Source organism: Eutrigla gurnardus (genome assembly GCF_963514095.1).
Source record: "Eutrigla gurnardus genome assembly, chromosome: 19".
Taxonomy (NCBI): domain Eukaryota; kingdom Metazoa; phylum Chordata; class Actinopteri; order Perciformes; family Triglidae; genus Eutrigla; species Eutrigla gurnardus.
The window spans coordinates 12,075,554-12,218,778 of NC_139930.1; the positions used below are offsets into that span (position 1 = coordinate 12,075,554).

At 42.2% G+C, this 143,225-nt stretch overlaps 8 protein-coding genes across 14 annotated transcripts; 4 read left to right on the plus strand and 4 right to left on the minus strand.

Annotated features, from left to right (window-relative positions):
* Positions 1-24,287: 24,287 nt before the first annotated feature.
* ddx54 (DEAD (Asp-Glu-Ala-Asp) box polypeptide 54) lies at positions 24,288-31,007 on the minus strand. 2 transcript variants are annotated; one of them, XM_084034829.1, is made up of 20 exons: positions 30,774-31,007; positions 29,947-30,073; positions 29,740-29,810; positions 29,456-29,644; positions 29,284-29,333; positions 29,132-29,173; positions 28,940-29,035; positions 28,711-28,832; positions 28,514-28,575; positions 28,021-28,152; positions 27,710-27,920; positions 27,475-27,606; positions 27,171-27,392; positions 27,005-27,078; positions 26,695-26,904; positions 26,292-26,434; positions 26,073-26,186; positions 25,865-25,975; positions 25,671-25,765; positions 24,288-25,304 (listed from the first exon to the last, which is right to left on the minus strand). In XM_084034829.1, exons 1-20 carry the CDS (start codon positions 30,870-30,872, stop codon positions 24,895-24,897), a joined length of 2,712 nt encoding a protein of 903 aa, XP_083890955.1. In that variant the 5' UTR covers positions 30,873-31,007; the 3' UTR covers positions 24,288-24,894. The 2 variants fall into 2 exon arrangements, with proteins under 2 accessions (XP_083890955.1, XP_083890956.1); XM_084034830.1 differs by having other exon boundaries at positions 24,288-25,290; positions 25,669-25,765.
* Positions 31,008-37,883: 6,876 nt separating this feature from the next.
* LOC311029951 (uncharacterized protein) lies at positions 37,884-43,172 on the plus strand. The gene is made up of 3 exons (XM_084035376.1): positions 37,884-38,276; positions 40,831-40,971; positions 42,347-43,172. The coding sequence occupies exons 1-3, from the start codon at positions 38,132-38,134 to the stop codon at positions 42,532-42,534; spliced, it is 474 nt and encodes a 157-aa protein (XP_083891502.1). The 5' UTR covers positions 37,884-38,131; the 3' UTR covers positions 42,535-43,172.
* A 1,056-nt stretch (positions 43,173-44,228) lies between these two features.
* Positions 44,229-56,369, plus strand: rab14l (RAB14, member RAS oncogene family, like). The gene is made up of 8 exons (XM_084035461.1): positions 44,229-44,325; positions 49,147-49,205; positions 50,196-50,249; positions 50,993-51,170; positions 51,878-51,944; positions 53,251-53,338; positions 53,730-53,760; positions 53,889-56,369. The coding sequence occupies exons 2-8, from the start codon at positions 49,154-49,156 to the stop codon at positions 54,064-54,066; spliced, it is 648 nt and encodes a 215-aa protein (XP_083891587.1). The 5' UTR covers positions 44,229-44,325; positions 49,147-49,153; the 3' UTR covers positions 54,067-56,369.
* Positions 56,370-56,504: 135 nt separating this feature from the next.
* On the minus strand, positions 56,505-82,647 carry abl1 (c-abl oncogene 1, non-receptor tyrosine kinase). Of its 4 annotated transcripts, none has more exons than XM_084035595.1 (11): positions 82,266-82,647; positions 65,106-65,270; positions 64,203-64,498; positions 62,220-62,492; positions 61,883-61,967; positions 61,596-61,773; positions 60,835-61,019; positions 60,488-60,640; positions 60,320-60,409; positions 60,092-60,220; positions 56,505-59,942 (listed from the first exon to the last, which is right to left on the minus strand). In XM_084035595.1, the coding sequence occupies exons 1-11, from the start codon at positions 82,390-82,392 to the stop codon at positions 58,261-58,263; spliced, it is 3,363 nt and encodes a 1,120-aa protein (XP_083891721.1). In that variant the 5' UTR covers positions 82,393-82,647; the 3' UTR covers positions 56,505-58,260. The 4 variants fall into 4 exon arrangements, with proteins under 4 accessions (XP_083891721.1, XP_083891720.1, XP_083891722.1 ...); XM_084035594.1 differs by having other exon boundaries at positions 62,220-62,510; XM_084035596.1 differs by lacking the exon at positions 82,266-82,647 and adding an exon at positions 70,110-70,721 and having other exon boundaries at positions 62,220-62,510.
* A 1,411-nt stretch (positions 82,648-84,058) lies between these two features.
* Positions 84,059-87,862, minus strand: exosc2 (exosome component 2). Its single transcript, XM_084034821.1, has 9 exons — positions 87,625-87,862; positions 87,122-87,223; positions 86,949-86,994; positions 86,735-86,824; positions 86,559-86,624; positions 86,402-86,470; positions 85,596-85,772; positions 85,234-85,362; positions 84,059-84,781 (listed from the first exon to the last, which is right to left on the minus strand). The coding sequence occupies exons 1-9, from the start codon at positions 87,744-87,746 to the stop codon at positions 84,701-84,703; spliced, it is 882 nt and encodes a 293-aa protein (XP_083890947.1). The 5' UTR covers positions 87,747-87,862; the 3' UTR covers positions 84,059-84,700.
* A 741-nt stretch (positions 87,863-88,603) lies between these two features.
* On the plus strand, positions 88,604-115,362 carry ric1 (RIC1 homolog, RAB6A GEF complex partner 1). Of its 2 annotated transcripts, none has more exons than XM_084035325.1 (27): positions 88,604-89,243; positions 92,466-92,573; positions 102,032-102,111; positions 102,928-103,035; positions 104,791-104,936; positions 105,197-105,333; positions 105,913-106,001; positions 106,582-106,670; positions 107,544-107,688; positions 107,808-107,856; positions 108,190-108,384; positions 108,478-108,690; positions 108,947-108,985; positions 109,406-109,516; positions 109,638-109,727; positions 109,834-109,994; positions 110,655-110,793; positions 110,881-110,997; positions 111,351-111,758; positions 111,928-112,239; positions 112,401-112,559; positions 112,921-113,057; positions 113,173-113,453; positions 113,548-113,760; positions 113,861-114,038; positions 114,125-114,313; positions 114,532-115,362. In XM_084035325.1, the coding sequence occupies exons 1-27, from the start codon at positions 89,103-89,105 to the stop codon at positions 114,845-114,847; spliced, it is 4,350 nt and encodes a 1,449-aa protein (XP_083891451.1). In that variant the 5' UTR covers positions 88,604-89,102; the 3' UTR covers positions 114,848-115,362. The 2 variants fall into 2 exon arrangements, with proteins under 2 accessions (XP_083891451.1, XP_083891450.1); XM_084035324.1 differs by having other exon boundaries at positions 88,605-89,243; positions 105,910-106,001.
* Positions 115,363-117,363: 2,001 nt separating this feature from the next.
* Positions 117,364-134,551, minus strand: ermp1 (endoplasmic reticulum metallopeptidase 1). 2 transcript variants are annotated; one of them, XR_014598888.1, is made up of 16 exons: positions 134,202-134,551; positions 131,674-131,978; positions 129,627-129,754; positions 129,371-129,476; positions 128,671-128,817; positions 128,422-128,514; positions 126,166-126,378; positions 125,764-125,984; positions 125,282-125,456; positions 124,863-125,053; positions 124,293-124,445; positions 123,715-123,917; positions 123,474-123,589; positions 122,698-122,861; positions 119,910-121,855; positions 117,364-119,855 (listed from the first exon to the last, which is right to left on the minus strand). XR_014598888.1 is itself a non-coding variant. In XM_084034660.1 (15 exons), exons 1-15 carry the CDS (start codon positions 134,474-134,476, stop codon positions 121,679-121,681), a joined length of 2,667 nt encoding a protein of 888 aa, XP_083890786.1. In that variant the 5' UTR covers positions 134,477-134,551; the 3' UTR covers positions 117,364-121,678. The 2 variants fall into 2 exon arrangements, 1 of the variants encoding a protein (XP_083890786.1); XM_084034660.1 differs by having other exon boundaries at positions 117,364-121,855.
* A 2,242-nt stretch (positions 134,552-136,793) lies between these two features.
* Positions 136,794-141,781, plus strand: oaz1b (ornithine decarboxylase antizyme 1b). The gene is given in 6 exon segments (XM_084034776.1): positions 136,794-136,996; positions 139,171-139,222; positions 139,224-139,310; positions 139,977-140,149; positions 140,509-140,594; positions 140,726-141,781. Coding segments are annotated over 6 exon segments (654 nt in total). The 5' UTR covers positions 136,794-136,871; the 3' UTR covers positions 140,857-141,781.
* Positions 141,782-143,225: the final 1,444 nt, after the last annotated feature.

A 143,225-nucleotide genomic window follows, 5' to 3' on the forward strand; every position in this document is an offset into this window, starting at 1 on the left:
ACTTGGTGGAGGCTCTTTTTAATCACAGCCTGCATTAATCAGGATTTAACATTATGTTTTCATCAAACAAACAGGGTTCACTGTCCTGCCATGACAGACCATTTTTCACCAAAAGGCGGCTCTCAACTCCAGCTCTCCATGGAAGATAACCAAGAGCGAGTGAAATTATAGCATTTTGCTCAGTAAAGTCATCATATCAGATTTGAATGATTGGCTAACATTGCAGAAGTCTCATCCATCCTTGTCACGGGGAGACCAAGCAGGGTAGACCATACGTGTTTCAATGTCAAAGCTGGGCCCAGCTGGAAAATGGCCTCCAGCTGTCTCATCATTAGAGCTGATAAGGCACTGGGGCCAGCCTCCCTCCATTCTTCACTCAGTCTGTGGGAATTACAGGTACTGTAGGTAGTAGAAAACAACCCTTTCTCTCATCCACCTGGGTAGTAGTTTCCCCATATGGAAGATATTTAGACTTGCTTCAGTCCTTTGGGATTTTTGAACACGCTGGTTTGTCTCACTCTAAACATCTCTATCTGCTTTGTCCCGTAGACATCTTAATGTGCTCTATATATTTAGTTTCTCATGAAAAAGATCAAATACACACACTATACATACAAAAGAGTAATAGCAAGTACCATTAAATGATGGAGCAGTCTTCTGAGAGCTATTATTTAGAAACTAGAAATACCATATATACCAATAACATATTTATTCAGGATCATTCTAGTTTCTTTTGTAGTTTTGGCCATTTCTATTGGTGACAAGGACATTGTAGTGAAGTCAGACAATTATACAGGCTTTAAAGAAAGATATCCAAACTGTCAAAACTAAGGCGAGCAATACAGTAAGTCCACAGTAGCAGCTGCCATAGAGGCAATTAAAAAAAGAAGAAATTAAGCTAAACAAGTGAACAAAGGTTAGCTAAAACAGTGTAATGTGATTCTGATTTATTTTTAAAAAATGGGAAATTACTTTACTTTAATTTAGACAAGAAGGAAGGAAATGGTCACATTGTAAATGTACAAATTGATCGTAAATCTTGGTTAAACAAGGGCGTGTGAACAATGATCACGCCTAATCCAATACCAGCATGACACAGAGGGCGTAAATAATCTGCTCATGCAAAGCTGCTGATTGAGCAGCATGGCGACAAGAGTGTACCAGCCCTCGTGCAAAAACCCTGCTGCATGTTACGAACCAGCTATGGGATACCTCAGCTGTGGCTCTGTAGGAAGACTCAACAGGGAGCTCTGTAACTGCTGGGGGATCAATACTATACCTACAGAGTAACTGAACCCAAGGGCAGCGAGGCAACAACCGTGCCTGACCCCTCTGTGCCTTCAGAGACCGTGTGCCAGCACAGCAGGTCAATACGTCTAGAAGCAACAGTATGGGGCCATCACATTTTGGGACAGTGAGTTGACCTATCATGCGTGCGTTCTTGTGAAAATGGTTCATTCAAATAATGTTAAATTGGTTCAAGAATAAATGTTTTATCAACAGTTTTAAATTGCTGTATATGTATATGCTTTAGTTACAGTAGTTGTCAAGACATTTAATCTAACTGTATTATGTTTTCTACAGTTTAAGTAAAAAAAAAAAAGCATTGATCTGAATGCATGAAGTTAATTATAATGTCTGTCATACCATTAACAGTATTACATTACAAGGTGACAGGAATTTGTGAGCCTTTTAAGGGATAAACTACAATTTGGCTTTGAACACATAAAAAGAGCAGACTTGAGTGGAGCATATCAGAGATATCGGCTCTTTCTATTAACACCACCTCCAAATCAATAAATGCTATTCTACAGAGGCACTCTGAGTTGTTTGTGGCAAGGTATTGATCTTCCTAAATGCAGGTGTCTGCATGTTGTTTTGGAGAGACTCTGTGGCCTCGCTATGTTCCAGTTTTCCCCCAAAGCCCCCCCCCCCGTCTCTCTCTTCCGCCACCCCGGGCTAAGCAGCCAGCGTAGCACCTCCGCAGAGGCCAATGTGTGACTTGATGCCATCAATAAAACCATCATCTGAGATGGACTTCCATCGCGCCCCGCACAGTTAGTCGAGCCCTCTGTGGTGAATCACCTTGATAGAGCCAGGCTCTCGAGGAGACAAACACTCAATATCTCACCAGTAGGTTTTTCTCAAATCTATAACAGTTCATGTTTCTGCTTCTTTTTTTTTTTCTTCTCTTTCTTTTCTGATCTGTGCTCTAGGTCTTTAGGGTTCTGGGTTAGTGAGCAACAGCACGCTGTTGTGACTAACTTGTGCAGTGCGTGCAGCAGATGAATGAGAATGAGTCAAGCAAGAGAGGACGGCAGATCGGAGCCGTCAAATAAATATTTAGAAACTGAAACAGCCTATGGAGACTGTTCATTTGCGTGTTGTGGAGTTTAAAAGTGAGTTGTTGTAAAGCAAGATGGTAAATACGCTTTGCGGGAAAAACCCAGGACCGAGGATTGCCAGGCTTTCTGCGTCTGTGAATCAGCTGTTCTGATTTTATCTTATCCGTGACAGGTTGTTTGGTTTTTGTAACAGCTTATTATCTACGCACGTGAAAAAGGTCACACTTTTGTAAATGTGTGTGTGTGTGAGAGAGAGAGAGAGAGCGAGAGAGAGAGAGATGTGGTATGTATCACCATGCTGGTGGTCTTTCTTTCTCACACTTGAAGAGCACACTGGCTCTCTGGAAAGATAATTCCTTGATCTGTGGAAGACTGATTTCCACTTTTTACAGGATCAAGATGTCTCTATAAACAGATTTTGTCATCTAGCGTCTTCTGTGAGAGGAGGTCGAATTTTGTTGCACAAGCATGAAAAAGATTTATGCGATGCTGTAGCATATTTCAATGTGAAGCTAAGGCTTGACAGCTGGCAGTAACGGTGTGGAAGACACCCCGTGGTCCTATATCTTAACAGAGCGTCCTATCAAGATGGATGAGTCTGCGTGGCCACTAAATGGCTAAACGGACTGATAGGACAACAGACAGACACCAGTCATGATAGCCAAGTCTTTAAATGCTGCACACAAACATAACTGTAATCTCTAAGTGTCATTTAGATTATACTAGGCTGGTCTCGGTGATACACGAGCCACTGTAGTTGTTGCACCGCAAGTGGCCAAAGAAGTCTTTTTGGAGGATATTTGAAAAACTAGGTGCTTCATATATATAATCTGGTGATTTATGAAGTCAGTTATTGCCATTAAAGTCTGTGAAAAGGTATGATGTTACAGAAATTCCCATCGTAGTCACTGCTCTGTCTATGTATATCCTTACTGGTGTAGTTTATACAATCTTTTTTTTCTCTCCTTCAAAGATCCAGACTGTAGGTAACCTACTTCTGCAGTGTTTGGGCTCTCAGGGAGAGAGCCGCTACGCCCGGCCGTGGTCCAAAATGTAGCTGAGATGGATGAGTGTATGACAGCACTCTCCCTTTGCTCTTTCTATGGGAGGCTCACACTGAGCCATGGAAGAGTGTGTGTGTGTGTGTGTGTGTGTGTGTGTGTGTGTGTGTGTGTGTGTGTGTGTGTGTGTGTGTACTGGCTGTATAAACTCACCCAGAGGGACCCCAGGCCTGTGGGAGATAAAGACCTCTCCTAAAATGTAAACACTCTCTGAAGTGGCGAACGGGGCAGCTGTAGTTGGACACACACACATTTAGAGAAATGCAAACCCAAGGTCAAGGTTAAGCGGTGCACTCTTTCAAGGCTCACTTTCCCTCTTGACCCTCCGTCTTCGCTGTTGGCTCTGCTCTGGAGTTTGGCTGCTGAAACGTTTTGACAAAAGAAAAACAGTGAGAGCGTGGAGAGGGCTGCTGCTGCAGAACAGTGGTTCTGTTGGAAAGGAGTTCTTATTTAAGCCCTCCAGCACTTTTAGTCTTATACAGGGCCTGACATTAACACTTGCACAGGGTAAGTAAACTCTGTTAACACTGTAAATGTGATCTTTATTACATTTATGTGACCTGTAGATCGGCATTAATGATTTCAAGTCAGTTACCCCTGGTAATGCAACATTGTGAAAAACAAATCTGTTGAAATCAGAGGAGAGCTACTTAACATTAGCTGTTAGCTGGGCTAAATAACAGAGCTAACAGCATAGCAACATTTGGAATAACTAACTTAATCCGACACGGAATATTGTATTGTAAATCATTCCCATTCACACGGCTCTTCTTCCAACAGTCTCCCCGTAGCACAGTCCTGCCCTCAAAAATGTTAAATCAAAGCAAATATTTGAATAAAAATACACAACTCTTTATTTTCTAATCATTTGAATTGTGTGTTGTTAAGCAAATAACCACTATATATGACAATAACAGAGTAAAAGGATAACATTTTGCTGCTGCGGTTTAAAATTGTCAAGTTTCATCTTAAAAAAAAAATGTTTTGAGGACTATTAAGATACATTGATATTCATCCAATGGAAATCTTCCACGGTTGGTTATTCCAATGCAAAAAGAGATCAGTGTCCACAGGGGCTTTAAGTACGAATGGACAACTGAGGAGTTACAGATTCTTCCAAGCTTGGCTTTAACACTGCTAACCAAACATTTGTCTGCGGCTTTGCACTCAAAGATTGAGAGGAGTAGATTGAAACAACATAAGAAAATAAACAGATTAGGATTTGAATAAATGACCACAGAATCAAGCCAAAAATCTTCAAAAGCATCAGGAAGGAAAAAATAACACTGTGGTATCACTAATTACCATCACCTCCTTTCCCAAAGACCATCTGTGATTAAATGACATTCAAGTGCATTTGGAAAAGTAGTTTAAACCCATGCTAGAAAGGAATGAAATGTTTTGAAATCATTATGTTGCATAAAAACCAGAATGCATTTAGTAAAATGTATTAAAGTAAGCCCCCATGTGTCCTCAGGAATAACGCAGCATGGTAACATTTAGTACAACGTCTGAATACAGTCTCCAAAAAGCCACAGACAAATACACGCCATAACTCAAGTCAAGTGCTGTGTAGGTGTGTTATTACCGCGGTGATGTTTGTGTACAAAGAATAACACACTTAACAAGTACTTAACAAAGTACCTCCTGCTCGGGGAGAGTGCTGTGAAAATGAGAGGGGCTGGCAGGAATTGCTGGTAATCTGCGCTTGAGTCCATCTTTATTATCTTGGTCAATGGACAGAAGTGGATCCTGAGGTAAAAATACCCAAGCCTGCTTCTCATCAATGTGATGCTCTTATCTGACATTTGAAATACATTCAGCAGGACGAGCGAGCGCATGATGTATGGAGCCATGGCGCGGATTTGTCTACTTCATTTCTACATGGTGTATATAAAACCGTTTGTAGTTTAACTTTCCTGAAAATGTCATTAATATCTCATGAAAGGCACGTTATAATCACTCAAACTGCCTGTACATTATAGATAGGCCAACCATTTGTCTAATCTTTATGGGTACAAATTAGAAGAGAGAAAACGCTGTGCTTTAATTTGACTAATCGTCTAATGGCAAGGCCAAAAAGTTTAAAAACATGTTTAATTTTTTACATTCACTTTTATAATTCATTTAATATGACATCCTGTTTGACTCAAGATCAAGAATATTAAATGAAAAGTGAAGACAGAAGGGAAATTTTAAAAAAAACAGACGATGAAATGTCTCCAGTTCCAGTAAATTTCCAGCTATAAACAATTTCATTAATTTTACATTTCCTCAAATAGCTAAGGCTTTTGAAGACAGTAAAGCAAATGTGATGAAGATGCTTTCAAGTATATAATATAATAATGTTATTTTTGTGCCTTAAGGAAATCCAATCGTAAAAAAATTGTTGTTTTTGAGTTCCATGTGCAACTTTGGCAGCAACAAATGTACTGTAAGGCAACCGTGGGTGTCAAATGTATTATTATTATTATTATTATTAAATATGGCCCGTAAACTTAAAATGAATTTTCTGATGGACAGACAAAGGGTTTTTAAGAACAACCATCTCCAACTTTGAAGCAACAGATATCAATCCAGTAGCGGGAGGAGGCAAGGGGAAACATTAGCTGTGTTTCAGAACAACAAGGTGAGAAATTGCAGCTCACGGTCGACAACAGTTCCACTCTACTGAGCTATTGATTTTGTCCCTCGTTTCTCTCCGCTCTGGACACTCAGAAGCCTTCGGTGGCACTCTTTCGATCTCCTTGGGGACGCGTGATGAAGGGACGCCACCACTGAACACGTAACTCAAATGTGTTTGCGAATCATTCGGGGAAACACGTCCAGAGATGGCTGACCTTTTTTTAAACTGAGACAATAGTCCCCTTTGTTCGCTGCCGCATCCCCAAGCTGCCCTGGGATGCCAACACTACTCGGTCAAGTGCAAAGAGGAAGAGACAAGGACCAGAAAACAAATGGGACTGGGATGCGGAAAAAGGAAAATGCAATAAGTGCACCTTTTATACATCAGAAAGCAAAGAGGATGGAGGACAAAGATCAGCCACCTCATACAGAGAAGCACAGAAACAACCAACATGTCACACAACACTTCAGCTGCCTGAAAGTACCACAACATTTTAGAAATGTATATAAGTTAGCAGCTTATACAAATGGGTATATATACACATGCGTTTCCTCATTAACAGGCAAGAGTGAGCAGCAAGGCATATGACCCAGGGTTTCGATCACAGCACATTGTTCTTGAGTCACTGTGTTGACGTATGCAGACGTCAACCTAAGACTTTAGGTTTATCACGATGAGTCGTCCTCTAAAGTGGATGATGATATTTTTTTTTACTTTTAACGGTACGACCAACAGTGTTTGTCCTCATATCTGGTCACGTTCCAGAGGCTTCTTGTTGCTTTGTTTTCTTGTTAAAGTCATTGGAGGAGGTGCGGCAACCTCATGGGAAATAAACTGGGAACAGATCCTGAAGTTGCAGATGAGAGTGTCGAAACTGACCTTGTGTTAGAAATACTGGGACCTTGGCTACTGCTAAACCTGTTTTATAGCAAACACATTGACATTCTACCATTCCCATTGTTGCAATTCTTGTATTTTACTTCCTTCAGAGGTTAATATATTGTCTCGTGAAGTGTTGATTTTATTGAGTCTCTGTAACTTCTCAAGAATAGCTCAAATGCAAAGAGGACGTAATAAATCAGAAGTAACCGATCTGATCATCACGTTTCCCAGTGCTGCACAGATACAAGCAGCAGATACAAGAGGGCATTAAGGCAGCACGCAGGCAGACGGGCGGGCGGCAGATAAAGAGGACTCTAATAGTCTTGGCTCATTGTGCCACTCTGATTTCTTTCTACTTCCTAATTGGCTGGCTTCTGTAGGCTTGGCGGCCATATTTCAGTTTAAAGGAGAAGGCTCCATGGGTCACGGGAATAAAGGGGCCCATTTGACAGGTCAGCAGGCTGATGTCTACAGCATAGTCTTGGGTCAAAGGTCAAACTAACATCAAGATAGGCTGTGGCAGTGTGGGTCAGCTCCTACACCGGAGAGCCCAAAAAGTAAATCGGCAGACGGACTGGAATGTTGCATCTTAGCAAGAATATTCTTGCAAAGACAATGAGAAGATTTAGTCAATCTAATAAATCATTCCTTCAAAACGGTTTTGACTCATCATATTTGATTTCTGAAGGAAAATGTAGGCCATATGCAGCTTTAGGGGTTGTTCAACTACCAAATTCAAACAGATTTTAATATTTTTGAAAAGCCAAGCACATAACCAATAGCGTTATATATTCAATTGCTGAATCAATGGACTTGAAAACATTACATTTAGATTACTTTCTAACATATTTCAAAAATGGTTTGCCTCCTGTTCAACCAATTAGCGGGCAGTCCTTCTGAAATCTATGTGCAATGGTCTTATCAGCAAAAACACACACACATGTCCAAGGGTTTTTACTTCAACGAAGGATGTGGGGAGATGATAGATCTTTCATCGTTCCATCCAATTAATTTAATTACAAGGACTCTCATTTGTAGCTGCATTTCAGGTAATAAAAAGCAGGAGTGAGACTTCAGGGCTAAGTTGGGGATGAAATTGATGGTTGATTTATTCATTATTTTATAAATTACATGAGCAAAGTAAGACAAAAATAACTAAGGTAATCCAATTATGAGTAATCCATGAATTGCAGTAGTCAGAGGGCTTAAGTAACTGACAATAGTCTTTAGGAGGGATTTGGTATGTACAACAGATCACATTGGAATCAGCACCCTCCTAACTCGATTAGTATTAACGTTCACCTCTAGGAAATGAGTAGCTCGAAAACATGAAATTCACCATGCACATTTGCACACACACACATACACACGTATACGTGTGCACACACACACAAACGCAGGACAGTCTGCCTGGCACCAGACAGCGGTGCACGGCCAAATGAGATGTGTGAGAGCCCCCTGCTGCCAAGAGGCGGACAGGAAGAAGAAACAAACCCTCTCTAATGGAGACATGACATGCTCGCTGGGGCGGAAACTCAAACAAACGATTAATGGGCCATGGAGCCTTCAGTACAGCAGCAAAATACCCACCGCTGCTCCCCCTCTATGTACTCCCTCACTCCCGTTCTGTCCCATGTTGGCCGAAGGGGTTCGACATTTCAAGACCCAGGACTCTGCCCCGAGGCGACTCATTTTTTTCTGCCATCCCCTTATCCCAATTCTACTGAAATCCCTGCACTGACACAGTAACACAACATCAATATCGAGAAGATCTCAGAAGAAGCTCTCATGCACCAAAGGAAGCGATTCAACGATAGCACCAAAGAACCAAGGACTATTTTTTTTTAACAGCGGTTATAGGCAAACATCCAACTTATCAGAGCTGTTTCGCTTGGCTGTTTTAAGGAGGGAGAAGTTCTGTCACTATCTGCCGAGACAAGAGTCCTGTGATCATGTCTTGTGGTAAAGAGCAGCTCAGAATGTAGGGGTGGTGACCTAATAATGGTGACACATCACCAAATGAGACAACAGGGCCTGGGAAAACATCCACACAGAAGTATCCTCCGACCACAAGCATGACGGTATGGGTAATGTTTTTGTGAAGACTGTCAAGTGACATTTTAGACCAAAATTTGAGTTAGTTTGTGGCTGGTAAAGACTGCAGGAAGAGCAAAGGCGCCTGAATGAGTCCAGGACGGGGCAGGGTGGGGGATCTCCATTCTCACGGGGGACGATGGAGGTCCATCCAGCCCGGTAGATGGCACAGTCTCCGCCTTTGTCTTCCCTTCTATCTCCGCAAAGAGTAGCCAAAGAGAGAGTGGAAGAAGGGAAGCCCCTTACGCTCATGTGTTTTGATTAGCAGGTAATGATCTTTGATCTAATGCGCTGACTGGGAAAGTGCGGCTCCCATTGAAATCCGGTGGATGCTTGGCCGACCTGGAGCCAGTGTCACTTCTCGTTAGGGCCTGCAGCTCCATGACCTCCCCGTTGCCAGTCCCAGCCCCCTCCTCGCAGCATGTGCACCCCGCGTAATGATATCAATAGCAGCAGGGGTGCAATGAATACAAATCCGCGTGCAGAATGTTTGGACAAGAATCCGCTCCCAGCCCTCCCTCCTCCTGCCGCCCCACTCACCACCGCTCAACCTCTATCCCCCACACAAAGGGCTAGGTTAGGCTGTAATCTGGATGGTTGATTTCACACAAAATAGTTGGCTACTGCAAAGAACAAATGCCCCCTGCTGGTCTGCTATAACTGTATATGTGTTCTAAGGTACTAGGCGATCCGTTTGTAAACAATCCCCATGACGGTGAGTCATACTGCCCTTAAAAATCAGCATGTGAAAATGTGTGTGATTGCCCGAATTGTTTAAATGTATTCATGCATGCAACAAAAACCAGTCAAGCTGCAAAGTATACGATAATGCCTGTTACATGCTTAATTGAAAGAATACAAAACTCAGTTGTCCATTTGTATTAAATAGGGCAGCTCACAAAAGTCTTCAATTAGAAATATTGTTTCACATTGTCTCAAAAAAAGGCACATTTCCCTCTATGACGCCGTACGAAAATATTTATTATGTATTTGCCAGAGGATGTTGTTGTTATGGCCTCACTGCAGCAAAACTGACTGCAAAACTTCTACGCAGGTCTGTGACCTGGCACACAACCGTCCCCTATCCAACACACTGTCCAGTGTTGGACCCGACATGGCCGCCACCTGATTTCCGTCTCTGGTATTGACACAGTCATTTAAAGTAGCCAGGCCACCAGTGCCCATAACAAAGGTATGTTCATGGAACCAGCCAACGAAATCAGGAAGGAAAGAACCAATGCATTTCTTTTCTGAATTAACAAGACTGGAAAAGCTATAAAATCCCAGCTATGAGACCTGTTTATCATCAATTACTGCGGCTAAATGCAGCCACACTGTGAACATACATACATATGCTGCAGCCATGTGCCTCTCTGCAAGGTTTGCATGCCATGAGCACATGCCCGGTGCACACAGAGTCCTCTCTTCTTCACTGGCCTGCGCTCGTTACAGCCCTCTGAACACACCTCTGTTGCTTACTACAAAGCTCTCGGTTACATGGTTCCCCCGTTTAATGTGCTGTGAAATGCAGCAGTGTCAAGAAACAATGTCTGCGATTCCTTTGTTTTAATTATCAGCTTGGAAGGGAGCCCAAAAAAGAAGCACAGAATTATTAAAAGAGCTCAAATTATTCAGTCAAATTATGGCGGTTTTAAATTTGGTGTAAATCTTGAGTGAATTTAACTTCCTTGGATTTGCAAAACGTGTTTTAATCTTTTTTGGCGTTTGAATAACTGCACATGGATGCAAATTTCCTGAAGCAAAATAAATACCGCAGCAACAGCAGTGAGTGTCGTTAGACGTAGGCGTTTGTTACGAGACGGTTTTATTTCTGAGGTGGGTCACGTCTCTTCCCTTCAGACCAGCCACGAGGAATGGAGAAAAAAAAAAACACGTGGTAAGAGATGGCACTGCTCACGCTGGGCGCTCCTTCACCACTCTTGAATCAAAGCACAGTTTATATCGTCTTGTAACACGGAAACTACAGACACGAGCGGCGTGAGTCTCGACATCCAAGGCGAGATCCTTCCCACAGACAGAAGTTTCTCAGCATGTGGTCTGTCATCACTGAGGATGACATCGTTTAAAATCTGTTAATTGTAAACACACAAGTGTGCACGCTGTCAATCTGTGGCACAGGAGGCAAATTTATGACTTCTTCCAGGAAGTGCCTTCCTTCTGCTTCTTTTCTAAAATGCCCTGCGTTAAAAAAAATACTGTACGTTTCTCATCTTTATTTTGTGAGATTTCATTCGGCATTAATACGTTTTTTATTAATAGAAATAATGCATTTTTTATGAGGTTCTTTAGACGTATCAAAAGGTTCAGATTTATAAATCTATAATTAAGGAGGAGAGGAGCACAGATCAGTCAAATGGGGACTGTGTTGAATATTTTATTGTGTAATGTATAGTCACTTAAAAAAAAAAAAAGCAGCATGACATTTAAAGCGGTGTGAAAAGTCCCATTTCCTCTGACCCGACACTCAGCGAGTCTTTGTCTTAAAAGCTTTTCAGTATATCTCGAATGCATTAGCATTAATACGACTACAGGAAATTAAATCTTTATGCGTACACGATGAAGCTTCCTTGGCTCTTCTTCATGTCATGCTGATTTTGTCATACAGCGATTACCGCCCAGATTTTTCAATTATTTCTGTTATTTCATATGCGGCAGTGACAATATAGTCAACACATCCAGATTATTTTCCCATAACAAGACGTCCTTCTAAAGTTCAATAGCTTAATGAAAAGTGAAACGGCCTCCAAATCCATCCAGGCTAAATGAGAGGAAAGATTAAGATAAATAGCTACATCTGGCTCTCGCTTGAAACTCTAAAGGAAGTCGAGATAACCAAGGAGGGTCTGGTTATTCATCACCATCCAGACATGTGCCCGTACACAACTGTAAGAGCTTAGAAAACAGACATGGACGGGGGGAAACTTGCCAGCCATGCATACTCCAAAGCAGCACCTGACTTTGGGCCTTGTTTTTCTTTTTTTAAATAACCATTCACAGAGTTGTACTGTAGAGGAGCAGAAAAGTAAAAGCGATGGATTGACAGCTGGGCCAAGGAGGGAACCTGGTTAATTTCACCTCTCGTCCAAACCCTTAGTGCCCCACACATCCCCTTGCATCTCTCCGTTTCTCCCCACTCTTTTTCTCAAGGGAGCAACTTTTCCTCCAGATCCTGACTGACATAAACCCTCGAGCCTCAGACCCCAAAACAGAATTCGCTGCAGACCCCGGGCTGCTTGTCTTCTGTCTGCTTCATCTATCTCTTTCGTCCACGATTTCCATCCCCTTAACCATCGCTCCCTTTGTTCTCGCAGTCGATCGATGCACCATAACTCAACTGGCCTCTGGTGTTTGATGTCTGTGCTCTGGATATCATTTCAACCCTTTTTTTCCAGTGAACCAAGCTGATAATACCATGTCTCACGGACACAGGCGTGCAAATCATGTGTGTACACGCTGACACACACATACAGGCACAATATAATATATACACTTAGTAATAAAAAAAAAAAAGTATTGAGACAGAGGGATAACGTGAGGGAAAAGGAGACCGCGGTAAGTCTTCATACACAGTAAGCCTGAAGACAGTGGATATGTCATAAGACTTGATGGTAATAAAAGCAGAGCATTCCATCAACAACAAACAAAGAAAATAAATTGCTTCCCGTTCAACTAAGTTAATCGCATATGAAGGTCATAGTAAATTGCCAGTAAGCCACGCCCACTTTGAATCATCCATCAGACATGGATTAAGCCAAGTCTTTATTCTGACTGAATGATTCGAGCAGGATCACAGAAAAACAGAGAGAGCTCAGCAAGCTGTGTGAAAATGCATGTACTGGTATATTAACTACATGTGTAAAAAAAGAAGGGGGGCGTAGACCTGCACTTCTTAAAACGTTATAAAATATTAGGTTTGATGCGCGATGATACACTTCTGCAGCATCATCTCGCTCACCCGCAATTGTATCTGTTGGTCAGTTGTGTGTTTATGTGCCTTGAAAAACGCCAACAAATTTGGTCCCGTATACATGAGATAAAGAGGAAGAAATCTTAGTATTATATCATAAAAAAGTATTAAATCAAGAAGTATAACAAAGTAACTTTGTCATTTGCTGTTGTATAGAGCATAAAGTGTACCCACCATTTTGTGGAATGTAATTATTTATAACACATTTGTACATCTAAAACATTTTAAAAACAATTATTATTTATAATTATTCAATTCAATTCTTAATCATTAATTCATTAGTGTTGTTATCCTGCTGTGGTTTGATAAATTGTGGCTTCTTTAGCGCTTAATTCACAAATAATAATGAATGTCAAACTCTGGATGCTGTGAGGAGTTACAGATGTTGCAAACGAACTTTGGAAAAATACTGACATTCTTTTCCTTTAATGAGGAAGGGATGTTATCAAATTGCCCTCTGGTGGTTCACTTTTTTCTTAATTCCGGGGTGTCAAACAAACATTTAAGTGTTAAAGCTTTTTAAAAATGTACAACCTTGTGCTATGACTGTGCTACTTGCATTAAAATACAAAACCACTCTGAGATTCTTTTATTCTATTTCAACAACTATTTACAACGCAGAGCGCAACCAGTGGGTGTTAGTCTGTAGAACAATTCAATAGGCTTAAATTAACAGTTAAAATCACATTTGTTCTCTGTGGAAAACTACAAAACCCAAACACAGCAAAGGAAGAGGTCTGAGCGAGACAATTATTTTATTTCTCAATCTGATTATGGTGTAATTTGATATAATAATGTACTTCCAATTCCCTCGAAGCAGGCTGACTTACCAAACCGTATAGCCGTGAGGGATCTGATTTGACCTATCATGTCATGAGATAGAGGAGTGTGTTCAGGTGCAATGAGCTGGGAGGGAGTGCAGTTGTCATGTTCCCTAACGTGTAGCAGGATGTATTGCTGGCAGAAGCAGCAGGGGAGATCCAGAGTCTCTCCTGAACACTCACAGCCTCATGAAAGAATGATGGTTGATTACCTGCAGGAGATGAGCTACGCGGGCCCTCCGGAGTCACAGGATAGCACTTTAGCGCTGTGGAGCTGCACTGCTGAAGACAACTGAAAGGAGAAAGGAAAATCCATCTTTGTCCCGTTTGTGAAGCAAGGGCTTTTTTTTTTTTTTTTAGAATTGTTTAGAAAATCCGACCCCACACATTTAACGATTCAAAGCTTTTGTTATCTTTGCACTTTTGAGTCCACATTTAGTTGCTTTTGAAAGAAATTCCTCCAACAAATGTGCGACAAGAAACAGAGTTGATACAAAAATGACAGACGGCAAATAAAATGAACAAAACCTTTCACTTAAAATTTTTGTTGATTATTCAAGTAATGCATGAAAGCGTTAATACCAAAATCTTTACCAAACTTTATAACGCGTTTACCTCCAAGACCTGTCAACACTGTTGCCACACACCGGTTTTTGTTGGTTTAAAATCTAAATAAAGTCATATTTTTGGTGCATATTCTGCAGACCTTACTGTGGATACCCGTTTGGTGCCACGGCCCCGCTCTCTGGGAGAACAAGGTCCAGATGGCTTGGGGGCCCCGTCAGTTTCCCTCCACCAGCCACTCTGCTTATCGGCAAGTTCACTTCACTTCAAGGAACCACTGACAGCTCTGTTAATTAGCACCTTTAGCCCTATTTTCCTAGACACGTTTAACACCCAGACATTCATATGTCTATTAACTCCTGTACTCTTTCCGCATATTTAGCCTGTTGAGACGGTTAGCTTTTCATTGATATCCTGTTATGCAAAAATACCAAATTAGCGGAGATGACGACCACTTTTCCTCAACGGCCCGTTTCAAGACGGAATAAAATGGGCGGGTAGATGAAAGAAGTCAAGAAATAAATAAAATCATATGTGCTCCAAAAGTGTAATTAAGAAATAGCAAGTCAGAGTTACAAGTAAACTGGTGAATTTGCTCAACTTTAGAATATGATTTCTTTTTTTCCACAGCAACACGTGCAAATTAGTGTTAGCAAACTTGAAGTGAACTTTCCATTACCTCCAGATGTTTGTTGTTATCGCCACAATAGAGGAAAAACTGACCCACCCATGGCAACACTTGCAGCAGTTTTGATTTCGACCCATTTTATTGTCAACATTAACAAAGATATGATTATCACAGCATTGGATACTAACAATGACGGCAATAAAAACGTCCCGTCATTATAAATCCATTGTCTCATCATTATCATCACCAAAGCTACAATCTCTGCGCCACCGCTTTGACACAAGATCTGCTTTGTCTGAAACTGAAGGCCATAAGAAACGGTTCACAGTGGCATCGGTGTAGGGTCAGTCCCGGGCCCTTGGCCTCTACCCTCAGCGGAACTGAGTTCCTGACCTGCCGGTCATTTGTCCGAAGTGCAGGTTAGACCCAGACAGCATGCAGAGGAGGAGAACCAACCTAGAGCTTTGATCTGCTGTTACCATGGATTGGGAGTAATGAAAGTTCCCCTGCTAAATTACAATGGGGTTCAAAAGACTAATAAATAATCATGTCTAGCAGCTACAGGTGACTGGTGCAGATCTAGGTCACGTTCTGTAATTAAATAGTGTTTGCTGCCGGATCGATACTAGATTCATCACAGCAACCCAGCAAAAAACAAACGCTATGGATCAGACATATTTCATCCAACCAGAAAAAACAAACTTTTAACTTTTACGGTTTTCTATCAATGAAAGAATAAAAAGCTAGTTGTTTTCAGTAAAATGTTATTTTCTTATTGAGGAATGGTTTTGTTCATTCAAACTCAATCTGGTCTTCCTGATCATGAGGGAGGTGAGTATAATTTGGTAATTTATATTAAAAAAAAGATCACTAAAAAGAGCTGGCCGTGGATCTAATCCTCCTGTGTGTTTGAAGTGGCTGGTTGGGGCGGGACAAAGGGTGTTGATTGATAGCCATTTGGCCTATAGGGCCCGCTGAGCTTCCTCCAGAAGGTCACGTCCTGTCTGGCCCCTGTCCACTACACACTTCCACAACATATCCGGGGTCTCGGCCCTCTAAACTAGCTGACGCACACAACGTACACACACACAGACACACAAACTCTGTACCCCCTCGGCGCCACGCTGCGGCCGTGGTCAGGGCCTTGCGTGCCATCCAGGGTCTGGTGGGAGGGGGAGGGCAAGGGGGAGGGCGAGGGGGAGGGAGAGGGGGAGGAAGCATGACGGAGAGAGAGAGAGATGAGAAAATAGTCTTCAACCAATCACAGCCTTCAAGTCTCCTTATGGAAAAGGTTACAGCACTCCTCCTCCCCTTCCCAAGTCACCGTAACTGTAATTTCAGGTCATTCTGTCTTTCACATCTTTATTACTCAACACACCAGATGTAAAGAATATAACCTGTTAGCTCTGCACCTGGCTGATATATATATACATACACACACATACATACACACACTCCTATAGCCATTCAACCCTATAGTATAACTGAAGAGTAGTTGCCACTTTTCAAAGATCGTGTTAACTTTGTGTGATCTCCGATGAATGGCTCCTTACAAAAACTTTTCCACACCGTCCGGTTTGTCAAACCTGACACTGCGATCACATCAAGCCCACTCACAAACATCCAGCACTCAAACCAGACAGGAGGCCCTCTCTGGCCGACCGTGGACAATGACTCTAGCTCCATCTTCTGGTAGTTAAGTTAAGTGCAGCGGTAAATAGGATGTGTGAAAAGGCTTTTCTTTGGGCTGGCACTAAAAAAAGATTTAGGGAAAGAAAAGATGTTTAAGAAAAGTCATTTAAAAGAGAAATTGCTTTATATAAAGTAAAGCAATGTAAAGCGATACTTTTCTTTAATATTAACAAGATAATATTGGGTTATGTGGCCACAGTTATGCATGAAAAGCTTTTATCAGCTGGAGAAAATAGGACAAATTAAACATTTTTTTATACATGGGATTATATAATGGAAAGCATTAGCACTTGTGCATTACCCTTTCAGGGTGAAATTGACAAGGTGATTATAATAGTGATGGATATGCTTGTAATTAATGTGTTTTGATTATTTTATTAAATTTTGTTCATCGTTGTGGGAGAACTAAAAATGCTGCACATACATTTTCAGCCAATTAGAGAATAATTCAATATGTCCAAAGCATTGCAATGTCAAACAAAAATATTAATAATGTAAAATATAATAAAAAATGTTTAAGTTTTTAAGGCATCCTCAAATACTGGTTAAATATGACTAATGATGAATAAAATAATTATTTGGCGTGGCCAGCATCTCAAGAGCTCTGTCTTAACAAGTTGTGTCATCTTGTTATCCGGGGTTTGTCTTAAGCTTTCTCCTACTTCAATGTCCAGTGATTATTTAGATTTTTGGTGTTTCTCTGATCCTGGGGAAGACAGATGAAGTGCGTAACCACAGAGAGACAGAGTGCTCACAGAGGGTGAAAAGAGCGTCTGGGAAAACATTCCTTAGACAAGGAAAGGAGAGACGGGATAAAAAAAAAAAGGAAGAACGGAAAGATGTGGTAATAACATTTTTCAATATGCTCAGTATTTAACGATATCAATCGAAACCCAGATTACGCTGCACTGACATTGCTCGAGTTAAACTGACTAAACGGATAAATAAATAGTTGTTTTTGTAGGTGAGACACTTTCACTGCCGTATAGGGCGAACGCATGAACGAACACGACTGCCGTTGTATTATCAGCAGTTTGACATTCGACATAATCACACTCACCCTGAATGTGCATATCTTTACGAGTACATTGATTTTTGTTCACCTTTACATTGAAATCCCATTAACCCAAAGGTATCGTCATGATACGGTCAAAGCAAAACACGCCTCTGCTCTTCCAATTCATCAATAATGTAAAACAGATGACTGGGGCGATGGGGTGGCGTTGGAAAGGGTTGAGAGTATTGTGGATGATAAAAATGTTTTAAAGAATAATTGTATTTAGTGTGTAATAGAAAGAGACTGATATAAGAGGTGGTAGAGTTTAAGAGGAAATGTGGTGGAGGGAAATGTATTCAAAGTGCTCGGTAAAGCCAAGGGTCGCTTTAGGATCTGAGCCAGAGAGGAGCGGAAGGTGTTGACTAGATGCAAACGAGTTGGCCCCATCGAGGAGCGACAGTGGAGCTGATAACCCACTTTCCACCCACCCAGAGAGGATGTCTTTATAAGGGCTTTCTGACGGGGCCCCAGGCACCTGAGAATCCCCAAAAATAACCCTCTCTGAGTCCTGATCCAATGTGGCTCCATGCCAACATGTTTCCCCCCTTAACGGCACAACACACAGTGGTGTCTCTTGTACTCTCAGTCAGTCATTCATACAAACAAATCCTCTCATTTAACGTTAGCTTTCTTAATTGTGGATTAATTGCATTGATTGATGAAAGGACGTAAATATTTTTGGGCAGACCTGCAGGATCAAACCGTCAGCTCTCAAGAGACTTTGTTGAACTCTGACCAATGGTTGTATATTTAACCGACTTCACCACATATAGATTCATGTGCCATTTTTCTACTTTAGAACACACACACAACAATCCCAAGAACCTCTATTTTCAGGGTTTGCGGTCACAATGACACAAAATATGGAAAGTGTGGGAAGATGGTGAGGGTAATAAAAAAGAAAAAGAGGTGCAAAACAGAAAAAAAAGAGGCCCTTGCGTGCTGGCTGTATTTCATTTTCATGGCACAAAGGCAAGCAGCGGAAACACTGTCTTGCAGCTTGCTTTAGACGTAATAGTCCCTGCTGAAAAGCCTCTTTCCTTTCTCAGAGGGTGCATCCAGATTTACAGCTTGACAGCAGTAACAGATCATGGCGGAGACGCAGCTCTCTGGCAATGAAAGACGCTCTTTACGTTTGCTATTGGCAGGTGGTGGTTTTCAGGCGGCATGGTTTTTATTTTTTTTAATCAGAATGCACAGGATTGGACGCTCGAACAGAGAGTTATAATGAGACGGCGGAATATTTATGTCGAACATCTGCAAATCCGAAATAATCGTAAATTGTCCCGACACTTTCAAACCCACAGCAAGTCACGGACATATTTAAATAATTTTGACTAAACATCCCAAAAATAATTATTACAAATGAGACTGTTGCTACAAGTGAAGCCGTGCAGATGTGGCTTGTTTAGCCAAGTTAGGAGATTGCTGCAGGTCAGGAGGTTCCCAGTTATCTGGATTAATAGGAACATACCTGGAAAGAGTTTAAAAGAGAGGTTTGGTTTGTGCACACCGTATGGTATATAGTTTATACAACTTTGTATAGGTTTGGTATAACATATAGGCTATGCATAGTTTGGTACTTGAGTAACCAATTATTAGAAGACGTTAACTAGGACATCATGTCTCAAAAAAGTGTACTTTTCATTCACAGTGGTAACTGCTAGTTCCATTTCTGAATTTCAGCTTGTCACACTTCATCATCGAAAATGTTTAGGGTTTTCAAAGGGATTCAGATCTGTGTGATCATTTTTCCAATCTGGTTCTTATTCAACTCACTGTATATGGCCTAGAGCCAACACAACCCGAACAGACGTCTCTATCTCTAATTAGGACGTTTCTGGCCCCGAGAAAGTCTCCGTGACTACAGTTCTCCCCTTGCGATCAAACTAATTTAAGGTTCCCTTTAAGCATCTGCATGTTAAGTTGTTCCAAACATCTTCATGAGCTGCCTGTTGTCCAAAACAAAGCCACAGCACTGTAATTATAATATGACAATAAACCGAGCTAACCAGCAGTTGAACCTAACAACGTCTATAGCTCCACCCAGTCTGAGCGGGGCAGCAATGTTTGCCCTTCATAAAAAATAACAACAACAACAACAATAACAAAAAAAAGTGCCGTTGAAGACATTCGTTAATGAGTTGTCAGCAGTTTTCTACATGGGGAGAATGAAATTGCTGAGGCGAGAGCAGCTAATGTCAGTCATGTTGGCCCTGTCATTCCTCAAGTGGCCTTTTGCCTCGTAAGCGATAGCCTGAGAAAGGGCAACAATCTTATCATAGCAGGGAGCACACAGAGGAGAGCCAGACTGCAGGGACAGAATACAACAGACTCAATACAAGCACACATCTACAAACAGATCACTGCTTTAATAATGGATTAAAATGAATGAGATCAAATCTCAACATGTTGCTGGTTCAGTTATGAGGATGTTTTTTACCGGATTACAAAGCGTTTACGAATTTAAAGGAACATTTCACTTCAGTACAGTGTGCAGATCTTTTGTCTGACCTGTAGTTCATTTTTTTCAGCACCAGTAAAACGTTTTGGATGTCTGCACTCATGACTTTTTACCTTAAATTTCTATCTTTGAGGCAGCTACTAGTTATAATTCATATAGCAATGTTATGAAAATCAACTTGCAGAGATGTTACTGATGTGGTAACTCAGCTGCAAGCAGAGACAGTTTCAAAAACCGTCCTCGTTAGTGCACTTGAGGACAGGCGGCCGAGTTTTATGAGTTTGCTCATGAGCCATGTTGTCAGAAAATCAAACACGGACAATTAAGAAGCATAAAAATACAGATTTTTTTTTTTCTGGGATGAAAAGTGCAGCTGGTCCATGTGTGGATACTTTGGACCAACAAGTAGGGAAGTGCTTTTCTATAAGACACTGGGATAAACTGAAACAAATAGGTCCATTAATGGGAAATGAGTCGGTTGGCAAAACCAAGACCAGCAGTAATTACAAATATACACATGTCATGAATTAACTACAAAATGTGGTTACTTTCACTTAATATATATATATATATATATATATATATATATATATATATATATATATTAGAAGCATGGTCAATTATTTCAATTTCAGGCCTGTCAAATTGCAGACAATGAAAAGACAATGTCATCTGCAGCTACACACAGCTGCGACTACTGCCGAGCATTTATATCCCACTGTTCTGAGAGCAGCGGTGCTCTAAAGCGCAGGCTCTTTGGCATATCTCAAGTGGATGCTGTGTCAGTCCTGGGAACTCTAAACAAAGATAAAGCTGCTGTTCCTGATGACTGGAGAGCTGCTGAAGCACCAGAGAGCGCTGGGACGGGGAGAGGGGGCCATCAGATAGACAAGGAGGGGTGAGGGATGGTTTCACGGAGGATGGGATATGAGGTAAAGGCAGGCTGCAGCGCAGTATCTCTGCATGAGGATTAACTGATATCGTCGGCAACATGACCTCCTTCACTCCAGTTTGTTCTGGTCCCAGATAGGTGGGGGACAGACAGTACAAATGCCCTATCTGGATGTTGCTCTCCACAAATAACGTTTTATAGCCAGCCCATGGTCAGCTCAGGTGTGTGTTTCACCAGTGGGTTGAAACTCTTACAGTGGCAATTCAAAACACGCCCTAAGCAACTTCAAAATCAACAACCGCACTTCCTCGGGTCCTCAGCAATACACTTGCCATGACGTGTTTTCATCACACGCCCAGTCTCAATACTCAGAAACACCAGTGAAATACACTCTGATTCCCGGACAAAATACACCAGAGTTAGACAAGGCAGGCAACTGCATCAGACCCCCATCTAAAAGGGCCCTGAATAGCTATAGATTTATATTGTTGAATTATGATACTATTCTAAGTCATTATATCCCCCAAATAACTTACAAAAGTCCTCCAAAGCACTTAAAAATATGCAACTCAACTGTTTCAACATTCTGCTAATGCATTTACCTTGCAGATTCAGATTTTACTAGAAAATATAACAATATGTTATTATGATTATTCATTAAACTGTCCAGCATATTAGAAATAAAAGCTCCATCTTGAACAGACATTAAGTAGTCTACGTGGTGCTAATAATTTAATGCCTCTTTTACTCATCACTTGACATAAACATTTAGTTCAGGACTTTTACTGTGTGGTATAAATTGTTTTACAGTAGTTTTACTATTAAATAAGCTGCATTCACAACATCTATGAGTCAGTCTCGGCCCATGGCTGTCAACCGGCTAGCAGCTAAGGCTAATCTAAGGCTAGCGGCTAAGGCTGGAAGCTAAGGCTAAGCTAAGGCTAGCAGCGAATTGTTTACAAACAGTGCAAACAATGGCAACCGTGTTATGGCAATTAGTGTTGCGTTAAGTAAATACAGTAAAAACTTACACGATTTGAGTTGCAATGACAGAATAGCACTGTTCCCGAGGGCTTCCTGCAAGCTACCTGCTCGTTGACTTTGGGGAAGTGAGAAAAAGGTCGGTCCTAACTTTAGCTAGCATCCATGTAGCATTAGCAGGCTACGTTCAACGTACAGCAGCGAAAGTGAACTTCAATGAATGAGCCGTTAGCTTGACCCTTGACCCTGCTGCATATAGATTATTAAAAATAAGTGCGTGTGTGTATATGTGTATTTATATATACACACACTTATTTTTTAAAGTGTCAATCTAACCCATTTGAGTATATGCTAATTAAAGGAAATAAATGTTAGCTAATTCCACGAATAATAAATACTGTGAAGCTATTTCAAAAGAAAAAATAGATTTAGATGAGTATTACAATTTAGATGAGTATTACAATTTTTTTTTTTTTACAGTTTATCTGTGTTAACACTATATTAACAATATGAAATTGTATGAATTTAAAAATATTTTCTCTATACTTATGAGTAACATAACTATTACCATCTCAAAAAGTTATTAGAAATATATTAATAATACCTGGTTGTCATTTATGCAATATTGATGCAGTTGTGGCTCTTCATAAACTGCAGAGCAACCCTAAACTTTGTTTGCTTTATCCCCTAGACAGACTAACTGGTGTGTTTTATGAACGTGTTATTTGGAAGATCCCCCCTGCTATGAAATATGACGGTGTTCTGGTCTGTGTCCCGTTGACAATCTCCATGGTGACTGCCGTGTTTGGACCAAATACATCACCCACCTACCACCCATTTTCTTACATCTTTAGCAGCATTCACTCAGCGGGTGGAAGGCACAAATCTCAGCCCTTGATTCAGTGCAGCCATGAATAACCTACGATGGCACGTACGCATATCATCCAAAAGGCAGCGAGCACCTTAACCACATCCAGATGGACGGAGCTACTCGTCTCCCTCACGTCCATCGGTGTAGTGCTGCTCTCTCCTCTGAGGTTGCTGTGCATGTGGTCATGTTTTGCACCTTCCCGCTCAAGACATGAGAGAATGGCCCTTTGGCGGGATGATCCACTGTTGAATCTTCTGCAGGAAATGAATTACACGATCATTTGACGTGCGGCCATAAAAAAAAAGTTGGACATGATGCTTCTCAGATGTGAGTCAACCAGCACAACACTGACAACAAAACCTCAAGTTTATTGTGATACCGTTGAGCATAATCAATTATTTTAAATAAAGTTAAACTATGACTATCTACCTTATGTCTTAATATGAATTAATAGCACGTTTAATTGAATTTAGTGAAAATCTAAACAAAAACAAATATATTTAAATAAAGTTTTAAAGCAAAGGAATGGCAGATGCCAAAAGCAAGATGTTTAACAATTCTAATATGACAAAGGGGGCATATTTCTAATTGTAAGATACAATGAACACATGAAAAAATATTAAGACCTTTTATAATCCCCAAATTAAATAAAATGTATTGTTTAGGCATCTAAATTATATCTGAATACAAATATTGAAGGCAGTTCTTGCATCTCATAACATATTTATCACAAGGTTCTCACTTTTTTCATCCCTTTGCTGCATTTCTTCTGGAACAAGTCATGAACATTTTTGACATTCTCATACACTTGCAGTGCCAGTTTTCCACCAAAAGAGTGCAGCAGCATACCTTATGACGATGCTGTACTATTTTTAACTACTTATTTATTAGCAGAAAATGAATAATAGAAAATCCTCGGCCTACATATGACAAAACGGGCAGCTTCAACTCTTTCACTGCACACATAATTTGGTGGGAAAACAACATTACAAAAGAGATGAATAATGCAAAGCTGAATGTTTGGGACCGTGCAGTCACCCTAAAGAAGCAAGAGTCAGTTCTGAGGTTCACAGAAAAAAACCCACTCACACAAACCAGTCCCTCATTTGTCATTCACATCATCCACTGGAGCAGAAACTGGGAGCAATCCAGACTTTACACCAGTGGGAAGAAACGACATACGGACAAATATGAAGGCTGAAGACAGGGAACAAAGTCACATCAAACATCCCTTTCAAAGTCTGTGGTTACGCAGACTGGGCTTTCATTTAAAACGGCAACTAAATGTAGAAAAAGACACCAGATAGAGAATGTCAGACCACAGCTCCCCTGATACTATAACCCGGTTTAATGGACCTATATTGTCATACCATATGTAGCAAGACGTTCTCACATCTTAAAGATTTTCTTCCAGACCCACATAAACCTGCTTTTTAACAGTTATGGACCAGAACCAGTATTGTCAAGGGCAGATCATACACTTAACAGTCCCTCCTCATAGATCACCTTCAAGAAGGAAAATGTTTATATATTAAGTCACATCATAAACACACTTTTGTTTGTTGTATTAACGTGCAACCGACTGCAATTGAAGAAGACTCAAACTCCATACTGTCTTAGTCACATCTATATTTTGACATCAGTTAATTGTGTGTATAGAAATATCGCAGCACTGAAAAACATGAATCTGCCAACACGCATTAAAGAGGAAACTCCAGTTCATTGGATTCTCATACGTACTCAAATTTAGAGTTCAGGAGTTCATCTCTACAGTGTAGAAATGCTTTCCTCAACCCATCTTCTCCTTTACACAATAATCATGAAGATGATCAGGGAAGATGATGGTGTTCATCATCCAGTCATCGTCATGGTGTCTCGACCGTCTCACGCCATCGTCCCTCTGCGACAATCCTCCCTCCCTGTCCTCCTCAGAGTTTCTTCCTCATCTTCCCCTTCTTTTGACCACCGCGTCCAAAACCAGACTTCTTCACTTCTCCGAGCCACTGTTTGTTCTTGCCACGGGCATTCTTCAGGCCTCCGCCTTGCAGGAACTGGTGCTTCTGGTCTTTCTTGCGCTGCTTCAGGATCTGCTGGTTCGTCTTCAGCTCTGAGCGCACTCTGCTGCCATCCGGCGTCCTCTGCGATCCTGCAGGGCTCTGGTAGTTGGGATTACGACCACGACCCCGACCACCGCCGCGGCCACCGCCCCGAGCACCGCCACCGCCGCGGCCACCGCCCCAAGCACCACCACCATCGCGACCACCGCCCCAAGCACCACCACCATCGCGACCACCGCCCCGAGCACCACCACCGCCGCGACCACGACCACGACCACGACCTGGGAGACGGATGATACAGAAACAAGGATTTAAAAAAGTTTTTGACCCCCAAAAAAGAACATACTACATACATACTAATGACTTGCATTGTAGAAAGTAACTTATCTTGCAGGTGGGAAATCTAGATGAGATATCCATCCATTCAATATATGGCTGGTTAGCTTAGCACAAAAGACAGGAAGGGCTAACCTGGCAAAATCCTCCTCAAGCTCACTAATTATCACTATTTAACATGAGATTTTATGGGTGTATCAGATCATTTAATATATGAGAGACATTTGAATCAATGATTACTGTTTTGGTCCATTAGATCTAAACGGTTTAATTCTAAAGTGTAAAAGTTAAGACAACAGTTGTTCTCCTACCTCCTCCTGGCCTCCTCCCTCCTCGTGCTCCTCCTTCTCCATCGGAGCCAGATCCTCCATCCTCCACCTTGTATCTTTTCTTCCAGTCCTCATAACTGACGTGTAGTTAAGTTATGCAACGTCTCAACAACGCATCTTAATATCATCATAGTGGGAGAGAACAGTAATAGTAAACATGTACACAAAGAGGATACAAGTTCTTCTTGTTCTTCTTGTTCTCAATAACCTGTCCCCCATCCAGCCTGAGCTTCTTCTTCTGGTCCTCCTTCCCTGCTTCTCTCACAAAGCGCTTCCTCTTACGGTCCCTGCAAATGATAGAGAGACACTTAATTATAGTAAGAAAAGAAACGTCAGGTGTCAGAAAGAGGAGGAGAGATTTAGAGTCAAATTTCATGGTTTCACCATTTCATGATGTTCTTGTGCTGGTTTAATTTGTTTCCATCATCTCCCATGAGGTCCAGGACAGCTGAGGAGGCCTGCTGCTCGAAGGCAGTGCCCTCTCCACCGAGACTTAACCTAACGCCACACGGAACACGAGTCACAGGTTATCACACACAGACAATACCTTTAAAATCATCATTTTTTTCACCTCTAAATAAATGTTTATGGTTCAGGCCTCACCCTCTCTCAGAGTTGAAGTCTTTGGGCCTGTAGGGGATGTAATACTCCTCGTCTTTGCCGGACTGCCTGCTCCTCTTCTTTTCTCCTTCTCCATCTTCCTGCATGCTTCTCTTCTTCCCGCCTACTACCACAGAGAACACCTCCTGGTGGACACATGAAGAATTACATGTTAAGCAAAGTGTGTACAAAATGAGGATTTGCAACAATAATTTAACACATAGTAGAGATGCTGCTCTGGATAATTAAAACTGTTTAAGTAGTATCAAATATATTTTTAAAGCTGCATTGATTAATTGATTCAAAGATTAGTCGATCAGGAAGTGTTTTTCTAAATGAATAATCCATTTGCTTGTTTGGATCCTTGGTTTCAAATCATATTACTGCAGAGGTATGAGTTTCTTGCCTGTATATCGCCCTCGTTTTCGTCCATGGTGTATGTGACATCATCGTCACCGGCGGTGGTGGCCTTGACGGGCTCGTGCAGCTTGCTTTCTGCAGCCAGGCAGACTCTCTGCTTGCTGAATTTGTCCACCAGCCGCGTGTCCTTGGAGCGTTTGGCCCGCATCACCACACCAGCCTGTGTCTTACTGTTAGCGTTGATTTCAAAGATGGTCTGCAAGACGACAAAAGGAGGAGGTTTTTATAGGTAATAACAGCTTAGTGCGAAATCACAGCACAATGAGATATCTTCACTTTTAGTAACTGTGACTCACTGATTTGGATTTGTAGACTTTGATTGCATCGACTATTTGAAGGCGCTCCAGTTCCATTTCCTCCAAACCTGCCCCTGAAACAAGATCAATCAAAAGGCCATTACAAACTACTGCCTGAGTGCCATCGTCACTACTCTCTTCATAGTCGATCCCCCTCCAAACTGACCTAGTATTGGATGGACCGCCATGCTGGACAGATCTGTGTTTTTGACCCGCCTGATGGACTCAGGAGACGGGTTTGGTCGAGACTTGAGATACTGCTTGTAGGCGTTCTCTGAGACATGGTGCACATTTTGAAGATCCAGAGAGTTTTCGTGGGCTGTAAACAGATGTGAACTTTCGTCGTCCAGGATGCTCTGAGGGACCCGACCCCACACACCCTCCATATCTGGAGATGGGAAGAAGAAAGCTTCAGATCGAAGTCACGGCAGAGTCAAAGATCGTGCCAGCAGGCATTCTACGAAGACTACCTTGTGTGTGTTCAGGTGTCGCGAACTGAACAGGCCTTCCAAGGAAGAGGTGAAGGTCATAGACAAAAGGCATCTCATCTGGACAAACCATACTGTAGGCTACGCCACTGCGTCCAGCACGTCCCACACGGCCTGATGGGAAAAGACAGGTGATGACCGACGGCCAAGTAATCCTCATTCATCTTATAATCCTTAAATTTGGGACAAATCAAGATTCACTGTATAAGTCGCTCACCAACTCTATGCAAGAAGAGCTTGGGCTTGGAGGGGAAGTTGTAGTTGATGACGTTGTCCAGCATGGGGATGTCGATACCACGAGCGGCAACATCCGTCACAATTAGCACCATGGCTTTCCGGTGCACAAATTTCCCAATATTGATCTTTCTGGCGGTCTGATCGAGAGCGCTGTAGATGTAGGCACACTCCACACCTTCTGCAGTCAGCAGCTGGAGATCAAAACAAAAGAAAACACCAGAAATCAAAGCTGGTGTGAGAGAAAAACACACAAAAGGGACACAACTGGGTTATTGGGCTGTGGTATCGTACCTCCTTGACGTACTCTACGTGGTGTTTAGTGGCTACAAACACCACTGTCTGCTCCTGAGGCTTCATTATGTTCCTCAGCATATGAAGCAGCAGAGCCGGCTTGTCATCCATACGCAGATGGAAAAATGACAGCTGAGGGAAAACAGGAGAAGTTAAGATTTTGTACAGGTGATGAAGGCCAGATGAAGGATTGAGCTCCAAGCATTAGATGTAACTTTATTACATAATACGTTACATATTATTAGGAAGTATTATGGAGGACATCCTTAACCTTTCTGCCTTTTTATTTTTATCATTTTGGCTTAATGCAAATGAAAACAATATATAATTTCATGGCAGTTTTTGACAGACATCAATGTGAAGCACAAAGGTTAATTTGTTTATCACGATAAAAGTATGAATTCATAAAAAAAAAGTGTGTTCTCTTTAAAATTTTATTTTTATGGGCGGAACAATACTTTCACATTTAATACACCATTACTTTTCATTTTACCTTAATCTGGTCACTGAGTTTAGAATCCACATTTAAACGAATCAAAACTGGTTCATTCAGCCCTGGAAAAAAAAAAAAAAACACTGAATAAGTTAGCTTATAAAACGCTAAAATATGTTATTATACATATTATGATGATGGTTAAGGTGATGATCTTCAATAATGACGGACGCATGTGAAACAGAACCAAATCTCACCCGCTCTGGCAAACTCCACCAGCAGTTTGGGCAGCGTGGCAGAGAACAGCAGAGTCTGTCTGTTGTCCGGGAGCCTCCGGATGATCTCCTGAAGCTGCTCAGCGAAACCCATTTCAAACAACCTGAGCGGCGGAAAAGAACAGCGAGGCGTTCACAGATGCATGCACGAGAGTGTGAATCCAAGCTGCGAAATGAAAATATGACACCTTTAAACAATTCCACTTCTCACCTGTCAGCCTCGTCAAACACCACGTACTCCACACCGTGCAGCTTCAGGTTCATCTCCTTGACAACGTGCATGAGACGACCAGGAGTACCGATGATTCTGGATTGGAGGGGGGGCAGAGATCAGGATCACATTATACATTACACAGATGGGGATGATTGACATTATGAGTTAGCGCTACGACAAAACACTCACATGTCGGGGTTTTCATGAAGGGCAGCAAACTGATCATCCATTCTGGAAAAGAGCAGAGGCATTTACATTTATTGCAGAGTTACAGGGCAACTTTGTGGATCACAGAGTAAAACAGAAAGCTAACAGCACACATATAGGCAAAGGTCACACACCTGTCTCCACCAAGGATCAAGGCAGTCTTGAGGCCAGTGAATTTCCCCAACTATAGCACCACAACACAGTGAAAGAAAATCAGAGACACCGCTAAATAATAAGCACGGAGGTTTTGCATATGTACTAAACCCAGAAAATATAACTACATGTATGAATGTAGGTTTGTCTGACCTCTTTTGTGAACTTCATGGTCTGCAGGGCCAACTCTCTGGTGGGGGTCAGGATCAGGGCTCTGGCTCCCGTTTGGGCTTGAGGGGCTTTTAGCTTCTCAAACATGGGAATCAGGAAGGCGGCCGTCTTCCCGCTGCCAGTCCTAGCCATGGCCACTATGTCCTTGCCGTCCAAAATCACTGGGACAGTCTGAAGCGGCGAGGAGAAGAATTGTACATTAATACACTGAGCTGCTGGACGTCACAAATGTTTGATTATAGGATCCCAAAGTGGCCGTGACTCACCTTTCTTTGGATCGGAGTAGGGACTTTGTAACCCTTCTTCATGACACCTTTGTATACGGGGTAACTGAGACCTGAAATCATGAATACATGTACAGTGGATCAGACTTTTCTTATTATACATTCAACACAAATCAGTACACACAGGTAGATTTCCAATACTGCAAGTAACCAGTGGACACACAGCCTTATCTGCACACTGGGTCTTACCCATGGACTGAAAGCCTCCAGACTTCTTTTTCTTTTTGTTCTGGACTCGGACCAGCTGCCTGGTGTCAGGCTCCACATCGGACAGGCAGTCTGATGTTGGCGGGAACCGCGGGAGTTTCTTCCCTGGCTGTGAAACCAATAACAAAACACAACAGCTTGTTTGACATCATGAAAAGAAAATACATCTATTTAATCAATGCATTTTGTTGAATTCATCCATTCATCCATCCAAACAACAAAAATCTTAAAATTTAAAGGAGGGGTGATCATTCGGATAAGATAAGATACCAGTTCTAACCTGCTTGAACTGTTGAAGCAGTCACTGGATATTATATACAAGTGCTGGATGTCTCCTACGTCAACAAACTGCTTTAGCACAGTCATATCATGAGGTAGGTAAGAAATTTGTATATAAAAAACGGTATGTGTATATAAAACGTGCATAATATATGATGGATTATATGCAAAAGTCTTAGAATGAATGTCATTATAAATTAAGCGATGCGGTGACAAAATAACACATAGAGCCTATGATAGATTTACACATATTTTTACATTATTTTACACCGATAATTCACTTGTGTATATAATCTGATTATTTATTTGCCATGTTGGTCAAAACAGGGGGCATCCGGATTTGAACCGGGGACCTCTTGATCTGCAGTCAAATGCTCTACCACTGAGCTATACCCCCGGATGTAAATACCAGGATCACGAAACGATCTAGAGCTGCAAACTAGTACCAACATGTCAACACATCGCACAATATCACGTAAACATCAGCTGTCAAGTGTTTAGCGAGTTTTTCCTGGTAATTTGCTGCTTACAGAATCATCGTCTTTAACTTCTGCGGCCAGCTCGAAGTCTCCAGAGTCGGCCCCGCCGTGTCGCTTCTTCCTCATCGGCTTCTTCTTCCACTGCGCCATCCTGAAGCTTCAACGCTCTCTCACGCTGCCGTCGGTAACTTCACTGTCCACAATATGAAATAAAACGGCGTCAAACACAGCTCATTACATCTCAGCACACAACAACACGGAGGGCAGACATGTTTGTACACACGTGTGAGCTTCTTCTTCTGCTACTGCTGCTTCTTCTTCCGTTCTGTGTGACCACCGGTACGTCGCTTAGAGCTCAGCATCGCCGCCTACTGGTACGGAGTGCGCCTCGATACTACATGCGATAATTATGCATGTTTTGTACTCGATCTCCTCTTCTTCTTAGACCTTTATATTGTAGGCTGTGTAATTTATATTATCTATAATTATTCACAACAAAGCGTCTGATGTAACAATATCTCATTCACTTACAGAGGATGCAGCTTTGATGAACCGTACATCAAAGCCTGCAATCCAGCAGCTAAATCTGACCATATAACAGCAATTTTCCGGTCTTATTTATTTTATTAATTCAAAAAGAAGATACTTTGTTTGGAATCTATAAGCCCCAGTGAAGAAAGGAAGCAGAGGAGCACAATCCAGAATCCTGATTGGTTCATCTTTAAAACTCTGTACATAACAATATTTCATGTGGGGTTATTTTTCATACATTGTTAATTTACTTAATTTTTGTTTATAGTCTTAAATCACTTTTTGCAAGAATATAATGACATCCATCATCCATATAAATGTCTTAATCCATTGTGTATCCATGTATTGCACAAATGCCAGAGAAGCATGTGTTTTTTTCCCTTGACAATTGTAAAGACATTTTTCAGTTTACAGCTATGTCTTTTCTCCTGATTCATGAGAGAGAGAGAGAGAGAGAGAGAGAGAGAGAGAGAGAGAGAGAGAGAGAGAGAGAGAGAGAGAGAGAGAGAGCATAGCCTACATACAGCACCCTTGCTCTTTTTGCCTCCTATATTTGTCAGCTTTTCTGTGTGTGCACTTGAAAGGCTTGCACAGATGTCTCAGAGCCGACCCGAGTCTTCCTCTGAATCCTGATTACTCCCTCACTTCACAGCAACGTTCCTGATGCTGGGATGTATTATACACAGTCCAATGCTGAGTTAATCACAGGAGGTGTTTTTTTTATCACTCTTCCTCAGTCAGTATGTATAAATTCAAAATCTCCCGCTGTGATAATTTTCTCTTTGTTTCCTGAATCAAGTGAAACAACAGAAACAATTTATTTTCAAGAAAATGACACCATGAGCTTTAAATGAACTTCTCCATATTTATTCATTCACAATATTGAAAATGTGTATTTTTAATAGTGCATGTATGTGACAAGAGTCAGTCAGTCTTGGAGTAAAACTGAAAGTAAAACTCATTAGGGCATAAGGTGTTCGTGATCTATTTTAATTGTATCTGTCTGAGGAAAATGGACGAAGCAGTTGCTTATATAGTCAAATATATCAGTTAAAATCTTCCTTAAGCATGTAAGCTACATGTGAGAGAAGTAAAAAGCAGGAGCACTGAACGTAGACTACTGTGATGTCTTTATATTTATATAACTCAAAACTCTCATTTTTGTAGCATCATTTTTCCTGAAGTGACCGTATAGGACATTCTACCCATCAGCAGCTGTCACTTGTATGCTACAGGAATCCTGAACGCAACAAGAGATCGATTTTAGTCACACACATGAGCTCAGGTTTCAACAGGCATTTTGCACTGTGCTAATTTTAGGATTCTGTTCTAAATGCTATATTTATTATCATAAGCAATGGTTTAAAAGTGTGTTTAAAATAAAGCCACATTTGGTCATTCCTTGTCAAATAATACCATGTCACTGCTGATGACATAGCAAAACAAAGCTCTCCCTCCATTCAGAAATATGCCAAAGCTTGTGTGCAATAAATATCCTCGTTCAACGGGCTTGAATCCAAAATAATCTCACAAAACCAGTCGGATCTGTAAGAGGATCAAACAGCGTTTCCTGCTTGTCGTCTTGTATTTGCTTTTTTCCTAAAGTGGTTTAGGATGAGTCATTTTGTCAAAATGTGTCACTTGAAGCCTTCAATAATCAATCTTCTGAGCACATTGATTATCGTGCAAATACAAATGTCAGTGACGTTCCTGCGTGTGATTTCATTAAAATGTGAGGCCAGCTGCTGCTCAAGAAAACAGCTGCCCGAGACATCAAAAACCTAAATGAACTCTGAGATGCAGAATGATTCATGAGGAGCCAACATTTAGGAAAAGATTTTTAATCAACATGGTCCGTCATTCATATGGTTTATGTGTTATTAACAAAAAGCAATATATAATATATAGTGTGTGCATTGGATTTATCATTATAATAACGTGCGTTTTCTATGGGTCAGCGTGTCTTCACCTCACATGACTTCTGCTCACAACTTTCTGTTGTTTAATAAGCGGGTTTCATTTCTTTTGCATCACCCAGCGGAAATGTGTCCTTTGGATGATAACACTGACACTAATATGGCAGCCAAAACATGTACAGCGCCTGTTTGAAGTCAGTGGGCTGATGTACAGTAAATAAGTCAACACCATGGCAACAGCCCGGGGCTAATGCCATTCATATTCCCTCACAGAGCCATGGCTGCAGTGGCCCCCAAGCCAAATCGGTTCAGGAGGGTTGACACGCAAGCAATAGGTGCAACAAGCCACCTATAGGATCCGCTTTTGTTCTTAAAGGTGATTTAAGTGATAACGCCTGAGGAGGATTAAGATATGAAGCTGGCAGCGGTGGGAAGGTAGCGGTGTTTTCATCTTGGCATTCAAATCAAGCGGGCGTTGGCATCGGAATGCTATCAGGTCAACCTCCAGAGCTCCTGGCAGTCTTAACTCCCAATTTCCTCACCATGCCCTCGTGTTGAAAACATACTCCTGAATCACACTTTCTGGGATGTTCATGTTTCAGTCCTTGTGTATCATAAAATAGGGAAGCATGTTCTTGATTTTTCTCTTGGGAGCATAAGACCCAGCCATGTTACAAATCCCCTAATAGTCCTGCCATTAATTCAAACACAGCGATGAGATCCATACATGACAAACGTACGTAGATTTATGAGGAGTTAATGCAGGCCGAGCTAAGCTGAGCTATGGGTGACTTACAGAGCTGTAAATTATGTCATGGAATTAGACACAAATACGCTGGTTCACTATGCAGTCAGTGACTAAATGGGCACTGAATGAAAGTCATTAGGAGAACAGATGTCAACATGTCTCAGGTTGGATTTCCTTTTTTTTTTCTTTAAAAAAAAGAGATGTGTGTGTAGCAGCCTCTAAGCCTTGGAGATTGGGGGAATGTTTAAATTAAGGGATTATTTAGTTGATGTGTAAAGCTAAGCCTTTAAATGGGGGTAGCAGTTAAATATTCTTCCACTCTATCTGTGTCGATTTAATTATTTATCAGCGGCTCTGTAAAAGGCTGGCCATGAGTTCAGTGGACCTTTTAAAAATAGTCCAAACATCCAATTAGCATTGCGAGTGATGTGCCGCAGCATTGGGCATGTCCCTCCAGCAAAGCCTTCAAATAGTGGTTTGATTTCTCATGCCAGGCGCTGTACATCCGAGGGGGCAAATTAATCTCGGGAATCTGATAACAGCCCTTCAAAAAGTTTGAAATGGCTGCGTAAGAAGAAATATCAGCTTTGGAGATGAATCCCGTGAAGTGATTGGATCCTAATGGTGAAATGAGAGATTTACTGAATTTTGGAACTGTGAAAACGTCTTTTAGTCGTAAGTTTGTGCATCGAATCGGAGCCAATGCACGAGCACGCCTCTGGATCAGCAACCAGTGTGGGTCAGGCAGCCGTGAACAACCTGGTGGGGGAGACAGGGCTCAGGGCGGCTGGAGAGAGGGTCGAAGGCTGGTCTTGGGCTCACTTGGCTGGCATGGCGCTGCAAACGTGGTAGTGTTATCCCCAGTGACAGCAGCAGATGGTGAGAGGGCCCCGGGACTTCGCCCTCAGGGCTGCTGGGCAGGGAGACAGGGCAGCCATGCACAAAATGCAAGGCCACTGATTGGACCCGTGCGCCTCGAGACGCCACGGGCTGATAAGACGCCGAGAGAAGCAGCGCTTACATGCTTGTGAAGACGCTGAATAATGTTAACCTGGCAGTTTCTCTGGACCCTCCACTGGCCCATCAGGAGAATGCAGCTTTTTTAGGTCAGTCAATTGGTATCGGCTGGATTGCAATCCTTTTGCAAATTGAAGATGTCAGCGAGAATAATATCATGAGTTTTGATGTTGAAGATTATAATATGCACAAAAGATATAGAGCGATTGGAATAATCTGCAAAAATGATGACACACATTCAAAGGGACAAGCAGATATTTGAATACATTGTGGGAATGTATCAGTTACAATATGTCCCTTAAATATAATGTGAAGCAAAACAGGGCATTTGTGGCCTATTTTTAGTACACAAACTCTCAGAGTAAATCAGTGCATTGTAACCACAATATGTGTAATTCATATAAAAATGCTGGGGACCATCGTTGAAAAGGGTGATGAAGCAAAATTCAGAAGCGCTTACATTTCCACAACTGGAGCTTAGCCTTCTGCTGAGACGTCTCCTTTGCTTTATGAGGAGAATCCGGCTTTGCTCTCCCTTTAGTGTAAAAAAACTGCAGAGGCACATACATCCGGTCAAGCTTTCAATAACTTGATATTCTGGGTGCTAAAAGGCGGTTTCCCTTCAAGGCTTCGGCAGTTAATCTTACAGCAAGTGCCAGCATTGAGGAGATAATCACGAGACCCTTACAGGGCGGCGAACGAGACCCTCAAGGATTTCTCCAACCGGCCAAACATGTGGGCCATCGAAGACCCTGAAAGTGAAGTCTCAAACCTACATGCAGCGTCTCTGGCTTTTGTTTTGATTCAGCTGTGCATAGCCTGCAGAGTATCTTTCTACTGTTGGAGAGTATTGTGGTCAAACACCAGTGGATTACTGCTCATTAAAGCTGCAGAGAACCCACTGGGCTGTGGTTAATACATGAGACTTAATGGCCATTTTCAGTTTCATCTCCTCTCCACTCTTAGGAGAGCGTTATACGTGATGACAGACACCCAGAATTACAGCCCACAGAGCAGAATTAACTTTTCATGCATTTCCTCCTCCACATCCTTGTTGTTTTCCTTTTGGTCATGGCTCGCACCGCCTCGGGCTCAGTTCTTCTTCTGGTGTCTTAATTGCACTTTCATCAAGAATTTAAAGCCACGTAGCCCTCCCCTATTCTTGTCACTGTCACTCCAAACTTGCCACCGCAGGGGACTTCAAGGGTATTTAAAGCAGCTATTGTGTGTCATAAGATAAGTCAGGAGAAGCTCGGGGAAGACTCACTTTCATCACTGTAGTGCTGCCGGACCTCCTCCCTCCTCCAACCCCCCCCTCCCAATCCATCCCCGTCTCTCTTTCATGGCTTTATCACTCAAAGGCTCAAGCAGCTCAGCAGAATACAAATGAACAAGGGCTGTAAAATGAGGAAGGAGAAGAAAAGGTCGAGACAAAAAAAAAAATTTGCATGTGCACATCGGCACTTTTACAAGGACTGCTCTTTTATGCTTCACGCCACTAGGGGTTGATGCAATATGAAGATTTCACATTATAGATTCATCGCGCATGTCCATGACGAATGGGAGACATGAAATGTGAAAAAGCTGTCATGTTGCTTTCACCAGCGGTATATCACGTAAGATCAGCTTTTTTTTTTTTTTTATTACGGAAAGAGTTCATAATCAAGCAAAAGTTTGACATCTGGAGAAATATGATTATTTTTTCGCTCTCTGGCAGAGAGTGAGGAGGAAAGATTGATATCACGCTCAAACATGACAGCTGTATCAATCTTATCTTCCCATGCAATCTTCACATTCGATTCACGCCAAGGAGGTGTATGAATGCAAAAATGTCAAACTATTCCTTTAAGGTTACTACGCACACACACACACACACACACACACACACACACACACACACGCACACACAGCTAAGCTTAAAACAGCCTCTTTTCCTCCTTCGCCTCCTGTCCACCTCTGCCAAACCTCATGCTTCACACACAGAGAGAAGGCCTACACACTACTGACATTTCTCCTCTCTGGCCCTGTTTTCCTTTCACACACAAACAATGACTCACGAGTGAAAAAGCACGGCAAGAAGAGACAAACTCACACACAGCTGCACACACGTACAAATAAAAAGAGCACTCTGTGTGTGTGTGTGTGTGTGTGTGTGTGTGTGTGTGTGTGTGTGTGTGTGTGTAGAAACATAACAAAAAGATGAATTGCAGGATGTGATTAGGCATTTTTTGTTGTCGTAAATGAGCGCTAATGAAAAGTAGCTCGTCTGCATTCCACTGTGATCAATGTGGGAAAAATGCCACTTTGAATATGTCTTAATATGAATGACAGCGATCATTGGCGGCCATCTATCAGGCTGGACCATATGTTGCTTTGGGTGGGGAGGGAAAGAGGGCTTACCGCAAAGCCTGCCTTATCCACTGGCATTACAGTCTCTAAGAAAGGATTTACTCTTTAATTCTTGATTAGATAGAATTTTCTCCCCAGTGTGCAAGCACAGGGATGCACAGAGCGGAGATAACCTGTCTTGTTGGGAAAGTTTGGTGTGGGATGTGTGTGTGTGTGTGTGTCCTTTGGCAATAGCCCCAGCAGCGCACACACTCACGTACACACCAACCTGGCCCACTTGGCGTGCCATCCCATTTAGCGCCTGGGCTTTTAACACATTGTGATAGGGATATTATTAGAAGCGCTGAATTATCAATCAGGAGTTAATCCTGATTGATGCGTTTCAAAAGGACCACTTGTTTGTTTTCATCTCTGTGATGAGAAAAGGTGGTTCTTTCGTTAGTATTTTTTTTCTTCTTCAGGGGATGAAATGAGAGGAGGGAGGATTTATTTTTCCTCCCCTTTTCTTTCCTGATCAAACAACGAGTTCCACCAGCTTCTCCTGCTAGACCGCGAGGGGACCGGCTGAGGAAGACATTCATTTATTCAGTTTTTCTTCACTCATTTATCTTCCTCCCCCTCGTCTCTTTGCCTGACTGGCTGCTGAGCTGACTGACTGCCTGGATGGTTGGTTGGTTGGCTCCCCCTCTCAGTGGACACTCACTGGCAGTTAACTCACGCACTGCGTGAGCTTCGCTGAGGCTGGGGTGGTGAGAGACACTCGGGCTGCTCGGGCTTTGGAAAGTGGGATCTCTGCTAGGTTTTCTATCTCTGTCTTTTTTTTCTTTTTTTTCTTTGTGGACTATTAGATGAGAGCAGAGGATATCTTTGTCTCTCCCTCTCCTCTAGCGCTGACCACAAGCCATCACTATTGTGCTGCATCCATGACTTTACAAACCTGGCTGGTGTATGGGCTTGGATTTATCTTGGTTTGGTCAATCTGCCTGAAACAGGGTGAGTAGGATGCAATTTTGCGTGTGTGTGTGTGTGTGTTTCCACATAGGAAATATGTTGGATCAACTGAAGTATACAAATGCAATATAAAAACAGTGAAAGTACTTTAAAATCCCCATAAAAATAAAACAACATAGCGGTGAGTGCGGATGATTGTTCCAGACCTGAACCAACCCAACGGATCAATATAATGAACGGCCGTGCTGGAAGGCGATTCCAATAAATATGTCTTTGTAATTGACCTGGGAGTTCAGATCTCTGGTCCCCAACAATATGCGTTTTCTGTAGGTGGCAAACAAAATTTCCCCATAGAGCAATAACGATTGACCTGATTCAGCTCGGCTGCAACCTTTGTTTCACTCGGGGGCCGAAACGAGAAGAAATGATGTTGTGCACTGGGAACGGTGCTTTGCTTGATTCATATGTCAGTGTCAGATCACCTCTGATCCCAACTCCAAATCACAGTGGGAAGTGAGCTCCGGGCCGGACTAATGGTGATCAATAGTGCAGCAATCCATGAGGCAACAAATAGCTGAACGCACATATAATTGCAATGCATTTCAAACGGTATCCAATTCCCAAATGAATGTGGCTTCTGTTCAACAGAAAAAGGTGATAGTGACGGTATTATTAAGGGGCTTCAATGAAGCAAAACCATGAAATAAACGTCACCTGAGGACATTGAGCTTTATACATAATCAAAGCACATAATGTAATATAATTATGTATTACATAACGCTTGATTACAGTCATCATCCTGCATTCATAATTAGTTTCAAATATGTTTACGGTGCCATTTAGAGCATATTTTAATTGATTCCTACTGAAAAAGCAAACCTACAAATAATAACACAGGCAAGCAGCAACCTTTCCAAAATTAAATTTAAATGGTCTTATGATAATCCTTAAAATCCTTTTGTTTGCCCGCTATGTGCTGCTCTCTCCAGCTGTCTTCTCCTGAAAATGTACAATGAATAATATAACACTGTAATGAAGTAATTGGCTCGCTGTTGAAATGCAAATGAGCTTCAGCAAATTTGCATATTAAATGTGCTCAATACCAATAATTGATAAGATAAGATGTAGGTCACAAAGGACTTCGAGACGGAGTTAATTAACACTTGCAGTGCACCCTGGGAGAGGATCCGGCTGGGACACGTTGCACTTTGCCATGAAAGGTGAACGTCTTTCTGCCCTCGTCATGTTGACTAATGCTCACGCCGGGCAGCTTTTCAATGTTTCACGAGCACGGCGAGTAACAACGTAACATCACAGCGAATTGATGAATCAGGTTGTTTGCCAGATGATAAACGATCACGCTGCTGTTTTGTATTTTCCCAGCTCTAAAGGACGCACTCCAGTATTCCTACGAGCTCTAACTGCATGGTGTATCACCAGCAGGGGAGTATGACACATCCCCTAAAGGCTGGCATGTGCTCTCTGTCCCTGTGCGGCTTTACATTGATTCCAGCAGATTTCCAAAGTGATTTTTGTAAGAGCATTTGCCCGGGATTAGTTTGCTCCTGAAAGCTCCATCGGAGCTTTTGGTGGGCTATTTAACAGAGCAGAGGCAGCGAGAGGCAGCGAGAGGCTTGCCGCCGCTCGCCCGTCCGCCGGGCTGCACAGATAAAGAGGGAGGATTGGTTTCAGCCAAAGCTGATCTTCCATCTTGTGTGTGGGATTTTCGAGGTCAGGTACAGGTGTGTGAGAGGTCTGAATTCACGGACAATCCCTTTAAGCTCTGGTGGATTTGTTCTGTTTAGGCTTAGCCTTATACTTTCTTAAGGGAGTTAGACAGTGAGACAGTGGCACAGGAAAATAGGGGACTAAAGATGAAAGGAAGTCTTTGGAGCATTTTATTTCTGAAAAGATTTGCTTTTTAAGTCCCCATTACGATGATTTGATGCCCGCCAGCTCTCCATTTATGAACAGGGACCAAACTGGTTTTGGCAAACAGTCGTGTTAACTGATGATTTTCGGAAAGTCAACAGCATGATCTAGCTGCATGTTGATCTAGTCCCTCTCGAGTGCCTCCCTGTGCTGTAGCTTCCCACCACACCACTTATAGGGTGCTGAGTGGTAGAGACACAGCTTTGAGATCACAAGCCGGAGCTGGCAGGCAGACAGCTTAGGATAGGGGTGTACTACTGAGGGTGAGTCACCCTTCAGCACACGCTGGAGAAGAGAAGAAGAAGAAGAAAGGGTCCTTGTTTGAACTCTGAAATACTACGATATCGCTTTGAACGGAAGGATTGCTTCAAAGTTAGCTATGTTGCAATGTGTATGTGCCGTCTACATCTCTGTTTGTAAATAAAGAGCATTTACATTTGATTCAGAATTACGCTTCATAGACATAGACACTAAAGTTGTGGCTGTTTGGCTCCAAAGCAACAACATCAATACCAATATGGCGGTGGGTCTGATCAGGTTGGATGTCTTCCAGAAGCCCAAAAACTTGCAGCAGTTTTGCTTATGGACCCCCAGTGGCTTTACACCAACAATCCGACATGCTAACTAAACCCTCACTGTGTGCTGTTCTGTGTGTCCCCCGCAGTCCAGGGGCTGCAGTGCTATGGTTGCAACATCATCCAGGGCCAGAGGTATGTGGACGTGGGCTGCTCCAACCCAGAGGTCATCACCTGCACCCACTCACACAAAGGCTTCAAACACCGCTTCTGCATCAAGACAGAGAGCAGTGAGTAAACCCTCCATGACCAATGCTTAATGACTAATACGCTGAAATAACAATTTTCTCTTCATCCACGCAGTGAGCTCATGCGATCGGATATTCATTTGAAGTGCATTTTTATGGCGGAGATTATTAAAAATCATGAGGTATTCACTCTGGCGTGCCACCGGACATTGGCATGTTCATTTATAATCATATGTAAATGTTCTTTGTCTGCTGATGTGAATGTTGTGTTGCTCCCTGTAACTGTAGGATGGTTGCGTAACCCTATTTTGCCGTGCTTTGATGAGTAAATTATAAGTCACTCCTCGTTTGATGTTAAGTCAGGTGGAGGATGCGGACACCCACGACAGGCGAGTGATGGTCAGATTAAGTTGTTTCTGCTGATATCCATGGAAGCGTGGACAATCCAGCTGTTCCTTCACTTGATGTCTAAAGGGCCCAGTCATGTAGAAAGGGCTGATGAGGCACCTTTTTTCCATTCGCTCAGAGAAACAGCAAGCTCAGAAGAGGACTGACAACAGCCCGTCAGGAAAGCGTACGACAAGCCCTTGTCGGTCAAAAATCTCAAAGCAGTGTCTTGGCAGTAATCCGTGGCCAGTCAGCCGGTTAATCTTCATGTGACCCCGCCAAACTCAAAATCTAACAGATGCTGGTGAAGTTCCATAAGAGTCTTAGAGTTATAGTCCCCTTTGTCCTGGGATACAAGGCATCTGTCCTCAACACATGACCAGTCCAGGGCCCTTCTCTCTCCTGAACAATGTCCTCGCACTTCTCAGCTGCCTCGGCGTGCCCCGCCGTCCTCACCCTGAAGATCTGCTCACTCTTCATTTTCAGCTTCAGGGGGATCGGTAAAATCCCATTACAGAAACTATACTGAAAAGCAAGGTGGAGAAGCAGAAGTATATGCTCATTAGTATTGTTGCTCAAAGATTTTAATTATTGTAAGGACTCAGGCCAACCTAAATACCTCACAAATTGGAAGTAATTATTGGAATATAGTTATGAGTGTATTTCTCATAATCTTATGAGATATAGAGAATTTCCACCAAATTTGCAGCTCTCTCTCTCACACATAAATATAGCTTTAGGTTTGACACCCCTCCAAATGTCCTTGTTTCCCCATTTAAATAAGGATGTTTGTGGAAATGGAATTTCATAGAACAAAATGTACTATTTGTCTGAAGCTCTGTTTCTCAGCAGTGGAGACACATCCAGAGGAGTGTGCCTTTAAGACCTCCACATGTCTTCCTCATTTACACACTTGCAGTATTTGCTGCTTACTTATGCTTGTTTTTTTCCCCCCCTTTCTTGCTGAGCCAAACACCAACTCGTCACTCTCCTCTGACTGCCTGTCTGTCTCCTCGTTCTGTCCCTTCAGCGGCCCTGGGTATCGTCCTGACCAGTGGTTGTGCCACGTCCAGACACTGCCAGCAACATGAGCTGCCAGGGGTGCGCATCCACTGCTGCGATTCAGACCTGTGCAACAGCGCCCCCTCCCGGCACCCAGGCACACTCCACTACATCTGTGCTCTGTTCAGCCTCCTGCTGCTGAGGATGTGGTTGTGATGTGGAGTCAATCTGGAGAGGAACATAACACCAGTGGACAATGGGGGGGGGGGGGGGGGTCAGCAACTCTTCTCTTAGCTGCTCAGATGTAGAGGGGTGTGGTGTTACTGGTGAGCACCTTGAAAATAATAGCTTTTGTCACATTGTTAGCTGGGACTTGCAGTTGGAGCACTGGCGAAATGACCCTGTGAATAGCGTTTGATGGGGAATAATGATGAAGCAGCTTGCAGTCACCTGTGAATTTATTGTGCACATCCATTCACTCAAACGTAGCTTGAAGTACAGTATGTGAGATATTGTGGGACTTTTGTTTTTACGAAAGAACGACCTTTGTTAGAGTCATAATGTCAGTTCATGAGCTTTCAGTAAAGATACCTTTTATCAGCAACGCAAATACACACAGATTTCTAAAGGCTCACATCCACTATACACAGTAAGACGTAAATCATTTTTCTCTGTTAAGGAGTTCATCATCCTTCTCAAGATCAAAGCTTTGTCGTGCAGTAAGTTCTTTTAAAGTCACAGGCTATTTATTTGCTAAATTTATATATTTTTAGTTTGCCGTCCAGGCTGGAAGCACACTGCATGTGGTTGTATGTAGGACTGAAGGAATATTGTACAGTGAAAGCATGTAATCTTGTGAATTACTGTATTAAAATGTTTCATATTTTTCAAAAGAAAAATTGCTGTGATCTTGAATTGATTTGTGTCATACCAAGACACACCATGAATGTCACATGCTCCACATAATCCGGACGAAGAGAAATTACTTGGAATTCACATGATTTCAGAAATAGAACAACCATAAAGATGAGCTACATTTATAAAATGACATTATTACAGTCATATACAAAGATATACTGTGTATTAAACCATACCTGTGGCAGCACCGCTGGAGCAAAAACTCTTCACAAAGACACTTTGGCAGATGTTTAATAAAAAGCTCATAGCCCCGCTTTCGCCATGTTGTTTGCTGTGTAACAAATGGGTATATAAATATTCAATTAACAGGTTTGAACCTGTGTTCAAATGCTATCAGTTTGTTTGCACAAACATGTGGGTAATACGTTTCCAATGCTTTTTATCTCAAGAATGTATAAAAATGGTTTAAGAGTCTGTTACAGATGTTATTCTTGAAGAAAACAGGGCTGACAAAGAAAGTTTTCAGTGTGGATGTATGGATATGCAAATTAACTAAGATTAGAATTGTATTATAACCCATTTGAATGTTTCAATTGCAATAGGTTGTATAGCTTACATATGTTTTGAGGGAATGTTTAATACAATGGTTATGTGAAGGAAATAACGAATGGGGATTCAAATAAACAATAAATAGGTTTTAGGCATACAACAGCTCATCCATTAGGCTTAACCGTACTTACATGAATCAGGTATGGGTATTCTTCAAAGGCTGCCACACCAGACTTATTCTGGTCACCAGGTCAATCAGGTGTAATGAAATCTCTGAACACCAGTCTGGTAGGCTATCCCATGATTTCACGTAAATGCTGATATCATAACATCAAACCGCACGCACTCGGTATGAAGCGGTTTATCAATACAGTATCCATGGATACACCTGTGCAGGTGAGGCTGCTCTCCCAAAGCGGTGCACGCATCGCAAATCGCCGCATATGATGCTCTTTGTCCCAGAAGCCCATTGTATACAGCGGAGGAAACCCTGTGCCGTGAGCAGCCATCTTGGTTAGACAGATCATACTTGAGCCAGGATAACCTGCATTCCTCCTCGGAAGAGCTCAAGAATTCAAATCTGAAAACACGTAATTACTGGTAAGGACATAAACGGGGAAAGACTTAAACACACTACGTTCACTCTGATCAACGTAGAGGCGCTGGTATTTAAATGATTAAACGATTCGATTAGTTTGGCTAGCCTGTGTTTGCCAGGAGTCAGCTAATTGGCAAGCTAACGAAGCTAGCTAACATATGACTAATACTAGGTTGTTTTTTTTGTCAACAGCTTCAACGAATGATGTGTATTACATACCGAACTGCTAGAAAACACTGATGTAGGCAAGACGTTACTTGATCGGCGATGAGTTAATATGGGTCGACAAGCTAACTATGCAACGTATTTACCATAATCCAACGGTAGCAGCTAACTGGCAAACTAGCATGCTAAAGGTATAGCTAGCTGTCGTTAGTTTGGTGTTTGTTGGCTTTTGTTGAATAATGCAGGAGCCAAGTTTAATTTCTAACCTAGTTCTATTATTTAGACGGTTTTTAGTCGACTGTCTGTGTCCTAACAGATGCAGCCGGTTTACGTCTTTTGATTTATATTATTTGTTGTCAAGATATATTGATGTCACCAAGCAGGTAACTAGCTAACGCAAACTTAGCTGTCAATACAGCTAGCTGATTTAGGGCCGTGATTGTTATCAGACACGATCTTGTAGCTGGCTACCAACCAAGTAACTGTCAGGTTTTATTTACTCTTTTGCTAAGTAACAGTGGCATTGCTAGCTTCGTGTTTGCTACCAAACAGCAGATAATTAACCAAACCGATGCTGTCACTTTGTCGGTGGTTCAGCTAAGCTAGCCACCGTCGTTGGGAAAGCAGGCATGCCGTTATATTGTCAAATAAAAGAGTTAATATCGGACACGACCATTGGGTTTGTTTGGATTTGTATATGCAGACCGTCGCTTTAATCCTGGGTTATAATATAGAGGTGAAACCGTAGTCATGTGTAGTGCAGCGTTCCCCATAACGTCCGATAACACCTTGCCCTACACTTAGTTAGCCTCCTGTTTGGCTTTACTTTTCCAAACAACAGATGCGTATCATTTAAAAGGAAGGACTCTTAATGTCTTAAATGGATGCAAATATGATTAGATCTTTATTCCTTTATTTAACATAAAATGCTGCATCGTTTCTATTTCGTGTCCTAATGCACTCTGTATTAGCAGGCAAACTTGAATATCACACATTACCTGTTTAGTATCGATTTGTATGCATTGTAATTGTGTACTCTCTCTTGTTTGTAGGCGGTAGTGATGATTTCAATTTGTTTTTAGGCTTGGAAGAGTCACATGATTTGAATAGTGGGCCTGAACGTCATGAAGGCACTGTGACTATGTGTGTGTGTCATGATTTCCTGATAGCCCAGGTTTTAGTCATGCATTCTCCTGTCTTTGGGAAGTGGGTGTCGAGCGAAGGGAAGCGACAGTGTTTCTCTGGAGAAAGATTCAATGTGTTGGGGAGGGGAAGTGCTGAGGCTGCAGTCTGGTCACATGGTCTTCACCCGCCTCCTCCTTGATGGAGACTCATGGGGTTTATTTCTATGTAATGAGCACAAACCGCTGAGAAAGGAAAATGAGGTATCAAAACTGAATGACATATTTTTTTAAGCTCCGTTAGGGGATATTTACTCTAATAGCTCACCTTCCATAAACTGTAACATTGGCTATAAAGATCTCACATGAGCGTCATGTGACAGGAGGCAGACCTTCAAATAATACTCTAGGACTTTAAAGCATAGCAATAGTGTGATTGTGTGATTTGTTCATAGTGAAACCTGCTCAATACAACTTCTCTCACTACCATCAGACTATGTGGAAGTCATGCCATTAAAAAAATAAATAATGTGCAACATAACAAAACAGTTTTAGATTGATTGCATTAAATTATCTGAAATAAAATGATACTAGTGTCATAGTTAAAACCAGCAGATGTACATTGTAGTGTAAACAGTCTAGTGATAGCAAATGTACTGTTGTCTTTAATGTGGTATAAAAGTTTGTCATGTTTTGAAAAAACGGTAGTAACAGAGTAGAAACCCAGCTAGTTCACACGGACTGCTCTTTGCTTCAGTGAGACTGAGTAACTACCATATGTTAGGTCAAGTTGCAGAGTTTGTGGAGGACTTGTGTGTGCCAAGTCTTTTCTGGGGGCACCAACAAAAACACAACCACAGCCTGCTCAGGTATCCCTGCAAGTTGTTTACATAAACGATAACCTGCAGCAGCTGTTATTAAGAATTGAATACATATTAGGATATATTTTACTTTAGGACATAAGTATACAGAAACATACTTTGAGTTGTCTGATGTTTATTTTCTATATAATGTTCATATAATGTATCTCACCATAAATAACAACTATTGTTGTTTTTTGAGGTTATTTTTTTCAAAGCATTATGACTTGTAGTATGTGCCACCATGAGGGCCCCTGACCCAACAACAGTTTTATTAAGGCCAATGACCTGATTAACCTCAACGTAGTCCCCCTGCAGGTCTTCTTCATTTCCTGTCTCTGATCCTCTATATTCACCCACGTACTCCATTTCCTTATGCTGCTGAAAATCTACACCTTTTATCTCTATCCTTGTAAAGTGCTTTTCCCTTTACTCGCTTGCTTCTCATATCACAACCGTCCATAGTCTGTCTGTTTGTTCTGTCACTGTCAGCATTAATCTGGTCAGTCAAACATGGTCATTGAACTGCAGATACCGAAGTACGAGCATGCCAACAGCACTGCTGTGATGTGGCAGAGATTTGACCAGTTTGCACTGAGAAAGGCACTGGGACACTATCTTTGCCAGGGACATGGGAACCATTAGGCTTCTGAATGATTATGCTCCTGATTGCTAAGCCTGAATTATTTACCTACAGTAGTTACACTGTATGACAGCACCTTGATGCAGAATTACAAAACGGTCTATCAAGCATAAAAACAACATTGCCTTGATGTCGGGAGATGACATTTCAAAGGGAATTTTATCGTGAAATTGTTCATGAGAAAAACAACCTGCTTTCTATGTCATACATAACTCAAATGATTTATTTATGAACAAATCTGTGCATGTTCAAAAAGAGCATCTCCCCTTGGCTATATTTGTGAACATTGTGATGGATATATCGTGTAGTAATACATGAATGCTTTTCCCTGCCTGCTTCATTCTGTGTTCTGTGAATGGAGTGAGAACAATGAAGCATCTCTGGGTATCGGTTAGGTGTCAAGGCTATTTTTAGCCCACCTCGGAGCATATGATGCTGGAGGTGTTCTTATGTGAGAAACTCTTTACTTGTAGACTGACTGCGTGCAGTGCCATCAAAATTAGCCAGTGTTGCAGCGTTGCTCTGTCATTATGAGAAGAGACAGAAGGGGTTAGAGGTGACATCTGTAGAAATGGAGCTTACTGTCCACTGAGGAGCTTTCTTCACCCCTACGTGCTAAATGTAATCCATCACCTCGCTTGTCTACATGCCTACTGTAGCTAATTGTTACTATGACTACTACTAATGGTTGCTTGGGAGCCTCTGAGCTGAAGTGCGCATGGAGCAAGCGATTGCACAACATATGATAGTTAATACATGTGTCACATTTTTACTGGACTGGATTTGATATTTTCAATTTACACTAAAAATATTTGTTAAAGCACAATTTGATCAATTTGACCATCTAATTAACATGTATTAAGATGGATAATATGGGCAATATTCCAGTATAATAACATTGCAGGTGTTGCCTTTCAGGGCAATAGTCGGCCTTCTTACCTCCTTGGCTGCTGAGATTTCAGTCTTTGTAATCAGGCAGAGCTCCAGTTTTGTTGGGAATACTCTAATCCCCTAGGCCACGTGATAAAGCCACAATAGGCAGCACACTTGATTTAAGTTCCGCTCGAGCCAAGTGAACATTTGTTCTGCATGTGAAAGGTTGCCTGAGCTTTGAGCTATGAAATATCTTTAATACTCCGATGTGAGTGTGGCATCAAATTACCAGAGTGGATACTTAAATGGAGTAATGTTGGTAGATAATATGCTAAAGTGAACACCCATGAGTAGTATTTTTTACAGTATCAGGTGATATGCTTTAAGTTCAAAAGTGAAGTCACTGTGTTAGTGATGTTATACACAATAATATCAAGGTGAAACATAAATCATTAGCCTTTAAGCAGTTTGTCATTAATTGCAAAACTTTTAAATGTGCTATGTCTGTTATTTTCTGTCTTAATTTATGTAAGCTTTGCAGAAATATAAAGTGTGTGGGAAGTGCAGTCATAGCACCTGCCAGTTGTCCAACCAAATGAAAAAGTATTAGTGTTTGGTGACACTGTAGTCTCAGCTTTTCCATCTTAGGCATTTACAAGGAAGTGGTTAATGATCAGATGTGACTTATAGTTTTAAACGAACGTAAACCAGCTGCTATTAATGTATAATATAATAGGGTAATTACTCAAATGATGTAACTGTACTGTTCACACAATGTATCTGTTTTGATGTGTCCATTCACATCCCTATTATCCCTGAATTACACTAGAATTTACATGACTAGTTTGAATTCCGACATGCTCCAATCTTTCATTATTTTGTGTTATTATAACATATGTTTTATCACTGTTTATTCACGGGGAGCTAGAAACTTTATTAAACCAAAATTAGTCACGCTGATACTTGGTAAGCCAGCATGCTGAGTGAATGGTGTCAATGTTGACTTTTTTTGTGACTGTAGTCATTGTTTGTATGATGGAACAAATAACATCGCAATCTACTATATATTGAAATACTGCTCTTGCTTGAATTAACTGCCTTTAAATAGGAAAAACTGAAAGTTTGAATGTCTGAATCCCCTTTTTTCCTTCTCCCCTTCAGAGCCACAATGGCCACTGCACCGTACAACTACTCCTACATTTTCAAATACATCATTATCGGTAAGTGAACAATGCTTTTCAGGGGGCCCCGTTGATGAGCAATTCACAGTGCATTGATATATCCCACTTCCAAAAGAAGGGCCGGATCCCACACCTGAATCTATTCCATTTCAAGAGGTGTTTGTGCATGACTGAATATATCAGCTGAGACACAGTAATACTGATATATGAGTCAGATTGAAACATGTATTTGTTCACTGTTAGTCCACTCTGATATTAGTCAATAGCGTATTATGTCAGATTAGATCATTTGACCTGCCTAATATCAATGTGTAATGCATTTTTAAATGCCTTCCTCCTAATAGTTATGTTCCACTTTTCCTGACATGTTTGTTAACGCGAGGGCTCTAAGTAAACATTACTACTACATACATTTACAGACAGACATATGCATAAACAAACACATCCACAGCTTTGGGCTGTTTACCCTCCTCTCATGTGAAACCAAAAACACCCTGCCTCGAAGCTAACAGTCATCAGCTTGGCTCTTGAAGGGGTGTGTGAAAGAGCATAGTCTTGCTACTTAAGCTTTTCTTTCCTACACCAGAACAGGTTTGGTTTTGAAAAGGGAAGTTTTCACAGTCTTGTGATCCTTCTTGTTGTGGTTGCACAGAGTTTTCAAAGATTTTTCTGATTAAAATGAACAGGAAATACTTCAACCATGAAGCTATTTGGTGTTTTTATGCAAGTAACTTATAGAGCATCAATAGTCATTCTTAAAATACTGACACAATTTGAATATCAAGATGTGTAAACGTATTAATTTTGACAGTATTAACTCCTCGTTTAACACATTTGGTTTGCTTGTAGCATTGTCCACCCTGTAGGAAAGTACACATTATATTATTTCCACCTACATGCAGATTTAACTGTTTTCGCCGACTGTCTCGGAGGGCTGCTACAACATTCATGGGAGCAATACTGCAGGCTTGAATAGAGAATTGTTGTTCTTCTGCTATTTAGTTTCTCACTCTCTCTCTCTCTCTACAGGGGACATGGGGGTAGGGAAGTCATGTTTGCTCCACCAGTTCACAGAAAAGAAATGTAAGTGCTGCCCTGATTATTTTCCCCCCCACACCTTTTTCATGTGCACTTTCATGTGTATCTAAAGGGTATGTAAGGTTGCCAGGTTCAACTGGAGTGCCTCGATCACTTTAGATTTCTTTATGCGCCAGCGGAAGTCGGCGGCATAGAAGAGGAGCGTGATCTCAACAGGGAGAGACTCTTCTTGTGTGTGTGTGTGTGTGTGTGTGCGAGTCAGCTGCAGCCTCCCATTACCATTCAGCTCTGTTTTGTTTAGTGCTACTATTAACGAGCCAGATGCCGTCTTCCTCATTCACTTGCCACCATCACATCCTGCTCACACACACACTGGAGGGATTTAGAAAAGGGTTTCAGTGAAATTAGCTGCTTTCTGGTTGTTGATACTTTCAATGAGTGTGATGACTGTGATTAATTATTGATGCACCTGCTACCAGCCGACAACGGAGGTGTGTGTGTGTGGTGTGTGTGTTTGTGTGTGTGTGTACTGAGACACATTACATTATCATTGTAAATTAATTTTAGTTTTAACTTTCATCAACCTGGTAAAGGAAGAACAACCGTTCATCACACTAAGGAAACCATTAATTAATTTTCTAATAATCCTCTCAAATATGATTATTCAAATTGAAACACGACAAATAAACAGAATTGCATTTAGCAACACAAAAACATACATGAACATTGAGTGTGTAATGTGGCATCAGTGAAATATAACTCATATTTACATGACTTCCTCTCTCCAGTCATGGCGGATTGCCCCCATACGATTGGCGTGGAGTTTGGTACAAGGATAATTGAGGTGAGCGGCCAGAAGATCAAGCTGCAGATTTGGGACACAGCGGGACAAGAGCGCTTCAGGGCCGTCACCCGCTCCTACTACCGCGGAGCTGCAGGGGCGCTCATGGTCTACGACATCACCAGGTACAGGACGCCTCTGATGTTTTCATGTATGTGGGAGGAAATATTTTTACACCCAACGCTGAAGAGGAAAGGTAATCTCATAGGTGCACAGTTCACTCCTCCAGTCCTGTACAAACATGAACATTAGATGGTATCAGGGTTGTACCAAACAAACACAGTTCACCATGTGGAATGTCTGTCCACACCACACCCAACTCCAGTAAGGGCCCCGAGTGCCCCAGCACTAATATGAAATGTTTACATCACTGTTAATGTGATCACAATCAGCTGGGACAGAGTATCCGGTAATTTAAGAGCTGCGACTTAAATAACCAGTTGTTATATTTGAATTATTCCCTGTAGTTCACAAATAGGATCGAACTGTAATGTTGGTGAAATGGTACATTTGTTGGGAACAGGATATTTGAGATATGGTTGTAGCAAGAAATTATGGAATGGAGATATTTACAGTATACGGTATTTATACAGGGAGACCACATGATCATTTAAAAAAACGTTGTCTTATCTGTGACACAATAATTATGTGTTTCTTAACTAAATGTAAAGTGATTCCAATTCTGCAATGTTGTTGGCCTACACTCTTCGTTGAACCGTCAGCATCCTGATGATAAAGCAGCTGCATACTCTTTCCTGCATACTCTCAGAGAATTACATTAAGCATTTCCCCGTTGTTATAGTAACCCTGTCCCTTTGTTGATGTCATGCAGGAGAAGCACGTACAACCACCTCAGCAGCTGGCTGACTGACGCCAGAAACCTTACCAACCCCAATACTGTAAGTACACAGATATACATATATTCATTTTGGGTACTGTAATTACTCTGTGTGTCTTTTGCTCTTATACTATGTCCCTGCAGTAACTGCTCTCTCTCTGTATTTTCTTTTGATGTGTAGTTTTTCCTTCTGTGTCATCCCTCTTATCTCTTAAGTATACCTCTGTTGCCACTGCTACTGCTTAATTTCCTTTGGTTTCCCCCATGTCATCCTTCCTCTCCCATGAGCCTGTTCAAAGCCACAGAGCCCATTTCTTAAATTAGATTTCTTCTTGGTAAATGTAATTAACTCTAAAACATACTCCTCGTATTTACTGAGCTGGATTTCTGTAATGCGTTAACCCATAGTGGAATATCAGCTGCAATGTAAAAGCAAATAGGGATCTTAGTAAACAAACTTCCACTACAAGTTTTTAACATTAAGTGAAAAATGTTTTCATGTTATATAAACAATGGGTTTCTTTATATCGAGCTATTTTCATCTTTTTCAACTGTTTTCTTTTGCTCATTTTAAGGATGAAGTTATTATTTCCACGATGAGTTTTGTGGTGTTCTTTCTGTCATCTCTTAACAATAACAAAGTGGTACAAAGTGTCAACAGAAATCTATTAGCCTCAGCTGTTTTTCCACTGAAGTGTCTTGTATCAGCCAGGCGGTGGCAGTGTTGTCGTCTAGTCATGAGTTATACTGCAAGTGTAACCATGTGTTCCTGCTTTAAGTGAGTTAATCTGGGCACTGTTGTCCGAGACGGGGGAACATAATGAACACATTATCTCTACACATTGACTTGCACCGCAGTCGTCACCTGAATGAAAACAAGAGTTGTGTAAGACTTCTTGGAATTAAGCAAGAGATTCTCAAAAATCTGCTCTCACTTTTGAGAAAAAAAGATTTAATTTCATGTCAATATATGTTCATATCAATATCCAGTCAGCAGTACTTGAATGTGTACCTAATTCATACAGTGGAGCACTTTTCTCATCTCAAAGAAGTTTGATCCTCGCTGCCATAGAACAGACAGGATCATTGTTAACAGTTCTGGAATAAAGCAGACAAAGAGTAAAAGAATAACATGATTGGTTTCCACTTAACATGCAGCAGTAGGAGAGTCACTGCTGCAGCATGGAAGCTCATTACCTCCGTACATTACAGGTCTAATTACATCACCGTTGCTGGGGGCACCGTCTAGTGTGAGGGTGTCGGTTCCTCAGCGGATCTTAATTGATCTCTTAACAGACAATTCAACACCATGACGAACTCTTCCTGTTCTTCTCTCACTCTTCACGTTCCCGTCTCTGTGTTTTCAGGTGATCATCCTCATAGGAAACAAAGCGGACCTGGAGGCCCAGAGGGATGTCACGTACGAGGAGGCCAAGCAGTTCGCCGAAGAGAATGGTGAGCAGCACAGTTCATGTTAGAAAGACAGGAAAGAGGGTTTTAGGTGGAGGAAATGGTTTCCATTTCACCATGCTGTAAGTCTCTCTTCACTCTTTAAGGTATTATCCATCAGACACGGCAAAGGCATCTTCACCGTTGCCCATTTAATCCTCAATTTCAACAAAATGACATGCCAGGAATCCCAACGAAATGTCCAAATATTGAGAATTAAAAGGAGATTTGGCTTTTGTTGATGTTTATAATGAGACAGGAAGTAGGAGAAGTTGACTTGAGGAAAGCAGAGATATTAATTGAAAGAGTGGGCGAATGACAACTTGGTATTTGAGGCATGTGAGCTTGTAACAATATTTTACTGACTTTGTCATTGCATCTGTTTTATATTCCACAGGTCTGTTGTTTCTGGAAGCCAGTGCAAAAACGTAAGTCTGCACAATGTCAGCGATTTCAATGACTGCAAAACATGAAATATCCCTCTGCTTACATTCTTAAACTCCCGATTGCCTCTTTCCTCACTCCACTCTCAATTGTGTTTATGCTCCGTGTTCAGGGGCGAGAACGTCGAGGACGCTTTCCTGGAAGCTGCGAAGAAGATCTACCAGAACATCCAAGATGGCAGCCTGGACCTGAACGCCGCGGAGTCAGGCGTCCAGCACAAGCCCTCGGCCCCTCAGGGTGGCCGGCTAACCAGTGAACCACAGCCCCAGAGGGAAGGCTGCGGATGCTAATGACCAAGCAAACCCCCCCCTTCATCCTCCTTTCTCTCCCAGTCTTTCCTGCCCGCCCTCCCTTAACCATCTCCCCTTCATCCATTCCTCCACCTCCGTACGTCCATCCACCCTCCTCCCTCACTACACCAGGAGCTGCATGAGAGCAGGACTGCGGAAGGAAGGAACGGGGGACGGATATCAACTTGGGCCAGACTGAGCTGGGCTGTGTGGACTACATCTCTCCCCTCCTCCTCCTCTTCCTCCTCTCTGCCTGTCTGTCTCCCTTTGTTGCCGTCTCCTCTCATAACTCTGTCAGTGTGTTGTCGTCCCATAACTCTCCTCTTTCGCTCCCCTCCACTTGCACCATTCAGTCTAGTCCCCCCTCCCACCATGTCATAGTATCGTAGACGCCACCACACATTACACGGGTTACTGACAATTTAGATAGTTGTAACATTCATACAATAACGATAAACCAAGACTGTTTTTTATGTTTGGTTTTATAGCTATATATGACATGTAAACATAGCATTAAGTTTGATCCACCACTGATCAGTTCTGTATGAATCAGATCTAAAATATACTCTCAAAACACCTGACGTCTCCTGCATGGTTTACCAAGCCAGCATTTTATCGATACATGCGGGTGTAACATCCCACCTGCATTTTTTTTTTTTTTTTTTTTGCGGGATCAGACAGTGAAGGCAATGAATTAGTGTATTTTGCAGCCACACATGTAGAGGCTCTTGTGTGTGTCTGCGTGTGTGTGTGTGTGTTTGCGTGCGTGCGTTAAAAGAATGTGTAGCCGAGTGAGCTTTTCCTGCAGGATTCAGTCCTGCTTGGGGCTTTTAATTCTGATTCTGCTGCTCTGCATGAAGAGAGTTCCTTTGCCAGATGTGGCAACATCGATGATCTCAGGAGAGAGAGGGAAAAGAATTTAGAAAATCAGGAATTGCCCTCAAATACACTGAAAGTAATTCCTCACGTCTCCCCTCTTGAGATATCACAGGAAGGAATATTGGGTGTTTTCCAGCTCGTCTGTGTGTTAAGAAATTGGATGGGGGTTTCATTTGATAAAACGAAACAGACATGGCGTTTCAGTTTTTGTTTGGAAGATGCGTTCACATCGGTTTCTTTGCACCAGCTCTCCCTCGCCTCACCCGTCCCACCCTAAAACTCTCCCCAAGGTCGTATCAGCAGATTCTGTCTTTACCAGCATTTTCTTTTGTCATTGTTTGTTGCCTTATTATAATTAATGTTCTTACTCTTTAATCTCTCTTGTATTGCTGCACTTCCTCTTCACCCTGCCGTCGGACTCGCCCCGAGTCAGTAAATCAACTCTTATTGCATTTTACTGGAGAATCGTGTAAACATGCAAGCGGTGGCTCGCGTGGTCAAAATATCTCAAACGTATCGGCAGCACGGTCTTAAAACTGTCATCACTCGTTCATCTGAAGTGCTGCACTGAAGAGCCGATCTGTTGTTCATTTTGGGCAGTTGTTCCTCTGCCTTGTATAATACAACACCAAACAGCATGCCCCCCCACCCACCCCACCCCGAAAACACAGTGAAAATTGTCCAAATCCAATTGTTTGGTTTCAAATATGATTTTTCTGTACCATAGATGGCTCCCTGATTGGTCAGCTGTATATATCGCTTCTTAACTATTGGTGATGACCTCGCTACTGTATGACTTAGACATTTATTTGCTGGCTCTGCCAAGATCTGTACAGTTGATGTGCTAGTGGGTTGCCTGTAATTCATGCTTGGGAAATTCTGTAACATAGTTTCTATTAATAAATGTATGTAAAGGACCGACACCTAGACACCCCCCCAACCACCCCGTCTGGACACTACTGAACCTGTCGATTGGTTGAGGGGAGAGGAAGTGGATTGATGTGATGTGCAAACTAGTATTTATGTCTGCAAACTCTGATTCCTCTCGTTTCTGTATGGAGTGGAGAATGTGGAATGTTTTATGTTCTATTTTTCTTTTTTCCACCCCATCATTGCTCCTCCACATGGGAGGGGCCTGCAGCGCTGTCTTAACTTTTGGGGAGTGGGGATTGGTTTGTTATTGTGGGAAGTTGGTGGGCTGGGTCTTCCTTTTTCCTGTGTCCCACATCTTTGCAGTCTGAGTGACCACTTCCTGCTTTTGTCTGTCCACAAGTACAAAAAAAAGTACATATGTATAAATTTTTAAGGAGCTGTGCTAACATTTAAATGCGTTCTTGAGTGTATATGATTTTAAAAATGTTGACATTTTGATTTTAATGACAAAATACTCTAGACAGAAAAAAATAAATTATACATAACCTGTTGATGTGTGTATGTTTTGGATCTCATAAATCCAGGCTTCAATAAAACAGAAAAGGAATGCTCGGGAGGATTATTAAATCCTGCAATTATTTTTTACTCAAAAAGATGACGTGTGGAAAAAGCAATAGACTCGGTGATGTATTTCAAGTAGCACAACTGCTTTGTATTTTATTGCAACAAAAATTGCACCAAGGCTAGAGAGAAACGAACAGGAAAAAGAAAACGTATTTACAAAGGAAAGGATAGTTTGTCTACAAAATTGGTGAGGAGGCTTAGACATTAAAGAAGAGTAGTGGTATGGTGGTAAAAGAGCAGAATAAGAAAAAATATATATAAAGAGCCAACACTGCCAGTACCATGGTGAAGTCAAGGCAGCTTGCAGTTGACCTGTGTCCTCAGGCATCGCAGTCAGATAGGGCACATGGGTTGAGGCAACTACAACATATAAAACTGAAAACGTCCAAGAGTTACTGATGAGCATAAAGGAACGTATGATGTTACAGTGGAATTTCATGGGTTCTTTTAGTCTTTAATGGTCAGCTTCTCACATTATTTTGTAAGACAGCAAGTTACAGATCCATAAACATTTCAGTCCAGTGTTTCCCCCAGGATATATATGTATATATATTTTTTTTATTTTTTCTGCTGGGGTGGAAAGGCCTCTGAAACAGCATTTAGACCACGTGACATAAAGCCTCCATCAAAACTAATTCTCTCAGAGTCCCTTCAGTGGTCAAAAGAAACACTGTTTCGGTCTGTGATCCCTCTTTACTGATCAAACAGCACGCTGCTGCTGCAAGGCCGAGCTGCTACTGATGGCTTTTGTGACTGGCATGTAGAGAAAGTTGAATCAGTTTTTATAAAAAATAAGAAAAAAAAAGGTCCAGTCTAAGGACAACATAAAACAGTCGGATCCACTAAGTAGTAGATCGTGCACCCTGGTCCCTCTCCAGTACAGACTGGAGACAAAAAGGTTTTTGGTATGGCAATCACACATTTAAATCCAATAAACAAATCAACACAGCTATTCTTAACCACAGTGGTAAGTCTTAAACAGCCAATAGTGTTTAAGGCACTATTTGTTACCAAAGTGTGCAGTGAAGCAAAAAAAAGGTGAAGTCCAGAAGCTCATTCTGCCTCGTTTGCTTGCTCCCATTATTATTTTATGGCACATGGTTGCAAATACTGCAAAAAAAAAAAAAAGCATTCATACATAACAATCGCTGGCACGTTTTCATCACTCGGCATACAACCAATCACTGATGAAATGGTACAAAGCAATGCAAGATGTTGGCAGAGGCATCAGGTGATAACACTGTGATCCCTATTTCATACAGGTGACAATGGAAACGATGAGATCGGTCCTTTAAGTGTTAGAAGGCATCCTAGGCACAAGATGAGGTTAAGTGTTTTTTTTGCTCATTGTCATCGGCATCAATGAAATATCAAACAATCCAACAGTGATGAAAACAAATATCACAGGCCTCTTTTCTACTGGTGTCATCGATAAAGGGGAAAACACAATTAGAATACATAAGACATGATCCTTTCAGAAATGATTGGTGAAAAGTCATGTTAAACAATTGGCCCCTCGCCTCTCATGAAGGCCAAAAGACACCGCTCGTTCATGGTTAAGGCTTTTCAATATTGCAAACTCTGTCTTACGACGTCTACAGAGAGATTCCATCCACAATAACCACAGGCTTAAGTGTTTCAGAGAGTACTGTGAAACCTACACTCTGCTACTGCTGCTCTCCGGCAGGCCTTACCCTCAGATCTCTTGACATGAGCTCGGCATGGGCTGCAGTTCATGCGTGTGCTCAGAAAAAAAAGGGCCGTGAAAGACACAATTCATATCAGTTTAATATCTTGGTAGCTTAAGATTTCATGGCGCTACCTCTGAACAATGTCACTGATCTCTTTGACAGAGGACAGCAGCTTGCTGAAGTCCTGCTGTGCATTGGCACCCCCTGTGGCAGTCGGGCAGATCTGCAGCTCACGCAGGCTGTTCTCAAGCTTGTTGATGGCCTCGCGGAAGGCAAACTTGTTCCTCATCTGCTGTATGGAGTCGACGTAGCTCACGCAGTACTTGGACAGGTTCTTGCCGGCCTCCAGCACAGCGCTGTGGCTACCTGTTTGCTCCGAGTTGCGGCAAATGGCTGCGCGGAGCAGCTCGGTGCCTTCCAGCACCATCTCACGTGTCACGGCCGAGTTCGGGGTGCGTTCGGCAGCCTGGCGGGGTGCAGTCTTGCGGAGGGAGCGTCGGGTGTTCACAAGGGGGATGAAAGCGGTGGGTGAGCTCAGATCGCCGGGGGAGGTGAGGGAGGAAGAGAAGCCTCCGAGGCTCTGGCTGGAGAGAGAGGTGCTCACTGAAGAGGAGGAGGCGGAGGTCTTTAACGGTTGAGGTTTGGAGGTGGTGCCCAGGGACAGCTTCTTGGAGCCCTCACTGAAGGATGCGCGGGCTTGGTCACTAGCAGTGGTTGTAAGGTGGGGCTCTGAGAGAGAGGGGAGGCCCTTAGCTTTGATATCTGAGGTGGTGGATGAAGGGGAGGGGGGTTCTTGAGTGGGGCTGCGGGAGGTCTTGCCCGTTTTGGCATTGGTGGGTGGTGGAGGCGGGGCAGGCTTGGGTTTCTGTAACTTTCCTCTATCCCTGACAGATGAAGAGTCCACGCTGTGCTTGTGTCTTCGGGCCCTGCACTCTTCTCCAGCGGCCCCTAAAGCAGGGAACACATTGGGTTTGAGAAGCTCAGCGTGGAGAGCGCTGGTCTTGGAGTTCTCCAGTCCCGCCCCTGGTCTCCTGACCACTTTAGGTGTTAATGCCTGGGGACTGGAACCAGGGCTGGTATCAGTGTCTTTGCCTAAGAAGGCAGAGGAAACATCTGATAAGGTGTTCAGACGTGGCGGGGGAGTCAGGGTGCCCATTCGCGGGGTGTTCTCCCCTTTTTGCTCACTGGTTCTCTTGCGTGGCAGAGCGGGCTTGCCCCTGAAGGTGCTTGAGTCAAAGTGGCACTGGCCGAGGTCTCGCGGCAGTGTGACAGACTTCCATTCAGTGCCATCTGAGCCAGTGGGCATGCTAGAGGACCAAAGAAAACGCTTTGAGTTAGACATGGATTCCTCCTCACTGGGTGGCGTTGTAGCTGCTTTCCCTCCAGGGCCAGGCACTGCAGGAGCTCCCTTCTTCCTGAGAAACAAAGGTCCTGGGTAGGTAGGAGCCCCGTTGGGGAGGCCTCCTGCCCCATTATTGTTACTCAGGAACTTTGCGGCGTCAAGGCCATGTGTGATGTCATTAATGGCCAAAGAGGCGCCGTTGTTGAAGCTGTTAGTGTCTCGAACCTCTGAAGTCCCGCCCCTCCTGTCAGGGTGGATGTCCATCTCTCTGAAAGAGGAACTGCGTTTTGGTGGAGCGGGTGCATTCTTCTTCTTTTTCTTTATGAGACTCAGAAAGCCACTGCCACGTATCTTGTCCTTGTCTTTGGGTATCAAGCGGTCATCCTCATTCAGGTTACTGTCCAGGAGGGGGCGCTCTTTCCGGGGGAGCATAGGCGATGACACAGCGACCTCTGGCTCCAGTGGGTCTGACGAAGAGCCCAAATGAAGCAGGAAAATAATCAGTGATGAAGAAGAATACAATACTTTCACTAATTATCAAACTATAATTATAAAATGCATTTACAACAAGTTGAAGCAACAAGGGCAGGAAGCAGTTAGTGTGATTGCATCTCACCTGGACTATCTCCATCCCGGTTGTCCATGTTTTTGCGGAGGGTTCTGGTTTTGGTGGGCAGCTCTGGAGCCTTCTGGGTGGGGCCTAATGTCGCCTTCTTCCCTTTCTTGCCGAGCTCCTTTTCCACCTCTAACAGTAAAGACACAGTCAAGGTTTAAATATCACATCCCAATAACTATGGCAACCATTACAAGAGGGTGTCTGTAGATATTAGAAAATTACACCCACCATCCGAGATGCTCGACTCCTGGAACATGGTCTCAAAGGCTTGGTGCGTTTCGGCAAAAGATGGACGTTCTGAGGGGTTCCACCTCCAACCTGACAGGAAAAAAAAAACAAGAATTACAAAGTTGTTCCAATAGAATGGTGTCCAGATAGATGAGTTTTCGTACTCACAGTCTCTCATGAGCTCGTAGACCTTCTCGGGGCAGCCCTCTGGTCGGTCCATGCGGTAGTCTTTCTCCAGCAGCTCGTACACTTGGGACAGGTCGATCCCGGGGTAGGGAGACATGCCGTAGGTGGCGATCTCCCACAGCAGTACACCAAATGCTGGAGATGTAGACACAAGACAGCTAGTAGTGCTATTTATACAGAACCAACAACACAAACACGTCAAGAGCTAACTGACTTGAATGTGAACTCCTGAAATATTATGCTTCCCCTCAGGAACCTGAAAGAAATGAGCTATTCAAGCAGGAATATCAGGACTACATTTGAGCTTTTAGCAATGAGATCTAACTTACCCCAGACATCAGACTTGATAGAGAACTTGTTGTAGGCCAGACTCTCTGGAGCGGTCCACTTGATGGGGAACTTGGCACCAGCATGAGCTGTGTATGTGTCGCCGGTCATTAGCCGGCTCAGGCCGAAGTCTGCAACCTTTACCAGGTGGTTCTCCCCGACCAGACAGTTACGGGCAGCCAAGTCCCTGCAGGAGACAATCAAGAGGACAACGAGTGATGAACAGGAGGTGGTGGAATCCTGACTTTCTAATATCAGAACTCTAAACTACTCCAAAAAGAGGCATGAGCTAACAGGAAAACATTCACAAGAAAGAAAAGACACAAAAACAAAGAGAACGTAAGGAGGGGAAAAAATAGTAGGTCTTGTTACAACATCCACCGTAGTGTTGGGTTTCTACAGATGTTTTGTGTGGAGCAGAGTCACAAGCTGAGTCTTGTCAGGTTAAAAATTAAAATGCAGTTTGGCACATACAAAAGGCATAAATCATCTCATTGCTTCTTAAAAGGACCTTGTTAAAACATGCCAGAACAAACAAGTTATGTAACAACATGGACTTGTCTGTGAAAGTCTGTCCTCCTACAAGAACAGATGGAAGAGGAACTCAGGAATGAGAAGGGGGGAAATGAGATTAAAGGACGAAGAAGATGTTTTCTTTCATATTTGTGCAGCTCTGACTGAGACCACCCGACTGAAATCAATACATTCCACTCTCTCCGATTAAATTCAGATGTGAAAATAGGAATGTGACCTTTACACCCACCTGTGTATGAAGTTTTTTTTCTCCAGGTACTCCATGGCAGAGGAGATCTGTGTGGCCATGTGGAGCAGCACCACTGCATTGACCTCCTCCCTGTTGCACTCTCTCAGGTAGTCTAGGAGGTTACCATGGGTCATGAACTCCGTGATGATGTAGAACGGTGGCTCCCGTGTGCACACACCTGCCAAGAACACAAGTTTGCAAAGCAAAGTGCATCAATATCCAAGTTACATTCATTAGTAAAAAGAAACACAGACACAGGTTATACTTATTTAAAAAAGTTGACATACCCAACAGTTGTACCAGGTTGGGGTGTTTGATCTCTTTCATGACAGCAGCCTCCTTGAGAAACTCCTCCACCTCCATCGTATCCTCCTGGACGGAGTTATTGGCAAAAAAGTGAGCATAACCCCCGGCTGGTTGCAGTTGCATCCATACAACACCAGATGGCAGCATTATTCAGTCAAATTACATTTGACACATTAACACAAAGTGTTGATATGTGACAATTTGCGGTGTCAAAATGTCATAAATGGATAAAAGCCCTTTCCTTATAATGCATAACATATGAGCTAATAAACCCACTCTTATCTCCCACAGATAACTGTTGTCAACCCGTCTTCTTACCTTTAGTGTCTTGACAGCCACGGTGAGGTTGTACTTCTTCCAAACACCCTCGTACACCTCCCCGTACTGTCCCCCTCCCAGCTTGTGCTTCATGGTAATGTCAGTGCGCTCCATCTCCCACTTGTCGTAGTTGGGAGAGACTCCGTAGATGGTGGGCTTGTTGCGTTTCGGCGCCGGGTAGTGCAGCGTGGTGATGAGGCCGTCGGCCACCGTGGAGTGGTGGTGCACCAGCTCCGCCAGTGTGTTGAAACGGCTTTCCGATGAGACGTACAGCTGGAGGAGAAAGAGATTCTACATTTCAGTAGATGTACACGAGAGGTCAGTTCAGTTTAGGATATCGGCAGAATTTCTAGCACAAATTTCTATAACCACAGCTTTGGATTAATACAAGACAAATTATTTTTCAGTTGAGAGACATTTTTAATTATTCAGTGAAACATTCTAATGATTAAATATTCCCAAATGTTCTCATTACATGATGCATTAACATGGAAGTGATCACACATCATGTCTGGAGACAGTAAGCGATATTAGGGAGATGTATAACACCAGAGGTAACTGGCAAAGTGCCAGTAATATGACATGAAATAATACATGTCTAAAGCTTGACAAAGAGACACTGAAACATTTTCCTCATAAAGAACGGTCTTAGCCCGTTCGAAACTCGCAGGGCATTTAGTCAGGAAGCTGGTGGAGGGAAGGATATTGGTCAGGGCTCAGTGGACACAGTCTTTTCCATTGTCCAAGTCTTACATAACCCTCAAAATGATTTGCTCTCCAATCTGCACTGTGCATATCTTTACTTGTGAACAGGCTCTTTGAGCGAGCTGAAGGGCTATGGAAAAAAAGACCTTTGAAATCTAAAGAGGATTTAACGGTCAGTTGGTCATCCTCTCCTGGCTTAAACCTTGAACCATTTACTAAATTATGGGGAAAATTAGTTTGACTAAAATTAAAACCTTAGATCATCAGAGCAGTATAAATCACAAAGTCAGTGTGAAACAAAGCTGCAGCTCAGAGGAGTGTTGAGATAATCTGAAATTATTGGAGAAGCCTATCATACCAGACTCTTGAGTTGTAGCTCAGTGGGAGGATGGAAAACAATATGTGATGGGGAACCGCATGTCAGAGTGTGTGTGTGTGTTAGTGTGTGTGCTTAAATCTGTTGTGTGTGTGCATACTTGGCTGCATCTGTCGGTGCTAATGCGTGTCTTAGCATGGGCGTCAGTGTCTGGTTGGCCTCGTATCTGCTGGCCATTATGAGCAGCACGGTGGTGGTTAGAGGCATTCTTGTCATAGCTGGCGTTCCTCAAGCTAGCTCACCTCGCTGCATCACAGGCAGGAGGGTGACACGGCCAAAATGGAAGCAGCTTCTCCATTGACATAGTAAGTTGGGGGAATCCCACAGAAGAAATTCAGCCGCGCATACAAATATGGCGTTGACTTTTCTACCCTGACCATCGGGATGGGGTAACCTGCACCTTATTTAACAGCTTTTATTATAACCGGAAGTCCAGATACCATGCCTTCTCTGCTCAACTATATTTCTTCACATTCATGATTTCAAGTAAAATATTAAGCAGGGTATATATTAAGCATTTTAGGGTCATTAAAGTAATACAATCATCATCTCTAGATGTGTTTTTCTGAGTGATGGAAACCTGACCAGCTTTTAGAGAGAGAACAGAACAATGCTGATATCTGTTCTTGCAGATATCAAAGTCACTTGCGAGAGAGATTTTGTGTGATACAATAACAGTGTCTTGAAGTGCAACACTGACTGACATTACATTTATTTAGACACCAACTTATGTGAAAGTAGGACTACTACTTGGGAAATGTTGAACCCATGTTGTTGTTGTGTCAAGTAATATGCACAATTGTACATATGATCTTATTACGATGCATATGTTTATGTATATAGAGTGTCAACCTTAGTGTGTGTGTGTGTGTGTGTGTGTGTGTGTGTGCCCTGATGCCTACCTTGCCGTCAGACGCAGTGTTAATCCTGTAATGGTAGACTCTCCCCTCGTACCGCAGGGAAATGGACCTCTGGCCGGGGCTGCTCTCACTCTCCCGGACCAGGAAGCTCCCGTTGATGCCCGAGCTGAGCAGGTACTCTGCAGCGTTGCGCGACACGGGTCCATGGTACCAGCTGTGCTTCTCCAGGCTGTTGACCGGGGTGATGTAGTTGGACGGCACCCAACCCTGGCCATTCTTGGTCTGTGCCTCGCACCACTCGCCGTTGTGGTTGTAACCCAGCACACGCAGCTTCTCTCCTAGTCAATGTGAGATCACGGTTTTATTATTATTATAAAGATCAGGCAACACTAGCATGGACACTGCACTGGAAATGAGCTCAGTATGTTTTAGTTAGACATGCAGGAATTTTATCATGTTTCCTCAGACCAGAAACTCTGGCAGGCGATTTTCTTTTTCCACCAATCATTGGGAGACTAAAGTAAGGTGCTTTATTACACATTTACAAAAAGGGAAACATTTTGTTGACCAAACTTAAAATGAGTTACTTATTTGGCAAATATACACCCAAAGTAGAATTAACCTGAACCAATGTCTCATATTAGAGTGAACTTGAAAGGGTCGTTGTACAGGATTTTCTTGTTTATTCCACATATGTTCTCTCCTTCCTTCCTCTGTTTGTTTGTGTGATCCATCTGTGGTATTGTTTTATTGTCGGTTTCAGAAGAGGGGGAAAAAAACACACACGCGAGACCATCGTCAGGAAGTGAGAGTCAGGCGGGGATTGAAGACAGAGAGGGAAGGAGACAGGAAGTAAATAAGCAGATCCTCAGCAAGATTCATAACCTTATTGAGACTTTCTCCCGTCACTTTGTAAGCCACACAAACTACTCTATATAAACGTACCTTTAGTAATGCTGAGTGTGTTGTCACCACTGGCTACAAAGTCGTAGAGTGCGACAAACAGGTTGGGGTCATTCTCGCTGGGTCCAGCCAACAGGTTCTCTTTGGAGTTCCAGCGGGCCGCTTCTGTCAGACCCTGACTCTCAAAGTCTGGTCTTTGGAGAGCTTCTGAAAGAGAAAAGAAAGCACACATGTGAGGCGAAAACATCAAACGATGCAATGCTGAGGGGAGACTGTGTGTGTGTTTAGTATGCAGAGACATTGTGAGGAAGTATCCCCATATATGGGACACATGTAGGATGATTCAACAACAACGGCAACTGTTGCCACTGCATGTGTCATTTAAATTCTTCTATATCCCCTTCAAGTTGGCCTTGCTCCAACAAGCAGGTCATCAGCTGGGATCCCAACACGGGATTACAGGAATAAACCTGATCAAGTGACCCAATGGGTCCCCGCTGTCTTTGTAACTTTTCATTTCCTGGATTATCCCTGCTTAGTTTTCATTTTCTTGAATACCTAGAGACAATTAGTACACATCAGACCGTGAGAACGTGCCTCAGCATGATCCTTCACCGTAACTGGATGTGCTTGCACTCACAGGTAATGAGCCCTGGTTCAAAGTATCTTAACTCATAGTTATGTAAATTACAGACATATCTTGAATTATAGCAACTTAAGAGCAGTGCAGCTGATGGCTAAATCACAAAAAGTAAAAAATGGAAAGAATGAAGAGAAGGGAAAAAAAAGAGAGAAGAGTGAGAAAATCACTTTTAACCACGGTTTGGCCCTAACGTGAGCTTTATTGTGTGGCTTGCTCAGCTGTTGTCACACATGTTTGAGAGGCTTCTTATATTTCATCCCCCCAGCTCACAAACACCCACTTCCTTCCAACAGAGACAACAGGCTACAGCTGCACTTAGTTTGCACCTTCCAGTGAAAATTTCACACTGAGGAAGATATCAGGAAGAGGATATGTTATGGATCGATTTTTAACAGAATAGCAGTAGCACATACACAGTACCATTAGGGAAAGACCCAAACCCTCAAAAAAAGTGACACGGAATCTCAACCACAGAATCCTAAACACAATCCAAAAGCTACCTTCTTCATTTACCTTGAAATGAAATGAAATAAAAACACATTTGCCGTTGTATTCGTCATTTTCACACATCCTTCTATAAATATCCAAATAAAAATGTATTTTACTCAAACACAGATTAGACAGAAGAAGTGGACAATTCCCCAACACGTACAATGGTTTGAGGGGACATAGTAATGGGAGAAAATACCACCTCAAATCTATGGTTTTCCCTCAAGGATAAATTATGTAAAAGGAACTGGAAACATATTTGATTGTCACGAATATTGGCAGTTAAAATCATTGACTTGAGCCGTGTGTGTTGTGTTCCTGAATCTATATTGTACATAATTAATATGTCTAGAAAGTCTCTGATGACAGAGACTCCAGTGAGAGATGATTTTAATAAAGTGAGCATGAATGGATCAGGGCACAGCTGGATTTGGTGGAAACACAGCAGAGACCTGACTGGGAATTTAGTAAGTACCAGCTCTGGATTCTCTGGACTGTCAAAACGGAGCTGCAAGCGACTACAGATATACTCAGGAGTCTATTTTTATAGCTTTCAACAAAAAGGCAATTCAGGTTAAATTAAATTACATTGCAGCCACAGTGCTGTGCAAGATATGAATAAATAGTCCCAAGTTTAACTTAATAAAATGTATTGGCAAACAGCAAAGGTTTAAAACTGAAATTAGAAGCAGATCTCCAGTTTTTGGGGAGTTTATTTCAGATATGTGGTGCATAAAACACAGATTGCTGCTCGTCTAGGTTTAGTTCTGACGCTGGGGACAGAAAGCAGACCTGTCCTACACAATTTGAGAGGTCTGAAGGTTACTAACAGAGCAGCCGATCATAAATGTATTTTGGCCCTCAACCATTCAATGCTTTATATACCAACAGTAGTATTTTAAAATCAATTATGTGACTGACGGGAAGAGTTGAGCGTTACAATGATCATGCCCTTTATTGTGAGCTCTGTGTGTGCCATGCTGTGTGAGTCCATTACCCAGAATACAGTTCTGTCAGCACTGTCCTGGAGGTTGTCAATATACAAGTCAAGGTCAATGCAGATGATAGACAGGAGATCAACAAAGCCATCAAAAAAGATTGCACGGTATTTAGGTGGCCTGTAAATGTTTAAGAATACAGCTCAGCATGAGGAATTCAAATGAAGAGCAACAATGTGGTGCATTCCCCCCGAGTGTGTTTGTGTGAGTGTGTCCAACCGAGCTGAAGGAGCTTTGGAGTCCCGCTTGGAGCAGATAGGACTTGTGAGTTCCTCAAAGCAGGAAATAAACAAATAATTTGTAGCATGCAAGACTAACTAGTATTAAGCCACAGGGAAGTAAACACAACTGAGAGCTGGCCGATAGCCAGTCACATGATATTGTTGACAAGTTGCAAACATCAATGTGTTTGGAGGCCGATGAAAGACCTCAGCCTCTTCTGCCATTTAGGCCCGCCAGCCCGAGCACACGGAGACAAATCGAGGCCAAATGGGGCCACCATTATGTCACAAACTTGCCATTTTGCCTGTGAGAACACACAAGATTCAAGTTCATCTGGATCATGCTGCCTCAAAAACCATCGGTTGCTTCCCTAAGCTGGCAGAGATGCAGGTACAAATGTGCCACATGCAAAAATAAAGACAGACTGTACATCAAACTGTTCAGAATCAGAAAAACCAGAGGCTTCTGGAAAGCAATGACTTTCCTACAGTATTTTTTTGGCCACTTATCATTAAGTAGTAGCCTGAGAAGTGAGTCATATAACACGATCATTAATCCAGTAATGAAAAAGTGTCTGTTTGGCATTTGAAAAACTGGTGTTTTTTCATTACCATGCAGTGATGAGTGATGTCAGTGACTAACCAACATCAGTTCACTCAATAGCATCTGAAAAAATAGCATGGTCCTGTTAAGATTCTGTCTTAACAAAACAAAAATTGATAGGAGATACAAGAGTACACATACAAGAGTGAATACTGAATGAATATTGTAGGCAAAATTACAGACAGAAGTGAAAAACGTGGCTGTGTTTTGTCAATTTCGGGCTTCAGACGAGGCCAGAGATCAAGCGAAGACAGAAAAAGAGCTCCATGAGGCAAGAAGCAGACCCGGGAGCCAGAAAGACATACCATATGTCCAGAGGTTCGCCCGGTCATAAAGTGTGTGGGCAGCGCATTTGAGCAGCCCATGCCACACATGTCCACTTTACGGGCCACAAATACCACATCTCTTTGTGAAAGGGCGACAGCACACTGACACATGGACCATAACAAGACACGCTCAAAAGAGAGAAGAAAATAGAAGACATATGAAAAAGGGAACTCAGGACATGAGTGTGAAAGAAACTGGAAACTGAAGGGAAAAAATGGCGATTATCAGATTGCAGTTCTCCAGAGATGCAGTGGGAGGAATTGCAGCATTTCCTGGCTACGTAACTCAGATGACACTCAAAAGGATTAAATATGTGTGGAACTTGTGAAGAATTCATAACTATGACCGCACTGCTATGAGCAGTAGGACTGCACCCAAACTACACTGATGCATCACAGAAATGTCTTGGAAAACCAGACTGCGAGTTTTGATTCCAGTCATCTTAAGTGAGTCAATTTACACCTTGGATAAAGAGGCAACCAACTACCTCACGCAATAGGAACCAGAAATATGTGGGTCGGGGACTAGGGCCAACTGAGGACCACATAGACTTGTTGATGAAGGATGAGGGAGGAAAAAGTCTCTATTTTGGATATTTATCTTGCATCACCTGTGTGGGAGGTGGTGGAGAACAAGGGGAATGGATTCAGAACATACATTTGATATGGTTCTGTCCATTGTTGGAGATATGACATTAATGAAAGGATGCTAAGACCAAAGAAGTAGAGCAGGGAAAACCAGGTGATCACAACTAAAACATGGTAGAACCACCATTTTCATAATTTAGAATAACTACAGGATGTCACATGACATTTCAATTGGAGTTCCCTGCTATTATGCTCAGACAACTCATTCTAGTAATTGCTTACTTCTTGGAGAGAAAAATACAAATGAGCCCTAATGAAGTAGTTCAGGTCACAGCGTTTAATTTGGGGTGGAACATGGGATTTGCTGTGCCTTGTACCATATGGTCTGTAAATTAGAGACTCTTTATCACTGTCATCCACTTCAGTGGGGAGCGTACCAGGACTATTAACTCTATTAAACCATTTGGTTGCGCAATCTTAAACCCGCAGAAGACTTCACAGAGTCTTCCATTGCCAATCAATTACTATGTTGATCATGTACAGACTCGTTGTGCCCTGGATTTCTTCAAACTCCCCTTGTGTCCCCTTCATACACCACGGGCAAATCAATTACCCACTTTAACTGTGACCAGAACTGTGTAATTAGAAGTAATGGAAAAGAGGTAATCACTAGTCTGCATACTACAAAGAGGGTGTAAAATATCTGGATCTACATTTTCCTTCAAATCCATTACAGAAGCAGTGAACAAGATCCAAGTACTGGAACAGAAAATGAAATGAAAAGGAGAGTGAAGACTGAGATTAGATCCCCTCTCCTCATAAACAAAAGTTAAGTGGGACACGACCAGGAGTCAGATTTCCTTGTATTCTCTTCTCCGTCTCTTTTTCCACTTCTTTCCTCTTCAGCTAGCCAGTGTGTCTGGCTTCCCTCACCCTCCCCTGTGCTCACTCTCTGCTTTCCCCTCCCCATTCTTCTGTTTCCACAGTGCAGAAATCATTGTTGAGCCGTTACACGGTGATCCTTCATCTTTTATGCTTCTCCCCGTGTCTCCCATACCGCTCTCTGTTGTGTACAACATCTCTACTTGAATTGTGGTTGTATATTTCTCCAAAGTAAACTCAAAAAGTCACAGGCCAAGCTAAAGACGACACTGCAGCTATCACAATGTATTCTTACCTTCCAAGTAACAGCTGGAGGAGGACGAGAGGCCTTTCTTAGATTTACACCCCACCAATTTCAGGCATATCTCCAACATTTTCATTTGCTTTCTTTCCCTTCCCGCTTGAAAATGTTGTTGCTTGTTCAAATCAGACGTCCCTCGAACGTTTCCCCTCTACATGTGTCCAGCAGGAGAAAGTTCAAACACAAGACAAAAACCGACAAAAGGAGAAACGGCACCGAGCCTAAAATAAACGTTGAAATGTACTGGTTTTCTTTCGCTCGGTCCTTTCAGCTGCTGTAAATCCTCGTTTTCCCCCTCACTCCTTTCCGAAACCGAAAAAGCAGAGTCCGCTGTCCGGCAAAGTCTATCAACTTTCTCTTCTGAGCGTCTCCATGTTTTTTCCCCCCTTTTTGTTTTCGGGGTTTTAGTTAGCTCCACTTCTGTAAGACACAACAACGATCCAAAAGCGCAGATTTAGTCCAAAAGCTTGCTAGACCTGTAGATGTGTCAGTTGAGTGGGCAGTAGGGCAGTCTGAACGGTGCCATTCCTCTCTCCTGTCCCCTGTGAGTCTGGATCTGAGGCACAGGGACTACTCGTGCTACAGCTGCCAACAAAGGGCCTCTTTCAGGCTCAGCCTGCTGCACTCAATGACATCAGCTGAGCCCTCCCACCTCCAGCAGCAAGCACACAATGAGAGGGAGAGACCGCTACCACACACACAAGCACTCACCAAGAAGAATACAAACAGCAAACCATCACCCAAAATTCATGCTAACAAGAGACACAATATAAGACAACACTTTAGCTTCAGTTTAGACCTTAAATAGTTCTTCCCTTCTGTTGAAGTCATGAGAGGATTACAACAGGCTCCTCCTCCAAATTTTGCCCCCCCCTCCTCCTCCTCTCACTGTCTTTCTGTTGCTCTCTCTTCTTTATCCCTCTCTCTATTCTGAAATGTTTACGGGTTGAGGAATCAGCTCTGGAAACAGGACCGGGTTGTTAAAGACAAAGCTAAAGCTCTCAAACAGCAACCCTTCTGCATTCTACATAGGGCTTCACACGCCACTCATTTCAAATAGGAATGAAGTAAGCAACATGTTTGAATACATTAAAATGAGAACATCCTTCTTTTTGGTTTCTAGAGGAACATGTTTGACCATGTGACTTCAGACAGCAGCCGAGGTCTGGCTGTATCTGAACAAATAATCCAAGTGAAGCCAAACTGTCTTGCGACACGACTTTATAAAAACAAAAGATTTTCTCAGCTGTCTCAAAGTGTGGTAATACACAGCTCACTCAGATGTTTAATTACTGGAAGTGAATCTATTGAAACGGTTGGAAAGATAAACAGCTGTGCTTGGAAATAGAAAATAAAATGTAATGTTTTGACGTCAATGGCTTCTGGAATCTCCCAATTGTTGAAAATCTTTCCTTTTCTCTTTTGCTCCAGCTAACCATAGGATACATCCCCCCTACTAAAATTATATTTAAATTACATTAAATGCTTCTTCCCCATTCTTTGTTACAAGATAACACATCTATGAATTCACTAACTAAATTACAGTAGGCCAAAAGTGGGTGAAGCAACCTAATGCAATTCAAAACAATAGCCATGAAAAAAATATGGCATTTGATAAACTCGTTTTTTTGTTGTAAATGTAAGATAAACTGTTCAATAATTTAACAGGAGAAATATTTTTATTGCAGGATATTATTTTGCGTAATGTTATCTTGTCTACTCGGGTTATATGGGCTAAAAGGACATAACACATAGCATGAGTACTAAAGCAGTTAACTGGCTGACCTGGTCCTGGGAATTTCCAACGAGCAAAAGCGCTGACTAAAAATATGCCCCTTACATAAAGATACACAAGTTACAATGGCTTTAACAGATTCATTTCCAGCTTTAGTGGAAAGCAATGGGATCCGAGTCGATGTCTGTAGATGACTGAAAGAAACTTAATGCCAACAGGGGTCTAGTTTGCAAATATTGTTGGAAAATAGGTTGACCGGTCTACTTGGCAAGTAATAAAAGGAGAGGAGAAGAGAACAATAAACAGATGTTTCTGTAGACAAAACGGATTCATGTGCAACATATCAGACAGAAGAAATGTGAAGAGCATAGATAAAAGAAAGAAGAAAAAAGAATGGAGGAAAGCAAATCCAGAGATAAGGTCATGTCTGTCTGAGTATGGGCTGGGAGACTTCTGACATTTGGGGAAAAGTTCAGAAAATATTTCCCGATCAATATTAGCAGTCAACATTAAGATTTTCATTTCAAACTGGAAGGAATCCAAACAACTCGAAACCACAGGTGACATTACAGACTTGACATGGGCCAGCCTAACACCACACGTCCACGTCTACTTAGTCTTGATACTTAAAGTAATTGCATGCTTGTTTGTTTGGTGTGGGCAATGATGCTCTCATTAGCATCTATGGGTATTCTCAAACATGGCTCAGTCACAGTCGCTTTGCTAGCAATGACCTCAATACCCCTGAACAACCAGTCACATGGCACCAGGCCCTACATCGTCGCTGCAGTGCTGGTATGGCAAACATTTGTGTTCCTCTCATGCACCACCCCAAACACCAATTAAGAAGAAATGCAGGCTTCCTCGAACTCTGAGAAAGGCCCATTAACTTACCGCAGTCACAAAGTGTTGGGGAGATGAGAGGATGAAGGGAAGAGGAGAGGGGCTATAAAACTGGAGGAGGAAAGAGGAAAAAAGGTTGCAGATGGAGAAACATGAAGCACATTGTTTGGAAGTGAGCTCATAGGAGAATCGCTCGCTCGCGTTTTATAAACCGGGCCGTGTATGTTAACAGTTAGCTGACGTATATCCACCCATGGGATGGATTCTGGCCCTTTTCCTCTCCTGTACCCCCTCTCCCCCCTCCCTGCTTCCCTGATTCTGTTCTTTAAATCTTCAAGCAAAGAACAGGTTGTATTCACAAACTCTGAAGCAGCAAATGCATGACGAGTCGAACTGCACTGGTGTTACAGCATTTAGATTATGTTGACATGAATCCATATTTTCCATATTACACACGTCACATTTCCATATTTGACATGTCACATCATCATATCCTCATATTCCAAATCCTAACTATCAATTATGAACCGGGGCCAGAACCAGAATTCGCTGAGCAAGAATGCAGCTCAATAATTCATATCAATACACGATTAACTGCGACTGACATCTGCTATGAACATTGTGACATGTGGCAGCCAAACATAAAACATTAACTTGCATGATAGACTAGTACTTGGTAAGAAGATATAGTCTTTAAAATGTTACAATCATATTTGAGGACTGCTTGATTTCTGTTCTATCCATGCACACACACACACACACACACACACACACACACACACACACACACACACACACACACACACACACACACACACACACACACACACACACACACACACACACACACACACACACACACACACACACACACACACACACACACACACACACACACACACACACACACACACACACACACACACACACACACACACACACACACACACACACACACACACACACACACACACACACACACACACACGTCCTAATAATTTTAGAAATGTAAGCCAGCCAACACTTGGAATAAATCATGGCCATCCATGCTATGGACCAAGAGTTATTATACTTTTAAATGGAGCACGCTTAATTACAGTGGGGGGAGGGTGGGAGAGATGAAAAGCTGTGTAGCCTCCTAATAGTAATTCTGCACTGCTCATGGTTCATCATTCCACTGCATTGCTAGTGCAGCAGTAATGGCAATCTCTGTTCTTAAATATCAGCTCCTCAAGAACAAGGTATGTATGTGGTGTGTGTGTGTGTGTGCGCATGTGTGTGTGTGTGTGTGCGTGCGCATGTGGCTGTTTACTCAGGGCCCTCTAGAGAATGCAGCCAGAGTGTCTGAGGCGTGCAGACCAGCACATGAGGTTAAGGGGTTTAGAGTTCCACATAATTCTCCACTTACTATTGTCCGCAGGGAGAGTGAACACTTAAGAACAAAACAGTGGCTGCTCTGGTTCAAGGTTAAGGGCCCTGAGCATCAGCCTAAGGTGGTAATATCTTACCAATGTGGGCAACAGTGAAACTGAATACAGAAGTACACAAGCAAACTCACAAGGAAATGCAAATATTTTCTAAAAAAAAAGGTTTGATGTACAGAAATCACCATATGCCCACAGAGAGCAAAAGGCAAATCACGTTCTTTAATGCTGATTCTCAGCGGGCTTGTTGTTTTCCAACTGTATTTTACATGGAAATAGTGAAACTAACCTAGAGGTCATTTAACACATTTTATGAGGAAATCCACTTAATGCGCATGCTCTTGTGCATCAGCTCACACACAACACTCTCTCTAGCCAAAGCCCTCTCGTTTGAGGTGACCCGTTAACGGTCCACTGTCAGCTCAGCGGTACAACAATCTGAAATACAGACGGACCCGGCAGACTTGCTAGCACGCAGAGTTGAGACAGGGGGAGTTAAACCCAGCCGACCTATTGGAACGGGACTGGAGGAACCATTTTAACCATGATGACAGACACAAATAGGGCAACACAAACCAGGTGACTAAGCAGAACCTTTGCTCATTTCTCCACAAGACGGACTGCTGTAGGCCCAGACGAAACTATGTAGTACCAAAAATATGCAAACCTGCAGAGAATTGAAATGTATGCATGCTAGCGCAGAGTTAAAATTTCATACTTTGAGCAAACAGAAAGCCAAGTCAAATGCACGCAGCTATTCATCACTTGTCAGGGTTAAATACTCCGCTAACCGTCTGTGTTGAAAAGGTCTGTGGAAATTAAGAGGGCAAAAGAGAGCCCAGACAAACTAGCTCTACTCGGCAATAGCAACCTGTGTGTGTGTGTGTGTGGAGAGGGTGCTAATTCAGTAATTTTAAGAATTTACCCAAACTAATCAATTTGACCCAGAGTGCTGGAATGAAAGCACAACGTTTTATATTCCATTGTTTTATGAGTGTGCAGACGAGGGGAGCCAAACTCTTTCAGGAGGGGGAGAAAACAGAAAAGAGAAGGGCGCATGTATGAGTGGGCGGTTTGCAGTTCCACAGCCATCGAAGCAGAAAACCTCTATTTCTTTGGGTCTAATTTATCAATGCAACGACAAAAAGTCAACACCTTAATAAGAGCAGTCAGAAACAGTAAACAGGGCAGAGAGTCTGTTTTTTTACAGACAATCAACCTTAAATGGGTTTTTTTTTTGCGAGTCTGCCCATTGGGGGTAAAAACAGAAACAGATAAATAGAAAAGTGACTTCGTCTATGAAGCGCTCAGTCTGCAGCAGTAGAGTTGCTTCGGTTCTTCTTTGTGTCTAAGTGGATCCAGATGCAGCAGGCATAGCAGGCCTCTTATAGCGCTATGAAGAGGAGCTTAACACAACACGAAAGGACAGGACAGCATACCAGTACTGTATGGACTGGACTGGTGAGGGGGGAAAATCATTATGTCATGAGCCAGGTGATTCCTAACTGGATGGGATAGTTTATTCCTTCACAATGGAAGACACACTGAAAAATACATATATTTTACAAAATATAGAAGTCAAAATACTGTGGGACAACTAAGCAAAATCAACATAAGGGCTTTCTCAGGAAGGCAAATGCCACTGTGTCAAATCATGCCCTCACAAACGTTCATACTGAAATCTGCATGGGGAGACTCTCTGACCAAGAGGGCCCATAAATGGCTGAATTCCTTACAAAAAGACAGAGCTGGCATCCTAGGTAGCAGGTTATCTGCAGAGAAAACAACAGCTGCGTCTGCCTGCTCGGGCATGGAGTGGGGAACTAGGGGTGTTTTTTTTTCTATATGCGAGTGTGTGTGTGTGTGTGTGTGTGTGTGTGTGTGTGTGTGTGTGTGTGTGTGTGTGTGTGTGTGGACCCGGGTGGCGAAGAGCTGCTGTTCTGCATTCCAAACCCAACTTGGAGGTTCTCTGTATGCACGCGAGTGCTGCTTGTACTGTATGTGTACAATGGAGGGATAACCAGCAAAGAAAAGAAAAATGAAATGTTATATTTATGTATCTAAATTAGCAACCGATAAATCGATGTTCAACTAACACAAAAGATATTTCAGTAGATGATTATTTTCTTTTCAGAATCTGGGTTATCTCAAGCCCAGATTTCATAACAACACTGATGCAGACGCTGAAGTGAATCCAAATGACTCAAGAGGACTGTTTGTCCTATCCTAACCTAACCCGACATGCTTACACTTTCAATTGTTCTGTGTAACACCGTGTGCCTTATGTATATGGGAAAAAAGATTTTGGTTGTTCTTCCTTTTTGTACATTTAAGATTTTTCGCCCATGAAGTAGATGATCATTCATCAATTTTAGCAGTTAGATGGGTTTTTGAAATGTTTCTAAATGTTCTAGTTTAAATGTAATATTGAATCAAACCAGAGACTAACCAAGGACAGTCAACATTTTCATGCACATCAACTACATTTGTTTTTGTAACACAGCATATAATGTATTTTATGAGAAAACAAATGGTAGCTGAATACAAACAATCCCTAACATACATTAAAAGGTGTCATGACCTTGCCTTAAATGACAAATAGTGGCAGATAGATGGTAACTATTGAGAATAACGCATCCATGTATTGCATCAATAATACACAAAACTGTAAAATCCACATAAAATTACATTTTAGGGTTAGAGAGAGAGAGACAATGATAAAAAGGAGAGAAAGACAAAAAGAGGAAAGGAGAAAAAAGAGAAGAAAGAGAGGAGGGAGGGAGGGAGGGAGGGAGGGAAGGGGGTTGCACCAGCTATTTGAGGGAGGAATGCACAAGAGGTCACATTCTTCACTCCACTGCTGTGGCTTGCCCTGTGTTCAACTCTCTCTCTCTTTCTCAGTGTAAAATAGGCAATATTACTCAACACACCTCTGGTGCAAGAGTGATTCACTAGAAAACAAAGTGCCGTCTCAAGAGGCTGAGGATTAAGAGGCTTTAGGTCAGGAATTTATTGATATGGTCACACTGACGAGAGAAGTTACTAAGTTATACAACAGGCATTTTTCATGAAGGGCATTTTGAGAAGAAGAAGTGTAAATAATAACATTAACAATGGCTGAACTCGTCAACTCATCTCATATGAGGATTTCAGGGTCCTGGCATTGTGCATGCTGTCTGACCATCACACTGTCAATAGTTTACTGGGACAGCCATTGTGGTTGGTAACACCTTTGCTTTATCTACTATTGTATTTCAAATATTTCTGCTGTGGACATTACCTATTTACAGCAAGGACAACACTACTTTGTTATCAATGTAAAATACTGGACAACTTGAAGCAGAGAGTCTTTCATCTGTTCAGTCTCCTCCTAAATGTTCTTAAAACCTAATATGTTAATAAATCGTGGATAAGTGTCTTGACTTTATCATTCAGGTGTGTACCATTTCAGATGTATTTGTCATGCATTTTCCTCTCTTTCTCTTTGTCCTATCACACAACCATTATACTGAATTCAGGTCCTTGTGGTCCCCGATTACAAGTTAAAAAGAGGGGACTTGTGAGGCGTAGACTACCTTGATTTATAAACACAGCTGGTTTGACTAGTCATCAGCTAGGGTGGTAATAAAGTGGACTCCTTTCCAGGTGGTCAAAACTTGATGACAGGGGAAAACACTTACTAATCAGCAAGGTGTCATCCAGCAAGGGACAAATGTGTCTCATAAACACATACACACACACACACCCAATAAGACATTCACACTAAATTTTGCAGACAAACTTGTCAAAACGCCATCAAAAAAGACCATCAAACCACCATCAATTGAATCAAATGATGAGATCAAGGAGAAGTCTATCCGCTTGAGAGTTTCCCAGGGTCTTTGTCTGTATGAGTGTATTTGTCTGCATGTGTGTGCCCATTAGTCTGAAGACATGGCCAGCTACGGCGAGAGACAAGCCACTAGGGGCCTAACAGCTGGCCTGAATGAGCATTACTATGAGGCGCCTGCTGTCGCGCACACACACACACACACAGACACTGACACACAGACACACACACTCCTGTCTTCAGAACCCACAGGGATCATGGGAGGAGATTTGGTGTATAGACTGCATAGATTCCTCAAGTTCCAGCCAAGAAAGAGCCAGACAGACTAAAAGAGAAATGGATTCACTTACTGCATAAACGCTGGACGCAGCTGCTGCAGCGGAAACACATGCACGGAAACACACAGAAATCAAGTGATGTCACTAAAAGGCTACTTGAAAGTAGGGGTTAGACTGCCTAACCTTGGCCCAAAATACCACATAAAAAGAACATTAACCACTAGGGATGGACCGATCTGACTTTTTCAGTCCCGATACCAATACCTCAGCTTTGCCAAGTAGCGATCTGATACAGTGTTAAATTAATAAGCTGTATGCCTCACTGTGTCCAAGAGACTGAGATCCAGCTGTGTGAGCCAGTATCGGACCGATAACTATCAACCATCCTTACTTGCATTTCAAAATGATTAAACGGTGGAGTTGGACGTTAACATCTTCTTTGACATCTGTCTGTGATTACAGGGCTGGCTTCACATACAGATATTTAAATACAGCTGGAACATACAACCTTGCATAGTCTCATTATCTAGTTTACATGCAAGTGTTTTATTAGATGGACGAAACAATTGAGAGATGACAGAAAATGAGAGGAGAGATCTCATGCATCAAGAATGGGGCTTTAACCCTTAGACCACCTAGACATCCCTTTAATGTGCTCCACAGACATTCAAGTCGAATGGTTTGTTATTTAGTTGCCAATGGACACAATGTTAACTGGCGTGTTGTGTTTTCCTGTTTTCTGCCTTCATACATACTGCTCGCTCTTGTACCCGATGGCCCTGAATAGAAATGAGCAAATAAAGACAATGAACAAGCGGGGTGTCATCTTCCTTCGTCCCCACATTATAATGTGCCTTGAACATACTTGATGCATTGCCAATCTGGCCTCCGGGCTTCAAACAGGGAAAATTTGAAGGGTGAAGCTTATGAGTAAGAAGAAAAGTCCTGTTGTAATCATACTGAAACCTATCCAAGCAACAAGCATCATGCCAGAGGTCCCTACATTTTCTGTAATCCAAACTGTATCCCAAAAAAGAACAGTTGTCACGGTTCTTTTTTGTTGTCTACAAATAAAGTTGGCTGTAGTAAACATCTGAGACAAGGAGGGCAATCAGCAACCAATCACGTGCCCATACCGCTGTCGGTAAAACCTTCCAGCTGTGGTTGTTTTCCAGTAGTCCAGTCATTTTAGGGGGATTTATAGCCAATAGGTTAAGCTTCATACAGGGGCACATTCTCACAAACATAATGACTGAATCAAGAGACTACAAACCACTATCTTGCAAACCTGTGATGTAATGTATTCTGCATTCAGAACCTTATTCCATGGTTTGCATTAATAGTTACATAACTGAAACATGTTGGGAATGCATTGGCTTGGGGGCAGTATAGCTCAACGAATGCACACCTTGTATGTCGAGCTGCAGGAATGGAAGAAGTCATAATTCACCCTAATTCATTAACACCTAATGCACCACACCAAGTTACACGGTGTAGTACTGTGCAGCATTTGCACACATCTGTTTAGGCTATTTGTTCGCTTAAAAATAAGTCTAGTGAGGATGTCCTCTTTGTTGTGGGAATGCACCTCCGGGCCTTAACTTATTTCTGAACACATAACAGGAAATATACATAGTTAAACCGAATACACACCAAAGTGTAATTATACTGTGCTGTCACGATCACTATGGGGAAATTACACATTAGGTGAATATTCTATACAAATGGCCTGAATGAGAACATTTAACATTTATTAACGCTAGGTCATAATTGCAAAGTAGAGGAAACAAAGTTATCAAAGATAAATGGTCTTTTCTTTGTTTAATGTGGGCAAAAAAACCCCAATGCATTTCAGCTAGAAACCATCACGAGAGAGCCTTTATCTCTCTTCGTCTCTCCTGCCCTTGCCACCACTGTGCATCCGATACTGGTACACCCAATACAAGATTTGGAGCTGCACTTGCTGCCACTTTCCTTAATTGCAATATACCCTAATAAAAACACATTATCCCCATAAATAAATGCAGCCACCAGGCCACAACCAATGTGGGCACCACAGCAATTACCAAGTTGCCTCCAAATGTGACAATATTGTTGTGATCCTCTTTCCTTTGAACCCTCCAAACTCCAAATCCCACTATGCTTTCCTAATTTCCTCAGTCAACCCTTTTCAGGGAATGCCAGAAAACAAATGAAAGGTATAATTCCATCATGAAATACTTTAAACACAGTAAGTCCACTTCCTGCATACTAAAATTAAGGGAGGAAGACGCATATTTTACGGTAATAATAGTGACATAAGCTTTGTTGTAAATATTCTAAAGTTTGGAAGTTGTTACAGTTGACCTACTTTTTCACTTTCAAAATGGTACTGGTGTGGCAGGGACACATAATGGATGGCTAAAAAACTGTAAAACTGATGGATGAACATTATACAGGAGAAAATTAGTCTAGAAAGAAGTTATCGAGCACACGCTTCTGCAATGCTTAGACCTAACAGGCCTGTTAACCTACTGCAGCTTTCAATCTAGTCGATGATTCACCCAGCTCCATGCTCAATTTAAGGAGATACTCAGTTGTCTGAGACACACATAGGGCGAAAAATGCTAGAAACACAGTACATTTCTTGAACTATAACTCCCACACTATTCTGCTCAATCCTTATGATCTCTGCTCGCTAACCAGTGAGATCATACCTCCCCAGTGTGTAGAGTACACAAGAGGTGCCAGGAGCAGAGACAGGTCTTTGCTTGCCCTTCACTGCCTCCGTCTCTCTCACAGGCAGCTGCACGCAGAGGTCTGAACCTGCCTGCTGAGAAGCAGCACGGAGCTGGCTAGCCTAGTGTTAACTAGCTGGGGCTCACCAGGGAGAGAAAAAACATAGATGTAAAATCGTGTGTTGATATTGCCCTCCTTTGCACTATGACTCACATCCCCTCTCCAACCTGCTCATCACAGGAGGAACGGGGCAGATATGAGAAAACAAGTACGGCCCCATGTCACTGACCCTTTGCCAAATTCGATTAATTTACCGGCAAAGGCTTTCATTCTGTTTTTCTGACCTTCCCTGTTCTGTCCCCCCTCTGTGTTATGCAAGAGTGAGTGGAAAGTAGTCCTGCTAAGGCATTCACAGCCCTGCAGCCCCATTTGGTAAACTTATCAGTTAGCTAGATGCATGCCATTCGTCCAGTTTAACGGCAAGTGATCATATGAAAACAATAAAATAATTTACCTCAATCTCTCAACTGATGCATTCTCCTGAAGTAGTTGTACTAACCACCCCCAGTATTAAACATCAAAGCTTAATGAAGTTATTTTATGGGAGAGAACAAGCAGCCCTGTACCTCGGTTGTATTGTGTTGTGCTGTGCTAAATCAAGATGTCAACCCTCACAAAGGCCCTTTCACAAGACAAAACTAGTAAATATGAAAAACCATTGATCAAAGCACTGCTTTCTGTGCACTGCCATGTTTGCTTTAAAATTGTCATTTGATATGGTATTAGTAAGAAAACCAGAAAACAGATGGAGTGCTTTACATGCTAGCCTTCCCCAAAGGCAAATGAGTCTGCCTGAGGAGTGAACCATGGGCGTGAGTAGCTCATTCAGGCAGCGCCATGTTTCAGGTGCATCTGTGGCTACAACGGCTGTGTCTGAAATCATTCACTCATTCACCAACAATTTCAGGTAACATTTTATCTGGCTGTTGAAGGAAGGCTGCTGTATCTCAAAGCTCCACAATCTGTCTGGTATTTTAACAGGGTGTTTAAAAGTTAGATATCGGCTCCCGTTTATTCAAGGTAATGCCAATGTCTTCTGCATCTTGGATTCTTGTTTTTTCAGAACAGTGAACAAGACTTACGATGATCAAACTAGTGAACTTGCTTTCATTATGTAATTTACTCAAGGTAATGTTGCAAAGAGACTGGGGGAAGCACAAGGCAGAAAGGTGACCTAGTATTTGATCCTCAGCCTGTTGGAGAATATGATGCTCGAGAGGATGCTATGCTAATGAGGGTATCAACATAAATATATGTACTCACCGTGCACAGCAAAGACGTTACAGGGCTGGGTCCCATGGCGTGACGACTCTCTCCTTCCACCCTTGATGAAGGCCGGCAGACTAGGTCTCCTCTGGTCCCCTACAAACTTCCCCGGCTGCTGCCCCATAAGGGCAGGGTGCCAGGCCGCAGCCGGGACTCTCCAAGCTGGACTCAGTTGCTCACTGTCCAAAACTTAGCCACCAGGCAGGGAGGGGATGGGGAAAAGACAGGAACCCCTTCCCCGGGCTCAGTCTGTCCCCTCCTGGAGTATGGGTGCTGCGGGTCACCGATGCAGATCCGTGTTACTCCAGTATGTCTCAGTTTATCATGCATTAATGGATCCTGAGTGCTTCAGATGCCAGAGAAAGGCATTTCAAAGTAGTCTAGATGGGGGGGACAATCATAGATTTCATTGAGTCTTTCAAACTGAGAAAACTGCTTCAAAACACCTTAACATTGTACAAATAGCCCTGGCTTAAATGCATACTGCTAACAACACCCTCACATTCATATAGTATAGATTAATAAATGTGTCCCACATCACAACTAATGCAAGAATATAAATCTCCATTAAGTGCCATGTTTGCTTTTTGTAACTCTCGTTCTTCAACTCTGTTGTCAGTACTATATACTAGTATTATCTGTGCTTCCTGTTATATCCCTGTTATATCAAGTACGTATCACTGAATGTCCTGTTTCTAATGCCCATCAAGCTCTTTAAATGACAAGCTAACAGTGGTAAACCTCAGGCTAGACACATGACTAGTGTTTGGACATTTAGTGTTTGTGTCAAAAACAATCAGCAAAACAACGAGGGCATAGAAACACTTTTAAACAAAACAAAAATCCCTGAAGTGCTAATAACTAGCAACTTATTTGTTATTAACAACAGCAATGTCAAGAAAACAACAACATCCAATCACCAGCGATAAGCACTACAGTGAAAACAACGGGACACATACCCCCAAACTTCCACCGTAGTTACAAACTTTCGGAGTACACACGTGCATGGACACTTACGTAGAAACATTTATACTGTTGGTTCGCAGGCGACCTCAAGCTAATGTTGCAGGTAGCCATGGAGGCTAACCAACGTTAGCTGGCGGGTACGCAGCGCGAGACCCTTAAATGCACGTCGAGCACTCAACAGTTTGTTCTCGCTGGCTCGCGACGAACACGCCGGTTATAAACGCACGACCCGACGCACTCAAACGTCTCGTAAAAACATCTCCGGTCACCGCGGTTGAACACTTTGCAACGTGTCTCTACAAAGCCGCAGTATTCCGTTTGTTTCAAACTTCCGTATCCACTCTTCCCGTCTTGCTGAGATTCTTCCCCTGTGGTACCCGGACTAGAAGCGCTTCAATCAAGGAGGTGAAGAGAAATCTAGGAAACTCCGCCAGCCGGAGACCGACGACTCTCTCCGTTGGCCCTTCTCTCCGTTTACAGTCGCCGAGCTCTTCGTTGCCGTCCCCTCGGTTCGCGTACTTATTCATCGCGCTGACGTGAAATACTGAGCAATAAACTTTGGCCGAGTAGTAGTTTAGTCCCTGGTGCCGCCATACTTCCATACGCAAGGTGGTTTACAGAAATATGTGGGTGGGGCGACGTGTGACGTCGCGTGCGTGCGTGGGCTAGTACCGGAGACCGGAGGAAAGGTTTTTATTATGCTGCGAGTGCGAGAGGACAGAGCACCTCCAAGTCTATTGAGAGGGCATACTATTCAATTACTATTAAAGGACATAAGTAAAACCTTTTTTAATTGATAGCATTTACTGGCTTCAAAAAGTATGCAAGTTGCAACATGATTTATTATATTACATGTACAAATACTTAATTTTGATATCTGCTCCTCCGTCTCACATGCAGCACATTGTAAAAATAATCCTCTGTAAAGATGACACTATAAAGTACCTTGAGTTAAATTCAAATATATGATATATCACACACTCAGTTCACCCACAATGTAACACTTTACAACAAGTCAGTACAGACAGTCTTATTTAACAAAAAATTAACATTTAAAAATGTATTATAATAATGTATTCAACTGCATTACTATTATTGGTAATTGAAAATGTTGCCTTATCAAGATGTAAGTTTCCAGTTTCCTTATATTCAACAAAATACACAACACTGAGAAGTAATGATATTTATAGAAAATGTATTGCATACAACAATTTTTCAAAGTCTTTCACTATACCTCTGTAAAAAAAATGAAAGTCCGACTATTAGTGATTTTCTGGATTTTGCAGAATTAAAAAGATACCCATCGTTTACCTAAGCAAAAATAATCATCAGTTTTGTGACATAAAACACACTTAAAGCTGTTCAACAGGACTGTCACAATAAGAATGGTTCTTTGAAAAAAATCTATTTCAGTCTGTTGTGAGTCCCTGACGTAGCTGCTTGATCTCATTGAGTATTTGCACTCTTTAACCTTCCTGTTCAATCAGCTTCTGTTGTGTCAACATTACAATCTCTTCCATCACTTCTGGTTTCAAGATGTCCTTGACCTACAGAAACGGCACAAGCAAAGAATTACAGATCAGTTTCACTGAGAAATTGCACATTTATTATGACATTTGTGAATGCATTTATTGTAGCGTTAATAATAGACATTTTTTATTTTTTTTTGTCAGCATTTGCTCGCATGCTGATATTATATAAGTGCAACATTTACGAGAAGCATTTGTGATTAAGCAATCACTGCCCCACTCAAAAGAGCAGTGATATCCACCATTTCTATCCCACATTTTACAGTGGAAACAAAGTTGAGAACTGCAATCAAGGGCTTCAGTAAAGTAGGTTTCCAATACGGCCACCAGATGGCGCAATACATCTCGAAAAAAAATCCCCCTTTTCATAGAAAAATTTTAATTGACATGGCTTTACATATGAGAGACAGCGGGCGTAATTAAAAAACAAACACATACCGTTGAAAAGAAAGAATCTGATTGCTTCCTACCTGGTGTTGGACTGAAGATTCATAGCAATAGAGAACACTGGTGTCATATAAAAGGACCTTGTGGGCAGCCAAAGCCAGTAGGCAGTTCCTCAACCGTGAAATCACCTCTCGATCTGCAAGACTTACAGGCTGGAAGGGCAGAGATGAGAGATGCACACACAAATAAGCTCAATACATACATTGGAAAACTATTTGTATGCAGTAGATTCAAATTAACTCAAATGTAAACAAGCATCTCCTCTCTGCAGATGACTCACATATTGTTTGTGGTATCTAAACCAGACTTAACGGTTAACTTGATCATTTAAATCAAACGGTGATTATACATCGATGTATTATTAACTATGAAAGGCTGTTTCCACCTCCAGGCTGGTATAGAAGCCTCCAGCTTCCTCCTCCTGTTGTTCAGGTGTGGGATACAACCACACGAAGCCGTTATTCCCCAGGATGATGGACGCACCACATGGCAGGTTGTGGAAATGTGTTTTCTGCCTCTTGATCAGAGAAGGAGAAAGCTGCACCAGCACTCCTTGACCCAACTGATGGCCAGAGACATAGAAACAAGACATTAGGCCAAATTAGTTAAGTAGAAAAAGTATAACAAATTCATTTTTAATAACAGAAGCAAAGCTAAATTTTTCTAATGTGAAAATGAGATGGTTCATATCAAGGAACAAACTCAATAAAAAGGTATTCCGTCTGTGATGCTGTTTTAAATTAATAATTACACTGCGTTAAGCCTTTTCTTTCAATGTACAGCTTCCAAGGTGGAAGATCACTTACAAGTTACCCATCAGGCACTGATGTTACATATTTGAACATTTATTATCATCTCCAAAATAATGTGAAACCAACCGCTGAGTGAATCATTTCCTGTTTAAAGTAATGTGTTGTATTTATTTGTACTCAAATCGTGTATTAGCTGCTAGACTAGTGATATTGTTGAAAATGAGAAGTATGCAGACAGATGTGGTCACTTTCCCAAAATGTGCATATTTGGGAATTCCACATTTTGCAAGACACTGTGACATCACAGCACCCCCCCCCCCCCCCCCCTTTATTTATTTACATACCAATTTGTTTGACTGAACCACAAAGAGTGAGTCATGGCACCATTATTTCACAGCTGTTCTCCGTACTTGTCATTGTGTATAATCGCATCACTTACTTTTCCATACTTTAAACTACGGGTGTGCAGGGAAAGGGCTCCATCGGTGAAGACAGACTGTACCTCTGCCTAGAAGCACAGGAACAACAATATTAGAGGTGAAAATAATGAGAAGGAGCAGCGAATGAATGGTTATATATTAAAAACTGTGATTTACACTGATGAGATCGCCCTCCAGAAGGTATTCTCTCATGGTGAGCTCATCTTCTGCTGATCGTCTCCTCTAAAAGAGATAATCAAATAATTAAAACAATAAATACAAGCCGTGTTCCCTGTGCAAACCCATTTCTATATGTTTTTTTTATGTTAATGCTAGTTCTTATCGCATCTCACCAGCTCTCCACCAGGCAGATTGACTGAAGACAACAAGAGGACAGAGTCCAGCCGGGAGTTGGTCTCCACTTTCCACCGTTTCTGTTGTACCTATACATATCACCAAAAAACAACAACCCACATGATAAAATGTCTTTCTAGACAAAATGACAACACCTTTTGGGATATATTTAAAATTCTAGATATCTGAAAAGATGCGCCGGCGGTGCTTTACCTCTGTGATTCTGCCGACCACCACATCTCCAACCTCACCGTTGAACCTGGAATTCAATAACAAACCACATACATACTTAACACAAGTACATAAAACGGATATAAGTCAATTCAGTACAACTCAATTGACTATTTCCACTGTAAATGCTTAAGAGCCTCGATGTAATCGCTCACCTGGTCTTCAGTGGTCTGACGCAGATCAGCTTGTCGACTCTCTGCACCTCTCCAGCAACCGATGCCGTCAGTTTGTCGTCATCAACATAGGTGCCATGACCCCTGGGTGTACATGGGGTGTACCAATGATGAGTAATGCAGCCAAACAGGAATTTGCTAAATGTAAATGCTTGGTGACCGCCACATAGCAGAGTTGATCGCAGACAATAGAGCCACAACTTTAAATGATTATGAAGTATGAAATTAAAAGTATTATTTTGTTCCTGTTTAGAGTACCCATCACAATTGCAGTAAATGTTTTATGTAATGTGGGAGGATTTACACTCTCCCTGCTGATGATGGTAGCATCAAATCTAACCCATGGTACATTTTCTCACGTTAACTCTACGGCCATCAGGGTCCTTTTAGTTGATTTCCTTCATTGACAACATGGTACGGCCACGGTCCACACCAGCCAGAACGACCACACACACCACCACCGCTGCACCACCTCAACCTCCTACCTCATGAAGCCGGTGTCTGAAGTGATAACATCGCCGGGGACGACCAGATCTTTTCGGTCGAAAGCAGAAACTGATAGCGACACTGGTTTTTGAATAGTTGGTAATCTCATGTCAGCGGCCATGCTTCTTCTTTTTGCTCCTTCTTCTTCTTCACTCCCTGGCAGTTAGCAATCAAATATACGTATTATTATTCCGCCACCTAACGTTACCTACCCGAACTACGAGTCAACGTTTTTTTTTCTACCTAACGTTATTAGTAGTTTTAAAACAGCTTAATAAATCCTGTAACCTAAAAATGGAAAACAACATACGGCTGTTGCATTAATCAGCCTGCTTGATAAAGCCTGCTTATATTCTTCTTTACTTCTTTCTCATTCTTCTTCTTCCTCCGCTACGACCGAATAGTCTTCGAGCAAGAAGCATTACCGCCCCTGCTGGTCCGGATGGTGTAGCGCATCCATCCAGAATCCGTTCCCGCTAATCCTTTTGGGGTCGCGGAGGGATTGGAGCCGTTCCCAGCGAACCAGGGGTTCTTATAGCCTCATCTTTCTCCTTTCCGTTATTGCTTTGAGGTTTGGAGATGAAGCAAAAAGTAAATATATCTGCTCCATGTTCTGATTTTGGACAACTTGCTTTCATCATTTGAACTATTCAGCCTGAACATGATGCTTTTGTCACGCGATATTAATTGTGTTGACAGTACAGTTTTCATGTACATTCGGTGCAAGCGTAATGGAAAAGAACATTTCGTCCACCAAGTCCCATTACACTCAATTTAAGTACGGTAAATCCTGATTTTCTTAGCCCTAGTGACAGTAGATATGTACTTTCCGCGCATGTTTCATTTTACGCCACGAGATGGCAGCGTCGAGCCACGTTTCCTCCAAAGCCACCGCGCATGGACGTGGTTTCACATAACGGAGTGCTGACGTCAGATGTCAACACCACGTAAACTTCTCCGTCGTGGCCAATCAGCTTAGAGTCCCACAGGCTCTTGTAAAGATGGCGTCGGTGAGGTACAGAGGAGTGAAAACTGGACGCTTTACCGTTATTAAACACCGCTGGTCCAGACAACGTAGGAACTGACACGGCAGCAGGAGCGAAAGTTAATCGACCCATTTGTCGGCACCTGTATGCCGTTTGCTGCTGCGCGCTGTCGCCGTCGGCCTGGTTGCGTTTGTTTTCGATTAGACGGTCGTTGCCTTGGATAGCACATTAGCTTCAAGTTGGAAAGCGAATGCTAGCCCAAAGCTAGCTAGCTCCATCGGCTGCTGGGAGCTCCGTGTACGGCATTCATGGATTGATAGGCTGACCGGTGTGAACACTGGACCGCATGCATCTCTCAAAAGTTTTACATTTTGCGGAAACGACGCCCATGACTCCGTCGGATTAAAAACGGCTTCAGGCGGACTACGCGGCACCGACGACCTGCCATTGCGACACCTTTTTGTGTGTCGAGGCGGAGTGAGTTTGCCGTCATGTATTTTCTAACCGGCTGGCCGCGGCGGCTGCTTTGTCCGCTGAGGAGTGACGAGGAGCCCTTCCACATCCAGCCCAGCTCCCAGAGGTTTTTCTTCGCCGTGTTGTCCGAGACGCAGCTCAGCGTCTGGTTCAGTCGGGTGAGTGAAGTCAACTTAAGTTAAGTAATGGAGTCAGCTGTCCCGACAAAAACAATGCGTGCAGTCCGGCTTTCATTTCAGCTAACGCCAACATAACAATGTTATAAAGTCTACGCAGTTATCCAGCTACAAACACCATTATATTATCGCCACACAGGTTTCACTGATGTCTGGCCTCCATGTTTGTTTAAAGCATCGGAGAGCAGCATACGTCATTAGTGATGAGCGACGTGGAGGTATTAACGGTGACACATACATCTATTAAGTCACACAGGTGGCATTGTTGCGCATCATAGCTGTCATTGTAGCCAACATCCGTGTACGTGTGCCTCTCACATGGGCATTGTTGTATCTCCACGGTGATTCAGGTGCGTTTACTCCCTCATTCATGACAAAAGGCTTGATGGCTTTTTCATCCAATCAGCGGCAGGAAGTGGAGTTCAACGGTGAACGCTTCATCTTAAGCAGAGTGTCACCTGGCAGAGTTTCTCTGGTGCATTCATTACTTTTTTTGTTTTGTTTCAGGCAGCAACATTTTTTAGGTATTTAAATGATTATCTAACCAATTGTGTCACAATGCTTTTACTGGTTACATTGAGATAAATTCAAATAATGGATATTTCAAAGAAAAGCTGATTGAATGCTGGGGAAGTCATTTAGGCGGGAACAATGTTTTAGACCATGAACCAAATCAACGAGATGACATAAACTGATAGGCTTGAAGCCAATGATGAGCGAAACAAAGACGACTACCATGGATGAGATCGTATTTTTGCCATTTTCTATATGTATTAATTTGCTCATAAGATATTTTACCTTCACCTAGAAAACTGTGGTTCAATAAATGTTTCCCCATAGTTCCCAGTAGAAAAGTCCTCTGAAATCCAAGTATGGTCTAGCCCTCTGCTCTGAACTGTACATCCCTGCGCTCATTTGTTTAATATATCAGCCACTGCCATGCTGACTGTTTATATGGGCCTTTTGTTCCAAACAGATTGTATATTATTGAGGTGTGGCAACAATGGATCAGGGTCACTGTTTATTTCCTGAGGCCCACACAGGATGTGACCATGTTTGACTTCCCCTCTTTCTTAAGACTTTTGCCTGCTTGTGAGTATCAATGAGGCGTTGCAGGAAATGGGTTGTGTCTGGAATGTCGATTGGAGAAATTCGTCCCATTGACATGCACCTTTAACATCTGCTTTGTCCGTTATGTCATTTTAGTGAACTGTCGAGTGCACGTCTACACACAGGGATGTAGTGCAGGGTTTTGCTTGCACACTTTTCTAAACAAATCTAGTTTCTAAATAGACAACATACACATGACAAGCATGACTTTTTATTGAATTCGTGTGTCAATAATATACATATTTGTTATTCTGCCTTTTTTCATTTCATAAACACTGTAGCTCCTGAGGTTAAAGGGGGAATGACGTTGATATAAATCTGCCATTTCCTTGCCCCTGTTGTTCTCAGCCATCATTTTGTCGCCAGGCCTTTTCTCTTTAATCCCATCTATCCTCGACCTCGGCCAGTGCAGCCTGAGCCCAACCAGTTCAGTCAAAACGCTATCGCCTAATCCGTGTAGGACCGTAGCTTAGCCTTGTAGTCGTTCTGTTCTCTTGTCCTCCTACAGCTGCGTGGGAGCTGACGTTTCAGGAATATGGGATTGTTATGAAACGGTAGCATCGTAGTTGGCTGTGGGAGCCTGCAAAGATTTGCAGCATTTTGTCTCTATGTGCATGTATGGTTGCACTTCGTTGTATGTGTCAGTGGTTATTAACTGACTGCATGTAATTGTGATGGAGCATTGGAAATGCCTTTGCAGGAGAAATGCATGCGTTTGACTACCCTACAGACCGTTTCAGTTTTAGCTCAGTTGAAATAAAGTGATGTTGAACTGTTAATTTGATGGGGATGAAATGTATTATGTGTGTATGTTGGTTCCCAAATGTAATCATAGAGGCTAGCTCAAGAGTGATCCCTCCCTTTTATTTATAGAACACCTAATGAGTTTGTTCCGATTGTGATCTGATCTTGTTGCAATTAGCAAGGAGAGAGGTTTCTCTATCTGTATCCCACAGAGCAAGCTCCACCAGTGCAGGTATCGTTGGCATTATTAAGATTTCATGCTACGAAAGGGTCACTATCGGGTCGAAATACGTAAAAAAAAACCTGCTCTCTCATTACAGTGACTAGGTACAAGGTCTTATGTTGCATAGCTAGAATTACATGAGCTCTTTCCCTGCTTACCCAACCGTACACATTCAGTATACTGTCGTGGGCTTACTTGCCGTTTCAAAGACTTGCATGTCTGAAAACTCTTTTCATGAGACAGTATGACTGTATTCATTCATCTTCAGGAATAATTAGTGCTATTAAAATTGCATTAAGTAAGGCTATACAAGTTTAGAACATGCGTGAATGATTAATGATCTGCAGGGGGTACTGCCAATGACTGAAGCTTTGCTTAGTGTTGAGGTTTTCTGGTGTTCAGAAACCGACTTTGTTACGTTTATTCCTCTTCAACAGCTGTTTTTACACTTGGTGGCCTTTTATTGGTTGAAGTTACACGTTTAGAAATCACAAGTCACTCAATGATTCTAATTTAACTTCAGATAAACATTACATATTCATTGTTTGTGGTTTTATTGGGTGATTAGAATGAAGTGGTTTTATTGTTATCATGACAAATATCTGCCGTAGTCGTTCCGGGGATAGAAGCAAATTAAGGGCCTCAGGCAAAGTCCTGTCTGTGTGCACCTGTTCATCTCTATCTGTATTTGCATGGTTTAAACGGAAGCCTGAACATCTTTTGGGTTGCTGAGCTGAAAGATATTTTTCTTGATATGTGAGCCTCACAAGGGAAAAGTTAGCAGTTTAGGAACAGTCAGGTATCGCAGAGTATTTTTTTTTTTTTCCATCAGTGGTGCTGTGTTGCGGTGTCCAGAAAAAAAATTATTTTAGCTGTGTTTATTTGTTTCACATAAAATTACAGTTTACATAAGAACCTAAAGAAAACCTAACCTAAAAATATTCGGTTAACTGTAATGTTAAAACATGTAGCAATTTATCACAATTGAGAAGCTCGACCCATCAAATGTTTCAAATCACTCTTTTTAGCAGTAACCAAGGCAAGGTTATCATATGTGGCAGTCAGATGTCTGTGAACTGCGGTATGTTTAAAGTGCTCATTTTCTTTCCCATATCCCTCTTCCACAGCCCAGTGTTTTGATAGTCAGCTATATCGAGTCTGCAAAGGCGGCAGCCCAGTTTGGTTTCTACCAGAAGGCAGAATGGAAGCCAGACGACTCCATGATCGCTGTGGCGGTAAGTAGAGCGCTCCACCACATTATCTCCTATTTTCAGTTTGACTGACACCCTGGTCTTACATCATGTCCACATCAACAGCTTGTATACTTACAAAGATGGTGTACTTGTGACTGGAATTCAAAAGGTTTTCCTGTGTGCAGCACATGAAGAGCTGACACCTATATGCTGGCACTTTCTATCCGCAGGTGTCACAAATGAATAGAAATGAATTAATTCAACGTTATATCATGATTAAGTCATGAGAAGTCAACAGCACTATGATTGCTGAGGTTACCCTGACAACAAGCCAACTGCCGATCGTCATGTGCTGTGTCACCAGTAATCGCCTCGTTCTCTTCCTCTCAGTCTCACTTATGTCTTACCTGTTTGTTTTTTTCTCTCTGACACAGTGACTCCCACTCATCACTTTGTTACCACTTTGATTAATTGTGTGTATAGTTTCAGTAAGTGGGTAGAAGATGCTTCAGTAATCGATCACTGAAAATAGGATTTAATCAGGACCCTTCTGAAAACCAGAGAAGCCGCTTCCTTGTACCTGCAGTGCATCACAGTATAATGAGCATGACAAATGTTGGAAAGAAAAAGACACAAGTGTGTCAGCAGCACTTCCCTAAACAGCAACCAGTTTGTCCTACTTTTGCTTTTATGCTGAGCTCCAGATATGAGGAAGGTATTCCTGTGGCGCTGAGAGCAGAACTGAAACGTGCTCCCCGAGCTCTCTGCCTCATGTGACAACCTCATTTTCAATCGCAAAGATTTTACATTTCTACTAAACAACCAATGGTTATGAAGTTGGCCAAATCATCCATGAACACTAGGAATAATGGACATAAGCTTCATTTTTTTTAAAATAATTTCTTGGCATCTGTTGTTTCTTCATTATTCAGTACCGGTTATCATGAAGGTTGTTCCCTCATCCTGATAATTTGTGATTTCAGCATTTCAGTATTCAGAGTTCTTTCTTCAGGAAAGTGTTGGGAGGTCTTGATTTATGTCTGGTTACAAAGGCGTAAGAAAGGGAATGCATATATGCACATTCACACACGTACGATTCCTGAAGGTAGACATGCTTTGACTTGCAGAAGTCCCCAAGTAGCTCCAGGCACAATGCTGCTGGAGCAGAGCGGACGCTTATACAACCATTTAAGCTTTACATGTGGTGCTTTAATGCTGCAGCATTTGAAAGTGTACCAGACTGTTGAACCAAAGCTGGCAGTAACTTCAACAATGCGTTGGGCAAGAGAAAACCAAAAATAACCCGCCACAAATGGTGATAGACCAGCTAGTCAAGATTAAGATAACCTGGGGGAGGCGTGGCCAAGGATAAGGAATGATGGAAGGGGCTCACTGTGGACGAAGAGGATTAAAACAGTGAAATCCTGAAATTGCCTTACAGGAGTAATTTGTCTGCAGTGGATAAATCAATAATAAAGGTCAGTTAACAAACTGGCCTTTAACATTCTGAGATTATATTTAAGTGCCTCAGTTACACTTTATCTAAAGTCTTGTCATACCTCGTTCTGCTGATCACTGTGCTTTCTGTCTGTCTCTGTGTCATTCAACTCAAAGTGAAACAGTGGTTCGCTATCAACCTCTCTGTGCTTGATTAATCACACGTCTCCATATCAGCTTTAATATATGATCTATCAAAGAAGTCAGAGTACCTCCTTTGGTGTAAAAATTGGTTATAATAAGGTGGGTTTGAACCCTCGCCTCATTCTTAACAGGTGAGGCTTGTGGGCGAGCTCTCGTCTATATTGGGAGCAGATTACAGAAGTCTGAAAGGATCGAGCTACCTCAGCTCTTTTGGGAGATGGAGAGAGGGCCTCATTTTTGTGTGTGTTTTGTGAATCAATGCAAATTTACCCGAATGCTGAACCTGATGAGGGGAGGATACAGCCTGTGTCAGCATTTTCTCTTTCTGTTTTAAAGTATAATGGAATATCTCTTCCTGTCATTATAGCCTGGCCTTGTGTAAACTCTCGAGAAGGGCCCACAACCCCCCCAAAAATATATGCAAATGATCAGCCCACAGAGCTTAAAAGATGTCATTTTTAGAAATCAATGCTCATTTCCATGGAGATGAAATTTTCCTGCCAGCCTGTTTTGTATGTAAGCCCACACAAGCTTCCTGATGTTAGTTTAGCCCGACTTCCATTTACTGTCGAGCTTCCATTCAGATCCCAGTTCAGTTCCCTGACCATATCCATCAACCTTGAAAATCTAAACATGATATTTAGATAGTATTGTTCATGATTAGGTTTACTTATGCCGGCTGTAAAATTAGCATTACTAATATTTTGGTCAGCTTCGACTCCTTTTCAGCTGAGCAGCAAATCCACATTGATTTGAAGCATTAAGCACAGATATCCATCTGATATGTTGACAGCTGCACTTTGATGTTTCCACATTTTACAACTGAGGTGGAGAGCAAAACTTAATTTGTATAATTTGCACATAATGTGGCACGAACAGTAGGAAGAAGAGAGATTGTGGGTTTTTATACCCTCAGGGATGAGTGTGTCACGGCAGCATTTATTGAGTGCTGTTATCTATATCCAGGATTTAATGTAAATGTGTAATCCTTGATAAGGAGCCTCCGTCTATGTTGAACTAATGTCTTAATACAGACTTCAGGGAAGGAACAGACGGATGCTGCATCTGCTGTGTCAAACAAATTGAAGCCCACAGAGAAGCCCGAGCCGCAGTAACGGAGTCGGAGGGTTTATTGTAGGATGTTCATGTAAATAAACAGAAAGTTAAGGATAAGCGTGTGATAGAAGCGCTAATTCAGCTGGCAAGTGTTGTCGTTGTTCTTGTGTCTTTTTCTCATGATGATTATAATCTAGTGTCAGCACAGCATTCACGCCACACTCTAGCGTTACTGACTATGATAATTGTGTGGAGAAAGTGTCTTGAGTAATCTCACACGAGGCAAGTACCCGACTCAGCAGATGACTCAATCGGGTTCCAAAGGTCAATGTGATCATCAACACATGGGACAACCGCCAAGACTCATAACAGCAGCAGACGGCATCAAAACAAACCATACACTGATTGGAATAATGGTGCCTTAGTGTTTTCAGTTAAGATTAGAAAGTTTTTCTTTTATCCAAACACATCTGTGTTTCGCAATTTCACCATTGAGCTATATTATTTGGTTTCTTTTTATATTATTTCCATCCTTGGAATGTGCTGGATCAGGGTCTCTCATGTATACAGGTGGAGACTCAGCATATGGCTGCCTTATGCCAAACAACTAACCGATGTAGGTGATTAAAAAGTGAGGTAAATGTATAGTCGCAGCGCTGTATCCAAGATGGTGAAGCATTTTCATTTCTTACTTTGTGTTTCATCAAATACTTTAGTCCAACTAATCCAACAACTTCTTGTAAACACTGCCAGGGAATACTCTCAAGGACACGAGAGTGGTGTAGATGTCAGTGTGGCAGAGATATATGTTTCTCCCAAAACACCACCACTTGTTCTTGAGGCCATTCTGCTGAAGATATTGTATCAGGTGTTAAAGGAGCTACAAGAACAGCTACACAAACATGGTGGTTTATTGTTGAATCGAATGTTATAGAACATTTGAAGCAAAACTAAGATGTATATTTAAAATATTCGTACCATGGTCAGAAATGTCCTCAAAAGTCCAGTAATTCCCCATTTATTAAGACCTTTCAAAAAACAGTGGAGACATTGTGTAACAGGGTCAGGTCAATGCTTAAACTGCCACTAAATGTCAACAAAGACATTAAAGTTACATAACTTAAACGTAACTTAGTGGAAAATATAAGCACAATGACCTCTTGGCCTCTTGTTTGTCTGCCTCTGCCCTCTTTCTCAGTCCTTCTTTTCAACCCTACCTCTACTAAAGCCAAAGCACACATGAATGAACGCTGCGAATGTGTCTGGGAAAGCAGCAAGTCAGACTCTGTCCCAGGCACGCCCGGCCAAACACAACAGGGAGCAGGTGGAGGAGTTAAAAATAACAGGGCACACTCATTTACTCACTTCATGGGCTGTGCCTTCATACTGTTATTTTCTTTTACTCCCCGACAATTAACCCAAGTTTTATCATTTAATTCAATCAAATCTGATGTTAGGGATGCACAATTCTGACTTTTTCAGCCCTGATATGATACGTTGGGTGCATTGGAGCATGGGTGCGTTTCTATCTGATATGCCCTTTTGTGAGGATGTTTTTTTTTTTTTTTTGCCTCTTTTTTTTTGCCTTTTTTTGAGAGAGGACAGCGTGAGAGTGAAGGGGGGGGGGGGGAGAGGGAGAGGGACGATATGCAGAAAGGGCGGATTCAAACCTGCAGTGAGGACTTAGCCTTGGTACATGGGGCGCCAACTCTACTACTGAGCGATCAGCGCACCTTTGTGTTGTGTTTATACTTGTAATACCTTTTGGCACTTCCTTTCACACAGGAAATCTTTAGGGCACGTCTTTGTTAACTTTGAAGAATCGGACGTGGGTTAAGTCTCACTGCACCCAACTCACTGTAAGAACTACTAACTACAAACTGCTCGTCTTACCTCAGTGGCTAATAGTTTTATATTTAAAGTTTGAGTTGTATTTTCAAACTTCCTGGGAAAAAAAACATCTGGGCAAAAAGGAAATGAAGCAATCTGAAGTTTAAAATTAGATACTCTAGACCAAGAATTCACTTGTCATGTGGTTTGCAGTTTGATCCATTTGTTCTCTCTGAAAAAAGTGTGGCCCTAAGAAACATACGTAAGTCTGTAATATAAACCAAACAACGAGGGTTCGTGATAACATACACCTTTTCACACATGACATTTACTCCATAAATGCTGTGGCAACTTTAGATGTTGTTGGGTTTTTTTCATCCAAGCACACAGAAATTTATGGTGACATGCAAGTCTTGCGTTTTAAGCTATGTGATGTCTTGACAAGTAGCTGCTTACTTCTTTTTATCACCAAGAAGCCGTAACTTTTCTCACTCTCATTAACATTGTAGTTTAATTAAAGGATGAGCTGACTTGGAGACGTCAAGGACGGCAGAACAATAAAGGCCAGCGTTGCCCAGGCAGGCAGTAGTCATCCCTTCAAGTTCCAGCTGTTCCCCAGATGTTAAGCTGCCCCCACACACCCTGAAGACCTTGAGCTAATGTAATCACCCTCATAAACCATGGCCAGGACTATCTTTAGCTGACTGGAGCTACGACAGTGTGAGGGAACCAGCTAAAGGAATTGACAGAGCGAGAGGGACAGACTTTTTTTGTGGCAAGAAGTCAAGAAAGGATCTTCAAAAAAGGGAAATACTTTATAGCGTTTAGCTCTTGTGTGTGTGTTTTGGGAACTGTCCGAGGCCAAAATGTTCCCCGTCTGTTTTTAGATTTTCACTCTGCAGTACTCAGGAAAGTGTTTTTATCCAGTCTTCTATGGTGGCGGTTCCACATACATACAAGTACATATTATTATTATCTTCTGTAAGTATAAGCATTTTAAGTAAAACAAGAAAAGGTTCAAGTTATAAAGAATAAGAAATATTTTTACAAATATTTTAATGGTACCTTAATTATTAGTGAATAGAGTTCAGCACGAACCAATAGAGTAAACAGATGTTTAAAAATAAGGAGCAGACTCCTCAAACTTCACTGCATTCAACTTCAACATTTTCTGCAGGCGTTTTTGTTTTTGTCAACAATTGCAACCTGCAGGTTCCTATCTCATCTCTATTACATACAAGATGTGGAAGCAATTACAGGAGTGTACGATAGCTCTGCAATACACATTATCTTGCCGAGACTGCAGAGGCGTTTTCAACTCTGGATATTATTATAATGGATATTTACTTTGTGTTGTGGCTGTACTGGATTAGATGCTGCTTTTTTATTGTCCTCTCCTTCATCTCGCAGAGCTGGTAAATCCAGTTTGGTTTGAAAGGCACAGTATTTTTGTTGTTGTCACAAATATTACTTCTATCCTATGTTTTGGTTTTTCCTTTACTATAATTTTATTGAAGAGTTTACATTGGCGACACACATGTATTGAACTTGCACATACTGTATGATGAAGCATGTCTGGAAAGTATTGAGACTTCCTCAATAGACTTCCTCACAAACAGATCTCAGGCAGTCCTGATTAGCAGTCTCCCCTCCTCCACTTTAGTGTTGAACACTGGAGCCCCCCAGGGCTGTGTGCTCAACCCCCTCGTTTTCACACTATACATCCACGGCCACTACCACTGACTTGACGAAAATTCTGTTGTGAAGTCATCGATCAGATTATAAACAACAAAGAGACTTCTTATAGAGATGAAATTAACTCATTATCTTGCACAGAGATCAACCTGCGGCTCAATGTCAGTTAAAACCAAGCAGCTGATTGTTGATTTTTTTTTAAGAAAAAACAAGATGAAGAAACACAACCCTTTTGCCTTCTCAAATTTTACACAGGAGCAAAAGAAACCTGACTGGTAAAATGACAAACTGGTACGGGATGTGGATGGCCCAGGACAGGTGGGCTAGACTTCTGGTAATGAAAACCACAGATCATCATATGTACCCGTTGACTGAGCATCAGGGATATTGTTGACAAGAGGTGCCTGCAAAGAATACTAAAAGACAATACCCAGCCAACCACAGGCTGTTCACCCTGCTGTCGTGTCTTAGTGTTAGATAGAGGTATCCACCAGGAGGGAATAAATCCTGTATTTAACTCTGACCTAAGAAAACTGATTCTCTAAATTGGTTGGATTATGCTACTGTTCCACAGCAAAACACATCAGACTAATGTTTAGTTCGGAATTTTGCATACTTTTCTGTTCAATGTCTTTTTCAAAGACAGCCACAGGTACCTAATCTCTGTGCATTGTGTGAGTGAGTCCATTTTTTAGCCCCTGCAGGCAAGCCTTGTGTGTGAGTGTACGTGTGTGTGTTTATGTGTACGAGTACGTACATACGTACCTCTGGAGCTTGTTTAAACATGCAGAAAAGAGGCCCCAGCATGGTAATACATGGTGCACAGTTTTCTGCTGACATGCCACTTTGCAAAAAACGCTGTCTTTCTTTCTACTTGCAAGCCTGAACTCGAGCAGATAGGTACCAGTCAGCTTTTTTTTTCTGTTCATTTGCGTTTTTACAGCAGCATTAAGTAAATCCTTTGATGTCCGTCTCTTTCAAATGCAGCATCAAGTCGTAACAGTTGGTTTGAATGGTGTAGAAGTGTCAAAAGGAGAAGTGTAACATGACAAAAGCTAAAGCCCTGTCTTGATATAATAAGTCCTATAATTACAGTATCATCTATTACATGCCAGTTATTATGCATAAGTACGAGACGCCAAGTTATTAGGAGAAACGTGGTCAAAGCTGGACATCATAAAACACATTTCTGCTGCCACAGCAAAGTCCTGGGTCTTTGTTAAAGAAAAACCTTGTTTAGAAACCGTTACATGAATACATGGCCAAGATATCAACCTGTTAACCAGGTTTCACTCAAATCCTTAATCAGTTAATTAGTCGCTTGTGTATAGGTTTTGTCGGGAGTGTCTTTTGTAGTGGTGCAACTTTGATTGGCCTTGTGGTATCTGCAGTGGAAGTGGAACTGGTCTTGGCATCACTCATTTGCAGATCCTATTTTGCAGGCTCTTGAGATAACCGCTGGCTGATTCAGGAGCTGCAGCTTTTTTGGTGCTGCTCCCATTTGTCAGAGAGAGAAAACTATTAAAATGTTCCCCTACATTAAGGCACTATGTGCACTTTGCCTTCCGAAACTATGTGCCTGCTTGTTGATTGGGCCTTGACAATGACCTCTTCCTGTGTCATTATCTCTGCATGTGTGAACATAACAAAGGCACCAAGAGTCCTGGAGACATGGGACGTATCTCAATTGTGGTCTTTATTGCCCATCCCTTTCATCCACAGTTTTTCACATGTCTAACAAGATGAGTTGAAGTAAACTTGTCCCATGAAAAGACATTGTGTGGGTGTGTGAATGCTCTCGTGTATCTAGCTAGTGTGAACAACCTATAGATGAAAGGGTTGAGATTGGGAGACACTGCTGAAGGTTTCTTTATAGTTTTCGTGCCTCCCCCTTTTCTCATTCTTGATACATCATTGAGATTCCCTTCCTCCAGTAATTGACATGCTTTTGAAGTACAGTAGCTGGCTACTCACACTCACAAATCACTGCACACACTTCCTTTTTGAGCCCTCTTTTGAACTTTCATTTGATACATGCAAGATATGGTATTTCTGGTGGCCTATGCACTGTTGCTGTTCCTGCTTCTTTTCGATTGCAATAGACAAGGCACCGTATATATTAGACAATATATGATCAGAAGTAGATTTTCTGCATGCTAGTGTTTTTGTTCAGCAGTTTTTTTGCCTTTGTTGCTCATCTGCAGCGTTGTGGAGCCCCAAGGCTGCTGATGGGTTTAGCAGGCCTCTGTTTGGCTCCGTCTTCTCTCTGGCTGTGGCTGATCTTTTTCTAGTCGAGCTTCATGTTGTTGTTGCTGGCTTTGCTCTCTCTCTGGTTTGGGTTTTCTTATTGCTCTGGTGATATCTTGGCATGCTACGACCAACGTCGCCACACTAGAAAAGTTGAGGGCTATTCAGTGCACTGAGCTACGAGCAAAACGGAGAACAGAGAAGCCAACTGAGAGTAAATAATAGAATCAACGTTTGTGCATTGAATTGAAGTGATTTTCAAGTGTTTTTTATTCAGATCCGTGATGCAATCTTATATCGTCCCATGATCCCGAGTACAGTCATTGCAAAACCATTGACATTGCTGCCGACAGTGGAGTAAAGATCAGGTTTCGTGTCATGTTTCAGTCTACGGGCTCAGTTTCAGCCGTTTCCCTGACAACACTATGTGTGTGTGTCTGTGTCTGTGTCTGTGTAGTTGTGGAAAAAGCACAGTTGCAATATTGAACACACATACAGGCGTAATTGTACTTTACTCCTATTTTTGCATCATGGAGCCTGGAGCATGCATTTCTTTTCTTTTTTTATTGCTGACAAATTTGATTTTGAGCATCATAGTAGTTGTGTTGCAGATAAGATCCTTTTTATAGGAGAAATCTAAATTCATGAAATACCCTAAAATACTAGGGTATAATAGTTTGTGTTCTTGGATAACCTGAAAGATTGGAAGGTCCTGTAAGGACAGTGTTATTAATCTGTTGCCTTATCCTCTATGGTGGTAACAGAAGATGTTTATGTTACCATTTATCTCAATATTTCTCTTTTTTGAAAAATGCATTGGGTGACTGTAATAATAAAGTATAAAACTTGTATAACCATAAATATTCCATTACCATTTCTACAGTTTATCTTCACTTTCCTTTCTCTGAAGCCTGTTGTGGTTATTTGTGTGTTCTCATTGTCTGACACTTTTCTGTCTCTGCTGATAATAATAATAAAGTTGCTGATAAACTCTATTTATGTTTTTAAATGGCCTTCCTATCTGTTTTCAGACTGCCAAAGGATACATCCTCTTGTTCGATGTGCTGGGTGGAGGGGATGACAAATCCCTCTATGAGCCTGTCTATCCAAAGTGAGTGTAGCACACGTACAAACTGTCATACACATTGATCCACACACAAAGTGAGCAGAGGAGGACAAGCTGTACCATCAACAAAATCTGTGGCTTAAAGAGCCATTCAACCATTATTATTATTCATTTTATGTCTTGAATGTTACATTGTGGTTGAATGCGTATAACACAATATTGCTAAACAAAACACAGCTACACTACTTCTGTAGGGTTTCAATTGGTATTTTACCCCTGCTAACTTGCTACTGTTATGAAGGCCAATGATTAATTTTAATGACTTTGCTGGTAATAAACAATCACATTCATTTATATGAACACTTATGGGACTGTTAGCTTGCTGCGTTTTTAGCGTCATTAGCTCTAAGCTAGCAGCTGTCTGTTAGTGTCCTCTTACATAATGTTTTAATGTTGTTTGCTCTTCACTTAATATGTAACACGTCATTTACTGTGGTTATATGGTTGATTGCTACAGGTATCGCTGATTAATATTTTTAATCGAAAGTATATTCATGAACATGTTGCTATAACAGCCTTTACTTTTCTGCATGGGGGTCATGTCTGCGTGCTTTTTGATCTTCCTTTGAATTCTGTGCTTTGTATGAAGCGTCCATGTCTTGTTTGTATGTGGTGTTTCTATGCTGGTACAGTTTGTGTGGATGTTTTTCTTTCACATTCCTTGAAGGCATACCAACAGAGGTGAGGCAAGCCGGGGCGTAATCTGTGATCCGTTTCAGCTACGATTTGCATATTGGGATATCAACCGTTTTCCTCGTAGTAAAATGAATTTAAGTATGGATATGTTGTGTGTTTGCACAGAGGAAGTCCTCGTGTGAGGGTTACCCCGGGTTATAAGGAGGAGCAATGTGCCCCTGCTTTGTCTTTAGAGATGAAGAAACCTGTGGATCTGGAGGCCCCTATCACCAGGTAGGACCAAGTCTTATCGTCTTTTTTTATCTGCCTCTGCTTTTACTTCCCTCTTTGTGTCTCTCTCTCTCTCTCTCTGTTGTGTCTGTCTATCTGCCTCTCCCCCACATAAACACCAGCTCACATTCACCCTGACCTTCACATATTGTAATCACCCAAAGATGCTGTTCCTGGCTTGTATCTTAACGCTTCCTTTAAACAAAGAGAGAGCACTGTTCTGTTCAGATCATGTTTGATTTTTACTCACCACCGTGTACGTTTTCTTAAACAAATAGTTTCCTCTCCTTTAAAATAATTAATATAAAGTATGTAAAAAAAACTTACATTCAAATATTTGAGAACTTGATATAGGTTTACCATTCATTATGTATTGACTAAAGCACTACAGCTACACCTACATTATGATTTCAACCCTAGTTTGCTGTTTTTGCTCACCAGTGGATATAAAGGATGTCCACCATAGTAGTAGCTGTTAAAAGCAACCTGCTCTTTGTGCATCTGTGAAGGGCGAAAACCTTGAAACATGCTCTTCTTCCTCTCATGAAAAGTCAACATTGGCGGTGAGAGACGGCTGAGGCACAGCAAGAAACTAATCTCCACCACTCTGTTGTTTGTAAACACAAAAGCCTGCATAGAGAAATACATGAATCTGCTGAGTAAAAGGCACTGAAAGAGGAAAGTCTTAGCGAGTGGATATAGGGTGGAAGGGTTTAGTGATGATTGATGAAAGGATGACGGAAGGAACCGTCTTGATTTTAGTGTTAGCTGGATGGAAGATAGTGTTGCCTGGAGCGTAACTGATCCAAAACGGCCTCATGTGTTTTCTGGACAGTATTTATTTAGACGTAAAACAAGGCATTGTGAGAGTTTCAAGCCTTTGGATGAGGATTTCTAAAACCTAGTCCCCTACATTTTTACATAACATTGATGGGAGGAAATAAATCGGATGAACAACACTGGAGTCTGTTAGATGAGAGCCAGCATCTACGTTCTCCTTGTTTTCTACTCTGTGTCGTTTCAGTCAATTTCAGTTCCTTTTTAGTTTCTTTTTCTCTTCTATTTTTTCCATCTTCCCTATTATCAGCCCCACATCTTCCAACTTGACGTCTTTGTTTGCTGAGTGACAGGAAGCTTTGTGCTCGACTTGTTGTGTGTGTTTTGGATTATCTTCTGTTCATATTCTCAGCATCTTTCTTGTCGTCGTGTTCATCAGTCACATCTCCACTGCGTGCACTTGACAGAGATTACAGGCTAATCGTCTGAATGAGGGCAGTCGTGTTGGCATTTCAAAGGCACAGTTTGACTGTGCGGGAGATGAGTGGGAGTCTTCTCCTGCTGTGGAACTCCAGTCAAAGTTGTTGCCTCCTCCACAGTTTAAGCGCACTGTGCTGGACACCCTAACCTTCTGATCTTCCTGACTTCTGCTTTTCTCCTCTTGGCTGTCCCATTGTGCCATCTTCACCTTTAGACTTCTCATGCTTTTTGAAAAACAATGAAGCGCTTTACACGCACACACAAAAACACTGTTGTTTGTTCTCTGGTGTATTAGAAGACAGTGAGAGTTGGCATGGGCAGCGATGTGGCCTCATCACAGCTGGCCTGTAAAGTTTCAGGCTCCAGTCAGAGAGCTGGATGGTGACTGGCCCACTGTTTTCTAACACTGCTCTTTGTTATCTCGTTCCTCCTCCACAGTTTCTTTCTTGTCGTTTGGATGTTAATACTAATTCTGTGTTTCTTCTTCTTCCTCCCGTCCAGTCTGCAGTCCCTCCAGGAGGACTTATTGGTGTGTACGGCAGACGGTTACCTCCATGTGCTGCACTGGGACGGGCAGGGCAGCAACGGGCGCATGGCCATCTGCCTCACTACAATCCCCTTCTCGCTAGACCTGCAGTCTGCTCGAGGTTAGAGAAGACCCATGCCACAGCTAAACACAGGAGATGATGACTTGATTCTAGTTGACAGTGGAAACAGGAGTTTCACTTCATTATGCTAGGAAACAAATTATAAATACAAAGTGGAAGTTTCAACTTTTCAAAGATGAGCTCTGTCAAAAAATCCATACAGAATTCTAGCACCTTGTCCAATGTTTTCCTTAACTTCAGCTCCACATTTAGTCTTTTTCTGTTGCATACAATAAATACGTGTGTGTGTGTGTGTTTAGGTGGTCCCTCTCTGGACCTGGAGGGAGTGTATGTCCGTTCTATAGAGTATTGTTTAACCCTGGACGGCTTTGCTGTGGTACTGAGTGACGGACGCCTGGGCTTCATCACACCGCTCAGCAACACCATCACCGCTGATGTAAGAATAATAACACGCACTGCTGACATTCAAATGCACACAAAGTTTACTGAAACACAATCTCCAAATATGAAAGATGTGTAATAGTTATGCCATTGAAAAGCTGATGAAAGTCACGGATTCTTCTTTAGAAGACTTGCAGAGAGCCAGCCGTTCTATAGCGTATGCATATCAGCATATGGCATCTTCCTGCGGCTATTAATTTTATCTTGGCAGGATTTACGCAGTAATGGCTGTATCTCTAAGACATCTATCTAAGCCTCCAAACAGGAACGAGCAGTTCACCATTAATGTTTTGGCGAGGAATAATGATGATGATCTTGAAAATCGGAAAGTGGGTGTTGTTGACTCCATCTAGATATAAATGTGTCCACATATGAATGTTTTATTAAAATCGTGACTAAGCAGTTAACTGATAATGTGTGTTTTTCTCTGCTGATGGGTTCAATTTAGGATTATCAACAGATTTGTTTAAGTTAAAACATGATTTAAAACATGCTTTGCTGACCTGCAACTGACATCACACACACAATTAGTTATTTGTGACTCATAAGAGTTTTGTGTGTGTGTGTCCAGCAGCTGCAGGGCGTCTGGGCAGCAGATGTGACTGATGGCACCTGTGTGGCTGTCAACAACAAGTATAGACTGATGGCTTTTGGCTGTGCCAGGTACGTGCCTGTAACTGTCTCTATGATTGGACCTTTACAATACAGCGTTGGGAAGACAACCTGGGTGGGTGGCGTTTGTCTGCGTCTGAGTGTTACAGAGATAAATTGCTGTAAATGTGGTGTGTGTCCAGTGTGAGAATCTGTCAGTGTGTGTTTGCTGAGGCTTACCTAGTGTGTGCTCGTCAGAAACTCTGTGCGTGCAATGTGCCAGGTTGGCGGGACTTTCTCATCCTCATTGCTCCTTCCTGTCTTTCTTCTGTTTTATACCTCACTGAAACAACCTGGGCACACACACGCAGTGCTCACCTTCTTTGTGTAGTTATCGCCTTTGCAAATAATAAGAGAAAGTAGAGCCTAAAATCAGACGGTTTTGCTGAAATGCCCCCTAGATAAATGTGTTTTTATGTAGATTGCTGTGATTTGTACTGAATGAGCAAGAGGTTAACGATAAGTCAATTTATCATTTACGATCACAACACAAATACTGGCCTTGATTGTGGCGTTGATATAGAGGTTTGAAAAGCTTACAATTTCCCAGCAACAAATAATGACTGTTAAAGTGTGTTTGTTTTCATTACAGTGGCTCAGTGCTGGTCTACATGATAGACACCACGACAGGATCCATGCAGCTCTCCCACAAATTGGAGCTCACTCCAAAACACTACCCAGGTATCGCAGCATATAATCCCCGTCTCTCTTTCCTTCTTTCTCTGTTTTTGTCTCTCTCTCCTCTATTCTTCAGTCTCTCTTTGTCACACCCCGGCACACATTCCTCGTTGAGATAACTTGCATTCCTTCAGCTGTCTCTCTCTTGGGAGCACATGCCTGTGTTTCCCCTAAGGTCACATTGGTTTCAGCCAGACTGCTGTAATTAGATCTAAAGCCATAGCTCCCCCTAGTGGGGTAAATGCTCTAAAGCCCATTGCAACGATGAATCATTTTCCAGGCTGTGTGCAGGTCTTAAAATGCATTTGATTTGGTTCCCTAAAATGGGCCTTAAAGGTTATTAAATAGTCATACTTTTTCAAATGCCTGAAATATTTTCTTTTGTCTGCTGTAGGCAGTAATATTTAAATATTTTAAAAATGTTATTGAATATTGTAGCTACAGCTGCAGGAAAGCTCATTGTTTGCAAGTTTTAAGTATAGTAGAAACATGAATAATTCATTTTTAATTGATTTTCCATCCATCATTGACCTGCTTATCTAGGTCCAGGTTTCATTGAACATAACTAGAAATTATTGTTATATTGCTGGAAAGTACTGTAAACAAGTGATATAATAATATATAGTTCTGGTCCCAACTGGTTTTACATTTTTCTTTTCTACTTTGGCCAGAGTGATTGTGTGAGAGGTATTTAAATGTGTTCTATGTGTTATGAAGAAACCCTGGTTTCTCTGCTGTCTGTAATATTTGACAACCTGGTTTCGACTCAAATACACCAAGTTATTACACAGGATTACTTTTTTTAGTCCAAAAACAAATGTTGTTACTATGTTTCATCATTAAAAGTCTTTTTCTCTGCATCATTTGCCTGTTCAGACATCTATAACAAGACGGGCCCAGTCAAGCTGATCTGCTGGTCACCTGACTGCAGCGTTGCCATGGTTACGTGGGAGTGTGGCGGCCTATCGCTGTGGAGTGTGTTTGGAGCTCACCTCATCTGCACTCTGGGAGAGGACTTTGCGTAGGTGCACACACACACACACACACACACACACACACACACACAGACACACATGTAATAGGCACACTTCACACAGCATTTCCTTCTTGCTTTATTATATTTTTGTATTCTCCCCTCAGGTATCGTTCTGATGGTTCCAAGAAGGAGCCCATTAAAATCAGCTCTATGGCAAGTGGATTTATTTAATACTGTACATCGTCCACATTGTAATTTTAAAGGACATTTGCGGGCAATGTTAACCTCACAGTTTTTGTGGTTATATTAAGATTCGGTGCCGTCTTAATCCTGTTATTTACAAGCAAATAGCTTTTCATTGAAGTGGAACAGAGAGAACACACTTGCTGTGTAAACGGTTAATTGTTTTCCATTTAAAAAGAGAGATTTTCTTTATGACATGCTTTGTTGTGCATGTAATACTCATTGGTAGTTTAACTGTTACACATAAAATGTTTTTGTTACTATTGTGTGCATACTGAATGCCTTGTGATCTGCCCTTTCCAGAGCTGGGGAGCAGAGGGCTACCACCTGTGGGTGCTCCCTAACAAACCGGAGAAGAAACGGCAGGAGGAGCAGCATCAGGAGAAGGAGGAGGAGGAGGAGAAGGAGGAGATGGCCACACCTCCTCAACCCTCTCTGCAGGCTGGCATACTGCAGTTCCACTTCATCAAGAGTGCCCTGACAGTCAACCCCTGCACGGTGAGAGGAATCATCGTTGGTTTTATGAAATGTCACAAACACACACACACACTAGACATTAATTATCTGTTTGTTCCCCCCTCGGCTCTACAGAGTAACCAGGAGCAGGTGTTGCTCCACGGTGAAGACCGCCTCTACCTGACCTGTGGTGACCCCTCGCAGGTCCACAGCACCTCTGACACACACCCTCACACACACTTGCACCCACACGACAGCAGCCCGCTGCACCATCCCCCGAACCCGGACTCCTCAGTCTCTCAGGGACTCAGCACTTTACTGGGACACAAGCACTGGCACGTGGTCCAGGTAAGGATATGCTGCCATCACACGTCGTTGGCTGGGATTGATGCAACAGTTGCAGAGTTATGAAATATTTCTTTGTGGCATATTATATTTCTCTGCAGCCTCAGGCCAAGCAGTTAATACTGTTAAAAGCTAATAATGCTTGAATCGCATCATTACATCACATCAACACGTTGCTTTATTCAACAAGGGCCTTAATCTTGCCTGAAAGTATAGTTGATTATCTTGTATTTCTCATGGCATATTTCTATTCCTCCAGATTCACAGCACATACCTAGAGAGCAACTGGCCTATACGGGTAAGCATGAGAATGAGTGTGTTTGTAATTTAGCCTCCCGCTCCTCAAAGTGTGGTGTCAGAACAGTTGTTAGTCATAGAAACCTCTATACTTTGAAAGTATCTCCCGTTATTATTCAACTTCTGAATATTCTAACTCTGGAAATTATCTTATACTATGTGTCAACCATAGTATATATCAGAAATATTGTATCCTAAACAGGTTATAACAATCAGTAATAACAGGTAGCTGTTGTGAGCCAAAATAGCCCATTTCTTGAATGATAGATGGTTATACAAACAATCATGACTTTTCATTAGTAGTCATACAAATGTCTGTAAAACTGTAGTTTTGTGTGTGTGTGTGTATTCTGTGTCAATACATTATATTGTTTTCCATATGAACGTGTTTGTGTGTGTGTGTGTGTTTGTGTGTGTACAGTTTGCAGCCATAGACACAGCAGGCCAGTGCATGGCTGTAGCAGGGAGGCGGGGCTTTGCACACTACTCCTTATTCACAAGAAAATGGAAGCTGTTTGGAAACATCACTCAAGTATGTGACACTGTGGACTGTAATAGATAACATGTAACCCTCTCAAAATGGCTTTGTGGTGAGTGTTTTTGTGCCAAAGTGAATAATGTTAACATGTGTTTGTGCTTGCATTTCTCTGTAGGAGCAGAACATGACGGTGACGGGAGGTCTGGCCTGGTGGAAGGACTTTGTGGTGGTGGCCTGTTATAATTTTATAGACCAGCAAGAGCAGGTGAGACTGAAGCACCGCTTGTTGTTTCTTATAAATTCCACAATTTATTTCTATTCATGGTGATTCTAGCACGATCTTTTTTCCTCTTTTCTCCTTCTCACACTAGTTGAGGCTCTATCAACGCTCGGCCAACCTGGACAACGCCTTTGCATCCGTCACGAAGCTGCCCTCCGACACTCTGCTGCTCAACGTCTTCAGAGATATGATCATCCTGTTCAGAGCTGACTGCTCTATCTGCCTCTATAGCATAGAGAGGAGGAACGACAGGTGGGGACCTGCCTTCACACATTGTACCTCCACAACTCAACTCACTCACAATAGAGCTTTTCCCAGGATAATCTCATGTGTTTGCATTTCTACCTTTTTGTTCGACTTTGGCCTTTTAGTTTTTTTACTTTGAACACATTTTCTTTCTGACCTTGTAACAGTAGGGATGATATGCCAGATGGATTATGCACCCTAAACATTTAACTGTTTTTTCAAAGTGAGGATTGGCCAAAATTCTCCGGATAAATACCGTTCTATACGTTCAACACACTTTCTTTCATTCACACACTCCAACACCAGGGAAATAAATCTCTGGCACCAGTAGTCATAATAATGTTAGGTAATAGCGTTACTCAGCCACATTTTCCCTTGGGAAAAGAGGCTTTCAGTAAAAGCTTTTGACCTAAAACCCATCACACTACCATCAGATGTAACAGTGTTATATCTGTTGAGAGACATTGTTTTTAGTGATCAGTGTTTGGTCAACCCCAGAACCTTTAAACCTTTTCAGAATTGTAAAGATTTCTTACTTCACCTTTTATTGTAGTAAAGTTTTTTCTAATACCTTATAGTTAAAGTCTTTGTCTTAGTTTTTTCTGGTGCATTTGTGTTTTCCCTATAAGTGATTGTGTATATGTTTACCTCTATGTGATGTCCCAGCCCACACCCAACAGCCAGCGTGGAGTTGTTGCAGGAGGTGTCAATGTCCCGCTACATCCCTCACCCTGCCCTGGTGGTCTCTGTCACTCTCACGTCTGTGCGCACAGAGACTGGCATCACATTGAAAGCCCCGCAGCAGGTAACACACTAGCATACACACACAGACAGTGTACTGTCTCTATAGGTGCATGTGTATTCATGTTTCATATGTGTGTGTCCATCTCAGGCCTGCATGGCAGAGAGCATCATGTTGAATCTGGCCGGCCAGCTGATCATGCTGCAGAGGGACCGTTCAGGGCCGCAGGTACGAGAGAAGGAGATGCCTGCCAACAACAAAAAGCTGGTGAGTCTAAACAATAATGCAATAATAATGGCATTGCTTCAAGAAGAACTACAAGTACAAATAATTAAAGTTGTGAAAAGTTTATCAGGGTAAATGTTGCTTGCAAATCAATTGTTTATATCTTTTTCCTGTGCTTTATCACTGGTGCATTCAATGGTCAATAGTTGACAGCAGGTGATCTTTTTGTTGGTCTGATGATCTTGAGTTGAGGTGCTAGTTTTACTAGATATAAGATAAAAAGCCAGTGATGGTTAAGCAAGAACACAACATTAGTCTTTAAGGTCTTGTACAAATATTAAGCAACTAAAGAAGCATTTATCTATCTATATAACACTTTTTTTTCTCTCCCCTAGCTACCATTTTGTCCTCCGGTGGTGCTGGCCCAGTGTGTGGAGAATGTCTGGACCACTTGCCGCTCCAACAGGAAGAAGCGCCACCTGCTGGAGGCCCTGTGGTTGTCCTGCGGCGAGGCGGGCATGAAAGTCTGGCTGCCGCTTTTTCCCCGAGACCATCGCAAGCCCCACTCCTTCCTCTCCAGACGCATCATGCTGCCCTTCCACATCAACATCTACCCTCTGGCTGTGCTGTTTGAGGATGCCCTGGTACTGGGGGCGACCAATGAGACTGTGCTCTATGACGGGCTGCAGGGATCCTCTGAGCCACTGGAGGCGCTGTTCCCCTACTGCACCGTGGAGAGGACCTCCCAAATCTACCTCCATCACATCCTGAGACAGTTGCTGGTTCGCAACCTGGGTGAACAGGTATGTGGAGCCTCCTGTCTCAACACCTCAGCTTGACAAAACTGTATCAATAGTTTCACCACAATTCTTTCACTAGTCATTGCATTCTGTTGTATGTTAAAGTGATTATTTGTGAGTCCTCAAAGTACTTGAACTGAGTCCGTTCTTTCCACCCCTTAATGTTCTCCAGGCTCTGATGCTGGCTCAGTCATGTGCCTCCCTCCCTTACTTCCCCCATGTCATGGAGCTGATGGTGCACGTCGTGCTGGAAGAGGAGGCGACATCGCGGGAGCCCATCCCCGACCCTCTGCTGCCCACCGTGGCCAAGTTCATCACGGAGTTCCCCCTCTTCCTGCAGACCATTGTCCATTGTGCCAGGAAGACGGAGTACGCTCTGTGGAACTACCTGTTTGCTGCTGTTGGGAACCCCAAAGACCTTTTTGAGGAGTGTCTCATGGCTCAGGACCTGGACACAGCAGCCTCCTATCTGATTATACTGCAGGTAGTGCACATATCCAGTTAGCTTTTCACAGCACAGTGCATTAGACAATTTCAGCCTAGGACAGAAATATTTAATTACAGCTAAAATCATCGTTCATTCCTGAATTATCTGTTGAGGGAGTCATGACATCATGAATTAAATCTGTCCCTTCTTGTTTAAAGAACATGGAGGTTCCAGCAGTGAGCAGACAACACGCCACTCTACTCTTCAACACGGCGCTTGAGCAGGGCAAGTGGGACCTCTGTCGGCACATGATTCGTTTCCTCAAAGCCATTGGCTCTGGGGAGATGGAGACTCCGCCCCCGACACCCACCACTCAGGTAAAGAACTATAATACAACCTTGAAAATATTTATTGTATTTGCTTGCCACTTAGACTCAACAGATATAAGTACACACCATGACACATAACTGGCTTTTTCAGAGAATAGTGTTCTGAAAATCTGCCTTTAGTGGTTTAATGTTGATGGAAAGTCAAACAATATAGAACAAAATCAGTAACGCATTTTCTGTCCATTTCACATGAACACATGAGACCGGTACAAATGCATAAACTCATGATGTTTACATCATCGCAATACTTGAAAGCACACAAGGAATGTGTGTTCTTGGTGTCTAATAATAACTTTTCATAAAGAGATGATTCTTACATTTATAAACATGAAATGGTGAATGTGTTTAGGAACCCAGCTCAACTGGCGGTTTTGAGTTCTTCAGAAATCGCAGCATCAGTTTGTCACAGTCGGCAGACACCATCGCTACGGGCAAGTTCAATCTGCAGAAGACATTCAGTATGCCCTCCGGGGCCTCTTCTAAAAGGTACGGACACACACATACAGAGTATTAGTATGCTGTCTTTAAATGTCCTCACCTTAACATCTTCATGTTTTCACATTTTCCTTCACGCTCTCATTACTGTGTTAATTCCCGTCAGTCGTGATGTGGATTGTGCAGAGAACATGTACATAGACATGATGCTGTGGCGCCACGCCCGCCACCTGCTGGAGCAGGTTCGCCTTCGCGACCTGGGTTGCTTCTCTGCACAGCTGGGCTTCGAACTCATCGGCTGGTTGTGTCGCGAACGAAACCGCGTGGCCCGCGTTGAGGATTTTGTTTCCGCATTAAAGAGACTTCATAAGGACTTCCTTTGGCCCTTCCCTGTTATTCCCGTGGGAAGCGTCAGCTCACCACTGAAGAACGGACGGTGTCGCACAGGTGAGTGCCACCGGATTCCAGCAATACAGGAGCTTTTTAGGGAACTGACCAAGCATTGCCGTATTTCATGGTGTTTTTTTGTTCTTATTCTAAGTGCTGAGCACGCGGCTGTTGAAGTCGCAGTCAGCAGACAGCCTGTTGAACAGCGACATGGACACAGCGCCCCCTCAGGCAGCTTCCGCCAACCACGCCTGGCTGGACGGGCTCGAGCAGAGGGGCAAAGACATGGACACGGCTTCGTCTGCTCACTCCAACCAACACTCGCCACAGACACACGATGCGTTCCTGTCCCTGCTCACCAACAAAGGTAATAACTCAAACAACACTTCAAAATGAATCAACAGGAGTCACCAGCTTTCCATCCTCCTCGAGACATGCCGTTGTCTTTGTTTCTCTCACCCCTCCAGTGGAGGAGTACAGCGTCGGCTCTGCCACAGACTTGACAGAGACCAGCTCAGTGGTGGACGGTGATTGGATGATGGTTGATGAGAACTCCTCCACTCTGAGCCTGAGTCAGGCCGAGTTGGAGCACATCTCCATGGAGCTAGCCAACAAGGGCCCGCACAAGTCACAGGTGCAGCTCAGGTGAGATACCATCACTGAACGTCACTTTGATTCAGTGTGAAACCAAAGGCAGTACTTGACAGCTGCTCCTCTCTCGTTTCCTTCAGGTATCTACTTCACGTGTTCATGGAGGCGGGCTGTCTGGAGTGGTGTGTCGTGATTGGTTTGATCCTGCGGGACGCCAACGTCATAAAGCAGGTGATCGGCTTCCTGGACAGTCCCGAGGTTCCCCAAGACACCGTGCAGAGCGTCCGAAGCGGCTTGTTTGCTGTCGACGCATGGGTCTCCGCTGACTGGTGGGTAATAGCACAATATGTTGTTGTGCCTCTTCACTGACGACAGCAGAGTAGTTTTTAAAAATGCTGTTTCAGGGAACATACCTGAGTTCTATGTTTTATGTGATGAAGATAACAGCATCAGTACAGGCAGCTGACACTGCTTTGTAATACTGTGAATGGCCGTTTTGGTCAAATTAAACATGTTCTTACATTAACTCTCTTCATCTTCTTTCCAGCCTGGGATACAAACCATTTCTCAACCTGATCCAGCCGCAGCTGCAGGATCTGATGGACTCGGCAGCTGAGCAGGTCCAGGCCGAGGCCTTCCAGCCCACAAGCCAGAGCTCCAAGCTCAGCAGCTCCGAGGGGCCGGGAGGTGCAGCGGTGCCCCGCGCAGAGGACAGCAGGGGAGTAGCGGCTCCGCTGGGCCTCGCCCTGCCCTCCCTGGAACCCGCGGGGGGTTTTCCCCGTCCCCCCTCTGAGGACTGTCCTCCTGAACAGACGGAGGAGCAGGGAGAGGAGGAGGGAGCCTACGACTGCACCTTGTCCTGAAACGTGGAGCTTCCTCTGGATTCAAACCCGTGAGGGAAGGAGTGGAGGAAGCGGCAGCAGGGGTTGACTGAAATACTTTTTGTATTTGTGTGTGTGCGTGCGTGCATGTGTGTGTGCCCTAGAAAGTACCTCTTCTGCAGGTTCTCACTTCAGTCAGTATTATCCACTTTAGGATTTTCCCTTTGTGTCGACTAGAAGCCCTGTGGATGTCGAGCCACCGACAGAGCGACAGACAACCCGCCTGGCACAGACACACAGGACCAGTGAGACTGAACCCCGTCAGTCTGATGGTTTCTCTCTAACAGTGCTGCTGTTGGACAAAAGGCCACCAGTGTCAGTGCATCGGGTTGTGGTGTTTGGAAGCTGTAGACCAGCATAGTAAAGCACCAGGATCTTCTTTTTCTTTTATTATTATTATTCCAAGGCAGATGTTATGTGTGCTTAACTTTTGTTTGGCGCTCATGCAAGTGCAACTGGAGACTTTGGAATGTTTTTTTCTTTTCTTTGTCCAGACATTCATTATTTCCTTCAGTTTAATGCAAACGGTGCAAGAATCAAAGACAAATAATAACAAAGAAACCCCGAGTGTGTTTGCATCATCGTCATCATCATCATCATCATCATGCTACATTGCTAAACAAAATGTAGAACAAGGTTCTCGTCATGAACCATTTAAAGATGCAGCCTCCAGTACAGTGTGCAGTTCTGTCTGTGTGCAGAAGAGGTGTTTCATACTTTCATACCTCATATGATTTAAAAAAATATTTTGTGATACCTTTTTCAATGATGTAACCGTGTACAAGATAATATTATTTTTCTATCAATTACACCTCGCTCCTCTTAAATCCCCATTTAAAAAAAAAAAAAAGTATGAATTCTATGTAATTCTTGAGACGTGACGACCTTAAGATTTCTACGAAAATGAGAAGAATCCACTGTTGCGAGAGCGAACTGATCAACTGTTCCCGATTTTGGTGACGGGGATTCTGAGCCAGAATCAGAGCGTCTGATCTTCTTCATGTGGTCCAGATTTTAGACAACAAGCAGATCAGTGTTAAGCAGATTTAAGGCGCTATAAAAAACCAAATCATATGATGCTTTATCGAGCTTTTCAACACACGTTTGGATTTCGGTCTCCACCGAGGAGATTCAAAATGTGTTTCCTATCAACAGCTTGGCAACTTGTTAATATTATTAAAGCCATCCTACTGTGTAGATTTTGTACCTATCCATTTGATTTACTTGTCAGAAGTGTTAACGGTGACACGTTCGCTTTTAAAACAAGAATGGGATGGATTTTTATTTTTCTTTTTTTACACTGTTGCTGCGTAATTTGACCGTCATCATCTGATAAGGATTTATAATTCATCCAGCCCGATATGGATCATCACAGAGACAGTGATTACCGGTTTATGTGCTTCTGTGGGGATTTCTGAGCGCGTGAACCACGTTGTATTGAGGATGTGTCGACACGCTGGGTGAGATTCATCACGGGCAAATAGATTTTATAGTATTGGTTCCCATTATTATTCCTTTTATTTATTGGCATTATAGCAGAGTGATAATTACTTGATGCTCAGTTGGTTTTATTTGACTGAACTTTTCCCCCCCTTTTTAGTTAATCAAAATCATGTATTGGCTCTATCACAAGCACTATGTTTCATCACATATATGTCAGTATTATCATGTTGTGCAATGTATTAAAATGTTACTCAGCTTTACTTTTTATGCTCACTCCCCCTCCTGTTCGGTTTTACTTCTCGTGATAGACCAAATCATATTTTATAGATACATTTTTGCTCTGTTGTCAGTGTGTTCGATTCTACAGTGGTTTCCTGTTTCTATGAACCGCCTGTGTTGTTGTAACGCTCACTATCCACGAAAGGGCAAAATGATGTGCTGTCGTCAGCGTCCCTCGTTCCCCTCTGAACAAGCCGACGGCCACGCCGAGCTGCTCCGCTGTACGTTTCTTTGACTTGAAAACGGTAACACGACGAACCAAAGACTTTACGTCCAGAGGCCTTCTGTTTTCACCGGTTGCTTCGATTGAGTGCTTGACTTATTATGCAGAAGGGGGAAGAAAAAAAAACCAGTAAACGTCCCGTACCCCATCCCTCTCATCAGGAACATAACCATTGATGCTCAAAACGAATGCTGACGGCATACGAGACAATTTCCTACGGAAATGTATATTGCAGATGGGTTTTTTTTTTGTGTGTGTTTTTTGTTTTTGGAGGAGCGGTCGGTCAGGTGCGTCTTGTGGTACTCGGGCGTCACTTCCTGTGTACAGTTTAAAAGTTTTATTTCTGGGGTGGCAGCAGCAAACATCCTCAATGCAGTGTAAAGATACTACTCTCTTGTACATTTGCCTTTTCTACTCATGGTTGGTTTTCTACTTAATTTTTTTTCCTTGTACATAAAGACCAATAAATTATTTTTAAAAATGGTTCGTTCGCTTGCATTTTCTTTTGTTTGTGAGTGCATGTGTTGTAAATAGGACAGTGCAAACACCAGTGTTAACGTAAGCGTTTTTAATTGCTGTACAAGTGCTAATTCAATTCAAGCTTTTTGCATAAAGTAAAAATCATCCCGTCCATTCAACAGATGGATTACCCTGTAACCAGATCAATCCCAAAAATCACAGCTGTCCCATCGATCACGTCATTCCAATTGACAGACAAAAATGCAACTTTTTTTAAATGCAAAACAGCAGTTCAAGGAATTAAAAATGGTCAAATCAATCACAAAAAGATCAGTCTATTAAATAAAAAAAAAAATCTGAATTTAACTTTTAGAACAACAACTGAACAGTTAAAATAGGCATGGGTGAAAAAAAAAGAAAAACAAAACTGTAAATTAAACATATTAAAAAAAAAATATGGGCATCCTTCAACCACAGGCATTAAGACATATCAATGTGTATCCAAGAATATATTTCTCAAGTTGATATGAACATTTGTGACTGATTCGTTTTCTCCGGCTGATGAAGATGAAGCTACGTCAAAGTGCGAGTTTAAACACTGAACAACAAAAACACACACTTTGCAGCGCTCAGTCAGGTCATTAAGACGTTAGAGGTTTAGTTGATTCTGAAAGCAGTTTGTTTTATTCACGGTAAGCTCTCTAGCAGCGCTCTGTGTTTGCTTGACAGTTAGCTCCGCCCCACTTTTACAGCAGTTCCTCCTGTGTTCGAGCTTTGATTAAAAACAAACGCACCTCTCGTTATTTATCAGCAGTCATCCCATTTAACTTGTGAAGAAAAGTCAAAACAAAACGGTCACATTTTAAGGTGGAACAGAAATGGTCGGTTACAAACAGGTAGTCTGTTCAAATGAAAAAATACAACTAATGTTAGTGGAAATACATTTGTTGAATACATTTGAAAACTTGTTTCCATGCTTTCCATCAGTCTCAAACAAAAACATTTTTTTTAAATATCCATCTACACTTGTTAATAAAGCTTTTTCTCCCATAGAGACACCTCTTTCAATGAAACGGATTCCGATCATCTCCTGTGAGTTGTGGGAGCGTCCTCGTCACACAGAATCCATACAAAAGCTACGTGTATCTTCACAGGACTACGTTTAAACTTCCCAGCAGACAACAGTTCACGTACATTAAAAACTGTACAGTGCAGCACCTGATGGCTTTAAGACCACGGAGACGTTTGTGTCCACAACAGTAAACATTTAGTGTTTCTTTGGAAACAAAATGTTAAGGCCGCCTTCATGCCAGCATTTTTCTTATTTTGTGAGACTGAAGCCACACGGACATGTACGACGACGACACGTCAACGGGTGCAGAAGACGATTTTGCAAAATTGGCTGCAAACAATCTCACAAGTCTTGACGAACGCGATGCCACCTCCGATTACATAAAGGTGGCGTCTACCTGGCTGTCAACCAGCAACTATGCGAACAGATTTCATCAGAGCGTGGGACTGAATGCAGGGATGAGACGCCCCTGATTTAGTTCTTTTAATATTAAATCAGAAGCACTCCACGTGGTTGAGCAGAACACGGAGGTAGCCCACAGACAAACACGATGATGCTTTATAAACCATCAAATATAATCTCCCTCCAACGTTAGCTAGCCGAATCATTCCAATCCTCCCAACGGTAACATTCAAGTCAGTCTATAGCTGTTGGTGTCGGACACAAAGGTTTGATCGTTGTGGAGGTAGTGGTGACAGTGAAGGCTCCAGGATACTGACGTCAGGTTGGGGAGATCTGGGTTCAACCTGCCTCCACCGCGAGAAAGTGGCAACTTTTCTCCCAGTGTCCCCCCTAAAGCCGTAAACCCTGAACCCTCAGGGACTTTACTGACGTCACCTGTGTGTGAGAGGCTGTGAGGGCTTGAAATGGTAGGAATACAAACGGGACGGCACTTGGCATGTCACGTTACTTTGCTGACACAAAACGTGTTATCTGAAAGTTTGGGTTTTTATTTTACAGCCTGATTGGAACGTCTTCCAGTCTCTTATCCTCCCAGACGAGACGTCAAATAATCTTTTTACTTATTTTAGGTAAAACGGCTACAATAAACTAAAGTAAAATAAATGATGATAAATGATGGATGAATGAGTAGCCTAATGCTCTTATTCTATGTCTACGTGTTTAATGTTCCATATGAAATATTTAACGTTTCTGTGTTAATTTAATATGTCCTTTGTTTTAATTACTCTGCCCTTCCCTGGTAACCTCGACGCCATGATTTGTGGGTAATTCCCTGCATCGATGCTGACTTACGGAAAGTGGTTATAAAGGGCTCAAAAAGTGTGGACATGGAGATCGGGCCTAGCTCTCGTTTTCCATTCTTGGCACAACTGTTTCTGTCACTTTTCACGTGAGCAACCAAGTGCACCACCATGAAAGTATCTCTCTATAAGACTCCACCTTCCATTGTGGCCAACATGTGGTACGGTCCACCTCTTCTCTAGTGTAACGTAGCTCAACTGAACTACGGTGTCCTGTGAGGTGGACTAGGCTTGTAAAACAGGTCACATTAACTGTGGTTGTGATACATCAGCTCAAGGTGGAACGAGACAAAAACGCAGCTCCACATGAGTGAAGAAATATGAGCAACACACGCCACAGAAGGAGTTACGATATGAGCTGTTGGCAGCAGCACCGGTGCATAAGTATACATTTTTGAGTTGGACATAATGCGACTCCTAAGTGGGTTGAATGCTGGATGTTTCTCAGCTGGAAATCCTATGCGACCAAGGCTGGCTAACAAGCTCCTTCTTTACAGTTAACGTCCATCGACAGCAGAGATTATTTACAGTTCATTCCCCTAAAACTATCTGTATACAACTGCTTTTAATGACGCTTCATTTTACCGGTCTGTTAATTTCTATTTAGTTACCATTTAGGCAGCAGTTTTTGGGGAAGACATAACTTTAAAGAAAAGTTCAGTGAATATTCTGTCATTAATTAATGCAAACTTGATTTTGAAATGAATGTTGTGTTGTGTGTTGAATTGTCTGCTTGCCTGTGCACCAATTTGTTTTTGTACTATCAGCTGGGAATTATTGGAGGTACACTGGCTGAACATGGTTTTCCATGCGATTAGTAGGAAACCACTTCTTTCCAGGAAACTTCTGAAAAATGATTCAAAAATTACAGACCCATAAAATAAAGCATCATCCATTTTTAAAACTTGGATATATATAAATTCTGTATTCAGTCATTTTCCGTAGCTACTCCATTAGTTTGATGCCATTAGTGCTAAAAGTGATTAACTTATCTTCATCATCAGTCATATAACTCAATAACTTTCCTTTACAACCAACAACTAACGGTTATTTACAGTATCAGTGTATCTCCCCATTATTTCCTCCATTCAGCGTTTAGTCTATGACAGATATTCTTCGATGCTGCTGAAGACAGATCGTAGCACGGAGCAGAACTATTACTATTACAGTAGCTGCTACTGTAAAGAACCAGCAGTTGCTCCGAGCTGACTGACAATGATGCTGTTAATGAGTGTGGAGTTGCATTGCTGGTTTTTCCACCCAGGACATTGAAATCTCAGGACATTCAGACCTCCACGGGTCCTTGTTTCCCTGTGATTTCTGGTCGCTTCAAGCCCCAAAATTAATACACATGTGCTTGAACACATCGGGCAGAAAAAACGTAGCTTCGGGCAAGCTACTCTTAAAAGGACATGTTGACATTTTGATTTTGGCCAGCTGTTTTCTGCCTCTGCACGGCAGATTCTCTGACCATTAAAGCAGAATGTGGGTGTTCCTCATTTGAAATACAGGGGCACAACTTTCTGCAAACCAGCGGTGTTCGCTACACCTTCAGTGCAGATTATGGTGGTTTGTCATTTTCCTGCAGAGGAGACACTAAGAATGGCCCGAGTGGTTTGCTGATAACGAGAGAGCAGGGGGAAGTAGCCATGCGACGTTATTCATTCAGGAAGCATGAGAGAGGACGAACGGGAGGAAGTGAGCGCGAGGGAATGTGAGGTGGATGGAATAAAGCAAAGGCACGACAGATTGAGTACAGAAAAAGAAACGTAACCCCTTTGTTTCACTAACCCAGGAGTGAGCACGCAGCTTGTGGTGGCCAGTGCGTCGGTCGTCGAGTTAGTCAGTGAGTAAGCTGTCCCATCAGCTTACCTCTGGCGAGCCTCAGCGCGTCTTCCTGGTCGGTTAGCTACTAAGCCTACTGACACAGTGTTGGGGGTCTCTCAGGCAGACTGGGAGGGAGCGGGAGTGCGTGTCGGAGTGTGTGTTTGTGTCAGAGAGAGAAAAAGGCGTCAGGGCTGGTCCTCAGTAACCTCAGCTCTCCTCGGCGTCGGCCTCTGTGCTGTGTGGCATCCTCAGTATCGGTACATGTCGTAGGTACTGACCCAAGACGAGGGAAAAGCCCACGTGGGGAACCTGAGGAGGATTTCCTCCAGTTGAGCAGTCCTCCTGTCTTGCCCAAAGAAATAGTGGGTGGAGATGGCAACGGAGATCATCCCTTCTGGGCCTGATGGGTCCGGGTCCCTGGGAGGCTGACGGAGGGGGAGAAAGGAAGGAACACCATGAATCAACATGTGGGAAGACCAGAACCAGAGCTGCAGTTGTTCCAGAAAAATCCCCTCGTCTTTAGCTTGATTGTGCTGCATGGGATTTAGCTCATGCAATGGATTCGAAAAGAGTCTTTAAAAGGTTACGGAGTTCGTTTCAACACATGCAATTGTTAAAAACAGTAGAGCACATAATGGTTAAAACAGTCCAGTGTCCTACCAAGAGCTAATCTCCTGCAGACATCCCACACTGAGGCGAATAGCTATGTGATATGTGAGGAATGAAAAGAATGACATAAAGATGGATGGATTGCAAGCCTGTCAAAGGAGCAGCAGCACCTCCTGATTTATTTAATATTGTAGGAAAGGAAAAGTATTTTAAAAGATGTTTCCATATCTCTCTCACGTTAGCTTAGCTTAGCATCTTGTCTTGTTGTGTCCAAAACATTCGAGCTGCACCTTACATCCATGTCTGGCTACTATGTCATCGTTTCAATACATTGTATTTATAGAGGTTTTACATGGTGCAATAAAAAAAAGACAAATGTCATAAAAGTGTAATTGGTATACTATAAAATGTCATAGCATAGTATTTCATAAAACATCATAGTATAGTCTGTCGTATGTCCTGTTGACCGAATCAAAGTCACCAAATTCTAATCGGTTCATCCTTGAGTGCATGAGGACGTTTGTGCCAGAGGTAATGACATTCACCCCTAAGATATCATGTTCACCATAATGGCACGAACGGACAACAACACAATCAATACAAAAGAGAGCGGCAATGAAATGTTTAGAACGCTCCATCAGCTGCAGACGGACGGTACCTGTATTTCAAACCAGAAGGTCCATGTGGGGGCGTCGAGGCCGTGGGAATAGAAGACAAAATATTCGCCGCTCAAGTCGAACTGAGGCGTTCCGTCACCGAAGGACCAGGTGGAGAGGCTGGCTCCTCGATGAGGCATCAGATACAGGGACATGTGGCTGGGGCCTGCGCACACACACACACACACACACACACACACAAAATACTTATAAATATATAGCATTGCACGCTAAAGTAGCTGTTCTGGATATGGATCCTTGGATATGGAGTACAAAGCCAAATGTCATTTTTCTGGGATGCTTTGAAGCCAACAAGGTGGGGCTGAGATCTCCTTACAGCTCAGAGGATGGAAACTTGTTTTGTCCAGTAATGTTTCCAAGTTGAAGGCTGAGCTTTCAATTGCCACGTTTTATGTTTCATAATCTCTCTTCATACATAATCCTAGTGCCGATGTAAACTCTCTCCCAAGTGTTGCGTCGCCACATATTTTCAGGATGCCCGCCAGCTCTGCCATCCCTGTCTGTGAACATGCTGCTGTCAGCCAATTTTTTTCATTATTTTCATCTCTGCCAACTAGTCCTAGAAAGAGTTTGTGTCTATAGTGTAGTATTTGTATTGATTTAGCCATTAAGTGTCCTGGCTTTGGGGAGCCGGATAGCTCAGTTGGTAGAGTTGGCTCACTGCAGCGGCCTCGGGTTCGAATCCGACCGGCGGACCTTTCTGCCTGTCATCCCCCCCCTCATTCCCTTAAATAACTTAAAAAAAAGGTGTCCTGGCCTTTCACACTGAAGGTCATCTTGATCGTCCCCCAGCTGGTCTCCTCTCTGGACAGCAGGCTGAATTCCACTGGCGAGGTGGGAGACACTTCTGGAGCAGGAAGGTACCAGTTCTTCCTGCAAATACATCAAAATACTTGAGCTGAGGAAGAATACAAAGTATAAAGTATACAACTACATCAAGCGAATGAAGGCAAAGAGCGTGGAAACAATGCTGCCGGCTACAAGGCCGCGTTACTGACTTGCTGAGGGACTTCACGGGCAGGAACCAGGGGTAACCACAGAAGGGCCGGTCCTCGCGGCAACTGGTGCGAATGCTCTCGTTGATCTCGGGGATGTGGGGTGTGATGTGCTGTATGCCTGTGTAGTCAAAGCTGTTGATCCACAGACCCGAGTCTTGGCTCTCCACCTGGCCCTGGAGGTTGTGGAAGGTCCGCGTTGTATGCTGCAGGAGAGTGCACACAACATTTTTCAGCATTTTTAAGCGCACATTTTCCTTTTACAGAGTGAGTTTCTGCTCTTGCCAGAATTGCTTAATAGAGCTCTCTGCCATTTACATAAGCAGGTGAAGGATTGGAATCAGAGCACTTTTATCTAATCGTGATAACATGTGGAGATACGTCATGGTGTTCTGTGTCCCAGTTCCACACAAATATGCTCTATAGGGGGTTTATGTTTCACCTGCTCCCAACAGGAGATATTAATCATGCAAGCACGCAGCCGGACCTGCACTGCAGGATAGTCAGCGGAGGCCAAACAAAAACAACACAAACAACATGGAAACTGCTTCATATTCAAAATCCAAAATGAAGAATGGAACCTGCAGGAAGACTCGTTTCGGGCGTGGGCTCTCTGGACTGCCCGAATAAGGAAAGAGGAAGCCACAGGACACCAACAGGAACATGAAGATGAAGACTGAACCCAGACCAGCCAGGATCCACTTAGTGCCACGTGCCAAGTAGATGAAATGAAGCTGATACGGACGGAGAAATATAATATGTTACTGAAGTGGAGAACTGAACGATGTACATTGCATCCTTTTTTGAAATTACAACAAATATGAGAACATTAATGGTAAAAAAATAAATAAAAAAAGAGAGATTACTTTTCATAAATACTCTTAAGATAAATATAAAAAAACCTAAGCCACCATCTGCAAGATATGTTCTACTCAGTCAGCCAACTATACACAGCCGTTGGTTTACATATCTGAAGTCAAACAATGAAAGTCAATAAACTGCTCAACTCAAACTTTACTGCCGGGAACAACACAATAAACCAGCCGGGTCATGTGTATTCTGCCCTGCGTACACTCCCCTATGTCATTTCAAGGTGATTCTACAAATCCAGATTTGTTATTCATCGTTGTACATAATGTGGGAATACTCACAAAAAAGGAGGAGAGGAAGATGGTTGCCAGGGTAACCAGGGTGGCCATCACCACCTCAGGAGGAATCTCTGTACCGCTGCGCCCCATGATGGGCGTGAAAATCTCAAACACCACCCAGATGAGGAACATGAAGTGGATGTAAGGCAACGCCAGGCCCAACAGATAGAGCACACTGTACTTGGCTGATGCTCCTGCAGAAAGATGGAGAGGTTACGGTTAGTTGGATTAAACTGAATAATCCAAGGATCTATCTGTTTATTTCTTGACTCTGTCTATAACAGATACCACTTATTCAAATCAACCAAATGTAAAATGTTCATACAAATGTACCTACAAATGTAAGATATATGTAAGATGTAAGATTTTTTCCTATATTATCTATAACATTCATTGTAAATAAAGTCGAGTTGTGCGTTCACCTCTATTTTTAAATTCTTTTGCTAGCAGCAGTCTGGTGAGCAGGGGGAAGGCCACCATGAGCATGGGCACATAGGCCGAACACAGGCCCTGGTGGGTCAGCCAGACCAGGCCGCAGCACCACAGCAACAAGCTCACGTCAAAGTAGAGATCACCCAGCTCCACCAGACGGACACCCTGCATGGAAAACACATAGAAGGGATGGATGTGAGTGGATTAGAGACTACGGTATGATGCTTTGATGGATGGGGAATCAGCTGAAGTGTACAGCAGTGTTAAAACATCAATCAAAGTTAAGCTGATATGATATAATGGAGCTCATGTGTCAGCACACCAGGTTAGCTGGTTAGCTTAGCTAAGCATAAACACTGGATGCAGCGGAGGTGCTGATAGGTGGATTTTGTAGGGGGATACAGTCTATTTTAGTAAAGCTATTTCCCAAAATGTCCAACTTTAACTACATAAAAAAAAAAAAAACACTTACTCCATAGTACAAGTTCTTGGCCAGCGTGTGAATGAGGACCATCTTGCCCGTGGCAGCAGCCCCATAAAGGCAGATGGAGGCATAGAAGTGGTTGTACCAGAACATGGAGCGGCCCAGCAGAGTGACAAGCAGAGCAACGATCAGCACCGACATCAGGGTGACGAACCAACTCAGAACTGCTACGCCTGTGGCGTAGGCCAGATCCCGAACATATCGGCCGCCTGGAAGACATGAATAGAAAATAAAGACTTAACACGCAATTTGGATTCGAAGTCAGGACTAGAACGTTCTTAGTTTGCAAGAAAAACAATTGAATAACCCACAAGGGGGGAAACACACAACACACACATCCAGTACAGGAAATGGCATAACATGCATCCACCACAGGAAATGGCAACCTACCCCCATTGCCTGGCAGGGAGGCTTTCTTGGCCAGGTAGAGGAAGGTTGCCGTGGCTACCATGTAGTTGAGGATGGTGCCAACACGAGCTGGATAAGCCACCACAACTACCCCCAGCAGGTCGAAAAATACCATGTTGCCGTGACGATACTCTGAGGAATCGGCCAACTTCTCTGACGTTACCAGGTACCTCAGGACGGCCAGGATGTTGTCCCCTGAAAACAGGATGTGAGTTTCAAGGTGAAAAGTTTCAAAGCTGAAATATTACACATCAAAGCTTCATTTAAATTGCATTGACATCTGCAGCACAGAGTTGGAGAACATCCGCTGGACAACCGCAGAGTACAAGCAGGATATGATCCACTCTAAGAACCAGGACTGTATAGAAAGGTTAATATGACTGCATGTGAAAGTGACGGTTTGATGTGAGAAAAGAGGCTCGTCCTTGATAGAGCTGACACATCAAACGCAGTAGAGTTTACTGATGACTCAGACCACCTTCTGACCAGCAGGGACGGGCTGCACTGAGGTAATGGCCTTTGTCATTCCTGCACGGCCGCCCAGACAGTAATAGCAGTAATAAGACTGCACACGGACACCATGTAAATAGTGAACAGGATACTCGTAAATGAAGGTGTTTTACTGTGTATGGAGCCTTGGGCCTAATCAATATTGAATTGAATTAAAACAAATGTAGCATTTAATTGGCAATTACAGTATAAACAGTTCTGAAAGATGTGTGGAAGCCATGAAATATAGTTGCTCTAGCAAACATCTCGTGTGATCTTGCACATTCAACACTATCCTCTCCCACACACACTTCCACATTCTCTTACATGTAAAATCCCCGTCACACTCCCCCACATAAGTTACCATTCAAACACACAGCTATTCTCTTACCATTTCCCATGAAGGGATATGTAAGAGAGGATACACGTGTCTGTCTTAGATACACTACTGTAGAGTGTTTGATAGTGTTTGTGTATGTTTGCGTGTGAGCAAACATGATTCATGCCCCGAGGGGTAGAGTGTCAAAGGGTATAGAGGTGTGTGTGTGTGTGTGTGTGTGTGTGTGTGTGTCTGATTTATGGCCTAAATGTCCTGCTGTTGTTATATAAAAGTTATAAATCAGTATATGGGACATGTAGTGGATTTCCCGGCTCCAGTCATAATGTTGAATATAGAAGAACAATCTGGCTATGTGAAGGATTAGTAAGAGGTCGTTGTGTGGGTTAGTGCCCGCCCAAGGCCAAGTTTCTTTTATCTGAGCTGGTCAATGTGCTGCTGCCGGCATGTCTGCACAGTTAACGGCACACACACACACACACACACACACACACACACACACACACACACACACACACACACACACACACACACACACACACACGAGACAGAGCTCCATTGTTCTTCCGCCTGGTAGGCCCACTGTTCCCTAAAAGAGTAAACAACAAGAGTGTACAACATCTACTTGTTCCGTTTGGGTTCACTGCTTAGCGACACCATTCTGTCTTTGTAATTTACCCACAACTTTCCTTTATGAATGTTGTTATGGCAAAGCAACCATGATAACATTAATTAAAAAAAGAACATCATATATAATAATTTTATTGCACGGTAACACTGAAGAGTTATATTGCCACACTCTTGTTTATATAGCAACTTTACTGCAAACAGATGCGGTGAATCTACATAAGAGCGATGCTAGCCTTGCACCTTGAACCCACTTTGTTGAAAAGCAGAGCCGTGAAAGAGATTTGAATGAGGCAGATGGGCATCGACACAGCAGAGCTACGAGTGTATCATCTACTCTCGTTCTGCCTCCTTCTCTACAGACTAAATATACCTTCTACCTACCTCTGAAATCTCACTTTCTCTCCCTAATAATGTATGCCTTTCGCTGTGTGCTACTGTACATGTTGAGAAGAGATGTCCACAAGCTGCTGAGGCTGCAAGGTTTGTATGGATGCATTTCTTAGTTCGCTGGGAAATAATGAGATCAGCAGTCTGGTGACCGGTCTGACACTGAGGGTCAATGCACGAAAGGACAGTGTGTGTTTGTGTCTATGTCAGAAAAACAGCGTTTGGTAGCCGCCACTGCTGCAGGGACCGCTCTCTCCTCGGCAGTCAGACACACCCACAAGCTAACATGCGCTGCATATATTTGCAGGGAGTGTTAAATAAAAGCTTGAGGTGACACCTCAATCTAAGATTGGTACGTGTAGGTCTACGTAGATGCATGTGTGTGTGCCGTTTACCGGCTCGCTGGATGGAGTCTGTGTGGATCCTGTCAGCAGTGTCGTACTTTGTGTGATAGATGAAACCGTTTTCAATGAAAGCCAGATCGATGCCTGTAAAAAAAGAAAAAACATGCATACACAAAATAAGATAAATAAGGAGGGAGGAAAAAAGACAAAAAACTTTGATTTGTATATCTATCAGCCACATATTTTCAACAACTTTGGCACTACTAAGTTCTATACTCTGAAGACCTTGTTCTGCATTACCTGGGATGTTACCAAAGTCTCTGTAGATGCGGAAGTCAGTATCAGCAGGGATGATGCCGCTCTGAAAGACCTCCTGGCCAACCACGGAGGCAAAGGGGTGTTTGGCTGCATGAACGTAGGCCTGGACCAGCCACGGGTTCTCTGGACCTTTTTGGGAAGAAAAGGCTTTTAGGATATTTGACACGTTGGACAATTATTGTACTTTTCAAGGTTTTGGCACAAAGAGTAATGATTCTATATAACATGAGGGTTCTATAACCCTGTTTCTAGCCGCCTGTCTTTACCTCTAGCTGTTGGTGGTTGTGTGATGTACGCCTTTAAGCTTGTTTAATATATAACACATATAATGTATATGACACGTGTATCAGTGAGTGCATCGGATAATGTCTACAATATAAATACGATGTTCAAGCACTTTGAGAACCATAATCAGGCAGCGAGTAATTCATATAGATATGGGATCGTTGCAGCCTGCAGATGAATGTAAATGGATGGTTGGAGTAAGGCCACATACTGAAACTACATAGTGTTACTCAAGGCTGCATTAGTGTCTCAACCTCACATTTTGCACTTTCTCAACGACAGGAAACAGAAACGCTGATGGCTACACACATAAACATACGCAAAACAAACATGCAGAAGAGACCGGAGGAAGAACCTGCTAATAAACAAACAGTGAGGCGTTTGTTTGGTTGAGTACCTGTCTGAAAAACAACCTCCTTGCCCCCAACACCTGCCGCCTCCAAGTTAATGAAGGCTCGCACCTGCTTGGCCCACGGATGCTGAGTAATGAAACCGTGGCTGGCCTGACGGAGAGAAGGTAAAAAAAGAAGAGTTTGGGAGAAAATAAGAATGTAACGGAGGGAGAAAAACAAAAATAGAGGAGGCATTGTCGACTTAATGAGGCTAGTCTGACATTGAAAGTGTAAAACGTGTCCTCGTAACTTTTATTTTACCTGAAGGATATTTTCCTCTGCGCCGTTAAAGAGGAAGATGACGCCATGATGAAGAGGAGTCGATTGGTTTGCTAGAGAATGGAGCACTTCCAGCATCACAGCACAGCTAACTGCGTCATCACTGGCACCTAAGACAAGGAAACCAGTGTGTGTGGGGGGGGGGCGCGTGTGTCAAAAATACTAAAATCCTGCAACAAAAGCTCAGGCTGGCCTGGCATTTACACACAGAGACATTCAATTGTTAACTAACATCACCCTACTGTCCTGACCCAGTGGCTCAGTATGAGATTAGAAAACATGCAGGTGATAGAGCTGATGACTCTTGATGTACATCAGAATCTCATGAACTAACTAACGCGTGAGAATGCATGATGTAGGCCTCCAAGTGCAAACTTGTGAAGAATGCGGCTAGCATGTAAGGAGCCAGCTCCCTGACTGCTTGTATAACGGTTAAAGCACAAAGGAAAAGGGGTCAAGATGAGAAGAAAAGAGCATGTGAACAGGGCATGTGACGCGGAGACATTACACAGGTTAGTCGTGAGGAAACCCCTTTATAGTGAGAAGAAGTGAGAAGAAAAGGGGGGGGGGGGAAATGGCCAAAGATCAGAGTCATGTGCTCCAGCTTTCTGGATTCAATGTGTTCACGAGGTGAGGGTAGGAGCCTGGTCACCGTGTATCTGGGTACCATTTATGCTTCCGTCGCTGCCACTTATGTCAGCTACATATTAACCCTTGTCCTAAAAAAAGCTCTGTGAGAAGAAGAATGCAAGTAAAAAGCAAAGCCTGAATGCTTCAAATGTACATATTATAGCGTTAAACTCGATAAAAAGCCATTATAAAGATATTTGACTCATCAGTTTGCTGTTCTGGCTGTGTTTGCCAATTCCAAGAAATCCAAGTCTTAGCAGGCAACAGTGGACACGAAAATATGTATGTGTATCTTCCTGGTCCACACCTCTTGGATGAATTTCCTATTTCTGGTGAAGCTGCGTGCGCACATTTGTGTGTGTGTGTGTGTGTGTGTGTGTGTGTGTGTGTGTGTGCCTGATAAGTGAAAAAATATGTCCCTCCTACAGGCCCATGGGTGTGGAGTGAAACAGCGAAAAATTCCTGAATCAACAAAAGACAAATAGAATATGACTTCATAATGTGCTTTCTATCATTAACTGGCATGTATTGCTGGGCCATCTAGATATTTCCCCTGGTTTCTGCTTAGTGCACTTAGGACACTCAAATTTCCTGCATTGCTTAATTTCCCACAGTGTGAGCCACATGACTACAGAGCACACTAGACACAAGTGAGGGTATTATCACCATAAAACAGCCGCTGGTAACCTCATGGCACTCTGTGAGGAAAAGAGCTGCAGGATCCATGTGGCAGAGATCCTTTAACGCTATACGCTCACATCAGCATGCTAACAAGAATGCTAGCGTGTTGATATTTAGCAGGTATAATGTAATACATATTCGCCATCTTAGTTTAGCATATCTGCTAACATCTGCTAATGATCACCAAACTTACAACAGCTGAGACTTCTGGGAAGTATTTGGTCAAAAAAAACATATAGGACTCCTAAAACAAAGTGTACAATTCACCCTCTGGGGACCATGAATGCCTGAACCAGATTTCACAGCAAACCACCCAGTAGTTGTCAGAGACTTTCACTGTGAACAACAAATGACAACTACAAGAAAAGTCAGGGGATCGCCACGTCAGTGTGCATCATCCTCTGAGGGACATTAATGCCTTTACAAAATGTCCTAATCTTATAGATATTTCAGTCTGGACCAAAGTGGTGGACCGACAGACTGACCCTCAGGGCATGATGCTTAATTCATACTATAAAGTGCTCTACAGAAACAACAGATTCACAATTTACTTTACAACTTTTACTTTCTGGTAATTCTAGTTTCTTTTCTGCATGTACCTACATGTAAACCGAGTCCCTAAATCTGTTCAAATAAAGCTCAATCTCTTTCAGTGCCTTCAGTAAGAGCTTGCATAAAGTAGACAGACTTCTTCAAGAGACGGGGACAGTTGTCTAACCTGGACTGTTGGCCACTGTATCAAAGTGGCAGTTGGCCAGCATGAGGTGCTGCGTCCCACCCTTAGGCTCTAGCCTGACAGCGATGTTGGTGACGCGGTCATAAAAGCTGGTGAAGCCTCCGAGAAAGTCAATGGAGAAAGTGCCGGTGGGGCGCTGCACATCCACCTTGAGCTGATGGGGGCCGGCTGCCGTCTCCACCCGGATGTTCTCGATCTGCTCCAACAAGTAGCCCACTGTCAGGACTTCATTCTCGTGGCTGCCCACCGGACGAGGGCCCACGCTGGTAATCTGCTCCAGGTGCCGTCTAGATCGTGGGGGAGGAGAGAAAGACAATATTGTGACGCTGTAAAAAGACAGAAAACCAAACCTGCATTTTCCATCACAACATTATTAAAGCAGAACACTCCATGGATTGCTTTTCAAAACCACCTCAAGGTTCTGGTTTCAATATGATTTTTCAAGAAGTCAGAGTGCTTGCAGACATTATTGCAGTGTGTGTGTGTGTGTGTGTGTGTGTGTGTGTGTGTGTGTGTGTGTGTGTGTGTACCATACAGGAGAGTGGATAATAGAGTGCTACAATCGTTACTGCTGGCTGACACTTAAATGAATAGCTGAAGTGAAACCAGGTTCAAGTTCAGATATCTCTACTGAGTCTGGTGTTTATGTGATCGTCTACATCTTCGCCGTGTCAAAGAAGTGTCTCATTACTGGTTCATTAGCAGATTAGTTATTTTTGTTAAATATATTCCAGCCAAACAATTATGCTCCCCTTCATTGTGATTCATGTCTGGGTTTAAAATATTAAATATGAATACACATAAATATTTGCACGAGTCATACTGGCGATTTCAAAAATTATACAGTTTTATGTGCCTGTTTTATTAGTGGGTTCAAAATCACAGCATCCCACACGCTACACATGTAGGAACTGAGTAAATGAAAGGTCTGCATGAGTAAATGTAGTAGTAAATGAAAGTGACAAAGAATTAAAACGAATGTGTTTTTAATTCAGTTTTAAAAATAAACAGGGTGCAACCCGTCTTTGTTTTGCTAGCTGAGTTCAGAATTTGGACCACTTCTCTTACTTTGACCCCAGTCTTCCTCGTCACTACTCAGACTCCCTCAGGAGAATGAAACAGGAAATTAAGCCAAACTACTCATATGGCAAGAAAAACAGATGCGTCATATCTTGTCTTTGCAGAAGCAGGTGCTGGTGGTTGTTTGCTGCAGCTGTTCAATAAAGGCCAACGTTAGCTCCTCTGCCTGCATCGGCTGGAGTGCTGCTGCTGCGTTAGCTGATGCTCAAGGTGACAAATTAACGATGTGTCTTATCTAACCACGGTGGGTGAAGCCATATGAATATGCCAGAGTCTGATGAGCCCACTCAGGCTCAGAATTCAAATCTGGACTGGCTGGGCTTGGACTCTTGAAAGTCATTGTGACCAAAGAGGCTAAGAGCTCTAATCAGCATGTCTGATTCATTTAATGGTGCAACCAGCCAATTGATGGCACATCCCATCGGCCAGCACATGAAAGAGCTCAACTGCAGCCGGAGGCCCTCAGATTCAGGACCATAATCCCTGTCTCCCCTTCTCATGGGGAATGAAAATCGGATAAAAATGTTGCACTGTAAAAGGTTTTTAATCTAAACAGCTTCTTGGAACGAACAGAAGGTTGTTTTCTATCGTCATGCAGGCAGCATTTTATTATTAATTATTATTAATGGTTTCATTGGGGGGGTCATATAGAAATGAAAGGTCAGCAGTGTGGCTTTCCCCTCACCATTTCTGAAGTTGTAAATGAACTTAAACAACAATTGATTTTCAAAATCATCACATTCAATTTTGCATTGTCATTCAAATCATTTGACTAATGCTTAATAGCTGCCAACAATTGGCGGCAGCAACAGATTTTCATTACTGATCAACTTGATTTTTTTTACAATCTCAAAAATCTCTGTTTCATTCTCTTTGGCAGCGATAAGCAGAAGTAGTTTTCGCAGAAATCCAGTGTCACCTTTGCCCTTTGGAATATCCCCCAATGATTTGACATCTTCTAATTATTTGTTTAATACAACCCAAACATTCAGATTACATTTGTTTTTATAATGCATTTTACAGTTTAGTGTCATCATATGTAAACGCACTTTAAACTGTGTTTGAGTATGAAATGTGTGATAGACTACAAATAAACATTACCCACCAAAAATGTCTACTTTTTTGTGTTTTTAGATTTCCATTTATAGAATAATATTTCTACGTTATAATTTTCCACTTTTAGTGGTAGAGATTTTGACTGTATGGAAGCTGCATCATGTAAAAGACCAGTCCTAGAGGTTGCTGTATCTCCACACTCTACACACGGTTCGAACAGCTGTCTGTCCTGCAGGTTACCTCGGAGGTAAATAGGTGGAGGTGGAGGGGACACCCGGTAGTGGTTTCTAGGCGGGTCTGTTGCCAAACTGGAGGAAAGGTTAGCTGGGTCTTAGCCAACGTTTACATTGCAGTAAGCGGGGTACAAAACTCACCTGGCTCTCACTGCGTTGAACTCGCCGGTTGGCTTTCCAATGACGAGCTGCTGTAACGACAAATGAACAAGTCCCCACAGCACCAAAATAAACACAGAGACCAGGGAAACTGCCAGCCCTTCCCGCAGCAGATATAGGTTCACTTCGGGCTTCCTCTCCGGTTCCCCGCTGTAGCCGTTATCCCCGCACCGTTCCCGGGAACCGTCGTTATCTTGCGCTCCATAATTATGTATACCGAAGGGTTTTATTCTCCTGACAGCGGTGTCGCTCTCCATTTTTGAGCCAGCGGTACATCAGCTGCAAGCGTCGTCCTCAGGCGTCGCTTTTCTTTTTTTTCTGAAAGAACGACGGATCGCGCTGAGGGACAAACTTCAACGCGAGGGCGAGACGCTCGAAAAATGAGAAGCAGAGGAGTGGAGGACATCTACGCACGGAATTGTTCTCTCGCGTATAAGTATACACTAGATAATTACGTAGCAATTCTAACGTAAAAATACGTTACTCGCGGAAATGTGCGCCCTTTTGCCTAAATATGAAAATAGCCAGCTTAGTAATGTTAGAGGGGCAACTTAATTATCGTCTCATCTCACTCGTGAACTGCTCCTTTAACATGAACTCGATGAACTCCACACCCCCAGTACCAGTCACAGCCCTGCAAGTATATCAATATTATCAGCACAATTACCATAACTAAAAGAAAGGCTAAATTATTTGCATAGTGCCTTTCAACAATAACATTTTACCCAAACAGAAAGGTCCATTTCAGAGTGTGTATGTTTTATAATTGTTTTTCATCATCATCATTATTATTATTATTATTATTATTATTATTATTATTATTATTATTATTATCATCATCATCATCATCATCATCAAGCAGCATTTTATATTTTTAAATACCTTTTGCAGATTTTGTTCATGCAGTCTTGTCAATGAGTAACAACAAGCTGTCACAAATAATAAGATACAAATTAAAAAGATTAAAGCACATTTATTCATAAACGTATTGAATGTCCAATATACAGTTTTCGGGAGTATAGTTTGATAGAGCCACATAGGAAATGTAATATGTAATATACATGTTACTTTTAAGCTTTATATGAAATATTTCCTAAGCAAAGTAATCAATTGGTCTAAACACAGACATCAACATAAATGTATTAAAGTATTTATTTTGCATCGAGTGAAACTGTTGCTGGCTGAACTGATATCATGTTATGATTCGATGCTAGGGCTACGCGGTTTATCTGCTGCTTTGTCGCCACCGAGTGGACAATATAATATTAGTCAATGCACGCTGACATTTCTCATATCACCATGCTTTTTTTTTTTTTTTTTAAGTTTTAAACTTCCAAACAAAACGTTAAACGTGTTACATCTCTTCTATCGTCCAGCCATTTAAGTACAGTTACGAAAAAAAGCTTATAATCTGACAATTCAGTAACCATGCATACTCAATTAGCCTACGAGTAAAAACATTCAGAATGTAACATAAGAAAGGTACAGACGTATTAGCAACAGAATGCATTTCACATCTCAAAAGCAGAAGTCTTTGACGATGTTGACGCATTATGCAAAATAGTACCCAGGTGTTACATTATTATATTCATATGATTGATGTAATAACATGCAAGTAGTTAATTTGTGTTGTAGTCGCTCAGTCATTACTGATACGGATATATTATTTATTAATGCATAATATACGATGAACAAATCAGATGTTTAAGTAAAACCCTAAAAAAGAATCTAGCAAAGTAATTAGTAGGCCTTCCTATTGCTGTCAGATACATGTAGTCAGTAATGGGTATAAAATGGCCCTTTCAAATGTACTGCATAAGCAGGGGGCTTATTAATTACACTGAAATCAACTTCCGCTCAATAAAATTAACTAATTGCTGCCAAGTGTGTCCAAATGACGCGAGCGGCTAATAATTATATGGAAACAAGTGTCTTTCTGATGTGAGGTTAGAGTAGAATCTCCACCGTTTAGCGTTTCTGGTTAGCGTTAGCTTGTTGTTAGCTAAAGAAGCTACAAGCTATTAGCTCAGTATGGGTTTTCCTCTTTCAAAATAAAAGCCCCAGTCTTTATTTATTGGGGAACGTATTTTGATAACAATGAAAGCGAAATTGAACTGAAGTAAACAAAGTAAATGCAGAAAGGCCAACTCTGAAAACAGCCCCAATCTTATGCTTTAACAACAATATCCATCAATGTATATTGTGAAAAGGTGTGCATTTCTGCAGATATTTAATTAATTAAATAATCAATTGTGCTGTCAATAGAAACAAGGAGTTTATACTTTACAACTAAAATATGTTTTATAAGAGGATTACAGAATTTTTGAAAATTCAGTGTGATTAAATTACACTATTTTGAGACCAACTACTACTACCTCAGTCCAGAGAAATTGCTGTATGAATGAAATGTTGTATAAACCACGGTATATTAAAAGCATGTTACATATAAAGTCTTGTTTTTTCTCTTAATTTCTTAATATTTTTAAGTCAAAGACAAAACAATGCAACGGAAACGTTAAAGGGAACCTTCATTGCTGGTGACTTGACTGCTGTTTTTTTGGTAACAGCTCCAGTTCCGACTCTCCGAACGATCATTAGCTTGCCGAGCATTGCAGAGAGCAGTCAGCCCGTCGTGTCTCTACCCGAGGCCGGATGGTAAAATCCAACCTCCAGCGGATCCTAAACAGTCATTGCTTTGCTCGCGAGAAAGAAGGAAAACAACAGTATTCAACTACCATGGCGGATTTGAGTAATGGTATCTGTGACATTATTGGGAAGTAAGTAAACGATGAAAAATACCTCACCTAGCTAACCGCTAACCTTGATGTGGGGGAGGGGTGGCTAAACTAGCGTAGCTTGCAACCGTGGAAAAGCGGAAGTAAAACGCGTTTTACTTTCAACGTACATTTCGTGTGTAATATGCTGTATAAATAACATCCCATTGTTGTGTGTTTTGGCGTCTATAGTACAATGTTATTTTAAAAAACGAAATAATAATGTCATGTTGAAACAAGGTACGGATGTTGATGTTGGCCCTGGAGACGACATGAGCTAACGTTAGCTATAAACCATGTCGAACTTGAGATACGTCACAGTAGTTGGCTTCGCCAGCGAGCTAAACGGCTAGCATCAACATTACGACGTAGTTGACGTAAAGTTGCGAAAGGAGAACGATAACAAATAACTTAAGCTAGGCATATCTTCCGTTTAGTTCGGGGAACATTCACCGAGCGGTTTTAAATAGGATTGTTCGGTTCCTCTCGCGTCAGCCCATTTAAATACCAACCCGACTTTTCACGTTTATTAAGTAAATTTGACGTAACTTTGTTAAATCCGTATGATACGGATTTGTCGCATAACGAGACAACGTGACCCGAGCTCACGTTACTTTGTCGATCTAGTAAAGGGAGGGCCGGAGAGAACAGGTTCCGCCAGGGTAAATATTTGCACGTATAGTCGTCAGGTGTACGTTAAACTCGTGAACTGACAAGAATCATTACGCAACAGACAGTTTACCGCAGCAGCAGCAGCCTCGTGATGGCAGGATGAAGTTACTGTACATCCGACCGGAGGCAGAGAGGGTTGTTGTCGTTAATATTTAAAACTAATGTGTGGTCTGTTCCATTCCTACGTGGCCGTCGAGTAACGAACCGAAAAGGACGGACATGGCTGTTGATTTAATTTACAAAAGTCCTTAAAAACGTGTAGGTAGAAAAAAAAAGAGTAATCGAAAATATTGATTAGGAACCCAGCTATTTAATGCAACCACACGTTCAGTCTAAGGCAAGAAAGATAACCACTTGACTGAAGTGATAGCTGTTAATACAGAGTACTGTAATGCTGTATGTGAAGGAAAGAAAAAAATCACTTGGAAAATTAATTGGGAATTTTGAGCATTTCTTTGTCATATCATAGTGGACTCAATAACTTTAGGTTTTTTGTTATTGTAAAATGTTGCCTTTAATGGAATATGGATTAAAATAATAAAAAAAATCACTTTTGTCAGACATTTCAATAATACAACAAAGGCATCTTCATGGTTTGGACAATGTAAGTAATTGAATAACATCACCCTATGCTTTAGGAAAATGTAATTGTTATTATAACAAATAATCAATAAATAATAACCACCAAATGTAACTGTTGGTTACTAATATGATCCCCTACTGAGATGAGCTTATGTCAGTGTCTTTTTCATTAGCTTTAATAAGGCACAAGACGCAGTATGTTTTCCTGACAGTTTGGTCAATTGTTACACCACAAAAATATCGTTTGTGGGGCGTTCAGTAGATTTTAGGGGCTCTGCTTGCATTTCAACTTGCGCTGGCTCTTTCAGCTCATAACACAAAGATTTTTACTTCAAGAATCCGAGTCTGGTTTTGTGGTTTTAGCAGCAAATATCTTTGGTTGGTTGCCTTCCACCCCGTCCTGCTGCGTTGGTGCACCGCTCTTAAAAAGTTCAGTTAACAACTCTGTAAACACAGTGCCATTGTTTTGTGGAACAGGAATTGTAAGTGGTTTGAAAGAGCACCCGTGACTGCTTGTGTAACATGTGTTGTAGATTGAGCTCTTAGATGTTGGTAGCTGCAGTATTAGGTAAAATGTACAACTTGCAGAAACTTTGCATCAGTATTGAATAATATTACATTTTATTAGTAATAAAGCCAACAGCCTGTAGTTATTTGAGCAACTGCATGGACAATTAAAATTCATTAGCTTAATCTTAGAATATACTGTGTGTGCATTATATGGCATTGTGTCAATTCTTCTTGGTACACAATGGAGAAACTGGTCAACGCCCATATTTGTCCATCGAGCCCCATAGGGTATTTGAGGTTGACGTAATCCTGAATGTGCAATTATTTACATGTAGTAATATACAGTACACGTTGAATTACAGAAAATGCAAATTTTATTTGTGACTATGTCCTTTCTGTGTCCTCCCTTTCAGCCTGTCCCTGCATTGTAGTAGTACCCGCCACCCGGGGCCTCTGTGGTGCTCCTGATGCCCCTCTCCCACCCCTGAAGATCCCAGGTGGGCGAGGGAATGGCACACGGGATCACACTCCTTCAGCTCGGCTACTCCACTCAGTAAGTCTGCACGCACACACGCACACACGCACACACACACACACACACACACACACACACACACACACAGAACGCAGAAGAACTATAACGCAGATGCAGAAATGAGAGAAAGCTGGTTTCGGAGGAAGAAATGTGTCAAAAATAGGAGCTTAAACCATTTCCTGGCGCCTGATCCGGTGTCGGTTACTCACTGTTGCTGTTATAGATTGTACTTTTAAAGTTTTTAATGCACAATTACATTTTCTTATTGTGTACAAATCATCTGTGTCACATGACTGTCAGTATATGACTGTCGGTATAAATCCTACACAGTTTTTTCCTTCTATTTCTGTTAAGTACTTTGAGAGAGATGAAAAAACTGAGTCAAATTCCTTGCATGTCAGAGGAAGGCGCACCCTGTTTTTACTTTATTCAGTCACCAACCCTCAGCAGTAAATCACCATTTGATTTCTTTTTCGCTTTTTTTTTTTTTCCTCCAGAGTTCAGTTTATATGTAAGGACTGTTGCCCTGCTTGGCCAGAGTTGCAGGCAGCATATAACGGGGCCAACGTGTGCATGTAATTGTTTTGGCAACATTTCCATACTACTTAGATTATACTTGGATCTGAACGACACAATTAATGCCACCCACTGCTGATTTCAGATGTTACCATTGTTTCTTTCCAGGATCGAAAGTTGACTGTAACGGAGGAGCCAGCAGGGAATGGTCGCCCTGGGATACTCCATTTCCAAAGTCATCCCACTGTTACCAAGACGATACAGTGGGATGCTTTCCTAAGCAGCAGCGCACTCTATGTGGAGATACCTCTTGACCCTCTTCCTGAAGGCAGCAAGGAGAGGTGAGGGGAGGCCAGATTGTTAGCAACAGGAGAGTCCACAAGTGGAATAAAGGCACATGTGAGCCATGCTACTGGAGAGTAAACAAGCACGAAAATCAAGTCAAACATATTTAGTAATAGTTGGTACGGAACATGTTTTTTAAAAGATGACAGAAAAATGATTGGACCTTTGGAACCTGTAGATCTTCAAGCCTTGATAACATGTTCATGTCGATGTGTAGCCCGATTTTAAAGATGAAGGTTTCCTCACTTTGGTGGTGTTATTATAGGATGTGCATGATATTTTATTTTTTTGTGCCTGTATGTTAGAGGGTTGTGTTCCTTTCTCTAACCTAAGCTGCTCCCTGTTCTCCCTCCAGTTTCGCGGCTCTCCTAGAGTATGCTGAAGAACATCTGAAAGTTGTCAGTGTGTTTGTCTGCTTTTACAAGAACAGAGATGATCGTGGTACGTACCGACGGTCCTGTTTTCCCCAACATACCGTTGTCATTGGGACAACTTGAACATGATTATTTTTGATTTCTGTGTTGCGACTCGTACTGCGTTTAACATCTGTTGTCCCAATCTTATTCTTACAGCTAAACTGGTGCGTACTTTCAGTTTCCTGGGCTTTGAGATTGTGAAACCGGGCCATGCCCTCGTCCCACCTCGACCTGATGTATTCTTCATGGCCTACAATTTTGACAGGGACTCCTCGGATGAGGAGTAGCCCTCTGGACAGCCCCTCTACCCCCTGCTTACTTCCCTTTTTTCTTCCTATTGTATGTTTGTCCATCCCAGTTTACTCATACTCCACACCATCTGTGTTAAACCCCTTGACAGTAGTTCTCTGTATGCAAGTATTCTTTTCCCCCCATGCTTTTTGTGTTCAAGGGAATATGTAAGATGTGCATCTCCTGTTTCCACCATCTGTTTATTATACTGTTTTCATCGACGAAAAATTGGTGTTGTCACTAAAAAAGGAGGGAACCTTTTGTTTTTTGGACTTGCAATCACAGTGCAGTTGTCATAGCTATAAGTTAAGTGCATTTCTTGTTAAATCTTTGTTTTTTTTTTATATTTTCTGTTATGATAGATTATGCTGAAGGAGTCTTCATTTCTTGAATGTACAGTAAAAAGGTCATCAGGTTTACACTCGGGTACTCCAGCTTTCTTTTGATTGGCTTATTAAGAAATGTGTCCCATTTCCTTTCTCTCTGAATTGGATAACAATCGTGTTTCAGTGGGACCAGTTTTATTTTTGTGGCACCAACATCCTCTTTAATATTTTTGAAACGTGAGTGACAGCCCCAATAATTGGTACTTCATTGCTGGGTATTGAATCCATTTAGTCGAGAGGTGGTGAAAAGATGAATGCCGTTGCATGTGTGATGTAGACGCTTCATTTTCAAGTTAAAGATCCTACCATGAGTGTATTGGTACAATGCGAAAGGACAGTAAATAATCCAAAGTGCTTTTGCTTCTTTCTGACGATGTTGTTTTGGAGGTTGGATAAAAATGCTGTGATGTTATGATTGGATTTTTTTTTTATTAGCATTCCTTTTTAACTTCTTTTTCATGATAGTGTTGAGTTTGTTCACCTGCATAGTGGTACCTGTTGTGCTTCTGTGATAATAAAACAAAATGAAAACAAATCCATTGTTTACTTCCTGTATTGGTTCATCAGAGCATTTAAACTAAACTCGGAGAAGAGCTCACTCAGGTGGAAGTGGATTTTAAAAGAGCATATATTACTATAAAAGTTATTTATATACATCCTTACAACCTAACAGAATGTACTATAAAGCTCTTAATAGCTCCCAGTGATAACGTAACTAGTATTATGTGCTGATCGGTCTGAAGAGAAATGAGGTCAGTTACAAAACAGCAGACATCCAGAGCGTATCCTGTGTCTTCACGCCACCAGGAGGCTCCACAGGACACGGAACCATGCATGACCACAAGCCGCTGATTTTTAAAGTTGCATCTGCAGTATACATCAGTGTAAGATTTGCCATTTACCCAAACAAATGTGGTCAAACTGCTCGGGGCACGGCCCATGGAAGTGAGAGTCTTTTCACCCGACTTCTAAGACCTATTTGTATCTGTGCAGTCTGTGCTTGACAGATGGTGTGTTAGTTAACTGCACCTTTTAGGGCATGACAACTTAAATATTTATGATTACTACAGTAGTGTGGTGACCTCATGTTATTTCCAACATTGGAAATAACCCTTTTAGAGAACATCCTTGGTCATATTATGCCCTTATTTAATGACATGCCAAAAAGAAAAATCACAAAATATATTTTTCTTTGTCCTTTTCAAATAGGAATCCACTATTTTTTTCTTCCGTGCTTACATCATCTAGTGCCCACTAATTTTAACCAACATCCATCCATCCATCAAACAATCTGCAACCATACAGAACTGAAGGTCGTGAGCTCATCTTTTCACTCGGAATACGTCACCATACGGAAGATAGATGCTCTGGAAATGCCGTTTCAGCTCACCTTTAATGAAGCGGAGGCAATATTGTGCAAAATGTTCCTCTTTTTCCCACTGCAGTCATTTTGCCTTATTGGAAGAGCACAGGTGCAAATAACATTAATGATGGCACAATACCAGGACCCTCCAACTGAGACAGCGAGATGGGATTTAGCCATCCTTGATTTTTTGTCAAAATGTCTTCTGTAATAAATAGAATCAAATGAATGTGTTTTCATGCACAGTGTAGTCTGCTGTAGACCTGCTCTATTTGAAATGTAATTTCCACTACTTTTTGACTTCAGATCGTAGTGATAACATGTTCATTTAGAGCTAAAAAGCTTAAAATTCACTTTATTTGCAGGCAAAAACACTGCCTGTTTAACATCTATGGAAGGAACCTAAAGGGAAAAGGCCATAAAAAATACCCATTTACCATTTGTCATAAACAATAAAATAGAATGATGTCATCCATAGCTTTCAGAACACAGTACTGGCAGTTTGGTGGAAGATATAATGTAGAGAACACCTTGCTAATTACTGCAAAGTAGAAAATATCTTAAAATATGTCTTTAATAGTGTTCAGGGAAATGTTATTATTCATCTAATGCATGG

Coding starts and splice junctions, on each gene's coding strand:
- LOC311029951 (XM_084035376.1), top strand. CDS start 38,132: ATGAGAGCAGAGGATATCTTTGTCTCTCCCTCTCCTCTAGCGCTGACC. Junction 38,277..40,830: donor GTCAATCTGCCTGAAACAGG/GTGAGTAGGATG, acceptor TGTCCCCCGCAG/TCCAGGGGCTGCAGTGCTAT. Junction 40,972..42,346: donor CTGCATCAAGACAGAGAGCA/GTGAGTAAACCC, acceptor CTGTCCCTTCAG/CGGCCCTGGGTATCGTCCTG.
- abl1 (XM_084035594.1), bottom strand. CDS start 82,392: ATGGGGCAGCAGCCGGGGAAGTTTGTAGGGGACCAGAGGAGACCTAGT. Junction 65,271..82,265: donor TAACGTCTTTGCTGTGCACG/GTGAGTACATAT, acceptor TTTCTCTTTCAG/AAGCTCTCCAAAGACCAGAC. Junction 62,511..64,202: donor ACACTGCGTCTGACGGCAAG/GTAGGCATCAGG, acceptor ACTGAAATGTAG/AATCTCTTTCTCCTCCAGCT.
- ddx54 (XM_084034829.1), bottom strand. CDS start 30,872: ATGGCGCAGTGGAAGAAGAAGCCGATGAGGAAGAAGCGACACGGCGGG. Junction 26,435..26,694: donor AAAACGAGGGCGATATACAG/GCAAGAAACTCA, acceptor TGTGTCCACCAG/GAGGTGTTCTCTGTGGTAGT. Junction 26,187..26,291: donor GACTTCAACTCTGAGAGAGG/GTGAGGCCTGAA, acceptor GTGTGGCGTTAG/GTTAAGTCTCGGTGGAGAGG.
- rab14l (XM_084035461.1), top strand. CDS start 49,154: ATGGCCACTGCACCGTACAACTACTCCTACATTTTCAAATACATCATT. Junction 50,250..50,992: donor CCAGTTCACAGAAAAGAAAT/GTAAGTGCTGCC, acceptor TCCTCTCTCCAG/TCATGGCGGATTGCCCCCAT. Junction 53,339..53,729: donor GCAGTTCGCCGAAGAGAATG/GTGAGCAGCACA, acceptor TATATTCCACAG/GTCTGTTGTTTCTGGAAGCC.
- ermp1 (XM_084034660.1), bottom strand. CDS start 134,476: ATGGAGAGCGACACCGCTGTCAGGAGAATAAAACCCTTCGGTATACAT. Junction 125,054..125,281: donor AAAAGAATTTAAAAATAGAG/GTGAACGCACAA, acceptor ATCTTTCTGCAG/GAGCATCAGCCAAGTACAGT. Junction 124,446..124,862: donor TCTTCCTCTCCTCCTTTTTT/GTGAGTATTCCC, acceptor CGTCCGTATCAG/CTTCATTTCATCTACTTGGC.
- exosc2 (XM_084034821.1), bottom strand. CDS start 87,746: ATGGCCGCTGACATGAGATTACCAACTATTCAAAAACCAGTGTCGCTA. Junction 86,995..87,121: donor GTCAGACCACTGAAGACCAG/GTGAGCGATTAC, acceptor ATTGAATTCCAG/GTTCAACGGTGAGGTTGGAG. Junction 84,782..85,233: donor AATCTTCAGTCCAACACCAG/GTAGGAAGCAAT, acceptor CCGTTTCTGTAG/GTCAAGGACATCTTGAAACC.
- ric1 (XM_084035324.1), top strand. CDS start 89,103: ATGTATTTTCTAACCGGCTGGCCGCGGCGGCTGCTTTGTCCGCTGAGG. Junction 110,998..111,350: donor CTGCCAACAACAAAAAGCTG/GTGAGTCTAAAC, acceptor TCTCTCCCCTAG/CTACCATTTTGTCCTCCGGT. Junction 114,039..114,124: donor AAGTCACAGGTGCAGCTCAG/GTGAGATACCAT, acceptor CGTTTCCTTCAG/GTATCTACTTCACGTGTTCA.